The sequence below is a fragment of the Peromyscus leucopus genome, chromosome 8a (genome assembly GCF_004664715.2).
Source record: "Peromyscus leucopus breed LL Stock chromosome 8a, UCI_PerLeu_2.1, whole genome shotgun sequence".
NCBI lineage: Eukaryota > Metazoa > Chordata > Mammalia > Rodentia > Cricetidae > Peromyscus > Peromyscus leucopus.
In genome coordinates, this window is record NC_051085.1 from 57,898,280 (window position 1) to 58,042,458 (window position 144,179).

The following is a 144,179-nucleotide window of genomic DNA, read 5'->3' on the forward strand; positions in this document are numbered from 1 at the left end:
TGGTTCATCTGCAACTGCCCACTTTCCATCTGCCCATCCACTGGGTTGCTTTGCACAACATGGGCTACTTTGTGTTTTCTCTTAACTAGTCAGCACAGTTCTCTGGACCTGTGGGAATGACGGTTGATCATTCAGCTTCCCTCTGGTGTCCTTGGATCTGAAGGTATCCCCATCCATGGTCTTCAGCAGCTACGGTGGCCCCCATCACTGACTATCATCCCTGACCATTCCCCACGACTGCAGTCTGAGGCCTCATTTTCATTTATTTCTTATTTCTTGGACCCTTGTCCTGGGGCTACCGCCCCGGCCCTCACTCTTTGCTTGACAGAGTACTGAATGACTTGTGCCATTATCGATCCTTGCTTAATCTCTAGGGTGCCCGAGATATTATAGCCATTGGATCTCGTTTATTTTTTTATTTTATTTTTCTTTTTTCTCTCTGCCACAGCTATGGGAAATAAGGCCTTCAATCCCATAAGCTCCATATCTCTTCTAGGATGCCTTTAAGAAACCCTCAAACCTTTCAGCTTAATGCCCTACTTACAGACTTCTAAGCTTATCCACATCTGCACTAAAAAAAAATGGCCCAAATATCCCCTAGACAACAATAAAAAATGGCCACCTACTGACTCCTTGGACCCCGATATTTTAAGGGAGTTATCTGTCAGCGAATGGGCAAATGGAAAGAGTTACCACATATCCAAGCTTTTTCTGTCTCAGCTCCAAACTCCTTGATTCCTACTCACCTGCCCATGTGCTCCTAGCTACGCAACCCGATCCAGAGGAAGCTCTCACAACTACTCTAGACCCTGCTAATGAAGCCCTGTCTTTCCAACTCCCCACTCCTTCCTCTCCTCCAGCAACCGTTCCTTTGGCTTCTCCAGCCCCTTCCCCTTCTCTGCTACCAGGCCACTCCAACCACCCAACTCTGGCTCCCAACTTTACTGCTCCTATCACGAGTTCTCAAGCTGCTAAGGAACCCCAATCCAGACAAACCAACCCAGCAGCCATCCTCCCTTTGCGAGAGGTAGCTGGGGTGGATGGACTGGTTAAGGTACATGTCCCTTTCTCGCTGTCAGAACTCTCAGAAAAGAAACTAGGTTCTTACACATCCAACTCTACCTCTTTGATTAAACAATTCCAATATATCACCCAATCCTATAGTCTCACCTTTCAAGATATATACAACCTACTTTCTAAGGAACACAGACAGGTCTAGGAATAGGCTAGGATACATGCAGATGAGGTCCACCAGACTAAAGCAGCACATCCTCCCAGAGTTGAGGTGGTCCCCAATTGGGACCATGGTGGCATTATAACACCCCAGGTGGCTCCCTAGCTAGGAATCAGTTTATGACCTGCCTGCTAGCAGCTCTTCATAAGGCTGCCCTCAAACCAGTAAACTATGAAAATCTTCAAGACATAGTTCAGGACAGACAAGAGAATCCATCACAATTTCTAGAATGACTTACAAAGGCCCTCTTACAGTATACTAATCTAGATCCTGAGAACCCAGAGGACAAACAGCTCCTTATGACCCATTTACTTTTGCAAAGCTTCCCTGACATTAGGGCTAAACTTAAGCATCTGGAGAGGGCCCCTGACCCCAAAGACAGAAGTCTTAGTGCTGGCTTTTAAGGTGTACCATGGGAGAGACAAGAAAGCCCATAAACAGGAATACCAAATGCTGGCCAAGGTCATCTGACCGGCTGCCTGAGGTTCCCCCAGGTCCTTATTTTAAATGTGGCTGAGAAAGTCATTAGGCTTGTACTTGCCCTGCCCCACATGGGCCACCGGGGCCATGTCCAAAGTGCCAAGAGGGACATTGGTCAGTTGACTGCCCCCATGCACCACATGGCATGGGGGACATCAAATGCAGACCACCCTCCAGCCAACCTTCTAGGCTTGGCTATGGATGATTGAAGGCTCTGGTCCAAAAAACTGTCATCTCCCACAGGGAGCCTTGGGTAGCCATTACAGTATCAGGGTGATCCATCTCCTTTCTCATGAACACTGGGGCCACTTATTTGATCCTGAGGGAGTTTTGGGGACCCACCTCTCCTTGTCTCCCTATTGTTGGGGTAGGGGGACAGCCTTACCTACCTTATCAGACCCCACCACTTAATTGTATTTTCAGGGGGATCCCTTTTACTCACACATTTTTGGTCATACTAGCTTGTCCTGTGCCCCTAATGAGAAGAGATTTTTTTTAGCCAAGGTAGGAGCTTCCATTTCATTTGCTCCCCCCATTGCCTGACCCCAGACTCACCAGCAGCTCCTCTTCTCCTCCTCCTCCTCCTCCTCCTACTACTACTAGCCTTTACCCCACCCCCAACCAAGGGGAATTCCTCCTCATACACAGTGACACAAACAGAGCCCTGCTCTCTTAAGTTCCAGAAGATACTGAGATCAACTGCTTTGTTTCCAATTCCAGAAGAATGAGGTTTCATCCCACAACTGTACTCAATCCCACTGGGTTGGGAATGCCATATGTTTTTCTTCCTGATTCCCCCTCTGCGTTCTCCTGTCTCGACCAAACACATTCTGCTTCATCAGTTTCCCTCTGTGTCTCTAACAAAATATTCAAATGTCTAATGAACCACTCAGCTCTGTTACAGGACCATCAGCCATACAGCCAGAGGTGCAAGGACCATCAAATACACTCAGGCAGTAAGAGACAGTAACACTCCACAGGTATTCATACCCCTAGACATAAAAGGATCTGGACTCTTCAAAACAGACTTTAATATAACAGTTTATTACTGTTAATTGCCCTCAGTGATCAATCACCTGTGTCTCTTGGATGCTGAAGTGATACTGCAATAACGAAAGGGAACAGGTGCCTTAATGTTTGTCTCAGGTGAAGATAGGAAGCCTAATTGACAGTAATAGAAAAAATAAAGCATGTTCCAGATTTATCTCTCTCTTTCTCTTCCTTCATTCTCATCCCCAGGGACTGGTCCCTGCCCCTTCTCTCTCCCCTTCCCCTCAATAAACCTTCTCCATGGGCCCTGTTGTATGGTGTGATTCCTTCCTGCTGTTTTTCAAATACAACATCTTATACTTAAATTAACCCGTAATTCTTATCTGTGTTTAGCCACAATGGCTTGGTACCTTTTCTCAGTATAGCATTCTCATCTTGCTTCCTCTGACTCTGGCTGGTGACTCCCAACTCCGCCCTTCTCCTTCCCAGCATCCTTAGTTTGGTTGCCATGCCTATACTTCCTGCCTGGCTACTAGCTAATCAGTGTTTTATTAAATTAATTTGAATTACAAGTCTTTACAGTGTACAAGACGATTATTCCACAGCAGTTTTCATTTGGGGATTTGTATTTGTTTTCTTGTTGCTATCACCAAATACCTTTTAAGAAGCAACTCAAGGAAAGACAGGTTTGTTCAGGATTATAGTTTGAAGCAATACAGCCTGTCATGGTAGGTGAAGCATGGTAGCAGGAGCTTGAGGCAGCTGGTCACATTGCTTTACACTCAGTAATGTTGGACACAACTATGAAATCTTAAGACCTTCCCTTAGTGACCCACTTCTTCCGGTTAGGCTCTACCTCCCAAAGGTTATGCAACCTTCTAAAACATTTTAAGCAACTTCTTAATCACAATTCTCTATGAAATTAGAAATATAACTTCTAAGATACAATGACATAAAATGAACATTCCTATTTAAAACATGAGCAACAAGATGCAGCAAATAAAGGTTGAACCATAGAAAGAGTGATATTTCAGAGCTTGCTACACTTCCAGAGGTCTGGGGTTCATTCCCAGTGCCCATATTAGATGACTCTTAACCACCTGCAACTCCAACTCTAAAGAATCCAACACTCTTCTGGGTTCTGCAGGTCCCTTCACACATATGACATTCACTAACAAAGACACACATGCACACACATAAATAAAATAAAATTTTTAAAGAAAGATTGGGCTAAAGTAAGACAGAAATCTAGCAGAGCAAGTATCAAACCTACCACATTGTTTCCAGCATCTGGAGCTTGGGTAGTTTCAGATCTTCATCTTTGCTATCTGTAAAACATGGGACCTCTCAATGATCTTTGGAGGTTCTTTGTCTCATAATGTTGTGTCAGGACTTTTTTTAACCTTACAGGTTGTGTGTGTGTGTGTGTGTGTGTGTGTGTGTGTGTGTGTGTGTGTGTGTATTATGTCTTTCAGTTTTGTGTTTTTTATGGTTTCTGCATCTATGTGTTTCTTGTGCTTTTTCTTTGGCTCTTTTTCTTCTGTTTGTTTCTGATTTGTTTGTTTTTGTTTTATCTTATTTTACTTTATTATTTCTTAAATGCCTGTATGTTTTCTAATTGAAGACAAAAAGGGCTCTCTAGCCAAGTTCTCAATGGGATCCTTGTTCCTCTCTGAAACCTTATAAGCCAGGGCTAATGTCTACATTTCTCTCAGCATTCTAGTCTTATAAGAGCTATGCTAACAACATCAAATTGGTCTTCTTATCCATTCTTTAAATTTTCCACTTAAAAACCAGTTCAAAAATTTATGAACCACATTGTCAGATTTATAAAAGAAAACGTCCCACTCCTGGTACCTATTTTCTGATTAGTTAAATTTCTTATTACTATGACCAAATAACTGACAAGAAGCAACTTGAAGTAAAAAGAGGTTTTTCTTTTTTATTTCGTTTTTGTTTTTGTTTTGTCACAGTTTGAGGGTATACAATCCAACAATTGAGGAAGGCATAACAACAGCAGTAGAGGTTGTTCGTCACACTGAGCCTGAAGTCAAGAAGCAGAACAGACCATACTTCACGCTAATCTCTAGAGCCTCAAGGCCTGAACCCAGTGGGCCACTTCTTTCAGAGAAGATCTATCTTCTAAGGATTCTCCTTTCAAAATAGTTCCACAAGCTTGAGAACAAGGATGCAAGCACAAAAGCCTATGCAAACTGCTTCATATTCAAATCAAAAGACTATTTTAATTCTTATACACAATTTCCTGAACTGAAAGGCACACATTAGGTTCCATTTCTCCTCAGCTTCTTCCTACTCTAAAGCCATGTAAACATGGCTTTATTGACACCCATTAGCTCAAGATATTTTGCACATATTCTCCTTCAGTCATGCCACTTAAATCAATAGATTTTATCTTTAAGTTAAAACATTCTTCTAATTTAAAAAAATTGCTTTCTTTTATTTTGTACCTTAAAAATCCTTTTCAATCAACTTGTATTCTACTTCCTTTTATAGGGATAGTCAAACTTCATTTTGAAAGTTATATACAGAAAAATTTTAAAGATTATATACGGAAAACATGTATTTATTATGCTAGGCATTCTCTCTATATTCTTTTCTTCAGAAATCTCAACATACCTTAAAATTTCATAATGAAGCCCATTATTTTATACAGTTAGCATATGCAAATAAAAAATAAATCTCAAGAAAACTCTAAATCATCCATATTCATCCCTTACCTTTAAATATTTATAGAATGGAAGTATTTTTCTGTGCATTAATTTCAGGTAAACTCTAACATTCTAAGATACTAATATTTAAGATAATCTTAGCAAAGAGTTATCCCAGGTAGAACAAACATAAAATCAGTCAGGTCTACTATCATGACAACATTTGGGGGAAAAATTTTGTCTATAGGTAAAAGAAAAGGCCTTTAAGCTAAAATAAGCAAACAAAAACTTTTAATACAAACACTCACACATATACTTTAAACACATTTTAGAGATATTTTAAAATATGTAAAAAGCTTTCTAGAATTAGAGAAATGGACTCAACAGTTATCAATTGCTCTTCTAGAAAACCTGAGTTTGGTTCCTAGCACCCATGTCAAGCAGCTGACAACCAATGTAACTCCACTTCCCCAGAAATCAGACACTTCAAGACCCTGCAGGTACCTGCACTCAAGTGCAGTTACCCACTCACAGGCACACCATACATACAGATATAATTAAAAATAATAAAAATAAATCTTTTTAAAAGGCTTTTTACTATAGACTACTCATCTCTACTGATAAGATTATTATTATAAACAAACACTTGGACAAAAATTTAACAATACAAATTGTTTTCATCTTTACACAAGGCAAATCTTATTTTTTAACACATTACTAACTCCAGCATTTCTCTATTGACAGAATTATAGACAATTACAGTGTCAATTACTGAAAACTGGATAGTTTGTTTTCACTATCTTGAAACAAAACCTTTAAAAATTGTTTACACCCTATTGATAGAATTTCTAATAAATAAATAGTAATTTCAAAGCCATTTCAGCAGACGTAGGAACTATTAGGAGGAGGAAGAGAAACCAGCAAGACAGGGGCAAAAGGCACAAGAAAAGGCAGTGAGGTAGGGCAAATGAAAACAAATTATGCCGGTATATACATACAAAACTATAACACACCCCACAACTTTGCATATAACTTTTAAAAATTAATCGCAAAACAGAAAAAATGTTAAATAAAACCAATAATATATGTTCTTCAAATATATGTCATCATGAAAACCATAATTCAGATTTTCATGGACTGTTCCATCATGTTGTAATAATAATAAAAATTATAACATTCATTACAATTGTTTTACCAATTTCCATATCTAGAGTTAAAAGACTAGGCAAAAACTAAAGGAAATATATAAATAACAAGAGTCACTTGGTGGGAAAATATTTTCTTAAAATGAAGAAAGGTATTATGAAAGTCAAGGAGATCATGGCTTGTCTGTAAGTTTATTTATTCTTTAGTTGTAAGAAATAAATTCAATGCAAGAATCAATCAAATGTTTTTAAAGTAAGTGAAAGATATATTGTCAAAAATAATTCAACTGTCAGGGAGCACATTTATATTAATCCAGGACTGAAAGGGACCTAGAGGCATTTTAATACCTTTGGTCTCTCTGTATTCACTTAATATTCTTTTTAAAAAGAAATAATTTTGAGATAATATAATTACAATATTTTCCCTTTTCATTTCCTCTATCCAAACCCTCCCACATACCTAGCCCTCGTTAGTCTTTTCAAGTCCATGGCCTCTTTTTCTTTGATTATTGTTAAATACATAAATACGACCAGCTCAATTAATTTAAAGTTATTTCTATGTTTGTTTTCAGAGTAACCATTTGGTAACCGACTGCCATGCTCTTCCCTAAGGAAGACTGTTTCTCCCACTCTCAGCATTCCTTAGCTGCCTGAGTGTATCACTTAATCTTCAAATACAACCCAGAAGCCTCTGAGAAACTTCAGAATTGATTTCGAATCTTTAAGACCCATGAACCTCAATATTCACATCAACAGGCTCAGAAGAAGGGGAAAGCATATACCCCAACAGTCCAGCCCGAATGCCCCAAGGTTTATTCAGTTTAGAAAAGCTTTGGTTGCATCTTCTTGAGTAATATGCTCTAAATGGTGTGAGCTCACTGAGTCTTCCCTGTGAAATGAGGCATCAGGTCAACCCAATAGCAAATACTGTAGGAGAAGGAGTTGTACATTGGCAAACCACAATTACTGAGCATCGTTGCTTCATATCTAATTATGTGACTGCTTACGCTTTTCCAGAAACCTCTTACACGGGATACCAAAGAACTTTACTTACTTTTTACTGGTTTCTGCCACTGCATAACAACAACCTTAGATTCTTAAAACAGTTATGACACCTAGTTATTATCTTACAGTTGTTATAAGTCCAAAGTCTAATATTTGTTCAGTGTGTCACAAAACTGAAATAAAAGTGCTATCTGAGATTCATTCTCATCTGGAGCGTGGGTCTATTTCCATGATTACTAGTTTTGGCAGAACTCAGTTTCTTGTGTTTGTAGAACTGGGCACTGGTTTTTTGGTCTACTAGGGACTGCTCCCAGCCACTAGAGGCCACTGTAAGGTCACTGCCTCGGTGGCTCCCCTCCAGTACAAAACCATCAATAAAGACCTTCTCTTGAACAGAAAACCTGTCACCTTTTCAATATTCTTACCAAGCTTCTGGCTCTGATCACAAGACACAGATTTTAAAGCGTTTTTATGACTAAGTGAGTTCCTTTATTAAAATAATCTGTAAAGACCCCTTCACAGCAAATATAAAGGCCCAGAATACTTTAGGATGATCATAGATTTCTGCCTGTCGCACTAATTAATTCTATATTTGCTTTTAAAAAGAATGAAATGGGCAGGCTAGATCAAAGAGACTGATATTTTTTATAAGAAATCTATTTGCTTCATAGAAAATTTTACAAGAAGAGGTGGAAGATGAAGAAGGAGGAAGACACCAGGCGGAAGAGAAAGGAGGAAAGAGACGACTATGTCACAAGAAGAATCATCTGAAATGTAATAATAATAAATATTATAACATTTACTACAATTATTTCACCAGTTTCTATATTTAGATTTAAAATACTAATCAAAAACTAAAGGAAACTATAAATAACAAAAGTTGTGGGAAGAAAATAGAAAAATGAAACCAGAAGACACATAGAATTCTCTGGGATTTTATTTTAGTTGGATTTTTAAATTTTTTGTTTCATAAGCATGTCTAGTGACAAATATAAGGAACCTTAAGAGAAATAGATTTTAGGGGTATTTTTCAGAAAATAGATCCAGTTATAAACTAAATGTGGAGTATAGGTTAAGCACCTTCTACACATTCTTAGAAAGGACAGAAGAAAAGCCAAAGAAATTGCCCTTAAAATTACAAATCAAATATTAGCTTATGGGAATTGTAATCATCATGAATATTTTCTGTTTTGAGGCGATGAGCCACAGGAACCACATCCAGCCTTTCAGGAAGGCAGCCCTACTTCCAAGGTTTGGGATGCAGAAGTGGAGCACTGCCCTCTAGAGGGAGAAGCACTTCCTAAAGCAGGTAGCGATGTCATAGCAACCAAAGCAGCTTTCTTCACACCACATCCAGATTTCAAGTAAAGGATTTTCTCTGGAGAATTGAAAAGAAATATAAAATACATTATGTGTAAATAATGGGAATTGTTTTAATACTTTCAGTAAGACTTTAAACAAAATATGTACAGTAAAAACCTTTTACAGTGGAGGGCAATCTATAGGATAAGGAAGATTTCTTCACATGCCATGAAAATTACTTCAACTCATACTCACCACCAGCCACCTCATGCTGACTTACATAATTAAGCAGGGCCCTCCTTACTTTAGGTATCACTCAAAGTGCTATGCTGTATTTACAAACCTACACACATATCAAACTATAAGAGTGGGAATATTTAATGATCTATTAAGGGAAATTAGCAACAAAATGTTCTGGTTTTCTGTGTTGTTTTTCCACATGCAAAAAACTTAAATTAGTCTTTCATGAAAGGGTGATCTGCAAAGCCCCAGCTCTTCCACATTTTGGTAAGTCATTACAGTACAAAATATCAGTCACTTTTTTTAAATAAAAGATAGACTAAGGCAGGGTTTTAGGACACAAACTTCTAGGCTTCCTTAGTGGTGGGATCTGAATCGTGAGGCTTACTTTATAACCCCGCTTTGTCCTTCAATGAGAAAATTACCACCATTAGCTGCCCTACAACAGAGAGAATTAAACTGCCCCTGGCTTAGTTGCAGGAATCTCCATTTTCTCCTGATATGCACATTTACTCTCCTAAACTTCTGATGGGCAAGTAATTCTGAAGATCCTCTATTTCCTCAGCACTCCAGCTAAGCCAAATTCAACCCTCACTGCACTTATTCAGCTTCCAGCCTCCTGATAGGCCAGTAGTAGTCCCTCCCCCAACTAGACACTACATCTGTCTTCTTCAAAATAATTTCTTCCCCTAAAATAAGGTTTAAAATCAACTCTCCCATCAAATAAAATGTATGATATAACCAAGCAGAAGTATACTCAGAATAAACATAGAATAATATTGTAGCCCCAGATTGAATAATATTGTAGACCCCATATTGGGGTCTAAAAGTTTAAGTGGGGATGTAGATTGGGAAATGGAGATGGAGAAGGTAGGAAAGATGAAGTAGATGAGTTAATCAAACTAAGGATGTATTAAAAAGCACTATGAAACCCCACTAGTTTATAACTAATAGTATAACAAAAAAAGGTAGTGTGAACTGAAGTACTTCATATTAGTGAAGAACGATGTTCCCAGAAGACAGGGGTTATTAAGTGAAATCTTGGTGCTGGTTATGTTACCTCTTTACCAATTTTACTTGTCAGGGAAGCCTCAGAGACACCCAAAACAATACAAGATACAGTTCTCAGTTGCCCACCCTGAGTAACTGGTAAGCTTCAATTGCCAAAGATATTGCACACTTTGGTTGTAGGATACAGACATACAGACATAGAGGCACACACACACACACACACACACACACACACACACACACACAATTTTAAAACAAACTTAGTTCCAGGACAGCCAGGGCAGTTACAGAGAGAAACACTATCTCAAAAAAACAAAAATAAATAAACAAATGAACAAACAAATAAGTCAAAAGCAGAAGCCCAAGACTAGATATGGTTTACCTCTTTTCAAGCTGTTGGTCAGTGGTATCCCATAGAGCCCCTCACCAAACATCATAGACATCACCATTGTTCTTGGTTACCTCCCAAAACTAAACAGCAAGACCCTATTGACAAAGCCACCACATACTTGAGTTACAGAACATGGAGAAATCAAGCTGGTACCAGCCTGGAAACACCATCCCTACTGGTTAGCTTTTATGTGCTGGAAGACTCTATACAGGATACTGGGGTAGGAAAGTCATCACGATCTTACCCAGATGTGAATTCGGCGAACTACAGTAACAACTAACCTTATCTCTATATCCATAGATTAGAGCATTTTCCAACTCTCATCAGAGAAGCTTTTCTCTGAAGTAGATGGCAATTAATGTTTCCTTACAAGTGGTCAAGTGCACAGAATAAGAGGCAGTACTCAGCTCCAAATGGAATATCCATACCACACTCCCTCCAACCAAATCTCAGAAATCACCCTGGAAGAGAAGAGAGAAAGATTATAAGACCCAGAAGTAATGGGCATCTGAAGTCAAATAGTATTTGCTTGACATGAGAGGACCATAGTAGGCATGAACTAACAGCAGCTATGACTATATGTACGAGATCAAGCCAAACAAAATCCCAGCACATGAAATCCCACCCCTGGCTGAGGAGCTATTAATGACTGCTTGGGGAGGGAGAGTCAGTTCCAATGCAGCCTCTTGGGGGGCTATTTATGCTCTAGTAGATGGTTCCATACATATACACACATCCTGGCATATACTAGAATCACTAAATGGAGTCAGTTTTTCTTTCCAGCCCATGGATACAACATGGCTTCATATGGCAGCCCAGATATCCATGCAGCCTTCTGTGGGAAACAGACCACTGACATCCATATGGACTCAATCGCAGCATGGACCTCTGTCGCAGGATGGTCTTTTAATTTAAAAAAAAAAAAAAAAAAAAAAAAAAACAGAGCCAGATATCAGAGTGAAAGCTGAAAGATCAGAGAAGCAGAACAGCCAACCACTAGTTCTGACCTCTATGAAATCCTCAGCCTAAAGAGAGTGAGTTCCTGTTTCCTCACACCTTATATACATTTTTCTGCCCAGACATCACTTCCCGAGATTAAAGGCATGTGTGTTTCCCAGTACTGGGATTAAAGGTGTGTGCCACCACTACCTGACCTCTGTGTCTAACCTAGTGGCTGGCTCTGTCCTCTGATCCTCAGGCAAGTTTATTAGGGTACACAGTATATCACCACAGACCTCGGACCTCAACCTGGTCTCTGACTGCAACTCAGACCACAGACATCAATATGGTCCTTGGCCACAGCACAGGCCACAGTCACCCTCATGGCACTGAGTGGCAGTACAGGCCACTGACACCAACTTGGCTTCAGGTGGCAGCACAGACAACAGAACTCCATCTGGCCTTCAGTAGTAACATGGTTCATGGACATCAACACAGCACCTGCTTCCAAAAAGTCTAGCAAGGAAATATTATTCCAGAGATTCTTAAAATAAAGCAGAGAAGACCGTCCATCAAGTTGAATTATAGTAAGAATTTTGCATCAACAAATTAGTTTTCTTCAGAACAAAGTCAATATTGTCTTCAAATAACTCAAGAGAGGGTACAGGTAAAGTACTATGCTTAACAGTACGTGAAAAGGAATATTTGAGCCAAGCACAATGGCACACTCTGGTAATCCTAGCACTCAAGCAGCTGAAACACTGAGAATGCTGAGTTCAAGGCCAGTCTGGAATACACAGAAGACTCTTCTCAAAACTTAGGCCAAACAAAAAGTATCATTTGAAACCATTCAAAGACCAAGTATTATCAATGAATAGTCTTCACTTAATTATTAATTCTTAGCATCCTCCATTCCAAATAGAAAATGAAGTCCTATACTTAGAACTCCATAAAGAACTATGCCTTTCAGTTTTGTCTGTTCCTTGTTCGTTAGTGCTGGTGACTAAATGTAGGGAGTCACATATGTCAATATATGTTCTGCTGCTGAGCCACCACCTTGTCCTCAGAATTCTGTTTATGAAGTGTCTAGTTCCTCCACATTTTGTGAAATCTTCTATGTTCCTAAGTTGCTTCATTCTAGAAATTTCTTTAAGAGATTACTCTGCAGTTAAGAGCACTTTCTGTTTTCACAGAGGACCAGAGCTTGGTTCCTAACACCCATAACAGACAGCTAACAACTGCTTTCAACTCCAGTTCAAGAGACTCTAATGCCCAATGCAAGCTTCTGAGGATATCTGCAAATAGATACGTACATACACACAAGCAGGTACACCCATACACATATATAAAATATTTTTAATTTAAACAAATAAAATATAATATAAATATCTGAAAAGAAAAAGAAAAATCACAGGAAGGTAAAGAAGCTTGGAGTAAAAACATAACAAATATATTTAACTAAAGGAAAAAAATAAAAAGAAAAGGTAGGGTATGGTGGCACATGTCCTTAATCCCAGCACTCAGGAGGTAGAGGGCTGTGGATATCGTTCTGTATAAATAAAACACTGATTGGCCAGTGACCAGGCAGGAAGTGTAGGTGGGGAAGTGGAAGGCTGAGGAAAAGAGACACTGCCAGCCACCGCCATGACAAGCAGCATGTGAAGATGCTGGTAAGCCACAAGCCACGTGGCAAGGTATAGATTTATAGAAATGGATTAATATAAGATGTAAGAACAGTTAGCAAGAAGCCTGCCACGGCCATACAGTCTGTAAGCAATATAAGTCTCTGTGTGTTTACTCGGTTGGGTCTGAGCTACTGCGGGACTGGCAGGTTAGAGAGATTTGTCCTGACTGTGGACCAGGCAGGACCAGAAAACCTCTAGCTCCAGGCAAGCATATATATATATATATATATATATATATATATATATATATATATATATATATATATATATATATATCATGCCTATTAGAACTGCTAAACAAAACTAAGGCTGCACTATGAAATGATTAATTGCTTGCTTTTCTAAAGAATACAAGATCATAAACAAATAGATCATTTTCAAACCTAAATTCTATTTTTTTAATTAATATACCTCTGAGGGCTAATTGATTGTCAACTCGACTGTGTCTGAAATCAACTAAAACCCAAGCAACTGAACATCCTTGTGAGGGATTTTCTTGATTGGATAATTTAGGGTAGGAATACCTACCCTAATTGTGGGTGATACTTTTTGGTGATAGTTCACATAAAGGGACATGGAAGAAAAAAAACTTTTGCTTTTTACCTGCTTGCCTTCACTCTCACTGGCAAATTTATGTGTTCTGCTGTACTCCTTTCACTGGTATTAGAATTTACTTCTGGATTCCAATACATCCTGAAGACAAGCTCTCCAGGAATCATCTGGGATTCTAGAATCAGATTGGGACTGCTGAGACATCCAGTATCATAGATGGAACAAGTAACAGATTATTGGCCATTCCCTTGGGAGATAGTCATTGTTGAACTATGGATGGAACTAGAAAAAAAATCACCCTGAGTGAAATAACCCAGACCCAGAAAGATAAATATATGTGTTCACTTATATGTGAATATTAGCCATTAAATAAATGATAACCAACCTACAATCCATAGACCCAAAGAGGTTAGGTATAGGAAGGGACTAGGGGTATATATGGATATCCCTGATATGGGTAAATAGAATCGATTTTGGGGGAGGACTGGGGGTGAGGGAGATGGGAAATGGGGGATCAGGTGGGTAGAGGAAAGGGAGATAGTGTTGAGGGAGGGAGGGAGGGAGGGAGGGAGGGGAGAGACAGCTGGAACTGAGGGGCATTTGAGGGATGATATGGAAACCTAGTGCAGTGAAAAATTCCTAAAATATATAAATGCAGTTCTAATGAGGTCTCCTAGTAATGGGGGATATGGAGTCCCAACTGGCCATCTCTTGTCACCAAAGAAGGCTACCAGTAGAGGGACTGGGTTGCATTCAATTGGCCAAGGAAGTCACATAGAAATCTCCAAACAACCCAGGCTGTTACCAAAACAATGAGTTGCTCTGCACAAACTGACAGTGAGTCCCCATTGCTGAAGACAACACTCAGACAACTCATTGAACATGGAGAAGTAGAGCTGTTGCCTACATGGAGTCCTCACCCCTACATTCTAATGTCTTTGGTGTGGGAAGGTACTCTGCAGACTACCAAAAGAGAAACAAACACCAACCCAGGCACAAAACCTTTGACCTATAATCTGCCCTGCCTGCAAGATATGCTAAGGCAATGGTGACATGGAACTTGTGTGGGAGTAGACAACCAGTGTCTGATTTGACTTACAGCCCACTCCACAAGACAGAACCCATACCCAACACTGCTTGGGTGGACAAGAACAAGAGACTAGATAGCCCAGAGGCCTAGGGTAAAACCAAACACGACTGTGCTGTGGGATGTTCTGTATGCTCTGAACATTTTACTCTGATTGATTGATAAATAAAATGCTGATTGGCCAGTAGCCAGGCAGGAAGTATGGTGTAGGCAGGATAAGGAGAGAAGAGAATTCTGGGAAGTGGAAAGCTGAGTCAAGGAGACACTGCCAGCTGCCGCCATGAGAAGATGTTAAGATACCGGTAAGCCACGAGCCACGTGGCAACTTACAGATTAATAGAAATGGGTTAATTTAAGATATAAAATCTAGATAACAAGAAGCCTGAGCCATCAGGCCAAACAGTTTAAATAATATAAGTGTCTGTGTGCTTATTTGAGTTTGAGTGGCTGCTGGCCTGGGCAGGGACTGGTGGGTGAGAGAGATTTGTCCTGACTGTGGGCCAGGCAGGACCAGGAAACTTCAGCTACACTACTGGTCAAAAAGTTATCAATAAGATGATTCCTAATGACATTCTGCTATACCCATAGATCAGCCCTTTATTCAGTCATAATCAGAGAAGCTGCCTTCTACAGCAGACAGGAACAGATGCTGAGACTCACAGCCAGACATTACACAAAGAGAATCCTTGGAAAATGCAGCTCTAAATGGGATGTCCCCATTAAATCCCTTTGCTCAGAGCTCAAAGAACCCTGTAGAAGAGGAAGAAGAAAGAGTGTAAGAGTCAGAGGGGATGGAGGACACCAAGAGAATAAGGCCCTCTGAATCAACTAAGCAAGGCTCACATGAACTCACAGAGACTGAAGCAGAAAGCTCAGGGCTGACAGGAGTCTGCAATAGTTCATCTACACGTATATAGCTTTCAGTTTAATATTTTATGGGACTTCTGAGTGGGTCTCTGATTCTAGTGCTTACTCTTAGGGCTCTTTTCCTTCTGTTGGGTTGCCTTGTCCAGCCTTGATGAGATGGGTTTTGTTTTATGTTATATTTTGTTTTGTCATGTTTGGTTTTTATCACTTAAAAGCCTATTCTTTTCTAATGAAAGGCAGAAAGAGAGTAGATTTGGAGGGGATGGGAGGTAGGGAGGAACTGGGAAGAGTAGAGGGAGGGGAAACTATAATCAAGATATATTGTATGAAGAAAAAAATCTATTTTCAATTAAAAATATAATAAACTAGAAAAAAATAAAAAAAGTAATAAATAAAAATTCTGTATAAAATTATATATCTGTTAAGAGTGAGAAATAAATTATGGAGGTTTTAAAAACTGAAAAAAAACCACAAACATCACAAAAATCTAAATAAATATATTTATATGTCTGACACTGTGATGTATTTTTCTTTTTTTTTCCAAATCCATCTTCTGACCACTTCTTTAAGTGTCAATTATTTGAAATATCATTTTCTATAATAATAAGAAAGCTAACTTAGTCTTTTTTCAAATAAAGGACTCTAAAACTTGTTTTTATTGAAAATAATTTTGTTCATACAACATATTCTGATACCAGATTCTCCTCCCTCACCTCCTTTCAGATCCTCCACACCTTCACACCCATACAACTTGATACATATTCTCTCTCTCTCTCTCTCTCTCTCTCTCTCTCTCTCTCTCTCTCTCTCACAGGCAAATAAAAAAATTAAAGTAGTACTAGAAAAACACATACACACAAAACTCATATAAAACAAAATCAGAAGCAATATAAAACAAAAGATCGCCAGGTAGCAGTGGTGCATGCCTTTAATCCCAGCACTCAGGAGGCAGAGCCAGGTGAATCTCTGTGAGCTCGAGGCCAGGCTGGTCTACAGAGTGAGCTCTAGGACAGACACCAAAATGACACAGAGAAACCCTGTCTTAAAAAAAAAGTAAGATTTTTTTTTTTAATGCCTAAACAAAGCGATATGAGGAAAAAAATATTTCAAAATACCATTGAGTCCATTTTATGTTGACTATCTACCACTGGGTATGGGGCCTGCCCTCAAGTGTTGTTTGTATACCCAGTGAGAATTCATTGGGGGAAACCAATTTTTCCTTTGCAACTGGTTGTCATTTTTCAATATCTTCTGGGTTAGGGATGGGAGCTAGTGTCCACTTTCCCTGTCAGTTTTGGGACCTGGGCATGCCCTGTATGCGCTGCCACAGTCTGTGAGTTCCTATGTGCATCAGTCCTGTTGTGTCTGAAAGGCACTGTTTCTTTGGTGTCCTCCATGCCTACTGGCTCTTATCTGCATAATTTCCTGATCTCTGAGGGGAGGGATTTGATGAAGACATCCCATTTAGAACTACAGATTTAAAAGAAAAGAACCATTATTACATTCATAATATGCCATTATTACATTCATATAAGGCAAACTAGGGGGCAAATTGAATATATAACAACTAAATGTACAAGGCATGTCAAAATTTAATCAAATCTCTATACATGAAAATCACAAAAGTCTAAACTGAAAAAACACACTGAAAAGAATTAACAGTGCATAAAACTAAAGTCCTTAAAGAAAAAACAAAGTAAAGAAAAACTTTGAAATAAATCCTGAAACATTTTTAAAATTATAAACTATAAACTCAGAGATCCATGAGTCTTTTAATCCCAAAGCAAAGGAGACTTGAAGAAACTACTTGTAAGCATATCAAAGAGTATAAACCAAACAATAAAGAGAAACTCTTTGGTCCTCCCTTGCTGTGGGATAAGGTTTTCATACACTGGTTTAATAAAACACTGATTGGCCAGTAGCCAGGCAGGAAGTATAGGCTGGGTGAGCAGACTAAAGGAATTCTGGGAAGAGTCAGGAGTCACCAGCCAGACACAGAGAAAGCAAGATGTGAAGGCAGAATTGAGAAAAGGTGCCAAGCCACGTGGCTAAACATAAATAAGAATTATGGGTTAATTTAAGTGTAAGAGTTAGTAAGTAATAAACCTGACCTAATGGCCAAGCAGCTTTAACAAATAATAAGTCTCTGTGTGTTTACTTGGGTCTGAGCGGCTATAGAACTGCAGGACCTGGGTAGGACCAGGAAAACTTCAGTTATACTCTCTGAACATAAAATATTTTTTGTCATGATCCTAGTTCCTTAGAATAGTTTTATTGGTGTCATATTAATTCTGAATTTGCACCAATATAAAAATTATGTCATGGGGGGTACACATGTATGTAAGTGTTCACAGAAGCCAGAAGAGGGCAATGGATCTCTTAGAGCTGGAGTTATAGTTATAGGTGGTTGTGAATGCCTAACACCAGTGATGGGAACTGAACTCTGGTCTTCTGTAAGAGTAGTAAGCCCTCTTAACCACTGAGACATTTCTCCAACCCAGAAGCTATGCTTTTCAAAGAACATTTAAAGCTTATGGAATTGATCAACAATAAATTGTGTGGGGGGGGGGAGAGTCATGTATTCTCACTTCTATGTAGCCTAGGCTGGCCTCACTTTCAAAATTCTCTTTCCTCAGCCCCTTTAAATACTGAGATAGCAGATGAACACCACCATACTAACTAATTCAACACTTTAAAAGTTCAGACACTATTGAATCTCATAAGGATACAACCAAATACGTATACAGGATCCTTCCTTCAAAGTACTCATGTCTAGCAAAGAAAGTTAACAATTAAACACTTACCATTAAAAACAGTAGTTTTAAACAACAGAAACCAGATATTTTGACAACACTAAAAAAAAAAAAAAGGCCAAACATTGAAGACGAGAGAAAAATTATGGGGAAAATTGAGAAAGAACACTCATACTATAGTGGTAGATATAAATTCACAAACTGTCAGTGGTAATGCATACCTTTAATCACTTGGTAGGCAGAGGCAATTGGACCTCTGAGTCCTTACCCTCTTGGAGGATTGGGTGGGGGTGGGGTAGTGGGGAGGTTGGGGAGGAGCAGGAGGAGGGGATGGATGGAGAACTGTGGATGGTATATAAAATGAAAAAAAAATGTATAATTAAAAAAAGAGGTTGCCTTAAAAAAAGAAGCACCCTATTAAAGATGAATACCATGTTTATGTCAAAATATGAATGCTCAAAATAGCTGTTGTAAGTTCTACACTTTTATGAGATTGTTTTGAAGTGCTTTTAGAAACTATAGTTCCTAAAAATAAATGAAATTTGAAAGGGTTATAATTATGGAAACACAAGGAGAAAAGAAAAATGGGGAAAATCTCGTTATTCAAGAGCTGATAATGAATGCTTTAGTTTTCCATCTTGTTAATTATTTTTCATTTATCACAAAATAAGTAGATATAGATTTATGAAAAAGAAATAGCAGTCTATTCTAAAGTAATAAGGTTATAATTTAGTACACATTGGGATGTAGCATTGCAATAATAATCAAAAATCTCTATTAAACACTACTCATAGCCGGAAAGATCATAGACTTGAGACAAAAACCTACTACTTCCATTTTTGAAAACCAATATAATTCTAACTGTACTTTCAATGCCTACCCTAATACCACAGATAAGTGCAGCTCTCACCCTCATCAAAGAACTTTCTCTTTTCAGTAGAGACTGGTCAAAAGGCAGAAAGTAAGGGACTCTGGGATGCCAAACACCAACTGTTACATTTGTAACACAACCCCTACACCTAAGGCTCAGAGAAAATCATGGAAGAGGGAAGAGGGAAACTAGTTTAAGAGCCAGAGGCTCTGGACACCTGTTACTAGATACTTTCCCCTATGTATTTCCCTATTATGTTGGAAAATGTACCTATGAAATCTTAAAAATAAATTGTCTGAACAAGTATAATGACAATAATAGGTAATGTGTCAACATGGAAAAGGGAAATTTCATGTGTTTCCACCTCTAGATAAAGAGCTACCAATGGTCAGTGGCTGCTGAGAAAGAATCTGTTTCTCCAGGGATGAATGCCATCATAGGATGTCCAATCCTACGTGGTAAACAAACTTTATCTACATCATAAAAAAATTTTTTTAAATCATTAAAATAAAAACTATTTTGTGGGTCTCCTAGACTGCTTAAACTCAAGAATACATGAAAACTCAAGAAGTGGGCTGGAGACATGGCTCAGTGGTTTAGAACCCTGGTTGCTATTCCAGAGTACTCTAGTACAATTCCCAGCACCTACATGGTGGCTCACAACCATCAGTAAGTCCAGAGGATCCAATATCCTCTTCTGACCTCCACAGGCACCTAGCTTGCATGTGGAGCACAAGCACCCATACACATTAAATAAATAACTAGATAGATAGATAGATAGATAGATAGACAGACAAATAAATAGATAGATGGATATTTAAAGAGAACTCAAAGAAAGTGAGAAGAACAAATTCTCTGGACTATTAATTCTAATGTCATAAACTCTTAATGAAGCAAATTTTGCCATATATTGTGGAAAGTGGAATGAAGCTTAAATGTTACCAGAACACTTTGTTTTCAATGACAATGCAAGATGTGAGTGCCAAGTGAAAGGCAGGTGGTTGGAAGCACATTCAAAAACTTTGATGATTTTTTTGTCTTCTTCAGTAAACTACAATCTCTATAAGGGTAGAAGCTGTATACCTGCACATGCTTAGGTATACAGTATTTTAATAAATGAGTAGAATAAAAAAAGCATATTGGATGCTAGTATGTATACTATAAATCTGCTAAATATCATAAAATGGAATTTCTGGTTAAATAGTAGAAACTAGAGAAAGTCTTGTCAAGTAGAGACAGCTTTAAAAATACAAGGACTTGAATCTAGTTGATGATTTTCCTTTCTAGATGTTCCTATTGAATGAAAACCCTTCCCCTTCCATTTTTCCATTCTGTTGTGATACATAATGAGGCCCCTTGACAAAAACTAAATGGATGCTAACCCATGCTCTGGAACCTCTGGACTGTGAGATAATAAACTTTTTTCTCACGAATTACCAACCTCAGGTTCTTTGGTATTGCAAATGTACTAACTCAAGAGCCTACGGCAATAAGAACAAGTGAGCTAAGTCAGAAAGTACAGATAAAGCCCATGGCATAGCATGTGGTCAAAACAATAGTCACTATAATTTGAATAAACAATAACTTTAATAACTAAAGTATAAAATCCATACCAGCAGTCTTTTTGGCTCACCCTTTCATACTTCAAAGATCTTCGAGGGTATTAATTTTGAACTGCTAAGAACCAGAGAACAGTAGCATAAATAGTTGTTGGTAAAGAATTAATTGCTAGCATTTCAGGGAACAAGGATCCTAGTAATACACTGGAGTCCTCTGCATCAATCCACATGACAAGGACATTAGGCAAAATTTCTTTAAAGAGTTCATAGTTGGAGGGGGAAGGCAACCAATGACAAATACAAGTGTAATGTGTGTATGTCATCAAATCACAACTACCAAAAAGAAAGGATGCACCAGGGAAGACTGGGAGACCAGTGTGGGTGGGTAGGTGCAAGCATCCTTGCAAATTCAGCAGAGATCTCCTGAGAAGAGATCATTTAGGGACACATTAAAGAGGAAAAAACTTGGCCATGTGGATATCATCCTGTAAACAAACGTGTAATCAAGACTGTCAATTTGTTAATTAGTTACCTAATTATTTTGGTTAATTCTTCATAATCATTTATCCTATTCCCATTCATATCAAATTTTTCTTACTTTAAAAATTGGGTAATTCATGAGAAACAATAATCAAAAGAAAGCTGAAGCTGAGAAAGGGTAGTGCCAGTGTCTCGGGAGGCTGATAACAGAGGATGGCCTGAGCTCAGGAATTTAAGTCCAGTCTGAGCAACATAATGAAAACCTATCTAAATAAAAATAAATAAATAAAAATTTACAATTATCACTACATGAGTATTCAATAAGTATTTTTAAAGCAAATTAAATTAGCAGGCTTGAATTTCAGAGACCACCCTTCACCAGCTTCAATGTCTTAAGAGAATCCATATAACAATGTTATTTTTCTAACGTCAGTTTAATATGCCATCAGTATTTTTACCATGACATAAAATATGAATATGACTCTAAATAGGCAGACTAGCATACTTGTGGTTCTTATGAAGCAAGGCACATATACTGTACAGTTTCTAAAGAAAACTATAATAGAAAGAGATGACATATAAAATGATTGGGAAAATCATAAGGATTGTTTTTAGTACTTAGATCTTGGTATGTGTTCCCAAAAGAAGAAATTATACAACTAGACTAATAAAATAATAATTTTAAAAATTTCAAGAAAAATAGAGAAACAATAAAAATGATTTAAGACCAGAAATGTTCAAGAGGAAAAAAATGAATCATGTAAGAGAGCACTGAACTCTCTACTAGTTCTGAAAAATGTTCATGTTAGATTATAAAATAAACATCCAAATATATATTTTAATATCCTCCCTAGTACATTTTAGTATTTCCCTGAACCAATTTTATTCATGTGTAATTTATGTTTCTATGTCAAACACCTGCATGTTATAAATATATTAGTACAAAAACCTATTTTAAGGTTTTTATTAAATCAGAAGTATGTATGAGTGCACTTTCAGTTGAAGAAGTTAATGCAAGAGTTGCTGGCTAGTTATGGTACAAAACTGAGCCAAGAAAAACATTCACTTATTTATATACTGCAGCACCTGAAAATGTCTCATTTACACTGTGCCCAGAACCACAAAATTTATCAAATAAATTTCCATACTCCCCAATCTAAGCAAAAGCTACATTTCCAAAAACACTGAAATTCACATTGCCCTAAAAATAAAATACTAGCACTATGCAGTTGTATCAATATACAGGGAAAGGAAGATGTCATAGTCTATAAATTATGAAAATAATAAGTTGCAAAAGATTTTTTATTAAAAAAGTACCTCAGATTAAAAAATGGGTCAGTAATAAAACTTATGAACATTTTATGCAAAAAGAAGAAAAACACCACATAAAGCTTAAAAATGAGGGGTCCAGGTATTAAACCAATTAATGTTATTGTAAAAAAAAATGCTGAAAACAATATCATCTGCTCAAATTAGTTATTTATAATACCTACAGCCAGTCTTTTATATTAGCATGGAAGAGTTATGATATCTTGACTGCTTTTTTTTTTTTTTTTTTTTTTTTTGGTTTTTCGAGACAGGGTTTCTCTGTGCAGCTTTGCGCCTTTCCTGGAGCTCACTTGGTAGCTTGACTGCTTTTTATCAACTCTATTAGCATGCACAGATAAAGTTCAGATAAAAGATCTCATAGTGACAATTCAGTACACTTCAGAACCATATGTAACTTTGCCCTCTTACCCAGGAGACATTTATCAATGTCTAGAGACATTGGGTTACCATAATGGGGTGGAGAGGGGGGAGTGGCAGTGCCACACAAGTACCTAGTCTCTTGTTGACAGAGAACAGAACTATTGCTGAACATGCTACAGTGAACAGGGCAGCCCTCTAAAAAGGCCAATGGCACCAATAATTATCCAGCCCCAGACATTAACAGCACCAATTTTTAAAGATTCTATGGCTTACTTTTCTGTTACCATAATAAAATACCTTGACAAATACAATTCAAAGGAGAAGGGGTTTATTTGGGCCCATAGTTCAAGGTTACAGTTCATCATGGTGGGGAAGACATGAAAGCATACAGGGAAGGCATCGGGCCAGAAGCAGGAGACTGGTTGGTAACACTGCATTCACAGTCAGAAAAGGGAACAGGAAGTGAGGGTGGGCTATAAAGCATCAAGCTCCATCTCCAGTGATCCACTAACTCCAGCAAGCCTCCCTCTCATATAGGTCTTATACCCTTCCAACTAACTCCACCAGCTGGGGGCCAAATGTTCAAAGCATGTGAGTCTATGGGGATGCATTTCACACTCAAACCACAAGGCTTTGCTTACATAATGTCTTTGTTTAAAACCCAACCCCTTGCCTAGGACAATCAATATGACAAGAATTTCAAGGTCAAAAGAAACAAAGCATAATCTTTATAAAGAAGTTCTAAGCAAAGAACAATATATAAAATACGTACTGGCCTATATATGACAAGAAGACAGGGTGTGCTACTTTTAGCTACTACCTACCCTTCCTATTTGGCTAAAAGTATGTTCTGTGTGTTTCTTTTTCACTTTTTATCATGATAATTCCTATGTATCTTCAAAATAAAGTGATATATCTACCATCCAGCTTTAACAAATGTCAACACTGTGTCATTTTTTTAAACTCTAAGTTTCTGTCATTTTGGGTTAGTTGTTTCTTCTTGGGTATCTAAAACCAAATGACAGAGGACATATTCTTATACCAGCTGATATTTAATAATTTTTTTTTCAGTATTTACCCTTGAAGGAAGTTGATCAATATGAGCCAGATACAGTGAGCCTATGAAGAAGTAAAAGAGGATTAATTAGATGACATGAGGAAGAGATGGCAGAAACCTGAGCAGTCATCTGAGATCCAAACTAATGGTAGGGCAAGACCTCTAAGAATTTACAACAAAAGCAGAGGGCTGGACAGAAAACTGTAGAGACACTGGTAGCTGTTGAAGTCAGACATAAAGGCAATCTGTAAGGATTTCTGGCCAGAGAGGTAGAAGTGAGAGGATGCCACAGAGATGCAAACAAAAAAAGTTCTGGATCAGGAATGTAAATAAGTCCTAGTGTCTTCCTAGCATTAACAGTTTAACAGCTATGTGGAGTAAGATGATAAAACTGATACTCAAAGGAAGTAGGAAAATACAGATGAATAAAGAATAAGGAAATGGTCATAAAGAATAAGGAAATGGTCATACCTAAACCACAAGAAACCAGTAGGGGTTTCTTGTTTAGGAGGTGAGACAGGAAGGCAGAGGGGGAGACTGCCTGGAGCCGCCACCAGGACAAGGAAGATGTAAGGTACCAGTAAGCCACGAGCCATGTGGCAAAGTATAGATTAATAAAAAAAATGGGTTAAATATAACAGTAAGAGCTAGACAATGATAGGCCTGAGCTAATGGCCAAGCAGTTTAAATAATATAAGCGTCTGTATGTTTATTTTATGAGTGGGCTAAGGGACTGCCGGGGTTTGGCAGGACCTGAAGAGAAAACTCTCCAGCAACAGCTAAACATAACTAAGAATTATGAGTTAATTTAAGTGAAAGAAGTCATCAGTAGTAAGCTTGAGCTAATGGCCATATAGTTCGTAAATAATATAAGCTTCTGTGTGTTTACTTGGGTCTGAGCGGCTATAGGACTGGCAGATGAGAGAGATTTGTCCTGACCTCGGGCCAGCCAGGACACAGGAAAACTTCAGCTACACTTTATGGTGATACTTTATTTGTACTGAAATGTGATTTTATTTGTATGTTAATAAATAAAGTTGCCTGGGGGTCAGAGCTAATAGCAAGCCATAGCAGAAGCTGGGCAGTGGTGGCACCCACCTTTAATCTCAGCACTTGGGAGGCAGAGCTAGGCAGATCAACTCCATACAGCCATCATGAAGACACACACCTTTAATCTCAATACCAACCTTAGAAGACCTGGAGGTAAGTACATACAGGCAATGACAAGGAGGTCATGTGGTTAGGTTTACAACCAATGAGAAGGCAGAACAGAAAGTCAATAAAAAGGACAGACACACAGGAAGTAGGGCTCTTGCTGAGAGGAAGGACAGCAGCGACAGCAAAGAGTAAGCTCAGCTCTCAGCTACTGCTCTGACCTCTTAGGCTTTTAACTCTGCAATTGGCTCTGTATTTCTTATTTAATAAGACTGTTCATCTACAACACTTACTGGCTTTCATCCCTGGCTTGCTTAGCCTGCTTTTTTATAGAACCCAGGACCACCAGCCCAGGGATGCCATCACCCACCATGGGCTGGGCTCACACCCATTGATCACTAAATGAGAAAATGCCTTACAGCTGGACCTCATGAAGGCATTTCCTCAGCTGAGGCTCAATCCTCTCTAATGAATTTAGCTTGTGTCAAGTTGACACACACAACCAGCCAGTATACCTGACCCTTGTCAACTTGACACACAAATGTAACACTATTAAGGCACAACCCTTCTTTTCTTATTCATTCTCAAGATATCACATTAAAATCATAAATAATTTTAAAAGTCCCATAGTCTTTACAAATTCAAGCACATCAAAATTTCAGTTTCTTTAAAATATTCAATATATCTAAAACTCCAAAACCCCTTTTTAAAGTTCAATACTTTCATCTGTGGGCTCCTTTAAAAAATTAAATACTTTATTCAAGAGTGAAGAACTAGTGCACCATCACAATCTGAACCAAGCAAAACCAAACTCAAACAGTATAAATAACTCAATGTCCAATTATCTGGGATTCACTAACAATCTTAGAAATTCCTCCAAAGGGCTTAGGTCACTTCTTCAGCTCTGCCCTCTGCACATACACACAGCTTATCTTCTAGGCTCTGGCTCAATCCACTTCACTGCTGCTGCTGTTCTTGGTGGTCTTCCCAGGGTGCTGGCATCTCCAAAACATGGGGTCCCTTGCTGCAACTGGGCTGAACGTTCATCAATAGCCTCTCATAAGCTCTTTACATGGTGCCAAGCCTCAACTTATTTGCATGACCCCTTCAGTCCTGGGCCTTCAACTGCCACTGAGGCTGCACCTTCACCCATGGCCTCTCCTGGCCTTTCACAATGCCAAGACTCAGCTGCTCTCCATGACCCCTTCATACCTTCAAAACCGGTACCACCTGGGTGACACACATTACCAATTCCAGCTACCAACACGAGGTAAAACCATGGCTGCCTCTAAAATACAGTTTCTCCATGCTCTCAAACACTTCCCTGAAGATTTCACCTCAACAATGCTGGCCTCTTCTTAATCACTGCTAGTTTCTTAGTTCCAGCTAACCATCATCAATTGTCCCAGTAACATAAAGGTTTCACTTTAGTAGTTCTGGCATCTTGTTAGTTACAGCATATTATTCAGCCCCAGCTAACCAGAACCACCAGATTGCTTTAGTAGCTCTGGTATCTTGTTAATCACAGCTGATTCTTCAGCCCCAGCTAACCAGAACCACAGAATCTTAATTCAAAATAACAAATGGCCTTGATAGAGTCTTTAAACTTCCCTCTGAAACTTCACAGTTTCATCCTCTGCACAGCTCTCAATGTTCTTACCTCCCAAGCTCCCACAGAACATCCCACAGAGCTCTTAACACTGAATGGTTCTTCTAGCCTGAGTTCCAAAGTCCTTCCACAAGATTCCCAAAAACATGGTCAGGTCTGTCACAGTAATAACCCACTACAATTTATCAACTTGTCTTAGTTAGGGTTTCCATTGTTGCAACAAAACACCATGATCAAAAAGCAAGCTGGGGAGGAAAGGGTTTATTTGGCTTATACTTCTGGATCATAGTTCATCATTGGAGGGAGTCAGAACAAGAACTCAAGCAGGGCTGGAACCTGAAGGCAGGTGCTGATGCAGAGGGCATGTAGGGTAGCTGCTTACTAGCTTGCATCCCCTGGATTGCTCAGCCTGCTTTCTCATATAACCCAGGACCACCAGCCCAGGGACGCCATCACCCACAATGGGCCTTCCCTCATTGATCACTAATTGAAAAAAAAACAAAAAAACAAAAAAACAATGCCTTACAGCTGGGTCTCATGGAGGCATTTCCTCAACTTAGGCTCCTTCCTCTCTGATGACTCTAGCTTGTGTCAAGTTGACACACAAAACCACAGAATTCAGGTCACACAGCATCATCGCTAAATGGATTCTCTATGAGGAGGGAAAGATCAAAATTCACTGAAAACACAGAATAAATAAGAAAACATGTAGATTATTGTAGCAGGAATCTTAAAAGTTCTTATTAATAAAATCAAACCCAAGGCCAGTTATTGGGGTGAATACAGGAAGGTCAGAGAGACAGAACAAGCCACAGCTATCTCACCTCACCAGTTCCTCAGCTGGTCCTATTTCCTCAGACTGGAAGCCTCATCCAGAATGAATCCCCGCTGAACTGTGCTGCTTCAAAGCCTGAAAGCTTAACTAGCCGAATGCTTAACCAGCCAAATGCTTAACCAGTCAACTGCTTAACCAGCCACATGCTTAACCAGTCAAAAGCTTCTAGCTTCTGGTCCTTGTGATACCTCAGTAAACCCCCCCACTCTATCCCCTACAGACAAAGAGAAGCTTAAACCAGGATTCGTAAGTGTAGATAAGAACTTAGACCCCTTTTCCCCAGGTGGCTGTATCTGCTACAGGGACTTTGGAAAACAGTCAGGATATTCGACCAAAAGACTAAAAAGGGAGGCAGGTTAAAATAAATTATATGGTCTGTGCCTTTAAGAACTAGCCTCACAAAGAAAGGGGAGAGCTCCTTCCAGCCTCCCTGCTGTGAGTGAGAGATTTGGAAGAGCCTCCCTGGAGACTTGTGAACTTAGAAAACACCTTACTTTTGCATTCTGTACCTAAAGTCTCCAGTGGCGGCTTTGGGGACTGTGATCTAGGCCAGGCCAGTTTCAAGTCCCCAGAAATGATGGTGCCAGCCCCAGGAACAAAAGAACAGAGTCAGGATGTCTGATGGTAACCAATTAACCACAAGATGCCCCTCTCCAGAGATAACAAGACCAGACCCGGAGATGAGTTGTAAAACTCCTGACAGGGCAAACAGATAAGATAAAATAAGATAAAGTCCAAGCCCGGGAAAAACTTGACCAATCAAGGATGGACCCGTACTAATCCCCTCCCCTCTAAGAAATTTTATGGGTTTTGCCTATAAAAACTAACTTCCCCGAGAAAGAGGGGCTCCTCCCTGCCTCACTGTATTGGGAGTAGGAATGAGTCCCTGTCTAGACTTGTATCTGCAGAATAAACCTTGCTGTTGCATTCTGGACATCCAAGGTCTTCGGTGGTCTCTTTGGGGGGTCACAATCTGGGCATAACAGTCCTCAAGCCTTATATATCTTTCTGCCTTCTACCATCACTCCCTGGGATTAAAGGCGTGTGTCACCATGCTTAGCTGTTTCCAATGTGGCCTTGAACTCACAGAGATCCAGAGAGATTTCTGCCTCTGGAATGCTAGGATTAAAGGCGTGTGCTATCACTGCCTAACTAGTGGCTTTTCTGTTCTCTGACCCCAGATAAGTTTATTAAGGTACACAATATTTTGGGGAACACAATACCACCACAGATTATAGATGTTTTACACTTTTGTGCTTTGAAATTATTTTAGACTTGAGGAAGTGTTACACAGAAGGTGCCACTTCCTTTAATCTCCCAATTTTAAATTGTGGTCTATTTATCAAAATGAGAATTTAAAGAGACAGCACAGAAACAGGAAGGGCAGTGAGAAGGAAGTAAAAGGAGAACAAAAGGCAACCAGTGGGGGTTCAGTCAGCCTTTCTAGCTACCTAACATCAGGTTACTGTTGACTACATAGTTCAAATAAATACATTATGGGAATTTTTTAAATGACAGAATAATGAACCAAAGTTCAAATTTCACCAGGTTTTCAGCAATGCTCTCTTTGTGTTCCAGTATCATTTAGTGTCTCCTTGGTCTCCTTCATCAAAGAGAGCTTGCATTAAGCAAATATCCTATACCATGCTGAACTCATTAGTTATGATCTATTTTTTCATTCGTATGTAGCCTCGGAATTTCTGCATACAAATTATGTCATCTGTGAATAGAGATGATTTGACTTCCTTCTTCCTGGTCTGGATGCCTTATGTTGCCTTTTCTTGTCTAATTGCCCCTGTTTAATCCTCAGTACAAAGCTGAAGAGAAGTGTTTAGAACTGGCATCTTTATTTTGTTGCTATTCTTAACACCAAAGCCATCAATCTTTCACCACTAAGAAAAATATGGGATGCTCTGTTGGGTTGGGAAACTTGGTTTGCATAAGCATTTGGTCCCCAGAAATCCACAAAGATACCTCTACTATAGACTACTGGCAATGGTTGAGAGAGTGCTTGAGCTGACTTACTTTGGTGAAACACCCTGTCATGATAGAACTCTCATCCAGTAACTGATGGAAGCAGAGGCAGAGATCCACAGCCAAACCCCAGGTGGAACTCCAGGAGCCCAATCAGTGAGAGAGAGGAGGGACTGTATGAGCGAGAGATATTGAGACCATGATTGGAAAAAGCACAGGGACAAATAGCCAAACCAGTGGAAACACGTGAACTGTGAACCAATAGCTGAGGAGCCCCCATGGAACTGGACCAGGCCCTCTGGATAAGTGAGACAGGTGATTAGCTTGAACTGTTTAGGAGGCCACCAGGCAGTGGAACCAGGACCTGTCCTTGGTGCATGAGCTGGCTTTTTGGAACCTAGGGCCTATACTGAGACACTTTGCTCAGCCTTGGTGCAGGGAGGAGGGGACTGGACCTGCCTCAACTGAATCTACCAGGCTGGGCTGACTCCCCAGGGGAGAACTTGCCTTGGAGGAGGTGGGAATGGGGGGTGGGTTGGGGTGGGAGAAGGCTGGGGGTGGGAGGAGGAAGGACAGGGGAATCTGTGGCTGATATGTAAAACTAAATTAATTATAAAAATAAAAATATTTTTAAAAAAGAAAAGAAAAGGAGTAGGGTTTTCTTTATATGCTTTAACTGCATCTTTGAAACTATCCTAACTGCAGTTTATATGCCCTATTCACCCTCATTATGACCTTCAGGTATCAGTACCACACAATCAGTGGTTCCATCCAGTGTTTGCACTGAGATACCAGCCCAATGAGATAAAGATCATGCCTCAGAGGCTAGAATTCCTTTTCACAGTATCATCTTCAAGCCTCTAAGAGTTAAAACCAAATAATCTTACATTTGTGACTTATGTACTTAAAGATATAATTGTTCTCTAAACATGGATAACTTTACATGCAATAACCTAATAAAATACTTGGCTTAACAAGTGACTCCTGATTAGACTCACACTCATTTAAAACCAAAACTATAAAACCTCACAGCAGACCCAGCCTTTTTCCCCAACCCCATCTCTTTGTGTCAGCTGCCAAAACCCAGAGGCTCTCTCTACCTAGGAACCCACAGAGCACACTGGCATGGGAATCAGGTAGGCAGACTTTACTCGTTACTGTCTTCCATTGCAAATTCCCCAGTTTCATCCCTAGCCCTGTAGCAAACCACATGCAGAGACCTATCCAACCTCTTCAACACCACTCCCAGAGGAACCTACTGAACCTCCACACAAACCCAGCTTTCGTCCTTCTTGGGGACTCTCTCCTGCCCCCTCTTCTATCCCATCCCCATTCCTTCCTGTCATCCCCCAATACTTAGAAACACTTTCTACCCAGGACTCCCAGTGGCCAAACCTGCCATGGACTAGGAGCACTCCCTATGAGGCAACCCACAGCCATCGCATGTTCCAAAGACCCAGAAAGAGCAACAAAAACCAAGGAATGGAACAACCTCCAAACAAAGATAAGACCAGATATATACACCTAAAATCACAACCATCCCAAAGCCAAATGCCTAGACACCAACACAAAAACACAATCATTAATACTCAAGATAGTATGTCTCCATAGGAACCCAGCAACACAACTACATTAAGTCCTGAGAAATACAAAATAGCTGAAGGACAAGACAAAGAGAGCAAAAAGGCTATTATTAATATGCTCAAGGATCTCAAAGGGGATAATAATCAACACATAAATGAAGTCTGTGAAAACACAAACAATGGAATAAAACCAAGAAAACTGTTCAATGCATGAAAGTGGGATGGAATCACCATATAAAACACAATGAAGGTGATCCTAAAAGGCAAGTTCATAGCACTAGTACCTGCATAAAATAACTGGAAAGAGGGGCTGGAGAGATGGATCAGAGGTTAAGAGCAGTGACTGCTCTTCCAGAGGTCCTGAGTTCAATCCCCAGCAACCACATGGTGGCTCACAACCATCTGTAATGAGATCTGGTGCCCTCTTCTGGCCTATAGACATACATGCAGGCAGAACATTGTATACATAATAAATAAATAAATCTTAAAAAAAATAATAACTGGAAAGAGCTCATTTTATCAATGTAATGGCTTACCTGAAAGCTCTAGAACAAACAAGAAATAACACCCAAAAGGAATGGATGGAAAGAGTATAAGCTCAGGGCTGAAATCAATAAAATAGAAACAACAAAGAATCAATGAAAGGAAAAATTGGTTCCCAGAGAAAAACGTATTAGACTGACAAACCCTTAGCCAAATTAACTAAAAAAAATGAGAGAGGAGATTCAAATTAACAAAAGTAAAGATGAAAAGGAGGACATAGAGGCATACAGTAAGGAAATACAAAGAATCATAAGCACATACTTTAAAAATCTGTACTCTAACAAATTGGAAAAATTAAAATAAAATGAATAAACCTCTTAATATATACTACCTACTGAACTTAAACCAAGATCAGATAATCAATTTAAACAGCCAAAACCCTTAGTAAGATAGGAGAAATAACTAAAAGTCTCCCAACTAAAAGAAGCCAAAGACCAGATAGATTCAGCACAGAATTCTATCAGACTTTCAAAGAAGAATTAATACCAATATTCCTCAAATTATTCTTCAAAATAGAAACAGAAGAAGCATTATCTAATTACTTTTATGAGGCCACAATTACCCTGATACCTAAACCACACAAAGACCCAAGAAAGAAAAAGAATTACAGAGAAAATTTCTTTACAAGCATATATGCAAAATTCTCAATAAAATATTTGCAAACCAAATCTAAGAACACATCAAAAAGATCACCCATCATGACCAAGTAGGTTTCATCCCAGAAATGTAGGAATGGTTCAACATATGTAAATTGATAATGTAATCCACCATATAAACTGACTGAACCAAAACCACATGATCAGCCAGGCTGATGGTGGTACAGGTAGCTAGGTGATGGTGCATACCTTTAATCCCAGAACTTAAGAGGCAGAAGCAGATGGATCTTTGTGAGTTAGAGGCCAGTTTGGTCTACAAAGCCAATTCTGGGACAGCCAAGGATACACAGAAAAATCCTGTCTTGGAAAGACAAAATAAATAAGTAAATAAATAAACAAACAAACAAAAACCAAAAACCACATCAGCGTCTCATAACTGCAGAAAAGGCCTTAGTCAAAATCCAATACCCCTTCATGATAAAAGTCCTGGAGACACTAGGGATGAAAGGAATATACCTCAACATAATAAAGTCAATTAACAACAACAAAAAAAAAATAGTAGCCAACATCAACCTAAATGGAGAGGAACTCAAAGCATTTCTATTAAAACCAGGAACAAGACAAGGTTGTCCACTCTCTCCATATTTATTCAATATAGTACTTGAAGACTTAGCTAGAGCAATAAGACAATTGAAGGAGATCAGGGAGATACAAATAAGAAAGGAAGAAGTCAAAGTATCTTTATTTGCAGATGACATGATTGTAGCACGAATCTTAACAGGTCTTATTAATAAAAACAAACCTGAGGCCAGTTATTGGGGTGAATGCTGAAAGATCAGAGAAGCAGAACAAGCCACAGCCACCTCACCTCGCCAATTCCTCAGCTGATCCTGTTTCCTCAGACTGGAAGCCTCTGAGTCCTTATCCAAATGGATCTTAGCTGAACTGCTTCTCGAAAGCCTAAAAGCTTAACCAGCTCTAGTTCCTGGTCCTCATGCCTTATATACCTTTCTGCTTTCTGCCATCACTTCCTGAGATTAAAGGCTTACTTCCTGGGATTAAAGGCGTGAGTCACCATGCCTGGCTATTTCCAGTGTGACTTTAAACTCACAGAAATCAGGATGGATCTCTACCTCCCAAGTGATAGGATTAAAGGCATGTGTGCCACCATTTTCTGGCCTCTATATCTAGTGGCTGTTCTGTCCTCTGACCCCAGATAAGTTTACTAGGGTGCACAAAATTTTGGGGAACATAATATCACCACACATGATTTTATATATAAATGATCCCCAAACACCAGGAAGCTTCTATAGCTTATAAACACTTCCAGAAAAATAGCATGATACAAAATTAATACACAAAAATCAGTAGTCTTCCTATATACAAATGACAAATGGACTGAGAAAGAAATAAGGGAAACAATACCTTTAAAACCTGAAAAAGCTATTTGTCCCTGTGCTTTATCCAACCCTGGCTTCAACAATTCTCGCTCATATAAACCCTCTTCTTTCTCACTAATTAGACTCCCAGTGCTCCACCAGGGGCCCAGCCGTGGATGTCTGCATCCAGATTCCTCAGACCTTCCTTGGATGGGGTTTATGGCACAACTAACAGGGTGTCTGGCCATCCCATCACCGGAGTAGGTCAGTTCCTGCCGTCTCTCGTCCATTGCCAGCAGTCTTTTGTGGCAGTATCTTTGTGGATCTCCATGGGCCTCCCTAGCTCTCTGCTTCCTCCCCTTCTCATGTGGTCTTCATTTACCATGGTCTCCTATTCGTTGTTCTCCCTCTCTTTTCTTGATCCAGCTAGGATCTCCCACTCTCTTTCCCTCGACCGTCGCTCTTCATTGTTCCCACTCATGACCAGGCTGTTCATGTAGATCTCATCCATTTCTCCATGTCTTTTTTGGGGTCCCGTTTTCCAGGTAGCCTCACTGGTGATGTGAGTAGCAGTTCAGTCATCCAAACGAATGGAAGCACAGGATCTATGAACCAAAGGCTGAGGGGCCCCCAACTGGATCAGGCCCCCTGAACGGGTGAGACAGTCATTTGGCTTGATCTGTTTGGGAGGCAGCCGTGTGTTGGTGCCGGGTCCTGGGCTTGTTGCATGAGTTGGCTGTTTGAATCCTGGGACATATGCAGGGACACTTGGCTCGGTCTGGGAGGGGGGGACTGGTCCTGGCTGGACTGAGTCTACCAGGTCGATCCCGGTCCTCGGGGGAGACCTTGATCTGGAGGAGGTGGGAATGGGGGGTGGGATGGGGGGAGGGGGAGGGGGGTGAGAGTGGGAGAACAGGGGAATCTGTGGCTATTATGTTGAACTAAATGATGTTGTAAAATAAATTTACTTAAAAAAAAAAAAAACCTGAAAAAGCATATATCTAGAGGTAACTCTAAGCAAGGCTGTGAAAGAGTTGTATAATAAAAACTTCAAGACATAGAGGAAATATGAAAGAAATCTAAATGGACTCAGCAAATAATGGGGTAGACAAAACCCCAACTAGATACTCTCACAACCAAGTAAAACATCCAGTGTCAAGAACGGATTTTATCTAGTTGAGTTTTTGGCCCAAGAAACCCCATAAAAACCCCAAAACCACCCAAGATATTGCCAAGGCTATTGGTTGCTCTCTACAAACTGATGGTTATGTCCTATTGCTGAAGACAACACCTACATAACTCACTGAACAGGGAGAAGTTGAGGTGGTGCCTAACTAGATCCTTCACCCCTACTGACTAATGTTGACAATACAGGAAGGTACAATGCATGCTACCAGAGGAAAAGGTAAATATCAACCCAGCTACAATCCCTGTGATCTACAATGGTTACCTGCCTGCAGGATACACTGCTCCAATAGTGGCACAAAAGTGGGAGCAACCAACCACTATTTGATGGGAGTTAAGGCCCAGTCTATAAGATGGAACCCATGCCCAACACTGCTCAGGTGGCCAAGAACCTGAAACTAGATAGGCCATGAACCTAGGGGAAAACCAAATACTTCTGTTCTGCTAAAGGAATGTAGCAATACAATGACATGTTGTGCCCAGATCGTAACCCCCAGAGAGACCACCAAGGGTGAGCATACCAGAATGCAAAAGCAAGGTTTATCTGTTACAAGTCATGACAGGGAACTGAACTCAAGCCATCTCAAGTGAGGCAGAGAAGAGTTACTCTTTCTTGGGGAAGTTAGTTTTTATAGGCAAAACCCATAAAATTTCTTAAAGGGGAAGAGGTTAGTACGGGTCCATCCTTGATTGGTCCAGTTTTTCCCGGGCCTGGACTTTATCTTATTCTAGCTTATCTGTTTGCCCTGTCAGGAATTTACAACTCCTCTCCGGGGTATGGTCATGTTATCTCCAGAGAAGGGCATCTCGTGGTTAATTGGTTACCATCAGACATCCTGACTCTGTTCTTTTGTTCTGGGGCTGGCGCCATCATTTCTGGGGACTTGAAACTGGCCTGGGTCTATCTATATTGAGATAACTTTGTCTAAGGCCCCCTTTTTGAGACAATAGAGTGAGGGTCTTGTTGTGCCTAGATCATGTCCCAAAGCCGCCACTGGAGACTTTAGGTACAGAATGCAAAAGTAAGGTGTTTTCTAAGTTTACAAGCCTCCAGGGAGGCTCTTCTAAATCTCTCACTCACAGCAGGGAGGTTGGAAGGAGCTCTCCCCTTTCTTTGTGAGGCTAGTTCTTAAAGGCACAGACCATATAATTTATTTTAACCTGCCTCCCTTTTTAGTCTTTTGGTCGAATATCCTGACTGTGTTTTCCAAAGTCCCTGTAGCAGATACAGCCACCTGGGGAAAAGGGGTCTAAGTTCTTATCTACACTTACGAATCCTGGTTTAAGCTTCTCTTTGTCTGTAGGGGATAGAGTGGGGGGTTTTACTGAGGTATCACAGACATACTGCTATACTCATAGATCAGTATTTTGTTCGGCCATCATCAAAGAAGCTTCCTCCCAGCCGGGTGATGGTAGCACACACCTTTATTCCCAGCACTCGGGAGGCAGAGCTATATGGATCTCTGTGAGTTCCAGGCCAGCCTGGTCTACAGAGCGAGATCCAGGACAGGCACCAAAACTACACAGAGAAACCCTGTCTGGGGGTGGGGGGAGTTTCCTCCTTCAGCAGATGGGAACAAATACAGAAACCCACATGACAATGTGCAAAGAGTGAGAGACCTTGGAACACTCAGTCTTAAATGGGATGGTTCTATCAGATCCCTCCCCTCAGGGGTCAGGGAACTCTGTGGAAAAGGAAGTGGAAACGTTGTTTGAGCTGGTGGGGATGGAAGACACCAAGGAAACAAGAGCTTCACATAAGAACTCAGAGACTGTATACAGGACCTATATAGGTCCAAGCCAGATGGGATCCCAGAGCTGTTGTTGGTTGTTTTGCAATGTTGTAGAATATTATTTTAAGGTGTACTACTTTTGTTTATGTTGCATTTGTTTACCTCTGTGAAGCTGTGTTACTTTGCCTGTCTAAAACACCTGATGGTCTAATAAAGAACTGAGTGGCCAAAAGTGAGGCAGGAGAGAGAAATAGGCTGGCAGGCAGAAAGGATAAATAGAAGGAGAAATCTGAGAGTGAAAAGAAGGAGAAAGAGGAGGATGCAAGGGGTCAGTCACCCAGCTACACAGCCAGACATGGAGTAAGAGGAATACTTAGGAATACTTTCCTGAGATGGCATAACTATAGTTCAGTAGCCTACTACATTGCTTCCATATCTTTTTAAAACCCAGATTCAGCATAGGTTGTTTGTCTTTCTGAATCTGGCTTATCTTATTAATGTGATGATCTCCAGCTCCACCCATTTTCATGCAAATATCATGGTTTCATTCATCTTTATGGATGAGTAATATCCCATAGTGTAGATATGTCACATTTTCTATATCCATTGATCCATTGTAGGAATGTAAATTTGTCCAGAAACTTTGAACACCAGTATAAAAATTACTTAGAAAACTAAAAATAAAATATGAATTACAAGGGTAGAAAATTACCCAAAGCAGGAGCCATGAGAGTAAATCCCAAGACAGGTTCAATATATTCAAACTGAATAATCAGTTGTAAGATATTTGTACACTGTGTGAAAATGTATTTGCTGTGATTGATGTAATGAAAAGCTGAACGGCCAATAGTTAGGCAGGAGGTAGAGGCAGGATTTCGGGGGAGAGAAAGGAAGAAGAGGAGATGAATCTAGGTGCAAGAGACTCCAGGAAACTGAAGGAAGCAAAATGGGCAGTATGTGACAGAACGTAGATTAATACAAATGGGTTAGTTTAAGTTACAAGAGCTAGTTAAAAACAATTCTAAACTAAGGCCAACCTTTCATAACTAATAATAAGTCTCTGTGTCATCATTTGGGAGCTGGCTGGCAGGACAAAGACTCGCTACAGTTGTTTCGGTGACTTTTACAAGAGGTACAGAATGTACCACTGTGGTAGAATATGATTTTAAGGTGTGTTACTTTTGTTTATGTTGCATTTGTTTAATTCTGTGAAGCTGTGTTACTTTGCCTGTCTAAAACACCTGATGGTCTAATAAAGAACTGAACGGCCAATACCAAGGCAGGAGAAAGGACAGGTAGGGCTGGCAGACAAAGAGAATATGTAGAAAAAGTAGTCAGAGAAGGAGGAGGACATCAGGGACCAGTCACCCAGCTACACAGCAAGCCACGGAGTAAGAGTAAGATTTACAAGAGTAAGAAAATGAAAAAGCCCAGAGGCCAAAGGTAGATGGGATAATTTAAAGTTAAGAAAAGCTAGCTAGAAACAAGACAAGCTAAGGTCAAACATTCATAATTAAGAATAAACTTCCATGTGCAATTTATTTTGGAGGTGGGTGGTGGGCTCCCAAAAGAAAAAAAAAACATATCACCAATATTTATAGAAATAATGATAAATGAAGACCCCATGGGAATAGGAAGAAGCAAAGTGCTAGAGAGGTCCCTAGAAATCCACAAAGATATCTCCACAATAGACTACTGGCAATGGTGGAGAGAAAGCCTGAACTGACCTACTCTGGTGATAGGATGGCCAAACACCCTGTCGTGGCAGAACTCTCATCTAATGACTGATGGAAGCGGATGCAGAGATCCAATCAGCGAGAAAGAGGGATTGTATGAGCGAAAACTGTTGAGACCATGATTGGAAAAAGCACAGGGACAAATAGCCAAACTAACGGAAACACATGAACTATGAACCACTAGCTGAGGAGCTCCCAACTGATCAGGCCCTCTGGATAAGTGAGACAGTTGATTAGCTCGAACTCTTTAGGAGGCCCCCAGGCAGTGGGACCTGGACCTGTCCTTAGTGCATGAGCTAGCTGTTTGGAGCCTTAGAGCCTGGGGCCTATGCAGGGACACTTTGCTCAGCCTGGGTGAAGGGAGAAGGGGACTGGACCTGCTTGGACTGAATCTACCAGGCTGAGCTGAATCCCCAGGGGAGTCCTTGCCCTGGAGGAGATGGGAATGGAGGGTGGGGGCTGGGGAGGGAGAATAGGGGAATCCGTGGCTGATTCGTAAAATTAAATTATAAAACAAATAAATAATAAAAGGTCTAAGAATGTTCAACAACAAGCTATCTTTGTATGAACTCTATTGTGAAAACTTTTATTTCATACAGTCACATGTTATATTTGCTTCTGTAAAGCAAATCATCTTAACAATAACTAACAGTGACAACCACACATCAATTAATACCAAGCTTCAATTCTTAGCAAGCATGTCCCAGATTCAGAAATAAGTTTGGAGTATCCGGGTAATAGTAACTGAGGAAACGCCCTCACTGTTTTTAAAAAGCTGATTCCAACATTTGCAGGTGTCCTTTGACTGTTCACAGCAGCTTAACAAAGTTTCACACTGTTGTTAATCTGCTGCTGCTATTGTGATGAAGGTACGGTATAGACATCTTTGTCTTGGGTAGAGCTCCACGATTCTAAGTAGGCATAGAGAGAAGCAGCAAGTCCAATAGAAGTCTCCCATGAACCCTTTCAATTGCTCCTGGACCCCCAGAAACATCAAAACGCGAGCTTCCAAAGAAGCGGGGGTAGGGAAGTAAGGAGAGCAGCTCCGCCTAACCGGTCCTGGGGTCCCCGTCCCGCCAGGCGGGCAGCAGAGGCTGAAGCCGGAGATTCCTAACCCAGCCTCCTCTGCGGGACAGGCGCAGGCGACCGAGATGCGGCGCGTGGCGCTCTGTCGCCTTCCCTCCGGTGGCTTTGCTGGCCTGGAGTCTCACTTGGTCATTTCCCTCCCTGCTTTTACAGTAGACAGTCGCAGCACTAAAGTAGACGCCGCCCGAAAGGGACAAAATTTGCCCCTCCCCTGACCTGAGCGCTGTTGCTTCCGGAAGTGGAGCCTTATTTCCGAATCAGGTCCTGGCAGTTCTGAAAAGTAACGTGTCATATTATGAGAAAAAGTTGCAACCCGCCAGATCAGTCACGTGTAAAAAAAAACCTAAAAAAGCGAATAATCACCTTTCCCTGCTTTTTAGTTCTTAGACCAGAAAATGTAGCATTTTCCAGCACCAGTCAAACAGGAATTCTTACCTACAAACAAGCACTGTAAACACAGAGCGCCTGCGTGGGCCGGCAGCCCGCAGGAAGCCCGCGAGATTACCCAGCGGCTTTGCGCGTCCGGTGTGAGCGTCGGCGCTGGAGCTGAGCAAGCATGGGGAAGGTAAACGTGGCCAAGCTGAGGTACATGAGCAGAGATGACTTCAGGGTCCTTACCGCGGTAAGAAGCACACCTCTCTTGCCTGTTCACCCCGGTGGCGTCCTCTTCCTGCCCCTCTAAGGTCGCTGGAAGCTGAGCAATGGGGCTGGGATCTGGGTAAAGGGTACCAAGGTCTGACTTGCACTCAGCTTTTGTGGAGAAGAGTTGTCTTTTCCTGAAGACTGCAGAGCCTTCCTTTCCTCTTCTCGTTTTGCTTTAGAGGCGCTGGCGTCTGTGCTGCCCGGGAAACTTCAGTGACCCACGTCTTCCAAACTAGGGAGAGTGAGGATTTAAAAGTCCACCCGCCCGGCAGTGGCTCACGCCTTTAATCCCAGCACTCGGGAGGCAGAGGCAGGCGGATCTCTGTGAGTTCGAGGCCAGCCTGGGCTACCAAGTGAGTTCCAGGAAAGGCGCAAAGCTACACAGAGAAACCCTGTCTAAAAAAAAATAAAATAAAAACTAAAAGTCCTTGAAGAAGGCCCCTTAGGCTCCCAGTAATAGACCTAGTAATGTTCCCTCTGATTCATTAAAAAAAAAAAAATGTGTTTGGTTTTAGTAACAATTTTAGGCAGTTCAGCAGAGTGCAAAACAGACAGGGGGGCAGATACCTCCGGTCCTCAAGTAACCCAGTAAGTTAATAATGTCATTATCAAGTAATAAGGATCGTTGAGGGTAACAAAGGATAAAGGAATAGAAAGTATCTATGTGGTGGAAGGTGAGGCAAGAGTACTACTATCTTTGAGTTGTATAGTGACGGAGACTGCCAAAATCCAAGAATCGTGTCTTTACTCCTATTTTAATTAAATCACAGAGTTGTTGGTTTGTGTCATGTCCCCGAAACAGGGGAATATTATCTACGGGAGAAGAGATGTCCTTGGAGAGAGTTCGAGATAAAGACCCTAATAAGAGCAAAAACCCAGAGATGGGAAAAGTCTTCAGAGGAAGAAAAGGCCAGTGTGGCTGGGTCTAATGGTGGAAGATGTACATGGAAAAAAAAGATGAGAACCAAATCATGTAGACCGTTGCCCTTGCAGGCCTAGTAACATTATGTTGGAAGCCAGTGAATGTTTTAATTAGGAAAATGACAAAATTTGATTGTGTAGCTGTAGTCTCATTGCACAGAGATCATGACATACATCTTAGATTAGAGTCAGTCAGTCTTTGTTTAGGAATCACTGTCTTTTGGTAAGGAGAAGGACCATGTTAATGTAATTACATTATAGGATATGTAATATGAGTTCCCTGGTTCGTGTATTATTTTAAGCCTTTGTAGCCAAAGTTTTTGGAATTAGTCTTAAGTAGGTAGCACTTACAAATTAATCAATCAAATGCAAGGTCCTAAGAAATTTGGCATGCACTTTCTTTCTCCTATAGCTGTCTTAATTAACCTGGGCTTTTTCTTTAAATGGTATTTTTAAATAATGGCTCTCCTCAGTAGATTCGCTTATTTTTCAATGTCTGATGAGAATAAGGTAGTCAAGAAGTGTATTAGAAGATTGGGGAAGCAGAAACAGAACATTAAAAATGAGTTAAAAGTCTCAAATGCGTAGTTATGGTGAGACAACAGAGTAACAGATTTTTCTTCCAAAATTTCTAAGCTCCCTAAGGAATTACCTAGTCATTGAACTTAACATTCCAGACTCAGGCAGATGCTGCCAGTGTTATCTTTTTTTGCCCACCTCCTCTTTCTGTGAACTTCTTTGCCTCTATATCAATTATCTCAATTATGCTTAATATCTAGAATATCTGTTGGTTTTTTTAAGGCAGTGTTTAGGTGTTAAGTATTTTATTATCAACCACATGTCATTAGCTTTTCAAGAACTAAGTTTTTACTCTTGAAGTTGACAGTATCAGTGATTAGCTGTATTTACCAAGAAGGAATTTAACATGATGGAGACTAAAATAACTATATTGTAAGTCATATGCTGCCTTAAACTTTTTGTTTGGCCACAGAACATATGTTCAACAATCCTCAAAGATCATTCTATCTAGTGGCAGTATAACCATGGTAGTGCCCATTAACTTTGTAGCCTGCGTTTGCTTAACAGCACATTTCTCAAGATCTGTTCCTGTTAGGCTGCACAGCTGTGGTTAGAGATCTACTTAGTTGGAAACGGTTTTCAAGAAGCTAATTTAATTTCTTAGCAAGGTTTTAATAGATGAGGCTTCGTGTTGCTTGTGGCATTATAATGATTCCTTTAATTTCAGGTCGAAATGGGCATGAAGAACCATGAGATTGTTCCCTGCAGTTTGGTTGCCTCTATAGCCAACCTGAAGCATGGTGGTTGTAACAAAGTGTTGAGAGAGTTAGTGAAGCATAAGCTTATAGCTTGGGAACGTACTAAAAGTAAGTATTTTATGCTACATTATTTGTCAGTTTTGAGCTAATTAGCTTTCTGTAGGGCATGAAGTACAGGTTGCCTGGTTAGACAACCAAGAACTGATATATTCTTATGCCATATTGAATTGGTCAAAAACAGTTACAGAGTCCACTCAAATCAAAGAGGGCAGAGAAAGTAGCGAGATCACACTGCAGAACAAATGGGATAGTCATACAGTTACCGCCACCTTTGGAAAATTCAGCCTCTAACAGGGCTAGAGCATTTCTTCTCAAGCCATCTGTGATGAGGGTTGAAGGTTTAAAAACCTGTTGCAGATCTTTTATAAATATAAGAGAAAGTAGTTATTGGAAAAAGTAAAGAGAATAATGGTTATATACAAAAATAGGCATAAATTCATGGTCAGATCAATATAAAATATCCTGAACTTAAATCCCTTTGAGTTTATGTGCATATCTTTTCACAGACCCTCAAACTGGTGTCTATACATGAATCACACTTTAAGTAGTTCTATAATGGAGAAGAAATTGGGAGCTTACACGTCTGTGTAATTTATCTTTCTGTAGCTAAGACTTCCCATCTTTGGTTGGATTGAGTCGATGTATCTTGTTGCTACAGTGCAAGTAAACAATGTTCATGTCTAATTTTTGTCTAGCTGTCCAGGGCTATCGATTGACAAACGCTGGTTATGACTACCTAGCTTTGAAAACACTGTCTTCTAGACAGGTAATTGAGTCTGTTGGAAACCAGATGGGTGTTGGCAAAGAGTCAGGTATGTACTAAAAGTATTGTTGAAAGCATTGTCTTTGCTTAAGTTTTTATTTTACTTTGAGAAAGCATTCTTTTATTTTGTTATATAGTTCAACAAAACAGTAAGTCAGAAAGTTGATCATAAGCAATAACAGATAAGGTTTGTTTGTTATATTTATTAACAGTAATTTAGTAAGTTACAATTACCTCTATAAGTCCATTACTATCATTTCAGTAATACCAAAAATTTCCAGAATTCACACATGCTAGCACATTTTACCACTCAGCTATGCTTCAGGCCCTAATTTTCTTTTAATAGCTCACATCCTTGGTAAATATTATATTTGCTCTTATTTTAAATCTGATAAAGTATGCATTTGTAATAATTAAAATACATAGCAAAAGGAAGTAATGGAAGATAGTAAATATCAATACCACAGGCACATTGTTATGTCACAGCAACACAGAACTAAAAGCATTTTAAAATATCATTGAGCAAATAGTTGTGTATTCATTTACTTCCTCTGTGAGAAACAAGAATAAAGACTAGGAGATGATTCTGAACCATAGCCTACAGTTTTTGTCCTGTGCAGTTTTTCCTATCTAATTTACATTGTCAAAACTGGAGAGGCAAAATTAAACTTGGATAAATAATTATTAAGAAACCTACCCCAAAAAGGTCCTTCTGAGATTTTACATGGTTAGCATGCCTTCTGGGTTTAAATCTAAATTATGGTATGTATTTAAGAAATAATATTAGATAGAATGCTAAGTTGGAGTTGGGAGAACATGTGCACATGAAAATATGTATAAACACTGTGGGCTATCCCTTTGGGTAACGTAACCTTCCTGTTAATTGTTTTTGCTTTCAGTCATTACTTTTGAATTTTAAATTATGAATTAGCTATTGTAAATACTTCAATTATATGAAAACTAAGTTATGAAATAAATTCTGTTTATTTTTTTAATTTTTAAAAGATTAATTGAATAATAAAATAAGCATTAACATTGTAAAAATAGAAAATATAATAAAATCTAGTCCTTTTTTGGGGTGAGGTGGGGAGCAGGGGTTTCGAGACAGGGTTTCTCTGTGTAGCTTTGCGCCTTTCCTGGAACTTGCTTTGTAGACCAGGCTGGCCTCGAACTCACAGAGATCCACCTGTCTCTGCCTCCCAAGTGCTGGGATTAAAGGCGTGTGCCACCACCGCCTGGCGTCTTATTTCAAATATATATTTCAGTTAATTTTCTGTTGATTATATCCCATAGCTAAGACAAATAGAAAAATTTTATTTAGTCTGAGAAAATTTTATATAAAAACAACTACATTTATGTGTATTTAGAGTTATTTTTGTGTTCACATGAGATTGTAGCCAAGAGTGGAAGTAAGCATTATTCAGGATTTTATACCTTAATTTTTATCTGCTTTTCACTCTTGTTGACATTGTGTATCAGCAGGTATCTTTCTCATAATTGTACAGTGTTACAGTGGGATGGTTGCTCTTTGGTTGTTTTTTACCAATTTCTAAGCAGTAGTGATTTGAGTTTCATTTATTCTTAATTGTGAGCAGTAATGGAAGTCCCTATCTTTAGATAGATACATTAAAGGTTAGTGCTTCAGTGGGGGAATTTTGAGGAACACAATTCAGTCCATAAAGGGTAAAAAGTATATAAATTTTGATATTATCAAGTTTCAAAAATGTGTAATGATTTATATTCTGTCAATAAAATGATAGCCTATTATTAATAGAAATGATTAAAATTTCTTAATGTGTTCTAATTGTAATGTCAGCATTACAAATAACTTACTTTGATAGTTGGCAGATTACTTAGTAAGATCATTAGTTTGCTTACAGAAATAAATTCTAATTTATTGGTCATCAAAGCAATTGAACTGAACATGTTGAAATGGAAAATGTTATATCACTTATCTTGGACTGAGAATATAATCATATGATAGAGATTGGCCTGCTGTATGCAAGGCCTGTGTTGGATCCCTAACACGTTTTTCACTAGAACTGCTTTCTCAATGAACTGAATGATTGTTTTGACATAATGATAAATGTAAGTATTGAGCATCTTTGAAAGCAGAAGTACCCTTTGGCTAAGTATACCTCCGCTTTCTTTTACAGCTACATATATGAACGCATTCTGGGTTGTCATTTAGGATATGAAATATTTTGCACAAGAAGAATTAGGAAAAATAGCAGATACAATGAAAGGCAGTTAAAGTTAAAACTATTTGACCCATTGCAGTAAAAGTGTCCTAATGATGCTTTTATAATTTTTGCTGTAGATATTTACATTGTTGCAAATGAAAAGGGGCAGCAGTTTGCACTGAAGCTTCACAGACTGGGAAGAACCTCCTTTCGAAATCTGAAAAATAAGCGTGATTATCATAAGCACAGGCATAATGTTTCTTGGCTTTATTTATCTCGTCTCTCTGCCATGAAGGAATTTGCTTATATGAAGGTATTTTTTAATGATTTTATATTTCTTTAAAAAAAGAAAAATGATAACCTGTAGCTCATTATAATCAACCATTATACAAAGACCTTAAATGACCCCCAACTCAGTCCCTTGAACTTGAACTCTATCGATTATGTTCTTTTCCTAGAGGTTTCCTCTTAATGAAGGTATTTTACTATTATGCAAATTTATGTGTGTGACTATATAAATGTCCTTTTTATTGAAAATAGTATCTGGAGGTCTTGTTTCAGATAAGTTGAGTAGTATTTTTCTTTAACATGAGAAAAAATACTAATTTACATATTTGTATAATAAAATGGCATTTGTTACCCTTTTTGGTTTGTTGAGACAGGGTTTCTCTGTATATCTTTGCGCCTTTCCTGGAACTTGCTTTGTAGACCAGGCTGGCCTCGAACTCACAGAGATCCGCCTGCCTCTGCCTCCCGAGTGCACCACCACTGCCACCGCCACCACCACCACCACCCGGCCTGTTACCTTTAAAAATAAGTGCCATGTAGATTTTTTAAAATATCTTCAATACTTAAATATTATCAACAACTGAGGTTAATAGAAAATAACATAGTTATTCTGTCTTGTAGGGTTTGTTAAAATTTACTTCATTATTTTTAGTTTTGCATATTGAATCTTCTTAAGTTGACTAAAATTTTGTAAAGCCTTGTTGCAGGAAAGTACATTCTTTTGTTCTTTTAAAAACATGATTTTATTAGCTTTTTATATTTTTCTGTTTTAGGCATTATATGAGAGGAAATTTCCAGTTCCAAAGCCAATTGATTACAATCGCCATGCAGTGATCATGGAGCTTATCAATGGTTATCCCTTGTAAGTATTCATTAAGCTTGAAAGCATAGGTCCTAATAAATAAATTTTTAAGTAAAACATTAAATTGTTGGAAGAAGTTAGAAATTTCTATGCAAAAATAAGTTGAAAGCTCAGTTTCATTCAGTTTGTCATCTCTACCATTTGTGAATTGATTTGTTCAGTATTTATAAAGGATCTGTTACATACAAATACTTTCAAATTCATCAGTGAACAAAAAAGTTCCTGCCCTCAAACTGAACAGAAAAATACATAGTACATCTAGTATATCAGTAAATTTTATTGATAAAGGTCAATGAAGAGGCTAGAGGTAGGAGATTCCTGTTTAATGTAGTCAGAAAAGTGTCATTCACAGGGTGAAATCTTGGGAAACTAGCTAAGGCAATATTCCAGGTAAAGAAGGGGCTTTGGTCCTTGGGTGTTGACAGTAGAGGTTGGAGAGAGAACAAACCAGTGTATAGAGCAGAGTGACTAAGGTGGGATGGGCAGGAGGAAGGGGAAATGTGAACAGTGAGATCCAAGAAATAGTCAGGGAAGGTAAGTTAGGAAACTTACAGCAGTCCAAGCAAGAGATGATAATATCTTTGGTCACAGTTGTAAAGGTGCTGAAAAGTGCTCAGAGTCTCAGTATGTTCTACAGATAGGAACGTGCATTATTTGGGATTGGGTTTGAATGTGAAAGAGGCGGTAAGTCAATTATAGTGAGGACTTTGGCCTCAGTAATAAACAGTAAAGAAAGAAAACCTGAAAGGCATGGTACCCAATAGTTAGGTGAAGTATTTCAGGAGAGGAAAGAAGTCAGCTGACTAGAAATGGAAATGACTAAAAGTTAGGCTTAAAAGCATAGAAGAAATTATCTTGAACCATTTTTGTTTAAATGAAGTGGAAGGAAATCTGTTGAAAGTAGAATGAGTGAAATTAGAAATGGCCTAAGTAAAAAGAGTTGAGCTGTAAGGAAAATTTGAGATAGGAGGTGACAGTGGAAAACAGATAGGATTGGAGCATGGTGTGGTCTTTTAATAGTTGAGGCACATATCTGTGAGGAGAATGAGGAGGAAACTAGGAAGATTGGGAATTGAAATGACACACATGCATTTTTATGCTCATTAAAATCATGAACATGTACAAATAACCTGTTTATAATTTTCATACTTTCAGGTGTCAGATACATCATGTTGAAGACCCTGCATCAGTTTATGATGAAGCTATGGAACTAATAGTCAAACTGGGAAACCATGGGCTAATTCATGGAGATTTCAATGAATTCAATCTCATTTTGGATAAAGATGACCACATCACCATGATTGATTTTCCACAGATGGTTTCCACTTCCCATCCAAATGCTGAATGGTATATGCTAAAACTGATTCTAGTTGTGGATGTTTGTGTATCATAAAATCATTTTTATTCATAATTTTTCAGGTTTCTATTTAGATCAGATTTGTTTTTTGAATAAAGGATATCAAACTACTAGAATTTTCCCTGTAAGAGAATCTTTACTACTCAGTATTTTAAAGTAAAGAAAACATATTTAAATCCAATTTTAAACCTAATCATTCATTATGCTTATCCTGTGTACTGAGAACCTAACACAAATTACAGTGGAGAGAGCATTAAAAGGATTTGGACTTAACATTCAAATCAAGCTTTCTTAGCCATAGAGCCAATTTGTTCAAACAGTGCTTTAAGAAGTCAGAGAAGCTGGGTGGTGGTGATACACACCTTTAATCCCAGCACTTGAGAGGCAGAGGCAGGCAGATCTCTTATGAGTTCAAGCCAGCCTGGTCTACAGAGCTAGTTCCAGGATAGCTGGGGATACTTGGAGAAATCTTGTCTCTAAAAACCAAAAAAAAAAAAAACGTTTTAAAACCAAAGCTTGCTCAGAAGTAGGTAGATACATGGAGAGGTTATGTGTCCTGTATAGAAGTAAATAAATGGACAGTAGATAGAAAAGATAACATTAAAAGTGAATGTTTGCTTTTACAGGTATTTTGACAGAGATGTTAAATGCATTAGAGAGTTCTTCATGAAACGTTTTGGCTATGAAAGTGAGCTCTACCCCACCTTTAGTGACATCAGGTTTGTATTTAGTACTGCTTATCATGATAGAACCCCTGTGATAGATTATTTGCTTAATTCTAAAGTTAATTCTTTTGTCTGAATAATGTCCAGATACACAATTGCTGTTGAATATTTCTACTCTACAGCACATGAATGAAACTTGAAGATTTGAAAATACTTGCCGTCAGTCCGTTAAGATACCACAACTGAACTTCTGAATGTTGAATTTATTTTCTTATGAAGTCAACACCTTTCATTATATTTTGAATGTTGTATCAAATGCTCATAACCCATTTATAAGAAATCAAGTGTTAAATCTAAATGAAATTAGTGTTTTGGTTTATAGGATTTTATTTTTAATTATGTGTATTTCTGTGTCTTAGTTAGGGTTTCACTTGTGATAAAACACCATGAACAAAAGCAGCTTGAGGAGGAAAGAGTTTATTTGTCTCACAGGTTATAGCCTATCATTAGGGGAATCCGAGGCAGGAATTGAAGCAGAAGCCATGGAGGAGTTCTGCTTATTGGCCTGCTTTCTCGTGGCTTGCTCAGTTTATTTTCTTAAACCTCCCAGGACCACCTGCCTTGGGGTGGCACTGCTCAAAGAGCTGGGCTCTCCCACATCAATCATGAATCAAGAAAATGCACAGGCTTGCTTATAGATCAATGTGGTGGGGACATTTTCTTTATTGGGGTTCCCTCTTCCCATAGGATTTTAGCCTGTGTTACATTGACAACTAACTAACCAGCACGTAATGTGTGCACATGAGTGCAAGTATCAACAGAGGCCAGAGGAGAGTCAAATCCCCTGGAGCTGGTCATTGTGAGCCAACCAAAGTGGGTACTAGGAACCAAGACCCTCCACTAGAAAAGTAACATGCCGAGCCATGTCTCCAGCCTTGTATTTTTCTTTCATTCAAATTATGTATTTTTTAAGTTAATCTTTTTTTATTGGTTTTATACACTTTTAAGATATTTCCTGATTTGAGATTTGTTGCTATATAGTTTAAAAAGCAATCTTTTTTCCTTTTATCCCTTTATTTAAAATATTTTATAATTTTTTTAATTAATTTGTTTATATTCTCCCATATATTACATTCCAACCCCAGTTTCCCCTCCTTCCTCTTCTCCCAGCCTCTCTTACCCCCCCCCCCCCCCCCCCCGCAGATCCATTCCTCCTCCATTTCCCTTCAGAAAAGAGGAGGCCTCCCAGGTATATCAACCAAACGTGACATAACAAGTTACAGTAAGACTAGGCACGTACCTTCATATCAAGGCTGAATGAGGCAACCCAGTGGAAGGAAAAGGGTCCTAAAAGCAGCCAAAAGAGTCAGACAGTTCCACTTCCACTATTAGAAATCCCACAAGAACACCAAGCTACACAGTCATAACACAGATGTAAAAGACCTAGGTCAGACCCATGCAGGCTCCCTGATTGGTGCCTTGGTCTCTAAGCCCCTATGGACCCTGCTTAATTGATTCTGTGGGCTGTGTCCTTGACCCCTCTGGCTCTTACAATCCTTTCTCCCCCTCTCTCGTGTAGTTCCCTTAGCTCCACCTAATGTTTAGCTGTGAGTTTCTGCATCTATTCCTATCAGTTGTTGGATGAAGTCTCTATAATGACAAATTATGCTAGGCTTAAAAAGCAATCCTTACCCTTTTTGAAAGTTAATCTACTAAGTTAATAAAAATCAACTGATTTCTATAATCTTTATTATTATGTTGCTTTTTAGTTATTCAAATATTTTTATATTTGCATAGTTAAATAATTTAAATACTATGTTTAAGATTAAATGTGGAAGACCATTTTAACTCACTTCAGTTTCGTCATTTATTAGTGGTGCTGTTTATTTCAGATATCTCTTTTCTGTGTCAATTGATGCTAGTACCTTCTTTCCCTAGGAGGGAGGATTCTCTTGACATTGAGGTGTCTGCTAGTGGTTACACAAAAGAAATGCAAGCAGATGATGAACTGCTACATCCAGTAGGTCCAGATGATGAAATTACTGAAACAGAAGATGAATCTGACTTCTCATTCTCTGATGAAGAGGTGTTAGAAAAACACAAAGTTTGGACATCAGAGATGGAAAATGAACTTAACCCGGTACATGAGTCAGGTGACCACTGTTGCTGCTCATCTGAAGACCTCAAGCAAATAAAGGAAGACAGTTTATCAGAGCAGAGTGCTGATGTATCCAGTTTTGAAGTGACTGAATTAAATCAAGCTTTAGAAGAAATGAAAAAGGAGGTTCTTAGCCACAGTTCTGTTACTGGGTTTTCTGAGGAGAGCAGTAGTACTGAAAATGATACCAGACACGATGGCCAGACAGGTCAGTGGAGAAGCCCTGCTGGCTGTGAGGAGTGTGAGGATGAATGTCCTGATCTGATTGCCTTGTCAGCATTGAACAAGGAGTTCAGGCCTTTCAGGTATAGATTTTTGTTTCCTTTTTCCTTTGATCTTGAGATTATTATATTCTTTTACTCTGAGAAAGGAGAATATTGAAAAAGAACAAATGATATACATAATTGTGCTGTGCCATCATGTGTAAAATGAAAGTTAACTTTTTTATATTGAAACAAATTTGTCTTTTCAATTAATCTGATTCCAGATAATCTGTTGACTAAATTTTACAGAATTCTGCCTTAAACTAAAATTTATGACTTCATAGAATTAATGTAGCTCTTTTAATAAGTAAATCTGTTTTTAGACAGGGTAAGTTCTGCTTCATTAATACAATTAATTTATGTTTAAACTACAGAGAGGCATGTAAGTATGTAAGACATAGAGCAAATGTGATTTCTATCACATATCTACTGAGAATATTTTCTGGGATTTTGGGCCTTCTGTCATTTGTTTGGGTTTTTTTGTGTGCACTTAAAGCCACATAATGGTATTACATTTTAAGAATTTCCTTTTGTCTTGAGAGTGTTAAGCTCAACTTAAATTAGCAAAAGTCCTGAAACCTAATTTTTAGATTTGGGATAGTTTGTCTAGAACCAAACTATAGTTCATTGCAATAGTGATTTTATTTACTTCAAAACATTCATGTACAAAACTAGATCAGCAGAGCATTGCTAAGCATTTCCCAGTGCATGTTCAGAAGTGCATCATTTATTACTTTAGAAGTACTTTATTAAACTTTTAAGTGTACATAGACTTATTTTTTTAAGATTTATTTATTTATTATGTATACAATGTTCTGCCTGCACATATGCCTATAGGCCAGAAGAAGGCACCAGATCTCATTACAGATGGTTGTGAGCCACCATGTGGTTGCTGGGAATTGAATTCAGGACCTCTGAAAGAACAGCCAGTGCTCTTAACCTCTGAGCCATCTCTCCAGCCCCTAAAATTTATTTATTTATTATGTATACAGTGTTCTGCCTGCACACCAGAAGAGGGTACTAGATCTCATTACAGATGGTTTGTGAGCCATCATGTGGTTGCTGGGAATTGAACTTAGGACTTCTGGAAGAACAGCCAGTGTTCTTAACCTCTGAGCCATCTCTCCAGCTCTGACTTAAAAGGGAAAAACTTTATGCTGTCTTATCATGATCCCAGCTAATACTTTTCAAAACCTTGAGAACCATTTTTAAAAAGTTAGATGTCACTTGACATCTACAACAATAGCGTTACCACTAGTCTTATTAAGCAGGGAGTAGGGTTAATGATTTGTTTTTGCTCTGAATAAATACTGTGCAAAATTTTATTCCTTGAATAGTCATTTCAACAGAAAATGTACAAACAAAAATAGATGTTGCAGAGCCAAGGAAATGGCTCAGAAGGTGAAGTCACTTGCTGCCAAGTTCAATTCCTAGGACCGACATGTGGAGGGGAAAACTGACTCCTGCAAATTGTTCTCTGGCCTCTACATGAACACTGGCCTGTGCCATTCACACAGAAAGATAAATAAATGTAATTTTAAAAAACAGATGTTGTAGAAAAATACTGAACATCAGAAGTTAATGTTTTCTGGGTTTTTATACATTGTTTATATTAAAATACTGAACATTGAAAAGCATAGACGATTCCATGATTGTAATTTTTATTATGACTCAGTGCAGTTTCAGAGTACTGTCTCTGACTGGGTATGGTGGTTCATACTTCCACTTGGGAGCTTGAGGCCTGAGGTACGATGATCAGCCTTGGCTACAATGAGACCCGAGATGTCTCAGAGAGAGAAGTGAGAATATTGTATCTCTCTATACTATGTCTGCTTTTGTTCAGAAGGTGACAAGAAAGACACTCAATGTGAGAAATAGACTTAGATAATTTGGTGGAAAACACAAATGAATTGTGGGAAAATGATAAAATTCAGTTACTGAAACATTCTATTTGGAAAGTTTGATGGTGACTCTTGTCAGACATTCCATGAATGTTCAAATGTAGTGGACTGAGTTGCAAGTAGTTTCACTTTTTACTTTAATAAATACCATTTTGAGGCATTTCATCGTAAGCTTCACTACAAAAAAATTAATTTAATTTTTACATTATAAAAATTAAGATAAATTGTGTATTTCGTAAATTTTGTTTATTTTAGAGATGAAGATAGTATGAGGAGTGTTACTCAGCATAGAACAAGAACCCTGAGTGTTACATCGACAGGCAGTATCCTAAGCTGTTCAACAATTCCTCCAGTAAGTATTACACATAAACCAGCTGTTTGGGCCAGCGCTGTGGAGAGAATAATGAACTTAGGTATTGTGAGGATTTCAGGTCATTTAGATATTTGTTTCTCATGTTTTAATGCTATAAAGTTAACAGCACTCAGAAATATAGTAAGAGAGGAGAGGGTTTACTTTTGCCTGAAATAAGCAGTTTCCAGGGATATGGCAGCATAAAAATTAGTTTGAATTTGAGAGAGAAAATGTTAAGTATTTTGGATCCAGATGGGATTTTGTACTTTGCAATGTGATTCAGTCTTTGGTTGGTTTCTTTCTTCCTTTCGTTCATTCGTTCTTTCCTTCTTTCTTTTTTCTTTCTTTCTTTCTAATGATAATTTATTTTTATTTTGTTTGCATTGATGTTTTGCCTGTTATATCTGTTTGAGGCTGTCAGATCCTGGAGTTAGAGACAGTTGTTAGCTGCCGTATGGGTGCTCAGAATTGAACCTGGGTCCTCTGGAAGAGCAGTCAATGCTCTGAACTACTGAGCCATCTCTCAGCTCCCCACCCTCCACCCCTACCCCCCAGTTGTTGATTTTTAACAAGGAAAGTTAGATGACTTTGCAGAAAGGTAAGGCCATGGCAGTATGGTTGAAATGTGAAGGTGTTCCATCCTCACTTTGTTACATTCTGGGAAATAGGTAATTTTAAATGCATTTGGTATCAAGTTTTTGTTGGTTCCTTGGACATTTAGCAGTGGTAGGCAAACAATTTACAAAAAGACATTTTCTAGACAGGACAGTGAGCAAAATATTCTAGCCCAGACTGAGGTTTCTGGCGTGTAAGCCAGCCTTTGTTCTGACCTACCCAGAAGGAAGAATCAGTGTGGAGATTATTATACTCCACAAAGCAAACCCCTTTCTGTGGCCTGTGGAGGAATTGTTTCTCCATCTACACAGTCAGGATTATAGATCTTATTCATTCCTGACATTTGGAAAGAGCAGGACTCAAATCAAAATTATGTTGGGTTTGCTTACTTTGCTGATTCTTTGTCAGCCACTGTGCAGATTTACAACCCACCTGCCTTATTTCAGGATTAGTGTTTTTGAAGAGTACTGTTTAATTGCACTTTCTAAAAGTTATTGTCTAACATTAAGAAAGTGAAATAGTAATTTATCAAATTTTTATATATTAAAGTCATATAATTGTGTTGGATTTTTGTCTTCTGTTTATGTAAAATTGTGTGTTTTTAGAGATAATTTACTCAGTGAACAAAGAAGGAAACAGTTTAGAAGGGAAGAAATAATGAAATGAAATAAATTCAAAAGATCAATAACTTCATTTTTCTAAACCTTGAAAATTCAGATATGTGATTAGTGAATTAGAATGTTTTGTTTTGGATAAAATGAAATATAATATGAAATGATAGCCATCAAGAATAAAGTAACAATTCAAGCTGGGAAGATGTTTCCATGAGTTTGTATCCCCAATGTCCACGTAAAAAGCCTGGTGGGTATGTCTATAACCCTAACACAAACAGGAGTTTGCTGCCAGCTAGTCAAATTGGTGAGCTCCAGGTTCAGTGAGAGATCCTAAAATAAGTGAGGGAGCAATAGAGGAAGACAACATACATTGACCTCTGGCTTTAATATACACATACGCATGCACATATATGTGAACACCCTCATAAATACTTGCACACATGTACACAAGAATGCGTGTATATCTACTGTACATGCATGCACACACAAAAGAATAAAGTGAAAGTAGTTAACAGTAGTTTATATTGTAGTTCTGGGGCCTTTCAGAAACATTTAAAATTTGCTAGACCAGTGAAGGTAAATTCTCAAAATGTAATTGCCTTCTGTGTGGCTCAGATACAGTTGTCTATGCCTGTTTTAAGTAGGTGTTAAGCTTCGTGGTTCTTTTCTCCAGTGTTTCAGAGTCTTGAGTGTTATGAGTTGTAATATGTAAGCCTTTGTTCTAAGGAGGGGTAAGACCCTCAGTCTAACTCCATGAACAATGATTTCTGTGCAGACTAGGCCTTGGAGTCCTTTTTTTTTTTTTTTTTAATTGAAAATATTTTTTTCTTTCTTTTTTTTTTTTTTTTTTGGTTTTTTTAGACAGGGTTTCTCCGTGTAGTTTTGGTGCCTGTCCTGGATCTCGCTCTGTATACCAGGCTGGCCTCGAACTCACAGAGAGCAACCTGGCTCTACCTCCCAAGTGCTGGGATTAAAGGCATGCGCCACCACTGCCTGGTGAAAATATTTTTTCATACAGTATATTCCAATCACAGTTTCTCCTCACCCTAGATCCTTCCACATTAATCCATACCCTTTCTTTCTCTCTTCATCTCATACACTTGCCTCTTAACTGCTAGGATTACAGGCTGTACACCTAACTTCTCTTAAAATTTTTCTCATACTGTTTTCCTTCTGTTTTGTTAAAATGACAGGAGGAAACTGTTCATTACCTCAATGAACTTGATGGTGGTTTTGAAATTTATACAAGGACAGAAAGAGTTTAAATTCCTTGAAATTATAGACATAAAATTTGTTTTATCTTTGATCATTCCCATTTATTGGACTTTCGCACTGCAAGGGGTCAAATACAGATTCTTCTGAAAGCTAGACATAAACTCTTAACACAGCCACCAGTCATTTGTAAATTCTGTCTTTGAATGTAACAGAATTAAGTAATTAAGGTATATTGCCCTTTAATAAATAAACATGTGGCTAGATCTAATAGGAAAATGTTTTTACTTACAACAACAAAAAGAGAAGATAGTTTAAATGACTATATATAGTTTATTTTACTTATTTGAGACAAGGTTTCTCTGTGTAGCCCTGGCTGTCCTGGAATTCTCTGTAGATCAGGCTGGCCTTGAACTCTGAGATCCACCTGCCTCCCCCCTCCCAAGTGCTAGGATTAAAGGCATGTGCCACCACGCCGGGCTTCCCAATTCTGTTTTCAATCCCTAGCACAAACAAGGTGTGGCTATGTAATTCTAGCACTTGGAGTTGAACTCAGGATTAAAACATCAAGGTTATCTGGCTTCATTCCAGTTTAAGGCCAGCCTGGGCACCCAGGCTACATGAGACTGCCTCAAATAATAGTAGTAGTAATAATAATAATAAAATTAATTAATAATTTATGACAAAATCATGTCTCTCACCAAGAAAAAGGAATAATTTTCATCTTGATTTTCCCCACCATGCTCATGATCACTAGGTGGCACTGTGGTGATTTGTAATTTAAACTATTATGCTACACTGACCCCTTTGGCTGTATAATTTGTATTTCTGCAAAGAATGTAAAGTTTTACAACAACTTCTCCTGGTTTATCTACTGTTCATATAGTGTCATTAAGGATTTTAAAAATTCATACTCAACATGTAAATTTGAAAGGTATTAGCAATATAAATCTTTGCTTTAATGATTTTCTGTTCCTTATCAAAATTGTTATTAGTGATACTAACTTAGAAATCTTTCCAGGAACTGGTGAAGCAGAAGGTGAAACGTCAGTTGACAAGGCAGCAGATGTCAGCTGCCAGACGCCGGCTGCAGAAAGGAGAGGCCAATGTGTTTACCAAGCAGCGGAGGGAAAACATGCAGAATATTAAATCTAGTTTGGAAGCAGCCAGCTTTTGGGGAGACTGATATATTTCCGATATATATTTTTTAAGATACTGTAATTCTATTTTTAGCCACCTTTGGTCTTTTTTGGACCAAAATCACTATTTATAGAATAAACCCTCTTTAGACTATGAATTTGACTCATATGGCTCCTGTAGATTAATTAGTAATTCTGCTAAGCATTCTGTTTTTTTTTTTTCAGATAACTGTTAAATCTAAAATAACTTGTTCAGTAAAACTTCATTAGCAGTATTTGCAAACTGTTAGTATCATTTTTATTTCATTGTGATGTTTGTGCCTTAAACAGGTAGATGGCTTGGCTTCAGGTCCTGGCTTTATGTGTAATAAATAATAGAACAACTTAAATCAAGCTGTAGTTTTTCTCTTCCTTTCTTCTTCAGTCAGTCACTGATGAGTTAGTTTTAGGATTATATGAGACAGTACACAATTAATTGGCCATTGGAGTGAGTTGGCCTTCTGTTTCTTTAGACTCAGTAATAGAGATAAGTCAGTAATGGGTATTAATCAGCCTTTGGTCTATTTGGTGCTATTTTCATTGGCTTTGTGTTCATGGGGAAGGAAACAAGATAATCCTACCAGGATTTTTAAGAGTTGTTGGCTTTTCCTCAAGTTTGAGCAGAAGTGGGAGAATGGGAAGAAATGAAGAGTGAAATGCTCTTTCTCATTTTCTTGTATCTATGACTCCAGAGTGTGTTCCTACCTCAATATTAACCAGTACTTAGTACAGGAAAGAAAATATAAACCATGGTCCATTCCTAATCACGATCTAATTCAGTAAGATGGAGATGAGTGTAGGTCCCTTCAGCTTCCCTGAACAGAACCAGTAGTGAAGAACCTCTTCAGCAAGAAATGGCCACCAGATGGCAATGTCTGCCAACAGTGACCTAACAGATAAGACAATAAATAGATGCTTTTCCATGATAAAGACATCATATTACCTTTTACATAAGTGAAATTAATTCTGGCTATTTGCAATTTATCATTATCTAATTTCATTTAAATATTTGGATTATAAGAATATATCAGATATGGTTTCTTTGAAAGTTAGACTTATTTTGGAAGTGTTGACATAGCCCTAATTTAAATTTTAGTTATTTCTTTAAGCTGAGGTACTCAGTTTTTATACTCTGCCAAAGTATTTTTATAACATAAACTAATGTTGAGGACAGCTTAATAAGACCACAGAATGTTTATTTTGGAATACATTTTCTTATATCCAGAGTGTTGAAAGCAAATTGGGAATAAAAGTGTATGACCTCATCTTGGCTTTACTCCATTGGCTGAGTTGACGAGCACCTACTACATACAAAGCTCATTCCTATTGATAAAGAACATTAGAAGACAGATTTACATGGTTCTTACCCTTCATAGTCTAGAATTTCAGATGACCTACCAAACAAATTCAAATCAGAAACAGGTTTCAACCTAATTGGACAAAGATTCGTGGAAGCTATTAAAGCTTTACTACTAAGTGATAAGGGATTTGGATTTGGGGGGGGTTGTTTTATTTAGAAACTTAAGATCTGATTGCAAGAGATTTCTTTTTTGTTGTTTTTAAGATTTGGAGGAGAGGGGTATCTTTCCAGACAAGTTTTTTTTTTTTTTTTTTTTTTTTTTTTTTGGTTTTTCAAGATAGGGCTTCTCTGTGCAGCTTTGCTCCTTTCTTGGAACACACTTGGTAGCCCAGACTGGCCTTGAACTCACAGAGATCCGCTTGGCTCTGCCTCCTGAGTGCTGGGATTAAAGGCGTGCCCTGCCGCCGCCGCCGCCACCGCCACCACCGCCACCACCACCACCACCACCACCCAGCTCAAGTCCTTTTTTTAATTTATTTTTATTTTATGTGCATTGGTGTTTTGTCTGCATGTATGTCTGTGTGAGGGGTGTCAGGTCTTGGAGTTATAAACAGTTGTGAGTTGCAATGTGGATGCCGGGAACTGAACCCAGGTCCTCTGGAAGAACACTCAGTGCTCTCAACCTCTGAGCCATCTCTTCAGCCCTCCAGACAAGTTCTAACCTATGTGTTTCAAAATATCCATAGTCAACAATTAAAAAGCAAAACTAAACCTATTTCTAATGCATTAAATCTGTATGTTGAGAGTTTAAATATTCCTGGGGGATCAGGATGTGCAAGACCTTGTTTGATTCACAACACAGGTGGGGGACAGTCTAGAGTTTCTAGTTTTAGATCTTTGCAACAAGTACCTTCTGTAGCCTTTCAGTTCATTCTTTTGATTTGTAAAATAGGAACATAATGTCTATCATAGAGTTATGAAGACTGGATTAAAGAATTTTTGTAAATATTTGTAAAAAGGACTAGGGATGATGTAACTTGGTGATAGAGTATTTTTTTTACTTACTTTTGTGATACTTAGTATATGTACACATGCAAACCCTTACAAAGAACCAGGGTAGTGGTGCCTGCCTTTAATCCCAAGCACTCAGGAGGTAGCCTGGTCTACTAAGGCCCACAACAGCTAGAGTTAAGTAGAAAGGCCCTGTCTCAAAAAAAAAAAAAAAATGCCAGACATGGTGGCACATGGCAAATGGATTTTAGAGTTTGAGGCCAGCCTGGTCTACAGAGTGTGTTCCATGACAGCCAGGGCTACTCAGAGAAGCCCTGTCTTGAAAAAAAAAAAAAAAAGCTTAAAGTAAAAATTCACTAGACCAACCATCTTTCCTATTTCATTTATACTTAAGCTGTGATCCTTTCTAGTATTACCACAGCTCAGACCAAGTTAGCATAGTTGAATCCCTAGGTTCAGAACCCACCCAAACCCACACCCACCAAAATATGTCTGACAGAAGCTTTGCTTTTCAGTTTCTTGAGTGGTTCACTTTGTTCCCTTTAAACAAGCTTTTTCCATACAACATGTGGCTTATATTTATTTGTACTAACCTGGTATTGGTAGCCACTGATCTATTCAGCATGCAGATAAATGGCTTTCTTTTCAAGGTTTATTTATTCATGTATTTTATGTATGTGAAGAAATCTGATTCCATTACAGATGGTTGTGAGCCACCATGTGGTTGCTAGGAATTGAACTCGAGACCATTGGAAGAGCAGTCAAGTGTTCTTAACTGCTGAGCCATCTCTCTCGCTCCAGATAGATGACTTTGATCATGGTCCAGAATCATAGGATGTTTAGAGCATACTAATCACAGGGTTAGTGTAGCTTAAAATAACTATTCTTTTTGCCAAGTACTTGGTGAATTTTCTGACAAACAGATACCCAATTAATCTCTCTAATGCTATCTCCAGGTTTGCCAGCCACTTCCAGGGTGGGCAGAGGCTTACTACACAAGTCATTTGTCCCTCAGAGCACCTCTCAATAGTGCATTAGGCCTTATCTGAATTTGTCTTTACTGTATGAAGCACCATCTTAATGCAACTGAATAAGAGTTGGAGGTTAAAAATTATTGTAGCCAATGGACCTCACCGTTGTGTGATAACCAAGAATATGGGAAACAGCTCCAAAGCCCAGGGAACTTAGAAAACTAGCATTTGCAAAGATACTTGGTGTCATACATTTAAGTCTTTTGCCTTAATACTGTGAATTGTAGATAGTAATGTCATTACAATATGTCAAATTGTTAACAACATTCTATAGAAGGAGGAGGTAGTGTGTTGGGTAAAGTGCTTGCTGTCAGGCATAAAGACCTAATTTTCGATCCTTAGCACCCATGTAGAGAAAAGCACATGCTGTATGTACATCTCTAATTCCAGTGCTGAGATGGTGAGGATTCAAAAGTAGATGGATCCCTGGGACAGGCTGGCCAGTCAGTTTCACCAAAACAGCAAGCTTCCATTTCATTAAGAGAAACTCTGAATAAGGTGAAGAGGAATAGAGGAAGACAATGTTGATTTCTAGCTTCTACACATGCATGCATGAGTGAGTGTATGCACATGTGCACACACCACACACAATTACATAACAAAATCAAATTAGTGTCAATGTAATTCCTTAAAGTATACTTCATAATATAAATGTGCTGCTTGGTGTGATTATCACAATATATACACCTTCCTTAAAAATTAAAAAAATAAAATAAAATAAAACCTCTATAATCCTACTGTTTGTCCTATTTTAACAGGTTTTAAAAAAGTATATTTTTCCTACATCCTTTTTCCAAAAGCATGATAGTGTAAAGTTACCAGGGAAAGATACATGGGTGTCTTAAGTTACAATTTGTAATTGGCTGATCACCTCACCTGGATTTGGAAAAATAAGACTACCAAACCAACCTTACAACAGAAGGAAGATTCTACTTAAGAGCCTGGTACCAAACTGATGCTGATGAATAAATTTTAAAGAAGTCTGAGGGGGAGGCCAGCATTAACTGGGGGAGGCAATCTGCTGAAGGGAGATTTGGTTGAATAGATAGACTGAAAAAGACAGTATGCAAAGAGGAAGTCATGCAGAAAATTTGGAAGACAGAAGTGTAGTGTGATTACTGTGCTATAGTTGAAAGGGACCAAGTCATAGATGACTTCTGTGAATGGAAAATGATGCACCAGTGAAAAACAACTAAGTTTGAACAGCACAGTAACTTGATTTTAAAGAGGACTAGGTGAGTCTCAGGGACACTTGTGAATGTTAAGAATAATTTGAAAGAAATCAGGACTGAAATTTACAAGGCAGAAACACTGTGGAACAGGGTCTATTCTCTCATACCAGAGTTACAGAGATTATGACCTCATTTTAATTGTAGCTGTAAGCAAACATCTTTAATTGCTGACTTTCTTGCCTGAAGTCACAGAATGAGTGAGGTTGTGAGAGGCTTGATGGCAAGAACTGATGAATAATAAAAAGGTGAACTGCAGGACCGCTGCATTTGGGGTGGTTTGAAGCTTGTACCTGATTGGGGGGGGGGGGTCTTTGTAGAGTCACTGGGCACCACACTTGTCTTACCTTATAGGCACTAAGAAGTGCAAGAAGACAGTCTGCACAACCAGATTTTGATGTCTATCCTGCCATACCTCACTTTTTTTTTTTTTTTATTAAACAAAGCCTTTCCTCTCATTACATGTCCAAGAAAATCCCATCTCCATAGATAAAAGTCCTCCATGAGAACATTCTCAGAATCTGGGGAAGAGGGGCATGGGAGGGAGCACTTTCTCCCTGAGCTCAAGGTTACCCAGGTATTTTTAGAGGAACAGAAGAATTTATTACTTTGGACTTTCTCCTGTTTACAACTTTGTATGCAGTTTCCCATTCCTCCTTAAACAAAGTTTGAAAGGGCATAGTTTTTTTGTCAGCAGAATGCTTGCTAAGTGCAGTACTCTGGTCACAACAGCATAGGAAGTAAGTGGAAATTATAGTTCACAGTATGAAATGGAAGGGCATGATGCTTTTATCTTAATGTAAGCATATCTGTAAGTAGCTGGAGCTCAATTAAGCATCTACTGATGATGCAACCTTTACAGGAAACTTCATCTAAAATAGATGGAGCTGTGAAATTACTGGTTACTGAAACCTGGCAACATCAACTAATCTCATACTTAAGTCATTTCTAACCAACATAAACATTCTCTGTTTGTTTTAACCTAATACTTTTTCTCCTAGTGTATATGTATTTATTTAAAATTACACATTATTTTTGCAAAATTTAAGCATTCTGCACAACCATACCTCTAGAAACATGATTTTTAAAAAAGTGTCTCAGCCCCCAGCACTCTTTGTGGAAGACCTTCCCACCCCCATCCTGTTCATTTGAGAAATGGCTCAAAGACTGATGGAGTTCAGTAGCCTCTTTACAGACCAAGCTTATCACTCCATAGCCACACCTTGTGTCAATTTTTTTCAAACAACTAACTGTATAAATCCCAATTCTGGAGGGGAAGTTTGAGAGAAATGGAAGGACAGGAACTAATAATTAGATAAACTTTGAAAGAAAATATTGTAATAAAAGCCATTGGCAAAATCTACTCCATAAACCAAAAATTTTAAACTATCCTTTTCAAAACATGAATTGTTCTGGAAGCCAGCCAGGCACCATTAAAGTATCAGTTCAGTTTTCACGGACACATACCTAATGACCAAATGGCTTGACATCATTATCTCCAATCTTATAAAATGGAACAGCCAAATTCTTCCAGCTTTAAACAATTCCAAGTTTATATAAAAACTGTTAACCTGTGAGCAAAATCTTCCCTCATATTATTGACCTGTAAAGTATTTCTTAAAGAATAAACTGTGCTTCTCTTGGAGATCAAATTCTAAGATAGGGCTGGACAACTGGTCATATAAGACTAGAAGAACGCATATGCCCATGCAGGAACCCCAAATATATTCACCAAGGGGCTCTGATAGGTGAAAACTTTATTTTTATTGTGTTTTCTGACTATGAGTGTGAACTCAGATATCCCTAGCAAGGATAAAGGACAGTTTGTAACTGCTTTTTAAAAATATTTTTCTATAAAATGAAGAAATGTCCACCCTCTTACTCTGCAGACAGGATGTTCATTATTTCTGTGTTTATCATGTGGTTCAACAGATTGCTTCTTATTGACAGTTTCCTAATGTAGTCAAAGTGTCCATGGATGAAAAGTCTGGAGTGAAATTCCACCATGTTGCTTGTGTTTTTGAACTTTTGTTTGTAGAAAGTGTCAGTAATTATTTTTGCAGCTGTCACTCATAAATGCCTTTATACAAACATCTCATCGGTCTCCTCCCAACAAACAATAACTAAACTCTGAGAAGTCCTCTCACTTCTTTTAGTTATTAAAGTTGGTGCTCAGCAGCCACTCATCCCTTCTCCTGGCCTTTCTCACTGAAGTGAAGCAAAGCTGACACTAAACCTCAACAAAGCTAACTTCTGATTCTTCCTCTTCTTTCCCTCCCGCCTTCCTGGGAAACAATGTTGATCATGACTTTGACTCTCGCTAGTTTCCCATGTCACCCTTCCAGCTCACACTGCACATCTTCACTGGAATCTGTCCATTTCTGTAAACCGTTCATTCTCTGTTTTAACATCTTAACCCCATGCCTTTAATTCTTCTTGATTTCATCTATTTTGTCATAAACTTTTCAGCATCAAGGCATAAGCAGGTAAGTGAAAAATTATTTCAGAGAAGATAATCATCCCAGTTCTCACTCAGGGTTCTCCTTCCCTCCCTCAGTCATCTGATTTGTTAGAAACCAAAAATAAAATTCAGTGGCCTGTAGCCAATTTTCTAAACGGTCTTATTAAATAAAAAACATGGAGTTAAATACAGGGGTGAAAGCCTTAGAGATCAGGGAAAGAGTGACAGCCACCAACCTTACCTCTCCAGCTCTGCAGCTACCAAAAGGTGAGCTACTTCCTGTCTAACCTGTGCCTTTATTGCCTTGCTGTTCTGTCTTCTCATTGGCTCTTAGCCCAGCTACTTCATTTCCTTGTCACTGCCTGTCTGTACAGACCTCCAGGTCTCTATGGTTGGTACTGGGATTAAAAGGGGTGAGTCACCACGATTGGCTGTCCCCTAGTGTGTCCTTGAACACGGAGAGTCCTTGTCTGCCAAGTAATCAGATTAAGGGTGTGTGCTACCACTGCCTGACTTCTATGTTTACTTAAAAATGGCTGGCCTTTTCCCCCTTGATCTCCAGGCATGCTTTATTTATTAACATACAAATAAAATATCACCACAGTGGCCACTGAAATGTCTCACTGAATAAATGTGTTTGGCCTGCAAACCTGGCTATCTGAGATGGACCAGCAGAATCTCTGTAAAGGAGCGATCCAACCCCATAAACTCCTCTGGTCTCCAATCTCCACATGTGCTCCAGGGCATGTGCACCCTCACACTCATCTTGCTCTTGTACTCTCTCACACACAAAAATGATATTTTATAAATAATGATATGTTTTATATGTATAATATAAATGTAGCCAGTTGAGGCTATGACTACAGGCCTATTCTTTGGAGCTGGCATGCCATGGACTGAAGTTTTTCTTTACACTGAGTCTCTGCATCCTGACCAACAGTCCAACTCCCTGCCTTGACAAGTTGGTCACGTTCTCCAGAGTACAGCACACTTGGAACAAGGAGAAGTTACTTTTCCATTTTTAACTAATAGTGACTGGTTGGAACATTTAGTGTTTCCTAAATTACAACTGGTGGCTTCCACCCCCATACCATATTCATAAATGTATGAAGAGTTATTATCCAACTATAAGCTTGCTATTAGGACGAGGAATATGAGCTTTCCTTAACAGCAAAGTTGTTCCTCATGTTCTTTGTGTCCAGTCCCCCATCCCAATCCCTACATTATCATCTGCCCCAGACCCCAGAAGCCTGGAATGTTCATTGTTTCACTGAAGCGCCCTCTTTTATCATTGGGGGCTGAGTTTCCATCACTGAGCATGTCAATTAAATGCCGTTTCTCATCCTTTAAGTTATTGCTTTCACAGAGCTTGTTAGAGCATCATTTTCTTTGCTGTAGTCTCTTATCTCGTTTCCATATTTTAATTGTGCCTTTGGCATAACCTTCAGGTAGGCAATGCTCACAGTGAAGGCTGTGAATCCCTGTTAAAATAGACTGGTCACTCAATGTTTCTCTGCCCCTTCCATCTCCATCAGTTGCTATTTACATCAAAGTAAAGTAAGAAACCACATAGTAGACTGCTAATAACAGCAGTTTGACCTAAGAAATGCTATGGGTATTCAAAGAGAGATGTGTAATCAGAGGCGATGGAAAACTTTTATTGAAAGGTTGGACTTAATGAGGAAATGATGCTGTGATATGTAATCTGCCTTTATTGAAATTACTGTTTTCATTGAATGAAATGTGAATCATTAAAGACTATAATGTTTCTTTGAACATGGAAATTTTGTTTTGATGCTCATAGTTTTCTTACAAATTCCTATGTGGCACTGGCAAGTGAGCATCTTTTAATTCATCATATTGATTTGTGTGTCTCCTACAGATGAATGGTTAGGTTGACTGAGACTAGAGTGACTTTCTGAATATCAGTCTAGCATTTGTCAAATGAATGTATGATTTTCTAGACATCTAGGAAATCTCTGCAGATATTTGTGTTTATTTATAACCATAGAATCCTAAGTGTTAAGAACATAATGGAGCATTCAGAATAACTCCTTGATTTTATGAATGAGAAATGTAAATGGCTTTTCACAGTTAGATGACAAAAATACACTCCTAGGCCTTATTGAGCCCACATTTATTGTTCCTTCTACTATGCTATTTTTAAGATTAGAATTTGAGTCTTAAGAGATCACTGGCCACTCATCCAGAGCACTGCCTGCTTCTCCAGAGTATCCAGGTTTAGGTCCCAGCATCCACAGGCACCAGGTACACATGTGGTGCAAAGACATGTATGCAGTAAAACACCCATACACATAAAATAAACAAATAAAATATTTTAAAGAATTATTACATTCAATTTAGATCTACAGCAAAAGCTTATTTACTAATCGAAATCCAGGCATGAATCATTTCTAACTTTTCTGTTTCCTATTATCCCTGTCACTCCTTTGGGAAACCCATATTATTTGTCCTGGTTCTATAATGAGAATGTTAATTGTCTTGGTTTCCAATACTATGTTACTCTCAAAACACTTGCATTCACTCATACCACGTGTGTAATCTCAGGGTAGCAGGGTTATTTTTCAACCACCAGTCACCCAGTTTATTTCTGAAATTAGGAATTTCTTTCCTCCAAATAAAAAATAAATTTTGGACTCTTGGACTACAGTAACTAATATTTTCCTAGCCTAAAGTTGTTGCTCAATGATAGATTGCTTGTTTAGCCTGTACACATTTCTGGGTTTGATCTTCAGCAACACACACACGTACACTCACATGCATGCACTTGCTCACAATTTAGTGCAGGCCATATAAAGTATACTTTGTGACCCAAAGTAAGTCTCTTTGTGTTAAGTTCAAGCATACATATGAAGTATATAGAGATCTATGTGTCATTTCATTTAATCTTTTTGTCCATGGAACAACCTTGAATTTTTTCTTTGGGTGGCCTATATTTCCTGTAGGAACTTGCCAGGAAATAGTTATTATATAATTATAATAACAATTAATTACTGCTATACTTTTCCTTTTTTCTTTTATTAAGCCCACCCTTCTATAACTAGCTGAAGAAATTATCACATGAAAGGCACTTTATACACAGTCTTTAAAGGACTAGTTTCATAATAATGGAATGTGAAAATTGGAAGGTACATTAGAAAACAATCTGTAGTGAGTGCTATGTAAAAGACTTACACAGGCAGTCAGGGAAAAGAAGACTTAAAGCGAAGTCTTCCAAAGCTCCTCAACAACTAATCACTTACAGACATTAAAATCAGTCCTTTTATTTCTGGTATTATTATTGCAATGTGATCACATGACATGTTTGTCTCTTGTCAAAATATTATTTTACTTATGGATGTTGTAGAGATCATAGAAAAAATCTGATTGAGTTCTTTTATTGACTTTTTATATTCTTTTAAAGGTATTACTTTTTGCTCTTGCTCTCCAGAAATTCTTGTCACTTGTTTCTGTTTTTGTTGTTGTTGGTGGTGGTGATATTGTTGCTGTTGTTGTTGTTGTTGGTGGTGGTGGTGGTGGTGGTGGTGGTGGTGGTGGTATCTGGTATATTCTCAGATGTACATGCAGGTACATGCCAGAGGATAATGCTACATGTCTTCCTCTGTCACTCTTCACCTTATTTTATTGAAACAGTGTGTTTCTGTAAATAGGAAACTCCCTATTTCTGCCAAATTGACTGGTAGACAGGTCCTGGGATCCACCTGTCTCAGCTTCCCTACACTAGTGTTACCTGTACATGTAGCCATGCCTGGATTTTACATAGGTGCTGAGAGTTTGAACTCAAGTCCTCTTGCACTTACAAAAAGGGTCATTACACACTGAGCCATTTTTCCAGACCCTCACCCTGAGATTTTTAACAGAATGAATTATTATGAGTGAATGATATCACGATTAATTAAAGTCAGTCTTAGGAATGATTCGTCTTGGGGGCTAATAGAAAAAGAAGTGTGGTCATGCAAGCTATAAAATAGCTCACCAGGTTTTGCTTGGTACTGCTCACCAGAAGTGACTGTCACTGGGGAAAGGATTCTGAATGCATATATAAAGCATCATATAATTCCAATCATAATATTTATAGTACCCCTTTTTGCAAAGAGGAATTTAGATTATGTTGGTTATAGTGGTTATACAATGATGGCAGTCTCAAGGAGCCTCTCCTTTGTATTTAGTAAATTGCTTTGAGAAACATGCTTCTTGAGTCTATATTCCTGGGGCAGTGCATTTGAAGATGGAAGGGCAAAAGAAATGCCTAAATGGGCAGGCAGCACAGGATCCAGGCAAAATCTGGTTGAGAGGAAATCTGTTCCCGTGATTAGTGAGCTTCCCCAGCCAGCCTGTAGGTGGGTGTGTTTAACAGGAGGAAGCAGTGGGGACCAGCCTGTCAGCCAGCCTTTCAGGCTAATTAGCTCAGAATACAACAAAGATAAGTAAGCCTGAGAGGAGGGCCCTGAGGGTCTTTAGATTCTGGGAAATGTCTGATTGGCAGATGTTAAAAGGGATTCTTTGGTAATCCAGTGCATCAATGAACTGCACAAATTCAGTCCAGAGCTGCAAGAATTCAGGCATGAGGACACTGTGCAGGAGGCTTGCACAGGCAGACTCGAGATGGACAGAACCTTGGAATCTCTAAGGCACATCATTGCCCAAACCTTGCCTCACAGAGACCCAGCTTTGGTCTTCAAAGACTGTAAGTATTGAAGGAGAAAAATCATATTTTTTCTGACTTTTTAGAAAATAGTTCTGAGTGTCTAGTCACATCCTATTTAACTATGATTTCTGCTAGATCTTTGTAGTCGAGTGCTGTGGGCTAAGCGATATTTAAATTGTTCCCGACTTCAGCCAGGAGAATGATTTCATTTTACCTACATCCATGAGGCTCTGGGTTATTTTGCCAAGACACTACTGTGTAGAAGACTCCGTTTTTAAACTCTAAAACCTGCCAAGTCTTAATGAACTTTTCCAGATGCTTTTTAAATAACACAAAGCTGACTGGAACTTGATGAAAACTAAAAATAACTTGGAAATGATAATTTTAAAAAAAAGCATCTCTAGTTGTTAATCTATTTGATCTTCCATAACGTAACTAGTCACATTGAATCAAGTACTGTTTTTATCTAAAAATATTTGTAGCTAACAAAATTTAATGATAAATCACCACTGAGGTCCTAAATTTTAATAACAAATTATAAAGCCAATAAAATGAGATGCCTTTAACTTCACTTACATCCCCACCCCCACCCCACATGGCATGGCAAAGTTATTTTTAAATCTTTTTCTAAAATGATTATGAAAAATAATTCAGTCAAGCTTTCCAGTTCCAGCAATACTATTAAACCATTTGTCATATAACTTCACTTCTGGAACCAATTTGATTTCTCGCTGCTGCAAAACAGACTGTCTTCACAGTGTATCTTATCTACAGTGGGTGTCAGATTACAAAGGGCTTCTGAAATAGAATTGTGCTTTGGAACTGCCCAAAAGGTGAAAATGCATATGGAATGTTTTTTAGCCTGCAATACGTTACAGCTTGTGACTCTAGTGATGTTTGTCTCCATGAAAGTATCAGTGGTTTGGATTTTGCCTTCTGATTAGTGAATAACGGTCCTCTCCAGATGTCCCTGTAGCTTATATTTCTCATATGTGTGATGAAGAAAGAGAAACATTGGGCCACATTATTCTATAAAATTTCCCTCTTGGAAATTAAATTGTTACCAATCTGTCCTCTAAGGCATAAAATGAAAGCTATTTTCTTTCTTATTTTTTTTAATATTGCCTTCAAGTATTTGTCAATAGCTATGTTAGAAATAATAAAAATCACTCCATCCTCAAGGCTAGCCTGGAGTCTATTCTGGCTTGTTATGTTTTCCTCAGTGAAAGAGAGGGAAAGAATGTCTCCTACAATGCATTCAATTCTTAGTGAAGGCTTTGGCATGTCCAAAGTTTTGGATAAATTGCAAGGACTTACATCTAGAATTTGGAGCTTAGAGGCAGTAAAAAGAAATGGGGGAAAAGTGAGGCTGCATGGTCCAGGTTTTAAGCTGAACTAATTTCTTCCAATTGCATACTGTCTGTCACCAAATTTTTTGCAAGAATGCTGTTGTTTTTTTTCTGGGTTTTTTTTTTTTGAGACCATTATAATCCACACAGAAATTCTTTCATATGGAAGAAATGTGTCACATTTCATATATTTCATTCATTAACGGCAACAACAAGAAAAAAAATCCTAAAGCTGGCATTTTTCATTGCCGACTTCCCCTGAAATGAACCGCCACTTGCAGCTGTTTGTCTCACTTAGTGAGTATGAATGTTAGAATGCCGGTCCTTTCCCTTCTGGCTTATCTAACCTGGGAATAAAATGACTAAATGGCAAATGTCACTACTAATCTTTGTGGAAGGGTAGAAATGAGTTTACTTTCTGAGTCAGGACTTTAGATGTCTGTTTGGGAACCAAGACACACCTTGGCAACTTTGGTTGCTGTCTATGTCAAAATCTGACTCTCGTGAACCTTATTTCTTTGGCACACCCATAAGTTGCTGCTACTACACTCCTGCTAGCAGGGGAAAAAACAAAACAAAACAACAAAAAAACTCTCACCAGCCTAACAAGCAAGTTCTGAAAAGTCTCCTGTTCTCCTAACTCACTCCAGGCTCCTCCTCTGCCATGATCCATCCAGTCTCTGCCAGGGGGGAGGGCTGTGCACTTCAACATATCACTGCTAATTATTTAAGTAGAATTACTTCCTTGCTTTCTTGGAAGATGAAAGGGGACTTCAAAAAATTATAAAACCCAACCAAACTGAACAAACGAGCATATATATAAAACCAACAACATCAGGTTGTTTCTAAACTCCTGTTCTATGAATGCAAAGTGCTATTTTCTTCACTCTCTGGACACACAGTATGGAGAGCAAAAAAAAAAAAAAAAAAAAAATGGCTCCCTGAGTTATTCACCACCCTTGGCTGGCTTTTCATTTGCTTACAAACAAGCAACAGTTGGTAAATTTTCTCTTCAAGTTGATTAGGAAAAGCACTCTGAGCGTTTTCTAGTCTGAGGCAGCTCCATGTGGGAATAGTTACATTCACTTAAGGAAATAAATGTTGAATGCATTGCTGAGCCATGAAGGCCCTTCAGATGGCATTTTACAATATGTTGTCTGTTGTAGTTTAGATGTTGTTCATCTACGATAGCTGTATATTTTTAAAGGTATTATTTTCTTTCTTAAAAGGAAAGGAATCCCACAGCATTTTTCTTTACTTCCTAGTTGACATTCAAATGAAAAAGGTTTGGGATAAGGTGGGCTCCCAATGTGAAATTTGCTTCTGAAGGCTGGCATGAGACTGTTCTCCACAACAGGAGCATCTCTGTAATAGGCAGCACTGGATAGCAGCACTCAACCAGACAGAATCTGTTTTCAGAGAAATTATGGCATGTGTCCATGCTGACTTTCATTCTGAGCTTTGTGTCATCCAGTTTCATTCCATGGGTCATGAGTCACATGCAAGGATGAGCTATCTTAAGAGCAGCCCCTGCCCTCTCTTGAGGAGCACGTACTTAGTTTGTTTGCTACTGTTTGACCAGTCCTTGGCTTTTTCTCAAAAGAAACTAATGCATGATCTCAAGACGGCTATGTAGCAGATACTAACCTAGGTACTAATTCTTCACATTATAAAAGGTAAGATACTTACATACCATTTCTAGGGTGTTACTCCATCCATTTTATAGACACTAGGATTTTAAATCCTCATTGTATGACAGATAATATGCCAGGAACATTTATTCATAGCAAGCCAATAAATGCAGATGCTGCTGTAGTACTGCCGTGTTGTTATTATAAGTTAAGGAATGGAGGCAAATTGACCAAGCCCCACCATGGTAGGGGATAGAGGCTAGACACAAATGTCTTCCAACTCCTTACTTTTAGTCATTCACTATATGACGCTGCTTTTTAGTGGTGCCAGTTACCATATCATCAGGACTGTAATGGCAAAGTCTGTGGGGAAAACAAAGAGGGAAGAGAAGTGAACTTTCTGGGAGGTGAGGGAGCCTGGTAAGAAATCATATTTGAGTATGACAGGGATGCAGACATGGAAGCGTTTTTAGAGGAGGAGAAGCTATGTGGCCAAAGGCCATACAAGAGGCATGGATTGAATGAGACTGAATAGGAGAAGCAGGTTGAGTCTTGCTGACACATAGGCCATTAGGAGGTACTGGAGTTAGGTATGATCTTAAATTATTTGTGGAAGTTTATGGCTTTGTGTGAATCTGTTGGAAGCATATTACCGATACCTTAACTGGAAAGAACTGCAGCTTTTATCAGTAGGAAACCATTTCCCAAACCAAGTAAGATGTAAAGTTAGTAAATGATAAATGAGCCTCTAGGAAGGTGTTACCTTTCAGTAGCTGAAGACCAAATCAAAGTAACTTTCTCCAAGAGATTGTTTAAAAGCTATCATTTCAGCCACAAGAATTAGTAGATTACTGGGTTGGCTTTATGAAGTTATATGTTAGATTTCAGTAGTATTTTCTCCATATTCTATGATGAAAAGGTAAGATGGAGTCTTTGTTAAATGTTGCTCAGTTAGATGCAAATTTCTCACATATTTGAGGTACATTAACTTTTTTTATTTGAAAAACATTTCTCTGCATGGAAGGTTTTATATATATCAGATAGGTGAATACTTAACTTCAAAGAGCACATTTCTACCCTTTGGAAAACTCAGACCAGACTACAAGGCTATTAAAAACATCTTAGTAATCATGAATCTGGCAGTATATGGCCTGGGAGAACAAAAATCCTCAAGAGTCAAGTATTTTTTCTGTCCCATTCTCTTTAGTGCAGTTACTTGAAATCTATAAATTTGATGATACATTTATAGTTTTCACATTTCACAGAGAGGGTTGGATGTAAGGGATGTAAAATTCCTTTGCATACTGCAGTGCATTCCACCATATAAACTGCCCTTGAAAGAACACCATTTCATTTCAGAGCAATGATTCCATCTTAATTGCAATAGAGTAAATCTTGATACTTTTAGTATTAAACTAGAAATGCATGTTTTATGGAAACCTGTTCAAATGCCAGTCTTACTTTATTTGTAACAGGATACAATGACTTTTATTTGAATTCATACTGAGAAAAAAATGAGAACTTTAGCTCAGCTATCAGTGGTATAAAAGATGTTCTTTTTATCTTTTACCAAAAAATGTTCATTTGACAGTTTAAATATTGAAGGACAGCCCGAGGAGAAACTATTTCAAAGTCTTTTAACTGAGGGGAGGTGACTTCTCAGTCACATAAAGGCCAAATCTGCCCTAATACCTTTTTCCTCATATGCAAATACATTTAACAGATCAAAATAAAATATGATAGACAATCATCCCATGAGATCAGTCTGTGGCCTCTTCATAGGCTGCTGCCCCATATCACCAGAGGTTTTTATTTATTTTATTTTATTTTTTAACAGTTGAGATTTGTTAGCTTGAACTCAATTCTAACAACTTCTGAAACTCATGTGCTAAGTTACAGCCCATAATAGGATACAGCTGCCCGAGGGTGAGGTTCTAAGTTATGATCTTTCTGTTTAAATGATACGGTTTTACTGATTATGTGCTACAGATTGATTTAAGAAATGTTAGACAACTTTAGAAGCCTTTCATAAAAGAATTTTTATTTAATATATTTTATATTCAAGTTTTAACCCCAAAGGCTTTTATTTCTTTTCCTCGATGTTCAAATGCCCATGTAAGTTTAGTCTGTAGAGGCATTTAAAACAATACTATTTTAAAAGAAAAAGAATCCTATTGAAAGTTTAAAGCTAACAGAAGGGACAGTTACTCCACCCTGTGGTTCTCTCCATTGTCTCTCTGGAGTCAATGGAATGTTATGGTTTTGAATTTTTGTTGGCTTTATTTTTTTTCTCCCTGATGCGATGATAATCAGTTGATCCCTAGTGCAATCTCATCTTGTTGAGCAGCTGTGAGAACCTATCATTCACCCACCACTCTGTTGGCACTTATGGCCTCTGCTTTTTCATCTGAGTTTCTCTCCTATGCTTCTGAACTACCTGTTATAATTTCTCTGGGGTGGTTTTGTCTATAGCTTAGTTTTAAGTCCCAGGGCAGAGTCAGACCTTGTACTTTTGTCACATGCCAGATGCCTTCTACAAGGTCAGGTACCTTGTATATGACAGATATGTTTAAACTACTGATTAGTTTTTCTCCCCCATGGAAGGGGAAGAGGGAAGAGTTTTCACACTGTTAGGGTATTCTCCTTCGCGATGAAGTAAACTTCCCAGCACTCTTCCAAGTCATTCCTCAGTTGACAGAATTATCAGAGAATAACTACATTTAGGAAGAAGTTGACATCAAAATAAGCAGGAGGGACCATGAAAGAAGAGGCCCTGAAGACAGAAAGCCACCTCAGGTGATTCAGCCAGGGAGCTGCCTTGAGCTCTCCTTATGACTAGCTCAGAATCACCCCATGAGCCACTTTGGCACACCCTCAGAATCTACCACGCCTACATGTATCCTTAGAATGTGCCTCCAGCTATAAGTCACCAAGGCATTCTTCTTATGCCCAATTCTATTTGTGCTTTATACACTGACCCTGTGACAAATACTAAGAACCATTCTATAAATCATTATTTCTAGGGAAATACATTATATACCTAAAACCATATTTGTATAGATGTGACCATTTTAATAAACCCGAATTGTGTGCCTGATCCTCAGTTGGTTATCTTACATCAGTGCTCCCATCAAGTGTCATAAATACAGTGCAATGTCAGTGCCCAATAGAACATGGAGGAAGATACATACCCCATGATTGGAAAATAGGTTGCATCAGGTTTCTATTCTATACAGCCTTTAAAATTGATTGATATCATCTCACTCATGCTGCACATGTAAACCACACATGTGAATTCTATCATGCTGCTGCTGCTATTTAAGTGTGACACATACAATGACTTTTCATTTAATTTGCCTTTGCATCTTCCTTTTGTTCTTTCATATTCTCTTTTCTCTCCCTGTCCTTGCAAATATACATAAAATAAATGTTATTTAACTTTTCTCATAAAAAGATTTACAGTTCAGCCTTTTTTAATTCTAAAGGTGAAAAGTACCCCCCCCCCAAAGAATGATATTACTTTTAAATTTTTATAGATCCTCCTGCAAAGTTAACTATGTAAAACAACTCAAAAGATTCAGAGAAATGTTTGGGTTAGGGGGTGGAAGTGAAAGAAGGAAAGAAAAACCAAACAAAAGCCAGCCAGTTTTCCAGCAGTTTAAGGAGCTGGGGCACAACCCTTGAAGAGTGCCCCTGCTGGGAACAAAGAGAACTCCAGCTGCCTGTCGCACTGTGCCAGTGCGGCTACCTTAAAAGAATTTCACACAAAAGGAAAGGGGGTCAGGGCCCGCCCACTGCTGCTGGACACAGGGGCAATGTCTACAAGAGTTCATTGGTCTGGCCAAAGCCAAAGCTAGGAATCATTGCAAATGCCTAGACAGCTGCATGGCTGATCGGTTCCTGGGGCTAGAACAAACAAAACACAAGACCCAGAGGCACCCTATTTTTCAACCTATTGTGCATGCATGATAAATTAATATACCACAAGTTTGTCCTTTACATTATTTGAGGGCCCTTTTTCTCTTTTCCCTCAATTAAATTAGAAAATCACACTGATAAGAACAAGCTCTACATGATTGAGTTGCTGAAATAGTTAATACTATTTAACATTATGTAAAATGTCACCTGTTAACAGGTATTTTAATTAAAGGTGGTGTTAAAGTATTATAAACATAAATCCATCTGTTCAAAAGCAGAGAATCAATTTTAATATATGTTAATTATCTTGAAAGCCATTTAATGATCTATTTGTAAATGGCAGTCTTTCCAATTTGTCTTAATTATTTTGGGCAAGGGATATTTTACTCAGCTAGAAATTTTCCCGATATAGGATTAAAGAAATTGGCCCCTTTTTTTGTGGTAGACTTATAACAGACTTTTATAATCCTTTGTGTGTATGTGTGTGAACAAATGGCCTTTTCTAGGACTGGCATTTTAAGTGATTGAACCGGGCTGTGAAATATATTATTTTTACTTTCCTGGGGCATATGAGTCACTAAGTATTAAGTTAAAATAAAAGTTAATTCCTCAGTAGTTCTTGCTAACGACAGATCCAATGTTTTTATTATCCATCAAAAAGTGAAAATTTGGGATACTAATAACTTGAGATATTGAGACATGAACATTTTATCCACTTTTTCTTTTTTTGGCTATTCTAAATCTTTGACTTAACCAGTGAATGCTCTCAAAAGAGCTTGTTCTTTTCTATCTCTGAAATTCTCATGTATTTGGGCAATAAATAGCACAATGTATTTAATGAGAGAAATCTCAGCCATGCATACTATTTTTAGAGCATTTAATGATAAGGTTTCCAGAACTCTATGAGCAATTAGTTTCAAAGATGCAATATGCAAACATATAATCATGTCTTCCTTCAACATCTCTGATCACAATAGTTAAGAAACTAGTGCTTAGCATGTGTGGAGCCCTCCTCTGAGCATTTTCTTTTTTTAAGACACACACTGCTTTCCCCAGATAAGGAACTTCAGCTTGGATCAGGTAGGTATCTACTCACTGTGGTACAAAAAAAGATTCAAACCCAAGCTATCTGATTCTGGAGCACAGGCTTGAATTATCAACTGCCCACTTCTTAGTGATAAATGGAGAGACAAAACACAATGCACATTTTAATGCATATCAGCTAGTGCCTATCATTCAGGGTGCATATAAAGCACACTTTATAATCTGTGGAGCGCATAAAATCTCACAATTTCTATGTGAAAACATAGATCATACATCCCTATTGATGTCTCCATTGAAAAGTTGAAAACACAACTCTTTTGCTTCTCTCCTTCCTTCCCTCTGTCTCTCCACATATATGTGTATGTTTCATTGTTATAAATTATATGTAATATAGATTATTTCCGTGTGTGTGTGTGTGTGTGTGTGTGTGTGTAATAAGCTCTGATTTTTGGTTTAAAACTCTGTACTTCTCAGAAAAGGCCCAGGTTCCTTTCAGTCTACAGGGAAAAAAACTCTTTTGCTGTTTCATTTTCTACCCACATCTCATGGATTTTATTTTCTGTCCGACCTCCTCTGACTTAGAGAAACATTCAACTTTGAGATTCCTACATGCCCATTCCTACATACATACATACATAAATATTACATACACACACATATAAGTAATTGTATTCTTTCTAATAATCTAGCTTCTTCTTCAAAGTTCTATCTCTTCCTTTTTTAAAAATGTAATTTATTTTACTATGCATATATGTGTGTGCCTGCTTGTCTGTATGTATGTGATGTGTATGTAGATATACACAGAAGTCAGATGAGGGCATTGGATCTCCTGGAACTGGAGTTACAGACAGTTGTAAGACACCAGTGTGGGTTTTAGGACTCAAACCCAGGTCCTCTGCAGGAGCAGTGAGTGCTCTTAACCACTGAGCTGACTCTCTAGCTCTTCTTGGATAGTCTCCAACAGGAAGTTCAGTGTCTTCAGCAAGGGCAATGTGTAAGGAACATCATGTTCACTCCAGCTTTGTCTCCCACTTGAGTCAAACGGGACACCAGGCTGGTGGGGCATTTTGAATTATTATAAGAAGTTGAGTTCCTTCACCTCAGTCATCAGCAAATCGTATACCCTCTTGGCAGCACCTTTCCTTCATAGGAAAGGGGGAAGAGTTACTTCCACTGCCCTTTCAGGTTACTTAGCTGGGCTACAAACTAAGTGTAAACATATATAAAACAGGAAGCAAGAGGAAAATTATGTTTAATAATAAATTTATACAAATGGTTCATAGTAAATATTCCATATGAAGAAATGTCAGATAAGTGAAATTTATATAGCATTCTGAGTTTCAGAAGTGATGAAGGAGGTGTACTGGGGGAGGGTGGGAATGCAGTAATAAAAGCATGAGGGAGGGTATGTACTAAGAATAAAGTTTGCTTTATGCAATAACATGTCTTCTCAGATCTGGAAGGACATGGGGGAAGGGAAGAATATAATAAAAATATATTTACATTTATAATTATTTTAAATAATACAAATATAATAAATAATAAAGTTATAAATTTTTGAATAATGAACTAATGACAGAAGTTGAGGAAAATACAAATAAATGGAAAACTAACTCATGCTTGTGGATTGGGGGGAAAAAAGTCTCCTCAGTCATGAAAGTCATCCCAGAGAAGCTCTCATAGAATGAGAGTCATGGATGTGGTATCAGACTCTACTTCCTTTCCTGTGCTCTTCTTTGGTTGGTGCAGTTATAACAGCTGAGTTTCTTTTAGATAATGCATTCATTTCTTTTTTTATTGCTGCGATAAATTACCCAAGAAAAGCAACTGAGGCAGAGGAAGGGTTTATTTGGGATCACATTTTTAGGGTAGAGTCCACATCAAAGAGAAAGCATGATGGCAGGAGAGTGTGGTGGTGATCACACTGCATCATTAGTAAGCTGAGAGGGACACATGCTGGTGCTCAGTTCACTTTCGACTTTTATTCAGTCCAGGATCCCAGCCCATGGGATGGTGACACCTGCATTCAGGTTGTCTTTCCTTTCAGTTAAACCTTTCTGGAAACAGTTTCACAGAGGCACACACAGAAGTATAGGTACATAATGATTATAATCTAGTTGAGTTAACAATGAAAAATAACAATCACAGAGGGAGAATAAAAGCATGTGGGATGAAGGTATGAAAAATAATACTAAGAGAAAAACACAATAAAACCAACGCAGAGCCAAATGGTTAAAATAAAACACTGAAAAGAAAAATGCTGATGTTCCTCTTTGGCTGAGGAATTAGAAGATGGAATATTTTGCCTCTTCCCCACCCCACCCCCAGGCTTCCAGTTTTTTATAGTTTACCTGGCATGGAGAAAAGAAAGATATTGAGTCATATTTGCTCTAAAGTCCATACAGGTTAGGCCAGGATGGACTTTTTGCTAGCTAAGCCTTCTTTTGGTACCCGCTGTAACATGGCACCGTGTTGAGATGGTGAGGCCTAGACACTGTGTGATCCTGTGTGCCTGGCTGTGAAGTATCTGTCCTAGCTTATATTCACATAAGCCTGATCTTACTCCTCTTCCTAGAGATCTGGCAGCAGTTTCCAAATGTAACCTTCCTCTGTGCATCAGAGCCCTCATTTCACACCATGTAAACCTAGCTCCCTGCACCTACATCCAAATCACAGCCAGTTTCCTGGTTTCAAACCAATTATCCCAGTCATCTGTTTATCCATGATGAGTAGAGACCTTCAGATCTTGAGATATAAAAGTGAAAGTGCCGGACCTTTTCCTGCTAGAAGGATTTTACTGTAAACTCACTTTTTTTTGTTTGTTGTTTTTCAAGACAGGGTTTTTCTGTGTAGCCCTGCTATCCTGGAACTCACTCTGCAGTCCTGGCTGGCCTCAAACTCAGAGATCGACCTGCCTCTGCCTCCTAAGTGCTGGGACTAAAGGCATGCGCCACCATGCCCCAGCTTGTAAACTCATTCTTCAGCTGGCTCCCAACCATAGCCCTAGATAATAAAGTAGGACGTGCAGGGCCCTTTCTCCAGCATCTACTCACTGTGTAGATCATGTATCTCCCATCTTAAACTACATTTCTGCAGAGTATCAGATTGTCTGTCTGAGGCCTTCCTTTGTTCTTGCTTAAAGCCCTGCAGGAGAGCATCCTCCCCTTTCCCACTATTTTATCTACTGCCCAATGTTAAGATTCATTGTTTATTTTACAAATCTAAGGTTAAACCTTTCCGTATTTCATGTGGTCTTTGTCTGATATTCACAGTTCCACTCCTGTGTCTTCCTATGCCACTCATGTTCCCCTATGGGCCAGCACCTGATGGTCATTTCAGACTTGTAAAGAACCCAGAAGCTCCCAGATGTCTCTAATCTACTGCCTTATCACCTACTTATGCAGTTCTTTTAAAAATGCATAAATGTCTCCTCGTTCTTTCATTTAATGCTGCTGTTACTTCTCAGAGAGTACAATTTCTCTTCTTTTCCCCAGTGTGTCTATCTCATTTTCCTAAGAACTCAGCTTAGGCACTCCTCCTTCATAGATTTTCCTTACATCTCTCAGCCCACATCCATTTTTTTCGCCTTGCAATTATTTAATTACTATGTCATGTTTTTTTTGCTTTAAATATTATCATTCACTCTATCCTACAATTAGATGCTCTAATAAATTATTCACTAATATATAATGAATATATTATTTCTTCAGGAAGACTGCAAATCTCTGTGGGCTGAGAGACCTGTTTTGAACTTTTTTGTACTTCAGGGTTAGGGGTCACACATATACTGTGACTGCATAATTGCTTGTTAATGGGATGTTCTGTTCCACTGATCCCTGAAAGTATTTTCAGTAGAGCACTCCATGCTGGTTACATAAATCAATTAAAGTCAAGACAAATGTGCCCACCATCCCATTCACAATTTCCTTAAGCCAGTTAGTAAAGATACAGCCCAAGTGAGGCCACAGGTATCAGTCAGGTGCTAGTTCTGACTAGGTTTCCCTTTCTGCACTCACTCCACCATCTCTAGCTGGAACAGGTTACTACCATGACAGCCTTGCTGTTTTAGTAACACTAGAGTTCACATATAAAATGTATTATAGAACTCTCCTATTCCTCCAATTCCTGTTCCTGTTCCTATTCCTATCCTGAACTCTCCAGGAATTAGTGAAATTCACTTACTTCCCATACATTCAGTCAATCACACAACTGTTCAGACCATGCAAAGTGTTGTTTAGATTTCAAATGAATGTGATGACTGTTTCTAAGAGGATAATTCTATCCTCTTGGTTGTAAACCAAGGAGGGCACAGAGTAGAATAAACCAGAGTTTGTTCCTTCCAGGATCCCAGAGTCTACTGTAAGTTAAATACTAGAAAACTACAGTTTATTAGATGAATTGTTACCACAAGACATTTCATTCTTCTAGCCAGAAGAAAGTCAAGCCAAGTCTGACTTGATAAATGTAGCCAGGAGCACCATATTCATTTTATGAGCATGGTTTATAGAAGATCAAGCACTAAAACACAGGGCCACTAATGGAATAAAAGCTCAGAAAAGGAGATTCATGCAGCATACACTCAGTGAGTAAGGCATGATGGAGGAGGTGGTGTTTTATCTGAAGTGTAGGAGTTATTTAGGTATGGAGATGGGGGAAACATCCAAGGTAGGAGGGAGAAAAAGTCTCATGAGTTTAAAGACAAGTAAAGAGAATATTCTTTTTGAAGCCAGGGGAAGTTTTTGCTGGTGAGGGTCAAGATGTTTTACACTGTTCACATCTTCTTTGGTTAGTTGTGAAAGCTTCAAACTGGACTTTATAATAAAAAAGGAAAGTTGAGGAAGGAGAAAATGAAATGAAGCCATGTAGAAGAGCTTCTGGGCAGTCTAATTACTACTCCAAATATGCAGTTATGATCAAATTTCAGATACATTAAAGAGTGATGATATTAGCCACAGTAATACTTATAAACTGTGTAGCAAACTGTCTTGTTGATATACAAAGCATTCAAAATCTTGAGGGAATTTATTACTGCATCCAAAGAAGCAATTCAAGGCAGGGATATGGATTAAGAAGTTTGACAAACAACATAAATTAGAGGTAAATCAGTTCCTTTATTTTCAGATGTTATCAGATGATAAATGTTGTGAAACAGAATTGGGTTACATATAGTCTCTAGGATCAACCAATCATTCTTCCTCCCACTTCTTCTTACGATGCTGCCTCAGTCAATGAACTCTGGTTCATTCTACTCTGTGCCCTCCTTGGTTTACAACCAAGAAGATAAAATTATCCTCTTAGAAACAGTCATCACATTCATTTGGAATCTAAACAACACTTTGCATGGTCTGAACAGTTGTGTGATTGGACTTATACTTCTCTATGGCAGCTCTAACACTTAGCATCGGTTAAGTGCCACATTAGCCAAACTGTCCCCATGTGCTTCTTCCTTCCTTCCTTTCCTTCCTTCCTTTCTTTCTTTTTTTATTTAAAATTTTTCTTTTTTCATTTTACATCCCAGCCACAGTTCCCCCTCTCCTGCTCCACCCCCACTCTACCCTCCATCCTCTCTTCAGAGTGGGTAAGGGCTCCCTTGGGGAGTCAACAAAGGCTGGAATACCAAGTTGAGGCAGGACTAAGCCCCTCCCCCCTGCATCAAGACTGAACAAAAAGTATCTCACCACAGGGAATGGGCTCCAAAAAGCCAGTTCATGTACCAGGGGTAAATCCTGGTCTCACTGCCAGGGGCCCCACAAACAGATCAAGCCATATAATTGTCACCCACATTCAGAGGCCCTAGTTTGTAGTCAGCCCTCCTCCCACCCTCTCCAGTTGTATGCTTTCTCCAGGTATCCAGCCAAGGGTCACTAGCACCCTCCTGTTTAGTGTCCAGATTCAACAGGTCACTGATTAACTTGTCCTGGCTGTTGATAAACCGTTTTTGTTCTAGTGTCCATTGAGAGAAAGTAGAGACTGTAAAAGGAACCTTACTAAACTTTAAGAGAAATAATGTAGACCTTTAAACAATGTGTCATAGACCACAGCTTCTCAAACTGCTGTGGTGACCCCATGTGAAGTCAACTGAATGTGGGGGTGGCAAAAACCATTGGCAACAGCAAAGGGTTTTTGAATATGCAATGATGAAAAGTTAATTTAAAATCAAATGCATACTGAATCTGGGGTGCTCAGAGCACTGCTTGTTTGTGTTGTATCACATGACTTCACTGCAACCTAGGTTCTGAATACAACACACATAGTTCACACTGTGTGTACTGTCTACCACTAGCCACAAGAGGAGATACAGATAGAAATATGTACTATTAGCTAAGAAGTCAAATAAATGAGGCCTGAAAATCATGAACTGGCAATATTTGTCAAAGTATTTCACTGGGCTAGTGTAGAAGGAAGCTGGGCTATGGTGACAAAAAACCAAAAGGAACATTAGGGAAGCAGAGACAGTCATAGGATATTCTTACTAGCAGCCTGACTATAACACAAAAATTTCAATAACCAGTAACCACAAATAGTTCCAAGGTTGGGTGATGTATTTAATTGATTATCTTATTATTTATTCATTGTCTCAAGCACATTTATGGCTGCTGAGAAGCAATAAGCAAAAGAGTAAGCATTTAAAAAATAGGTCAAGAGTATGACTAAGGAAACAACACCCAGGAGAAAGAGCATGAATTATTTCTTAGAGAGCTAGGCACACACAGAGATGAGTCCCTAGATGTAGAGATGAGTATCACACACTTAGTAGCTCAAGTTTATATTGTAACATGAGGAGGGAAGGATTTGGGGCTAAGACATCTAGAGACTAAACTATGTAAAGAGTCCTCATCCTCTACTCATATTCTCTTTGAAATAGTCTCTAAACCTTACTGATGTTACCTAAAAAAAATGAAGCATGTGTTTTATAAATAGTACACCCTCTTATATATCTGACCTTTAGAGTTGCAGACAGCAAAACTGGACTTCTTTGTCCTGCACTCCATTCATCCTGATTTCCAGTTACAAGAGGAGATACAGATAGAAATATGCATTGTCTATGCTCATGCACATATGTTGCACTTTTCAGGGTGATGACATGTGGAGTACCATCAAAGGAATCTTTTTTGGTTGCATAATGAAAAATTCAAAAGCTGTTCTTTTTATTCATGCAGAAATCTAAATTCATACTTTCAAACTCTTTAACTCAAATAATTTATGTGGGCCAAAATTCTTGGGTGTATCCTACCTAGATAATTATGAGTTTTCAGTTTCCTACTCCAATCAGAACAATCTCATTCAAAGATGAACTTAGAATTCAAAAGTAATGATCTTTGTTGACTAGTGCAGCAAAAGGCCACTGGTTTTCATTTCAGGCTTCAGGATTCAGAATCTCTCTTGATGAATCCAGAGGGTCAATTGCATGTAGAGACCTAAACTGGATTCTTAATCTATATCTTCTCAGAACTGGAAGGGAGAAAAGGATGTGGGCCAGAAACAGTTAAACACATAAAAATATCTAATCTCTACTTTGAGTTTTATTAACTGGTATAAAACACTACTTTAAATTTGTAAACAAATTAATAGCTCTATATACACCAATTCTCAACTTAATCCCTTCCACATGTATTAATCCATTTTTTTCTGTGTTAAGATTATCTTTTCTCAATATTTCCCAGGACACTTGAATATTAAGCTAGTTTTTTTAAGCTACAAAGGTATCCAATTCCTTAGGAGACTTGGGACTTTCCTGACACATCATGAGCTTATCAGAGACCTAAGGAGAAGGTGTAAGAGCCTTGTAGGAAACAGTGCTTTTGCTGTTAGTTCAATTTCTGTGACACTGCAAGAAAAATTCAATGTTCAGCATTTTGAAACACACAAAACTGTACTGTAGTGCTGGAGAAAACCCAGGGCCTCATCTTGCTAGGCAAGCTCTCTGTCACTGTGTTAATCCACAGTCCCTGCATCGCTGCACTTTAAGATGCAAGCAGGACGAAGCAGTTCAAAGGAGCTCAAGAGAAAAGCAGGTGAATTGTTTCAGATAATTCACAGTAAAGCAAGGAGCTGGGTTGTGCAAAGCTGGACTCAACTGTTGCACAACCGATGTCAGCAGCATTTAGTCTTTTCTTCTCCATCTCCTCTGCTGCCCTTCTCTGTGTCCACTTTCTTCTCAAACCATCTTTCTTTCTTGATTGGGCAGTGCTGTGCTTATTTCTATTCCTCCAACCTACACATGAAAAAAGAGAATTTCCAACAAAAGTCTTGGACTGTTGCCTCTAAATCCATAAGCTTTGGTCAAATCTCCAGCCCCAACAGTAAAGACTATATGATACTTCAAGGGAACCTTTTGTCCTAGTCACACATGAAAGTGAGCAAATGCCCCATAAGCAAAACTGATAAGATATCTATCTCATGCTGCCTTCAAATACACCCAGCTCTCTAGAAAGGTAGATTCCTTGCAAAAATCTTAAAGGAAAGCAGACTTCAGCTCACCTTTCCACAGAAACATTAGCAGCTGAAACTGGCTGTGTCAAGTGTGGCAAATGCAGGTACAGGGAAGACTGACAGCTCTCTGGAAGCAGTGATGGGAAGGAATTCCTGCATCAGGCAGAGCTTAGCCAACATGACTCATAAGGTCACTTTTGACTCCACAATTCTATTATCCTCGTTAATTTCCCCAATTCAATTTGCAGTACAGGATAAACAAACCAGCCTAATTTGATCTGGAACCTCTGCAGGCTATCACAGGTCATTTAATCTAAAACACATGGCCCTCACCATCCCTGCGTTTTCCAAAATCATCTAACAGACCTTGTCTTCACAAGACTCCATGTTATTAGTTTCACTCGTGGCTTTTTCCAGCCTCTTGCTTATTTGACAATTGCCTTTGATTCTCCTTTAGATTGGGGTAGAGGGAACATAAAAGAGTTTCCTCCTTTCTAAATTTCATATGAATAGTGAGTCCAGATTAATTTTACATTACTTACATCTTTACTTCACAGTGTGGCTTTCTCTTTTCAGGTTTGAATCTAAGAAATTGGATACAGGCTATAGATAATCACAGGTCTAGAAAAGTCTACTAAGGCAAAATTTCAGAGATGAATGGTCAGATTTTAAATTTTGATATTATTATAATTTATAAAATAAATTTGATATATTGCAACCTTGTTAGAATTGAGGTGCTAAAACCACATGAGTCCTATTCATTAAGAAATGTACCCATAGGCCAGTCAGATGGCTCAGCCACTTGGCCTGATAACCTAAATTTGATTCCTGGGAACCACATAATAGAAAGAGAGAGCCAATTCCCCAAAGCTATCACCTGACCTTTATACGGGTACCAACACATGTACATGTCCCACCCCCACTCACACACATACACAAAATAAATTAAAATGTAATTCACAAAGGAAATACGTGTTAAAGTTATATATCTTAACATTCTTTACATATGCTTAACTAAAGTGTCTTCACGGTTGAAAGCAACCCCACATTTATAACTGATGCTATTTCTTGTCTTTTGCAGTGAATGTTGTGTCAATATTACAGGAATTTTGGGAAAGTAAGCAGCAGCAGAGAGCCACGTTTTCCAGTGAAGGCCTGGTGGTCTATGAGTCAATGCCCTCCTCTGGGCCTCCCTTTGTGAGCTACGTGACTCTCCCTGGAGGGAGCTGCTTTGGCAACTTTCAGGTAAGAACAGCCAGCCCCTTGTTAGCAAAAGATAACTTGCCTAGAGTAGTTACCTTCTCACAAAATAGCTGTGAGTTTTCTTGGATATAGTAAATAAAGCTGAATAATAGCCTATCAAATATACTGGAGAAATCAGTCAAATGCCCCAATTTAAAAAAGAAAGAAGTGGTTTATATTGGAATGTGCCCTGATACTTCTACAGAAAACAAATTTTTATAGTATAGCTTTTCATTTCCAAGATAGCTGTTGCCTTTTCCTTCAAAAAAAATTCTGGAATAAAATTGTATAGAACTAGAAAACAGTGACAACACCTTCCATCAGGGCCTTTCTATCAGTTGAAAGGCTGCAGTACCATGATTTTGTTGTAATTAAGTATTAATCAATTTGGTCATCCTTGTAGCATATGCCTTTAATCCAGCACTAAGGAGGCAGTGACAAGTGGATCTCTATGAGTTCAAGGTCAGCCCAGTTTGCATAGAGAGTTCTAGATCAGCTAGGGCTACATAATAACTGTCTCAAAATAGCAAAATAAACAAATAAATATGTATATAAAATATATAAATCAATGCAATCAGTCTATTCCACACCAAAGAATGGACCAACAGCAGAAAGTTGAGAGCTGAGATCAAGTACCTATCTTTGTCCCAGATTCAGCCTCTGTCTACTTGTAATCCCCTGAAAAACTTATTTAACCTTTCAATTTTTCCCAGCTTTGAGATGGGAAATATCCACAGGATTGGCCAGAAATCATGGAAAGTACACTCTTAATGTGTTTAGCATGATATATCTGCTAGACTATAGGCTTTCCAAATATAATTATTATAATACTCATCCACTTTGTTACCCTTTTTTCTCTTTGTGTGTAAATGTAGACATTTCTAATTGTATAGTGATGCAAAGCATTGGCCTGTAGTACAATCAACATCTGGTTATCCAGTGAGTCACTAGGGAATATCAAGCACGCTGAGGATATGGTCTATATCCTTAGGAAATCAATGTAAAAAAAAAAAAGCTGTAGTAATTATGGAGTTATATTCAAGGGTCACTGCAAGCACAAGCAAGGGAACTTCTAAAATTACCAGTCCTTTTTGTAAGTTCTCCTTTAGTGCAATAAACCACCCCTCATTCAGGACCTAACAGTGGTGCTTCATTTCTAACATATGGAAACTCATACAAAGCCAAGTTTCCTTTTGAGCCTTGGTAGCTAGAAGCCCAGATAAAAACTTTCAGTGTATGTATTTATCATGTATGTGTACAGGTGTACAGAACTCAATTTTTTAAAGCTATCTTCATACTTGGTGTTATTTTCATTTCTACCTGTATTCTCCCTTTGAATTAATTATTTCACTCCATTTTATCTTATTGCGTGGTATATCTGCTTTGTATAGTGAGGGAAGATTATAATGTTTTTAAGCTTTTAAAACTTTTAAATCATTACAATATTTGTGTGTGTGTGTGTGTGTGTGTGTGTGTGCATGTGTGTGTGAATACATGTGCTTATCTGAAGGTAAGAGAACAGCTTGTGGGAGTCAGTTTTCTCCTTTCATCATGTGAGTCCTGGGTCTCAAATTCAGGTTATCAGATTTAGTGGCAAGCACCTTTACCAGCTGAGCCATCTCACTGGCCCAAGAAATGCATAATTTAATAAACAGGCTAGAAAATCCATGCAATGTAGATGTTAGGGGTTATTGGGGAATGTAAACTGAAGCTGAGATATACAGTTGAAGGTATCTTATCCAGATGGGAAAGATAAAATGTTCTCATTATAAGGAATCGCATGTGCAAAGGCATACCAAAAGAGGAAACCACAAGCATTTTCAGGATTATCAAAGTGTTAGTGTGGGAAGAGCTTGTGGAAGATGCATTTAGACACTTGGCCATCATACCTTGCAAAGGGGTACAGGTTCTATATTAAGTAAATCAGAACCCTGAGTGTGAACAGTACATTCAGATGTGTTTCTGAAAGACTACTCTGGAGGCTGCAGGGAGATGCTTTAGAACTAAATGAAGCTAAGACCAAGAGCTTCAGTAAGTGAATGAGTCATGGACATCTATGGTGGTAGAGCTGCATACACAATGTCATCAACAGAGAATGTAAAAGAACTTAAAGGTGGCTGGGAGTAGGGAAGTTGGGATAAAAATCTTAATTTTAGCTTTAGCCAAGAAAGATGAGGCAGCAGCAGAGACTCCAGAAAATGTGGACAAATGAGTGAGTAGGGCATTCTGTTTAAAAGGTAGGTTGAAGGTCTTTTGTTTTTATTTTTGTTTTTGATACTGCATTTACCCATTAGGTTTTTTTTTTTTTTTTTTAATATATTGAGTATACAAGTAGCTTTCAGGAAAACTTTAAGGTCAGTGACATTGAAATGGGTCAAAACCCAGCAAATTTCATTAACAAAAACCAAACCTATGTCTTTGAAAAAATAAATCCAGGCAGTGATAGCTCACACCTTTAATCTGCACACGAGAGGCAGAGGCAGGCTGATCTCTGTGAGTTTGAGGCCAGTCTGGTCTACAGAGTGAGTTCCAGGACAGCCAGGTGTAGCATGATTCTTAAAAGGTCTTATTAATAAAATCAAACCTGAGCCAGGTATTGGGGTAAATGCTGGAAGATCAGAGAGACAGAACAAGCCACAGCTACCTCACCTCGCCAGTTCCTTATCTGATCCTGTTTCCTCAGACTAGAAGCTTCTGAGTCCTCATCCAAATGGATCTCAGCTGAACTGCTGCTCAAAAGCCTAAAATCTTAACCAGCCAAATGCTTCTAGTTTCTGGTCTTCACACCTTATATACCTTTCTATTTTCTGCCATCACTCCCTGGGATTAAAAGCTCACTTTCTGAGATTAAAGGTGTGAGTCACCATGCTTGGCTGTATCCTTGAACACATGGATTTCTGCCTCTGGAATGCTAGGATTAAAGGTATGTGCTACCACTGCCTATCCTCTATGTTTAATATTGTGGCTGTTCTGTCTCTGACCCCAGATACATTTATTAGGGTGCACAATATTTCAGGGAACACAATACCACCACAGCCAGGTCTACACAGAGAAACCCTGTCTAGAAAAACTAGAAAGGAAGGAAGGAAGGAAGGAAGGAAGGAAGGGAGGGAGGGAGGGAGGGAGGGAGGGAGGGAGGGAGGGAGGGAGGGAGAGAGAGAGAGAGAGAGAGAGAGAGAGAGAGAAAGAAAGAGAGAGAGAAGGTCGGGTGGTGGTGGCGAACCACTCAGCACTCAGGCAGAGTCAGGCAGATCTCTGTGAGTTCGAGGCCAGCCAGGGCTACCAAGTGAGTTCCAGGAAAGGCGCAAAGCTACACAGAGAAACCCTGTCTCGAAAAACCAAAAGAGAGAGGGGGGGGGAGGGGGAGGGAGGGAGGGAGGGAGGGAGGGAGGTAAATAAGAAAGACATCTTTGGAATTTCTGTTTAATAAAAAAATAAAATAGAAATTTTGAAAAGGTATGTGCCTCAATACTTATAAGACAAGTCATACAGTCATAGGAGTACAATACAAGCATACTACAAAAAAAATCACTATGTTAGAAAAAAAAACCACAAAGGGTCTGTAGAAACCACCTATGACTCCATCTCCAGTGGGATCTGATATCCTGATATCTCTGGCCTCTGAGAGTACCTTCTCTCTCTCTCTCTCTCTCTCTCTCTCTCTCTCTCTCTCTCTCTCTCTCTCTCTCTCTCTCTCTCACACACACACACACACACACACACACACACTTGATTAAAAAAATAAAACTAAAACATTTAAAAAGCTGCAGAAATATGAACCACTCACTTTCTGGCTAGTAGGAATCTATATTATCTTTATAACTTTTTCCCAGAAATCATTTCCAAAGAAAAAATTTGACTAGAGAGGAAAACTAGTGGCTGCCATTATCTTATTGAAGTCTAAATTCTCTGCAGCAATGAACTATAAAGCAGTTCTCATCCAGGCTTTATCTCCTGGAATCCCTTTCCTGACACTGATGCTTTGGCCTAACTCCCACACACCCCATGTCTTGATCTCTTCTAGTCATCCCCATACTTAACTGTGACCTAACAGTCAGTCCTCCCACCCCACCTTCTAGGCCTCCACACAAGAATATTCTCCATGTATATGCTCTGAATATTCTGTTGGAAACAGACTACCTCTTCAGATTTCCCAAAGCAGTTACTTGCTCTCTATTAGCACCTTATGCTAAGGTAATGTATGCCTGTGTTTTCTCTCTGCAATAAAATATAGATGCTTCAGGGCTGGGACCCGTATCCCTAAGACCTTCATAATCTCAAGCACTGCTGTTTTCACATAGTAACAGCCTAATAAATTTTTATTAAATCAATACTCAAATGAATGAATAACAAACCCAAGAATAACTTAAGGTTTTTACTCTTCTATGTAATCAATAGTCTGCAAAGATATCCACTTAACTTTTCATGTAGGGCTACAAAGGCTCAGTAACCCTGAAATAAACTAACATTATCTTGTTCATATCTATAGCTAAAGTACTGGAAGTGAATCAATGAGAAATAATTGATCTAGGATCCCCTCATTCTCTCTGGATTTCATTTGTGCATAACTTTCCTCTCACTCGACTCTCATGGCCATGAATAACCAATGATGACTGTATTTGTACCCAGGCATGCATTATGTTTACAGTCAATAAAAGCACTCATTATAATCTATCTAAAATGGAATGCATCTGTCATATAAAAATATTTCTCGAGACCATGAATCTAAGAGTTTTAGTGCTCTTGTTTTTTTTAAGCTACCATGAGAATTATGAATTTTCCTATTGTCTCATAAATTTTGACTCAAATGATAGGACTTCCCTTAGGTGGTGGATCCAACATCCTCCTTATGGTCTTAAAAAAAATGAAAATGAAAACTCAGCAGGGAGGCCTCTGAATGACCTCTCTGATCATTTCAAAGTCTCCTTTTTCTTGTGTTTAAATCATCATAGTTTAAGGTTCTCAGGAGGATTGTTAACATCCTTGCTTTAAAAGATCCAGAACTTCCTGAATCAAATACATTTTGAAATGTGTTTGGGTGGTTGGCCACCCCTTAACTCATTTGTCCCTCCAAAACATGATTGGGGGAAGAAAAACCAGGAAAGAAAAGAGGAATAATAATTTCTTTAGAGATGATATTTTACACTGTTTCTTTGTCAGTTCAAAAACCATCTTAAATGTTCTTTTCATATAACATTTAACCATGTTTTTCTAGCATCTGTCCTATAAGAGCCTATGTGCTTCTTCCTGCTATGCCTTTTCACATAACCCAATGCCACCCCTGTGCATTGAAAATCATCTCATGATGGATTATTAATGCCAAGGCCATGTGCTGAAGCATGGAGAAATCATTATGCCTTAGTAGGCTTCTTGCTGTGCCATGGACATCACTTCCAGTGGTGCCAAGTAATGCAAAATACTAAAATGGAGTGTGGGCTGGGTTACAGAACTAATCACTCTGCTTCCAGCAGTCTCATGAAAGCTGTGAGAAATTATGCTCATTCATTCAAAACAGTGGTATTCAGAATGATCTTTAGTTTTCTGATTAGTAAAAGGAAAGCTGTCCAAGGCTTTGATGGTCACAAGCTAACACACTCTTTTTTTATACAAAGCACCTCTCATTGGAGTAAATGGGAAGCTTGTGTCCATGAAGACTAATTAAGAAATTTTCAGTTAATCTTGACACCACAGTTCTCCCCCAACAAAATGCAAATAGATGGGAGAGAGATGGGAGTTGGAGGAAGCAGTCCTTCCTTTTGTAAGACCTTCATAAATTACTGTAGTATAAAAAAAGAGAAGTGAAAATATGATATTATTTTTAAATATCTAAACAATAAACAAAACAACCTACTGATATGAAAGTTTTCCCCTGAAGTTACACAAGATTTGTGCATTCTGGGTGTATTTTCATTATCATTATGTCTTTGTGTGTGTGTGTGTGTGTGTGTGTGTGTGTGTGTGTGTGTGTGTGTAGGCAGTTAATCCTTCTCTTGCTACACATCACAACCATGAAAGCTAGAGCATTTTCTACATTTTACCATGAAAACAACCATAGCCCCAACTCATCTTCCAGCCCCTTATTATGAATGCAGAAGGAAAGCCATTCATTGTTCCAGCAGCTGTTTTTTTCTAAACCCAAATGAAAACTTGAATATCTTATTTTATATTTTTATTTAAAAAGTTTGTGATCCATTTTTTTTTTCAAAAATTTCATGGGTTGATCTTCTGTACAGAATTGGCTAGGATAATTTGGAATTAAGACTAGTATTCTTATGTTTAGTAAAAGCAAATTTCCCTTAGGTATAGTACTATATTATGCAATTATTTACATATGTGGATTATGATTAATGAAAAATGTAAAGCATTGATGTGATATTTTGATATATTTGAAATATGTCTAATTTATTAGAATAATTATATTTTTCTTAACTATTTAGGGGCTATTGTTAAAAGCGTTTCATAGAAAATAAGCACCTGTGTTCAACAATATAGTGTGATTCTAAGACTAGTTGTATAATTCCAGGTACATGAGGTTGAAACATTTGGTATCTCTACCAGCAGACTCTTGATTGGCTCCCTCAATTCATTTTTAACTCATATCTGGTTGTACTGGGTCGTTTTGTATGTCAACTTGACACAAGCTAGAGAGTCATCAGAGAAAGGAGCCTCAGTTGAGGAAATGCTTCCTTGATATCTAGCTGTAAGGCATTTTCTCATTTAGTGATCAATGGGGGAGAGCACAGCCCATAGTGGGTGATGCCAGCCCTGAGCTGCTGGTCCTGGGTTCTACAAGAAGGTAAGCTCAGCAAGTTATGGGAAGCAAGCCAATAAGTAGCTCCCTTCCATGGCCTCTACATCAGATCCTGCCTCCAGGATCCTGCCCTGTTTGAGTTCTTGTCATGGCTTCCTTCAGTGATGAACAGCAATGCTGAAGTGTAAGCCAAATAAACTCTTTCCTCCCCAACTTGCCTTTTGGTCATGGTGTTTTGTGATAGCAATAGAAACCCTAAGACACTGGTGTTGTGCAATGGGATGTACAGTAGGAAGCCGAAGAAAGAGCAGATGAGTCTTTGTGAAGCTCTGTCTCTACACTTAATGTCCTTTAATTATTTTTGCCACTCTGCTTTTCAAAGTCATTGCTTATGAAAATAACTAGGGAAAGTACTTTTACAAGCATTGTACTAAGTACAAGGAAAATAGAAGTGTGGAATGTTGTTTTCTTTTACTTACTTAAAGTGATAAACACACTTTACCGGTATAATCAGACACAAAAACTTGTTTTATACTTTCATAAATTATATGAGTCTTCTCAAAAGCCAAGAAAGTAAAGGTATATTTAAAATCACAATAAAATAAGTTAATAAAATTGAGGTTTTTCCCAAGACTAAGAGAATATTTAATCAGATCACATAGTTGACCAAATGGAACTGCAATGTTTTCTTTGCTAGTAGTCAAATAAGCCCTCACCTTAGCATTCCATTCTCTAGATAGAAGTGAAGTTCCTGGCATAAAATCAAGACTATTGTCAGGCACCAATGTTTTAATCCTAAATATTTCTGTTTGAAACAATCCTTGGATTTTTTTTCCCCTGACTTTGAAACTAAGCTCAGATGCATCACACATTGTGCAGTATAATAACTCCTAAAGGAGGCATTTCCTGGCAGAAATCTTCACAGAAAAACACCCTGTCATAACTAATGAGACTCAAAGATAGGAAGGTTAGTTATATATAACCCCATTCCACTGGAAAGGCATGTCAGCTAATCATCAGTTTTTAATGACCTGCATGTATCTTAGAAACGTAAGTTTTAGTAAGTACTGTTTTAGTAAGACCCTTTATTCCTTCTTCCTTAACTCTCATCTTCTTTTCTTATTAAACAAAGTGAGTAGAGATGCTTGACTTCCAGAGAGAATGGTAGCATATAGAGAAAGGAAAGCTTAGAGAGGACCCATAGTAAGCCGGACGGTGGTGACTCACACCTTTCTTTAATCCCAACACTCGGAAGGCAGAGCCAGGCAGATCTCTGTGAGTTCAGGGCCAGTTTGGTTTACAGAGCAAGATCCAGGACAGGTACCAAAACTACACAGAGAAACTGTGTCTTGAAAAACCAAGAGAGAGAGAGAGAGAGAGAGAGAGAGAGAGAGAGAGAGAGAGAGAGAGAGAGAGAGAGACCTATAGTAAAACAAGGATGTCAGGATATCTCCACAGGAGTCTTACAGCCCTTGTAATACACTATGGGAAGATGTTCACCATCTTACTAAGTTGCTGAGCAGGTAACATTGACTTTCTCTCTATCATCATCTCACATTCCTCTCATGCAATCCATTTACACCAAAATTACTATAAAAAATAAGCCAAAGGAAATATTTTTTTTGTTTTTTTGTTTTTTTTTTTTGATTTTTCGAGACAGGGTTTCTCTGTGTAGCTTTGCGCCTTTCCTGGGACTCATTTGGTAGCCCAGGCTGGCCTCGAACTCACAGAGATCCGCCTGGCTCTGCCTCCCGAGTGCTGGGATTAAAGGCGTGTGCCACCACCGCCCGGCTCAAAAGAAATATTTTTAAGAATTCTCTTTTTTTTAAGTATATGTGTGCATGTCTGTATGAGTGTATGCTATGTGCTTACAGGTGCCTTCTGAGGCTAGAAAAAGATGTTGGATGCCCTGGAACTGGAGTTACAGGTGGTTATGAACCATCTGATGTGGGTGATGGGAACCAAACATTGGTTCTCTGGAAGAGCAGTGAGTGCTCTTAACTGCTGAGCCATTCATCTCTGTAGTCTCCAAATAAGCCAAAAATTTGAGCTTTGATTAATTCATCTTGTCTTCACATAAACTTTAAAAAAGAAAAAGATGAAGAGAGAGAGAAAAGAAAAAAGAAGGAAGAAAGCCTGGAAGGGAGGGAGGGAACCTTGAAGGAGCACAATACAATTTGAGATTATAATGGTTACCAGGAACTTTGGTCTAGGTACACGTGTAGAATAGCATTTCAAGCAGAGGTAAACGAGGAGGGAAGCAGGTGGTTTATATTATGAACATTCTGACCCACCATATGCCTGAAATGTTCCTCTAAGTTGACAGGAACTGGTGAATTTTCCCTGAACACTGAACTCTCAAACCAGTCCCCTCCCCCATGCCTAGCAAAGACCCCTGTTCTCAGCACACACAGGGACTTGAATTGTCCCCACATACTTGCCTCCAGCCTGACCTGCAGAGATTAACCTGAGTGATGGAAACTCAGCAGTTGCCTTTTTCACATCGCCATCTGGAAGGTGCAAATGCTAATGCATCCACAACCAAATATATTGGAACACATGCAAATGTTCATGCTCTGACCTGGGAGGTCAAAGCCTTAAAGAACTGAGAGCAGCATGGCCTGGCTTGTGGAATTCTTTTTGTTCAAGGCTTGTTCAACGTCAGGATGAAACTGAGGTGTTGATGACACTGACCAGAGCCCACAGGCCATACACACAAACTCTGCAAGTCACTTGCAGAAACTCAGACCACAGGTTGCCAAGGAAAATTGTTCTCAACCACTTGAATGACAAACATTACAACATTTATGATTAGGACAAGAATTTTCACCTCTCACAGCCAGTTTATTTGGTTTGCCACTTGCAAAAATCTTAGTGTGGGAGAGCTCCTTGGGTACAATGTACTGTTGAGTGAGTCCTACCTAAATATCACTGATCTGTCCTTGACCCCAGCGAAGATGAATCTTTAACCTGAGTTCTCATGTCTTTACAGTCATCAGTAACACTATTACATTACTGTTATTCAAAACCTTTGCAGTCTAAAAAAAATGACTAGCTACTATTTGATTTGTAGACAACCTACAAATTAATCTTGATTACATCTTGACATTGTATAGTTTACCATGGAAGAAATAAAAACTCCTGAGAGGAAAAGCAGAACATCAATGTAATTTAGAAAAACCAGCAACTTTTAGAAGAGCTGTAAAAGAACTTTTTAAACCTGAATATTGCTTTGCTTTATTCTTAGACAGAAACAGTTCTTCTATTGAGAAACTAGCACTGTTCTATGCTCACAATGCAGGATTTACCATGAAGATAAGGAGGTTTCTATATAGGGTGGCTGAAAGCATTACATTAACATATTTTATTTGTGGACTTTTACATTGTCTTTCTTCTAAGAATGGGTCTAGGGGCTTCAGGATCACCTGGAAGTCTCATTTAAATGCCTATCTGGGAGGTGGGGTGCTGGGTCAGTGGATAAAGTTATTTGTTGTACAAACATAAGGTTATAAATTTGATCTCCAGTACCCACATAAAAAAAAGCTAGGCGTGGACACATGTGCCTATGATCCCAGTACTAGGTCCTTGAGCTTGCTGGCAAGCCAATCTAACTAATTGGTGATCTCCGAGTTAGTGAAAGCTCCTGTCCCCCAAAAAATAAGGTAGAAGGCCAGCCAGCAAGATGGCTCAGCAGGTAAAACTGCTTTAAAGATCTCTGGGATCCAAGGTAGAAGGAGAGAGCTAACTCCCAAAATTTTCCCCTTACCTCTAAATGAATTCTTCAAAAGACTGTCCTCCAGGAACGTTCCATAGCATGCACGTGCTGAAATCAGTCCTCCCCCACTACACACACATACACATGACACATACATGCATACTGTTTAAGATGACTCACCTATCTGAAGATATTTTGACTCAGTCAGTTTGGAGCTGGGAAATACACATATTTAACAAGTTACCAGGTAACAATAACATGAACATTAAAGGTTTTGAACTATTGGACTTGAGTTACTGGGTAGGTTCAGTGGGGGATCTTTATTGGGTCATCTGTGAGATCCTACTGACTAGCTGATGACCTAAACTCCAAAATAAAATACAAAGCCATAAGAGTCTGGATTTGGGGAAATTTTCTTTTCCAGTAGAATTTGGAAAGTTTAATGGAAATGACTTTTTTTTTTTTTTTTTTTTGGTTTTTCGAGACAGGGTTTCTCTTGTGTAGCTTTGCGCCTTTCCTGGAACTCACTTGGTAGCCCAGGCTGGCCTCGAACTCACAGAGATCCGCCTGGCTCTGCCTCCCGCGTGCTGGGATTAAAGGCGTGCGCCACCAACGCCCGGCAGGAAATGACTTTTATTCTTGAAGAGTTACCAAACCCTTCTTAAAATTGTTGAACAATACTTACATTATAACATTTAACCCCATGGTATCTATAAGGGCATATCCAACCAGAGACAGACAAAATGATACTGTCCTTTGATCAAGCCATAGCCAACCCTTCTATCTCTGCCTTCCCCTGCAGTCCAGAAAAGCAGAGAATAGGAAAGAGAACATTAAGGTGACCATCAGCACATTGCCCTTCCCAATGAGCTACATTTTCTTCACTTTTTCTTTTAAATGAAGTCAAGTTTGGAATCTTCTGTCAAAGTGAGCCATGGAATATCAAAGTGAGAAATCTTTCTGAAGTACTATATGGGTTTAGGGAATGGTATATGATTTTAGCTAAATTTGAGTTAGCAATTTTATGAAGTACACAATAAACTACTGGGTAGATACACTTGAGAAAGGATCTTTATTTGTTTACTTTTTAAGTCCCATGACCTTGGGATACATAACCTTTGTAAAGTCTGTGTTTCCACAATTACAAAATAAGGGTAATAATACCAACCTCACAGGATCGTTGTAATAACTAGATGTGATATTAACCATAAACTGCTTAGCACAGGGCCAAAGCACTCAGGGTCAGCAATGAGATCTCTGCTATTGAGCTCTCCCCCAAGAGTGCACTAAGAAAATTCTCAATTAGCTGAAGCAAGCAAAGCCTCTGTAATAGTTATCTTTTGTTGTATAACAAATTGCTTCAAAACTTACAAACATGTTCGGGACTCTGGATTCTGGGCATTTCTGGCTCACCACCTGCTGGAGGTGGCAGTCAGACTGTCAGATTAGATGCTGTCATCGGGAGGTCGGATTGGATATCCTTCGAGACTCATCGAGGTGGCTATTGACAACAAGCTTTTTTTCTTGGCCATGTGTGCCTTTCCATACAGCTGCTCATATACATCAGCTAACTTTTCTTCATGCAGGTAATCAGAGAAAAGGCAAACAGGACCACGATGGAAGCCACAGGGTTTTTATAAACCAATATTAGAGAAATATACTGTCACTTCTGCCATGTTCCTTTGACTAAAACTGCTACAGAGTGGAGAGGAGTGGAAAAAGAATGGACCAATGAGGGCATTTTTTTCTTGACTCACCATTGCTTTTAAATGGCTTTAAAAGAAATACAACATTCTGTGTTTTGTTTGTTTGTTTTTGTGGAGGGAGGAGTCATCAGGGAGGAGACTTTCTGTTTTTGCTTTAGTATTAGAAGGCATTAATGATTATAATAGTTTACAATCTACTAGCAAATAAAAGGCACCTGAGTAGTAAGACAAACGCCTGAGTGGGGTCTGCTGGCCACTCACAAAGCATCTAGTTTCGAATACCTAAGAAGTCCACAGCTGACTTTGCTAAAGATTTTGACTGTTGAATATTCAAGCTCAGAACTTTCATAGAATGGGAAGGATGAAAGCTGTCTGTGTGTATTAACAAGTAAGAATGGTCAGCACATAAAGCATAGTTTACAGATCTGTATTTATGATGAGGTCTGGTGGAAAAATAGCAAGAATAAACCATACAAGGAAGTCTAATTCTAGCAGGAAGCTGCTCTGAAATAACATCATACTTCACTTACCCCCATCTGATGTCCTTGGTAACCAGTTTGGAAAACAATAAAATGCCCTGTAACTTACCATGTTTTATTTTCGTACAGTGGTTCCCATTGTTTGGTGGTTGACACTGAACGTGCCTGTTCTTACAGGAGCATCTGGACTGTGTGGTTTTGACACTCCAAGCAGACTGCAAATGAGCTAAATTGCTTGCCCAAGTACATGTTCCTATGGGTGAAAGGTTCTCCTTAAACCTCTCAAAAGCAAAACAGGTGGCAGTTACTGGCTCAGAAGAAAGCAGCTGGCTGGCATTACAGACATTCTGAAGTGCTTTCAGAAATACAAAGAACAATAGAAAGAAAAGTTCTTTGATGGCTCAGAACTTATTTTATTTTATGTACTTTTTAACAGGCACACTTTCTCCCCATTGGAAGAAGAAAAAAAAATCAAGTGCTCTGAAACAATAAAATAAGTAAAGACAGGTGTCTGTTCTCACATCTTGAGATTAGCTGAGTCTCCCACCTTCTTTTCCTTGCTTCTCTGGTAAAGGCCCTGTGTTGCCTGCCTAGGTATCCTTTGATCTGTGAGGCAGTGCCATACGGCTGTAAATGTACATGCTGCCTTTGATCTAGTACTTAGCTGCTCTTATTTAAGTAGATAGCTTCTTTTGACTGTGCAGTGTTTACTCTGTCTCACTCTCCCCCTCTCCCCCCTGAAAGTTGGCTTAAATTGCTGTTATTTAGAGAGACAGATATTTTTTAAGAGTTTAAGACTGCTCTGACCTGAATCTTATTCCCTAAATTCTAAAATCCCAAAGCTCTGTTGTAGATTTTGTAAAGCCAAACTGCTATTAAGACGAGAGCTGCTGTTATAGATGTTGTGTAATATTGGCAAAATCTTTCTTTCTTTCTTCCTTCCTTCCTTCCTTTCTTTCTTTCTTTCTTTTTTAGAATTGTTTTGTTTGCTTTATTTTAAAACCTTTCTTTCTAATGGGAGTTTATTCTTTTCAAAGACTAACAAATATATTCTACACATTGGCAAAAATGCTCATATCAGAGTCTGAAACCAGTTATCCTTATGAATAATTAGTCCAGGCTTGATATATTTTCATATTGCTGAATTAAATTACCATATAAAATATATAGGATAGTACTTTTTAAGAAAAAGAAATATAAATGCATTTACTCTTGAAAGAATTTCTTGCACATTTTTCGGGTGTTTTATTGATTTGCTACTGAGTTTCCTATGTTTCAGCCCATTATTCATTCAGTAAATTGTAATAGGCAGAGATGCAAAGAAAATTACATCAAAATTATGTAATAGGGTAGAAGCACAAAGAAAATTATGTAACATGCAGGTAGGAGACAGCAGGCAAAGATCAGCAAACAATTACATTCAAGTATAGTCAGTGCCTTCATCCTGGCTTGAGAGTGGTAGGCAAAGCTTCCTGGAAAAGGCAGCATCTAAGCATTACTAAAGGTCAATTGACTCAGACCTCATGGCCCCGTGCATTTCTGGCTAAGTGTACCGCACAAAATAAAACGGCATGTAGAAATTCTCTGACTTAACACAGATAGCCTAAACCTTAGAAGATGTCTAAAGTTTGAAAGGCTTCCTACCTAAAGCTGTACCAAAGCCCTTTTGCTTCTCATCCAACACCAAAGAGACCCAGCTACCCCACATCCACTGTTATTCTACACACACTTTAGAACTTCAGCTCTATTCATTTAAAGGTGTGTTTGTCATTTACCCTCACTATACCAAATATCTGAGACAATCTACTTTAAGAGAATAAAAGTTCCTTTTTCTTATGGTCTTAAAAAGTCCATAGTCAATTGGCTCTTCTGCTTCGGGGCCTGTTCTGAATCAGCGCATTATGGCAGACAGCATGCATGAGCAAAGCTGTTTTCCTCTTGCCAAACAGGAGACAAAGAGAGAGGGAAGAGGTGTTGAGGTCCCAGTGTTTTCTTCTAATGATTTAACTTTCTCTCCCAGAGGCCTCGTTTCCTAAAAGTTCCACCACCTTCCATAAGCTGGAGTCCAAGCATTAAGCTTCTTCTGTCTCTCCCTCTCCTTCTGTCTCTCTATCTCTGTCCCACTCTCTGTCTCTGTCTCTGTCCCTGTCTCTCTCTCTGTTTCTCTCTTACACACACACACACACACACACACACACACACACACACACACACACCTACCCCATTGTTTTAAAAGTCCTTGTAGTTACTACCTTTTCTATGCCCTGATGGTACACAAGCACTGATCCTGATTTGGACATTGTGAAGACTGTTGAAGCATACAAAAATCCCAAGCACAAAAGTGTGGGGTGGGGGGAGTCAAAAGAAGTGTTTACTTTACCTACATGATTGTTACACTAGAGCATTCCTGCTATTTGGAAAGTTTGGAGATGGGGAACCTGATCTCAGGGATTTAAACTGGGTTTGTGGACCTGGGGAGGAGAAACTGGGCTCTAAATGATATAAGGTTGTAAGTGCCTGGAGACAGGGCAGAAATGTCAGTGTAGGGTAAAGAGTGCTGCAGAAAGCACACAAGAAGGATTTTGAAAGCAATCCTAATTTGTCTTATCAATAAATACCCAGAGTCAGATATTGAGGTGAATGCTGAAAGATCAGAGAAGCAGAGCAGCAGCCACAGTCACTTCTTACCTCTACAAAATCTCAGACCAAATGGGGGTGGGGATCCTGTCTCTACGAATCCTCAAGCTGATTGGGGTGAGATTCTGTCTCTATACTCCTTATATTCCTGTCTCCAGCTCCCATGTGCTGGGACCAAAGGCTTGAGCATCCCATGTGTTGGGATCAAAGGCATGATCTTCCCAAGTGCTGAGATCAAAGGTTTGAGCCTCCATGTGCTGGGATTAAAGATGTGTACCACCACTGCCCAGTTCTGTTTCTCTTTTAGACTCAATCTCATGTAGTCCAGGATCTCCTTGAACTCCTACTCTTCCTGCTTCCTCCTCCCAGGTGCTGGGATTAAAGGTGTATGCCACCACAAGTGGCCTCTGTAGTTAACTAGTGGTTAGCTCTGCCCTCTTGTCTCCAGGCAAGCCTTATTTGTCAGAACACAAACAAAATATCATACAATAGGATTTTCGTTTTTTTCTGTTGGGGGAAAAGAACCTTTGAGGCTGTGAAACTGAAAAATGAAGTGTGATCCTCGATACTTTCCCTATCCTTTCACACCATGCATCATCATGTTTCTGAAAGTCTCACATTTTAGATAGTAGGAGCTGTGCATCAGAAAACAGCCCCCAAAGCTCAGGTGGACTAGATCTTACAAGCCTGGGCTGCCTGGCTACCTCCACTGACTTGCCTTGGGCCTGGACTTCTTTTCACAAGACTAATTTCCCACTGGGAATTTTAGTGTCTATAGCTCTGTGTTCATAGGAGTCTCTTGGAGAGCAGTCATCATGTCTTAAGTGCTCTAAAGGTGTGATTTCATTCTTGCTCTTATAGGACTTCTACCTCTCTCTGGACCCCCAAACTCCATACCAAAGTAGAACTCAAAGAATGGGAACTTTTAAGTATTAGGAAAAGAGACACAGTGAACAGAATGGAAGCCAGATACTCAGGCAAGCCCATGTGAACAATGAGGGAAGCAGGCTTGGAGGATGGAGACTAACATTACATTGGGAGCACTGGAAAAACATATTTCATAGTATTGGGATTCAAGCCCAGGCCGTGTGCACACTAAGCAAGTACTCTACAACTGAGCTAAAGCCCCACAGTCCCTCTCTAGCCTAGGTTAGCCTCAAAATTATCATAGCTTCAGTCTTTAAAGTACTGGGATTATAGGGTGTTGTCACCATAACAAGCTTGAAAAAAGATGTATTTATTAAGTTACTGAGCATAGGCAGTCTGTGGCACCTAACTTTGGGAAAACCAAATGGGTTTGATTCCTACCCAAACTACATGAGCAAAGTATAAAGGGCAAGAAAATCAGGCAACTATTTCTAGAAGAAAGGTAGGGAACAAATGATGGAAAAGTTAAAAGCATTATGTAGTGACAGTAGTGTCCTTGCACTAACTTATATGTTCTAACAACTATCATAATGGTAAAATATATGTGACTGATATGATTTCAATGGAACAGGACAATGTACCATGACCATTCTTGGTGCTTTGTAGCAGGAATCTTAAAAGTTCTTATTAATAAAATCAAACCTGAGCCAGGTATTGGGGTGAACTGGACTACCAGAGAACCAGAACTAGCCACAGCTACCTCACCTCACCAGATCCTGAGCTGGTCTTGTTTCCTCAGACTGGAAGCTTCTGTGTCCTCATCCCAATGGCTCTCAGCTGAACTGCTGCTCGAAAGCCTGAAAGCTTAACCAGCCAAATGCTTAACCAGGCCAAATGCTTCTAGTTCCTGGTCCTCACGCCTTATATATCTTTCTGCCTTCTACCATCACTCCCTGGGCTCGCTTTCTGGGATTAAAGGAGTGAGTCACCATGCTTGGCTGTATGCTTGAACACATGGATTTCTGCCTAGCTCTGCCTCCCAAGTGCTGGGCTTAAAGGCATGTGCTACCACTGCCTATCCTCTATGTTTAATATTGTGGCTGTTCTGTCTCTGACCCCAGATAAGTTTATTAGGGTGCACAATATTTCAGGGAACACAATACCACCACAGTGCTTTCTTCATATCAATTAATCAATTTCAACTTCAAGCCTACTATTATTTTACTAAGAAGGACATCAAGGCACAGAGAGAATAATTAACTTGTTCAAAGGCTTACATACTAAGAGGTGAATACCAACAGTCTGAATCCAGAACCCATGTAAATGTATAAGTAGAAATGCACAGAGGTGCCCTGCTGCAGTGTTGGAATGGCAAGATGCTGACTTCTTTAATAACCGTCTCTCTCCTTTCTTCTCAAGTGCTGCTTAAGTAGAGCAGAGGCCAGGCGGGATGCAGCTAAAGTGGCCCTCATCAACTCTCTCTTCAACGAGCTGCCCTCCCGAAGGATCACCAAAGAGTTCATCATGGAGAGTGTTCAGGAAGCAGTAGCCTCTACCAGTGTGAGTACCAAAGAGAGTCAAGAGGTGGCCTCTGTGAGAACATGAGGACATTTGAATATTGGGAAATATTAAAGTAAGCAAATTTCCCATTTCAACAATATTCAGGTTAAATTTTTGCTCATCTACCCATTAACATTTAGCAATATGGATCCTCAGGTTAGAAATCATGAAGGTGGGGCTGTCTCCCCATTGTGTATCTTGCTAATACTCTTGATATACCAGGATCAAAAATGATTAAATTTCACACTGAGGAAGATCACATAATCACACTGATTTCAATGTTTGCTTTTTGAGGAGTATAGATATTTTTTAGGGTCCAAGAATGTATGCAGTTGAAGAATGATTGATAATCTAGTGATAAACTAGCTCTAATTTTCCACAAACTTAACTAATTATGCTAAATATTTGAAGTCCTTACTGTAAATAATAATTCCCCAGCCAGTGTGCACCCTTGCAGTTCATAGTGTAAGAAACTATGAGCTGCTTAGACAGCTCTGTGTGTTAGAATAATCATGGCTCCTCCCAGTTTACATCTTCTGGTAATCTTTGAAACTTTCTATGACAGATACAATAAAATGCTTTGAGAGAAAAATGAAAACAACAAAATGTGTCTTAAAAAGGTAAATAGGGAAATTTCTCCACAATCCAGAACTAGATATTTACTTGTCCAATAAATGGTTGGAATTCCTGTCCAGTATCTCCAACCGTAAGCTACAGAGGAAATCTGGACCACACCTATAGCAGATGTTTTCTGTGTGTGCTTAAGGGCAGGAGTTTGAATCACAGAAGGGCAAACCCTGCCATTTTCTTCTGTCCCCCTTCCCCCCCCCCAACCCCTGTCTTAGACAGGTTCTTACTATGAAGACCTGGCTGTCCTGAAACTCACTATGTAGACCAGGCTGGCCTCAGACTCACAGAAATCTGCCTGCCTCTGCCTCCCGAGTGAGTGCTGGGATTAAAGGCCATTGTGCCGGCATCCCCTCCCTTTCTTCCCTCCTGAGCTGAATTGACAGGCTCTGTCTTTCCAGGGCAGTTGCTCATGAAGGAGATGATCAGACTGTTAGGGACCCTTTCTCCTTATAAATGCTCTTATCACTTGGACAAGAGATGGGGCAGCAGGATAGTAGAACCAGTAGCCTGGCTAGGAGAAAGTGGAGAGTTCTGCACTCTATCTGGTCTGAAGATAAAAGGAAGTCTTTCTTTTCTGGTCCTGTAAATTACAAGTGCCTTTGAGGAAGAGAAGTCAGGAAAATGATGCCTGATTTATATACATGTGGAATTTACTTAGGGGCAGGAAAGGGCCCTCAATGTAAATGTAATTTGTCATTTTTTGTGTGTGGAAATTTCTAAAGAGAGAGAATATATATGGCTTGCAGGCTTCTGGGTGGATTTCCCCTAGGATATTTAAAAGGCCAACATAAATATTTCAGGAGCAGTGTGTTAATGTTATTGCATTCAAAGCTATTCATTTCCTGCTGCCTGATGCTGACAGTTGTTTGTTCAGTCTCACAACGTTGCTGTTGCCCACCATCGTGGGAATCCAAGGCCATGGGATACTGAAGGAAGCCTGAATGCCGGTCCAGAGCTTAGTGTCATTCCTCACCACCAAGCTGAAAAAGAATCTCATTTCTACCTTTCACCCACCTTGTTTCTTAAGTATTAAGTAGTCTGAGAGTAAAAAAGAAAAATATAAACCAATACCCGTGTTGTCAGCAGCAGCTTATTATGAAAACTTCCCTTTAAGAGTCAAGCATAAAAGAGGAATGGGCCACACGGCTGCACAGTTCTTTCAATTTGTATTATACAGTCTTGCCTGAAATCAGGATAAGGTCAATGCTGTAAGATTTCAGTAAGCCACAGTGACAGCCATGGAAAGCAGCCACATAAGCATTAAAGCATCATTGACAAGAAATCCTTAAAAAAAAAAAAAAAAAAAAAAAAAAAAGGAATTCTTGTTTTGGGATTATTATTCTATCAGCAGTTATACAATCTGTTAGCATTTTAAGCAAAAGCTACATTCAAGCTGATTATAAAACACCCTTTATTTGAGTCATGGTGAGGTTAAGTATCTTATCCAAGAGCAACTAGATATCAATACCTTTAGACTAATAATAGGATTAGGTCCTATTCATTCAAAGTAGGGAAGGAATTATCAGTGACTTTTCTTTGTTTGCTTCTCTTCCCAAGGGCACTTTAGATGATGCGGATGATCCCAGCACAAGTGTTGGAGCCTATCACTACATGTTGGAGTCAAACATGGGGAAGACTATGCTGGAGTTTCAGGTGCCTAACTCCCCGCCAGTTATTTATTTAATAATCTAATCCAGAAGCCTGGGAGATGTGTAACTCTTTATTTTATTTATTTTTAATAGTGTGTGTGTGTGTGTGTGTGTGTGTGTGTGTGTGTGTGTGTGTGTGTTTGCACGAGTTCAGGTGCCTGTGGAGGGCAGAGCATCAGATCTCCCTGGAGCTGGAATTAAACTTAGCTACTGAGGCATCTCTCCAGACCCAAGACATGTAACTCTTATCATCAACACTAGTATCATCTGTTCCAACAATCTGTTTTTTAAAAATTTACCCATTTAGAATTCAGCCTGGTACCTGCATTTTAGCCACATTCACTAACCCAAATCAAAGAGCAATCATGGCACATTCTGTTCTCATGAAGTTCCCTGCCCCAAAACTTCAGGGCCTCTGTCTTACAACAACAAAGGAGAACTATAAAGAATCTATATTTTTTCCAAATAAAACTATCCTCAAACAGAAGGAAATAACAGGGGGGAGGGGATAGCACAAGAGAGATGTGTTAATTTAGAACCATACAGACTTACATATGGTGTCTGTCACTTTACATCTCTTAGAAACAGGTGAGTAATGCCCATTTTACAACCCAGTAACACTTCAACCGCTCTTCAGGACTAAGATTCCCTTTAAACAAAATCAAATGGTTAAACATTTTGCTGTGACTATCTCTTCCTTTATTACAGAAGTCAGATAAGAGTTTCCATGGGGGTACATTCAAAAGTATTACTTCAGGTCTGATATTTCTATTAAACAAGATGTGCCTCTCCCTCCTATAGGGAAACCAACATTAGCAACATGTCCTCTACATCTGACAAGCAGTAATAGCTGAGGAACTCTGTTACTTATCACACACAATCCTCAGTTTATGATTTCCCACTTTTATGTAGGCATGAAAACAACACTGTTCCATATCTTCAGTATATTGCTCAATAAATCACAGAAGATATTTAATACTATATTATAAATGTTTGCTGAACTGCAAGCCAACTGTAAGTGTTTTGGGCATGTTGAAGGCACACTCTGCTAGGCTGTGTGGTTCACTGGGCTAACTGCAATATATACATTTTGGGCTTACAGATGTTTTCTAATTAAAATTGGCTTATTCTATCTGTATTTATAAAGTATAAAAATAACACTAATGACAATGATATTAGTATCTGATTCTTGTTTGATACTTTCTTTGCCATAATATTGAGTATTTGACAATTATTACTATAATTTAACCTCTATAACAGTCATATGAAGTAGTTGTTATTATCCACATGTTATCCAAGGAAGATTATCTTCACTTAGCAAAAGGCTGAGCTCTAGGCTTCAGACCCATGCAAGACAATCTCTTTCCTTTTCTCATACATCTAATTCTTCTCATACACTGGCCTGGGTGGATGAAAATTCAGTAGTAATTTGGCAGGTAATGTGTGTCCCTCTAAACAGCTAAGCTTGAAGGAAGTAAAATATCCAATGACGTAGAATACCAGCAAAAATTATTATGGAATAGTACAGTCTTACTCCCAGGACTTCTATTTTCTTATGTTTGACTTCAGAAAGTAATCACACTTACAAAATTTTATGAACAAAAATGTTTGTCATGGTAAAACTTAATCTTTGTGTTGCAGCTAGTGCCTAAAACCACCAACTTTTCTCTGTAGTGGATGAAGATGTACAGAATAGACTAGCTTGTTTTAGCCTTACTCTGTTCCTTATCTCTAAATCTGTTTCTTCACTTGTGTATAAGTCTGAGGAAATATCAGTACTGCCCCACAGTCCAGTGTGAAGGTGAAAAGGACAGGATGAGAAGAGTCTAGAACAGCTTGGCACATGGGAAACACTCCATGAAAGGATGACTCTGAAGGATTGTGTTACTTGAAACATCAGAGGCTGCTTGATGGATGGATTCCCCCAGACACCTTTAGGTAATCACAAGCTTCACAAAAGGTTATGTAGCTCCCTGCCAAAACGCTTCACGGTCCCCTGCCTTATAATAAAAGGGGGAAACTATAAAGGGATCTACTACCTACCCCCCCCCACACACACATACAATCTAACCCCAAGCATAGGAGAAAATAACAGGGAAAAGAATGGCAGAAGAGAAAAGACATGTATTTAAAACCATACAGACCTATGTGTGGGTGCCTATCACTTTACATCTGTGAGCTTGCCCATTCCGAAACTCATTTCTATTGTCTGCAAAATAAAAAGAATAGTGTCATTTTATAGAGCCAAAGACCTGGACATTTATAAATAATCCAGAACAGCTCTTCTCTTAAGGGGGAAAGTCATTTCTCTTTCTTCAAGGAATATTTTTTAACTTTCTTTTTTATTTATTCTTTGTGCCTTTCACATCATGCATCTCGATCCCACACATCTCCCGTATCCTCACATCTGCTTTCTGCCCCTGCATGCCCTCCCCCAATAAAACAAAATAAATTTTAAGAAAAAAAGAAAAAAAGGGGGCAGAGGAAGAAAGGGAAAATCTTGTCATGGAAGCTGCAGTGTGACACAGTGTGTCACGCAGTAAGCCCCTCTATTCATATATCTTTACATGCGTTCACAGCACAGAATCATTTATCTGGCTCCAGGCCCCTGGTCTCTGCTACACTATCCACACTGGGCCCTCCCTGGGACTCTCCCTGGACATCTTGTTGCTGCCCTGTGCTGTGAAGGTCTTGTAGGCCTGGGTTCACAGGACACCCTTCTCACCCCCATTTCCCCATCCCAGCTCTAGCAGACACAGTTGGGAGGGATGCTGGGGTGGGCCAACACTTAACCCTGGTTTGGGGCCTGGGTAGTTGCACAGTTGGTCAGCCCGACAGCTCTCCCCTATCTTCATCACCAGGGTGAGTTCTCCAGCTTTGCCCTGGCTAGTTCATCCCTTGTAGCTATTAGCAAGGGAATCGGGTCAGCTCTCCCACCAGCTCTACTGTGTTGCCCAGTCGAAGTGTAGAGGCCGCTCTCCTACTGCCACTCCTGGACCTAGAAGTTGTATGTAATTTAGTAGCTATTACAAAAAATGATTTTGAACATGGTTGGCTTAATCTACCAAAGCTGGTGACATAAGAAATTAAAAAAACAAAAGCCTCCTTCCAAGTACTACAAAAGGCTCTACTCAATCTCCCCTCAGTAACAACTTTAACCCTTGCCTTGGTCGTCTGCTTCTTGTGTGGTCTGTAGCAGGTATTTAAATGATGATCACTTAAATCACACTCTGGAAATGCTTCACAAAGAAGGCTGAGGGTAGGATAGGGACAAAGGAAAAGATAGAAGGCAGGGAAACCCTGGGTCAGGAGGAAGGACCCAGGGAGCCAAGTTTTCCCTTCCGCCTGCCTGCTGGGGCCCAGCAAGTTTCATGGGGTCTGAGCAGATGTATCAGCTTGTGCCTACACATAAAGGGAAGTGAATACAGACTTGGGCTATTTCTGCAGAGGCACAATTCAGTGCTTCTCGCCCTCCTGGGGGGTGTCACAGAAGAGCATTTGGATCTAGGAATGGATGACTACAGCGTAAAAAAAAAAAAAAAAAAAAACAAGACTAGTGTCTCCTCACTGCCCTTGGGTTTTCAGCGGGTCTTAACAGGCTTCTGCTTACCTTCACTTCTTGGGAGAGTAGGGGCTGCCTGTTTTGAGGCAGGCTGATGGGAGAGAAACTGCTTGCTGTTAGGGGGGGGGGGGGACAAGAATGGCAACCCGGCGGGCGCTGGGTCTTGTCAAGGTCAGATTCTAGGCAGAATTTGACTGAAGCTGGTTAATATATTTATTCTGAAGACTAATGCAACCCAAGGAAGAGTTGTTTATTTACATCTGTGCTAAATTCCCCAGGTCCCCTTTTAAAGCCTCATCCCATAAACAAATTTCCTCTTAAACTCATTCTCTTGGGTGGGGAGATGGTGCCCACCTGTTTTCCAAGTTCTCCATTTACAGTGTTTGTTTTTCTTATTTCTGATGAATCACAGAGCCAAGCCAGCCTCCCAAAGTTCCAGAAAGAGGCAGTGAGCCTTTTCTCCTGCTCAAAGTAGCTGAAAAGCCATTGTCTCTAATAGGTGAAACCAGGCAGGCAGTTTCCAGGACAGAGCCCAGTTGTTGCAGGATTAAAGGAATTGAATGGCAAAGTAAAAACAGGGAGCTGTGGACTGCGGATGGAGAGCAGCAACGGCAGTTTCCCCGCAGAGCAAAGAAAACACAGACTTTATTCACCATTCAGTTTACAGTTTACTTTGATGATGGAGACCAGTTCCATAATTTGTGGGGCCCAGTGCAAAATAAAAATGCAAAGGCCTTTGCTCAAAAACTATTAAGCTGAGTATCAAACCAAGGGCAGTGCCTCCAGGGCTGCATAGACCTCACAAGTAAGAAGCCAGGCTTGACGCCAGTACAGATCCAGAAGGTCCCAGACAAGGAGAGGAAAGTAATACATCTGTCTTGGTACAAAAATGAAAGTTGCTTTTAAAAGCTCAGTGATTAAAATATATAATGTTATACTACAGTTTTTTAAAGCTCAAAGTAAGTGCAAAAATCCCTCCTAATAAACAAAATACAAAAAAAAAAGTTGTTTTTTTTTTTAAAAATTAGGTTTCAGTAGATAGTCCAGGATTGCCTTGAACCCACAGAGATCTACCTATTGCTGCCTCCCTAGTACTGAAGTTGAACATGTGTGCTAACTGCCTGGTACAAAATACCAATTTTTTAAAGGTGCAGAATACTCAAGAATCAGTTTAAATCTTGCCTCACATACCTCACCTTAACAAGCTAGCTTCTCACTTTCCTTTTATTCTCCTCAGACTTCAAGATTAGCCTATCTAACAAACTCCACAACATCTGATGGCAGAACAGGCCATCATAGAGTGACTGTAAGTTTCTGTACAAGTCAGGGATTGATCAGGCACAAAGCCAGAATAAAAACGAGGCAACAGGAATCATGGTGAAACTAGAAAACAATTTCTTACAGACATCATCTGCAACATTGCATGGATTTCCCTTGAGTCTGACAGGGTGTAGAGGTACTGGATTAAGCACTAACTCACAGAGATTCTCCTTTAATCCCAGCACTTGGAGGCAGAGGCAGGCAGGTCTCTGAGTTTTGAGGCCAGACTGGTCTACGTAGTGAGTTCCAGGACAGCCAGAGCTATATAGTGAGACCCTGTCTCGAAACAATCAAAACAACAACTAAAAGAATTTGGTCTCAAGAAGGGGAATAAAGAAGTGGGACAGGAAGTATATATAATTAGGTGTACCTTATATGATGATGACAAGTGTTTCTACACAGCAGGGCAAAGTCTAGTCCAGGATAGAATGTATAAGGATAAGAAGGAAATGTAAGAGCCAGTGTCACACTGAGGAGGAAGTACTTTCAGACAAACTAGAGCAGTCAGGAAGTAAACGACCTTCCTCCCAGAGGCAAGAACAGTTCAAGCCTTTTCAGGAAAACTTTGAGAGATGAAGGTCGCCAAGGGGCATGAGAAGGATTTCTGATTCTGTTCATAGCATAACTGTGGATTCTAAAGTTCTGGGTGATTTGCCAGGCAGAATGACAGCAGTGCATCTATAAGAGGCAGCCATGGGTCATAGATGAGAATGTGGTTCCAGAAGATCCCGAGGAAAGAAGAGTACACACAGAAGCTGTCAGAGATGGAATTAAGAGCTGTATGAGCAACAAGTTGTTTCTCAGACAGAATCACTTCAGGGCAATGCTAGGATGGCTACTAGAAGCTGCGACACAGGTCCAGCCTGCCTCTTTTGGTTGCCAAATTTACACAGGGACTGTGAGTATAAATCACTTATAGGAAGCTTGCCAAGTATGTGCAAAGTCTTGAGTTTGATTTCCAGAATTGAAAGAAAATTAAACTTAAAACCAACTGCAGATTTGAGGTTGTGAGGGGTCAACTGAAGAAACAGGGTAATTTTTTTTCTTCATTAAAAAAACAGTCACCGACTGGAGAGAGAGCTCAGGCTAAAATGCTTGCACACAGACAAGAGGAATTAAATTCTACCCTCAGCATCAACAGAAGAAACCAGGCATGATAGTTCAATGTTGTAATCGAAGCACCAGGAAGATAACTAGAGCTTGCTGGACAGTCTAGCCAAATCAGTAAGCTCCAAGTTCAAAAAATGTGGTGGTGAGCAATTGAGGACACCCACTGTCAACATCTGGCCCCTACACTCATTCATACTCATGTATGCTGTGGGATGGTCTGTATGTCAAATTGCTCTGATTGGGCAATAAATAAAATACTGACTGGCCAGTGGCCAGGCAGGAAGTAGGTGGAACAAGGAGAGAGGAGAATTCTGGGAAGCGGAAGGCTGAAGGCAGAGAGACACTGCCAGCCGCTGCCATGACAAGCAGCATGTGAAGATGCCAGTAAGCCACCAGCCATGTGGCAAGGTATAGATTTATGGAAATGGATTAATTTAAGATGTAAGAATAGTTAGCAAGAAGCCTGCCACGGCCATAGTTTGTAAGCAATATAAGTCTCTGTGTTTACTTGGTTGGGTCTGAGTGGCTGTGGGACTGGCCGGTGACAAAGAGTTGTCCTGACTGTGGGCAAGGAAAGAAAACTCTAGCAACACATGTACATACACACACATGAACACACAGATATATGACACACAAACAATATGTAACATTACACACACACACACACACACACACACATATATATATAATGAGTGCAAAATTCAAGTAGATTTTTTTATATGAAATCAAAGAAACATCAAATATTGACCTTTTATTACAACATAGATCCTGTTCTTTATCAAGGCACAGAGAATTCATATTTATTTTTGTGGCTACAAAGTATTGCATGAGTGAGTGGGTTCAAAGGGAGCATTGGGGAAGGTAGCAGAAATTTACCCTCCTGAGCAACTGGTAATACTTTGATGAATGGATTGACAGGCACAGTGATGAGAGCCCTATTAGGTGAGACTTAGTCTGTTGGAATGCTCCCAGTTTTTCTTATTAGTGTAGTTATATGCTGGAGTGAAACTGCATAGGACCAGGGAGAAAAGGGGCTATGACAGGGCAAGTCTCTGGGCATTTGATTTGGGATGCTGGACAGTGGGGTCTTTGTTTGGTGTGGAAGTAGCAACTTGTTTAATATTTGTGTTGATTTTAGTTGATGGGAACAAATGGTTTTGCTTTTACTGCTCGGCTCACTGTCTCCTGGGGTACTCCTCTGAGTACAGACAATGTGCCAGACTGGATCTTGGGATGAAAAGCAGCAGCACTAACTCACAACAGAAGTTTCAGAGCTCAGACTGCTCAATCCTCTGATAACCCTACAGTTTTAAGATCCACCAGATAATTTTAACATGCCTGCAACCTAAGACTACATATCTCACGACTTTCAGAAGAAAAACATGTTCTTGAGAAAAAAGAAGTAAAAAGAGTCAATAAAAGACTGTTGTTATAGTCAATAGCACATCTGTCTAGATGCTAAGTTTTCATAACTATTTTCATACGCAGAAAGTTCCTTAATTATATAGAGTTATTTTCCAATGATTATATGGTTGTGGTTTATGGTATTGATTCATAATTGACATCTAGCTTAAAAAAAAAAACAAGAACAAAAACAAAATCCCTGAATAGGTGAAACACAGATAATTTCAGTGGAAAACTGCTAGCTGTGACGACATTAGGAAAATGGAAATGTTCAGCTTACTGGTCCTAGATCACACAGGAAAATGGGAATAGAGCTGACAAGTTGTGCTCACTCAGGGCTAAAGATACAGAATGTGGAACTCTTTGTTTATTTTAAGGTGAATACAACCACATTGTTCATATTTTAAGGCATTCTTAAAACAGAGAGACTTACCTCTCTTTTGATGCTGGCTAAAATATCCTTCCCCCCTCTGTCTCTCTGTCTCTGTCTCTGTCTCTGTGTCTGTCTGTCTGTCTGTCTCTCTCTCTGTCTGTCTCTCTCTGTCTCTCTCTGTCTCTCTCTCTCTCTCTCTCTCTCTCTCTCTCTCTGTGTGTGTGTGTGTGTGTCTGCCTGTCTCTCTCTCTCCCCACCTTTCTCCCTCCCCCTCTCCTTCCTCCCTCCTTCCATCCCCCTCTTTTTCCTGTGTCCTGAAAAAGTCAAGTAAATAATCTATTTCAGCTTGCTGAGATGGAACTTTATCATGAGAGAGTCTATTTTGGTTTGGTCCATTTTAAGGCATGTATTGGAATGAGCTTGGTCCAAAGCAAATGGACTCCTATAAATTTTACTTAGTAATATAGACATTTATTTTTCAGTTTAAATTCTTAAATTTTCAGTTGTTTTCTTTAATGTCACCTAGTCACATGATTTAAAACCCAAAACCTTTTCTGCAGAATTCTGGAAAGAATTTCTCCCACTCCTTTCTCTTAAGTCAGACATATTACCAGATCAATTTTATTTTTTGCTTTTGGCGATGGAGATCCAAAGTTGGGTCCTACATGCTAGGTACTTGCTCTACCATCAAACGAGACCCTCAGACTCTATTACCAGGTTCTTTTGCATCTTGTAAGAACTCTTCTATGCATTTACAAGCAAATGTATATATAGGAATCTTCTATTCTTTTAAAATAAAACACAAAGGACACACCATTGTGTGCTTTTCTCTTATTTTAACAATACACTATAGATTTCTTTGTGTTGCTGGAGGGCTTCTCTCCAGGTTCCCCAAGCCCCGCAGTCCCACAATCCACTTATAAAATAATCACTCAGACGCTTATATCACTTATAAACTGTATGGCCATGGCAGGCTTCTTGCTAACTGTTCTTTTATCTTAAATTAACCCATTTCTATAAATCTATACCTTGCCACGTGGCTGGTGGCTTACCAGAGTCTTTACATGCTGCTTATCCTGGCGGTGGCTGCAGTGTCTCCCTCCTCAGCCTTCCGCTTCCCTGAATTCTCCTCTCTCCTTGTCCCACCTACTTCCTGCCTGGTCACTGGCCATCAGTGTTTTATTTATATAGAATGATATCCACAGCATCTTTGTGTTATAACTTAGAGGGCGTTAACATCCTTTAAGTATGCAGTATTCAGTAATATGGATATATCATACTTTAATTGTTCTCTAAATATGAACATTTAAGATGTTTCCAGTCTCTGGAAATTAAAAAAATGATACAATGTATGTGTAACATTGTTTGTAAGTTATTTCTCCTATGTTTCTAAAAGTAACTTTTGTGTGTAAGATTAGTTTAACATGTGTATTTTTAGTGTTGAAAGACACTTGTCAACCATTTAGTAATTTCATATTGAAAGCAGGAAAAAGCAGGGGAATGGATGCACTTCTTCAGGGCCTTGGTGCTCTGTTCTTTGGAAAGTCCCAAAGTTTCTGACAATGCCATATATCTTGTTTCCTTTATTTCTTTGGGATCAGGCATGTCTGCTCAGCTCTTACTGACATACACTTCTGCTTTAAGATCAATGACAGATGTTTGGATTTTGTAGGAACTGATGACCATTTTCCAACTATTGCATTGGAATGGAAGCCTGAAAGCCCTCCGTGAAACAAAGTGCTCTCGACAGGTGAGACTTTCTGGTTGGAACAGGTAGTGTTCTGAGGACAAGTTCAGGAGTTTACCAAACTTTGAAGAGGCTTCCTTTATTCAGATGCTTCTGTTTGTGTGACCATATTGACTGAAACTTCCTTCGTTTATGCAATTCTTTGTTTTAAATTTATATTTACCTATTAAGTAAGAGCAGGGACAAGTGAAGAAATATTGAGTCAGGTACTGCCACACACTAAGAATGCTGGCTCTACGTAGGATTGATCAGAACACCCATAATACTGAATGCGGAATGAAACAACCATAGACAGTGTTGGATTCTAAGTGAAGTGCTGAACTTAACCTTTTGCATCCACCCTACCTACCTCAGCTCTGTCCCCTTTTGCACTCTGCAGTATAAAAAGAAAGAGAATCCACTGCTTCTAAAACCTCCTCACTAAAGACAGGAAGAATTGTTACAACAATAGTTCTTCAAAAGCAGCAAATAGGACCATGAAGTTGGACACACTGGCATTTAGTCACTTAATTTTTTTGGTTTAGAAATTTCTTCTTTTTTTTTCCAGAGGCAAGGTCTCAGTATTCCTTCATTACTTACAATAGGAACCCCTCCTCCTTTTAATACCAAGCATAAACTTTGTCCTGTGTGTTTAATGCTTTTTTCCTGTTGCCCTCTGAGATTTATCCTTTCTTTACCCATCGTTAGAACTTGAAGGACAATAGTTTATTTTTGAGAATTTCCTACTAAGAATTTGTATGAAGAGCTAAGACTCTGTAGTAGGCAAGATGAGGGTGGAGGGAGACACTGCAGACCCAGTAATTTCTAGTTGATCTTTGCTTAGAAAGTCTGGCTTTCAAAATGTCAAAAATGGAAAAGAAATGAGTAGCTGACAATGGCTTTGCTATTTTTTTCCTTTCCTTTGATTTTATGAAAGTCCTTTGAAATATGTTGGGTTAGTTATAAACACTTTTCCATGATTGTTTTTAATTTGTTAAGGTCATAAATAAATACCATATGTTCCTGAAAATAAAAATAAGCAATGCATCCATTCCCCATGATCAAACATATATACGACAGCATGATGGATTGATATTTTTTCACAGAAGAAATAAAAGGAGAAGTTAATTTTTAATTGTTTGCAAAAGTAAAAAAATGTTACACAAAGGTGTCATTGTAGTACTAATAATGATAATGCCTCAATTCTACAATACATTTATGAAGTTCTTTCTGTGCTTATTGTGAGCCACTTGGACATTTGTCTTCCTTAAGCTAACAAAGTGTTTACTGCTCTAAAGGCAGAGAGACTGAAGAGAATGGAGCCAAAGATGAGGTAAAATAAAGTCTCATGCAATAGTCACTTTATTTGGAGCATCAGCCAATTTATACTCTGAGCGTTGAGGAGTCACATGAGTAAAGTGTACAATCACAAGGGCAAGGTGCATGTGGTGGACAAGCTACATGTGGCAAAAAATATTTTTTCCATAAAGGCAATAGCCAGTTGTAATGAATAATCTGAAGTAAACTCACTCCTAACCACTACACCTGGGAGGAACATGAAAACACATTCCAAGAACAATTTTGTGTTTTTGAAGAAACTGAGGTCACAAGACTCTTGTTTTGTGTTCTTGAAGTTCTCTCACAAGCACTCAAAATTCTCCTCACATGACTCTACCCTTGGACTCTGTTTCAACAACAAAGCATACCAGCTAGGAAGTAGAGTTGTGGATTTCAAAGTCTTTATCTAAAGCCTCTTTGACTGAATGCTTCCTCTTTCCTGTAATAGGCATATCCAAACCTCATTCTACCTCAACTTGTCTGTGTGGCTCCTTTCCTGGTTCTGTCTTGTCAAAGGCAATGGTAGTGGCCCAAGGGTCCAGTGAATAAATGAAGACATCTTTGTACATTGTTACAGAAATAGATTTTTGTGAACATTATTGTCATTCCTAGTGCTATGTTTTGACTCAGCCTGGAATGACAGGTTTTGCAGGACTAGATTAGTCCATCACTTACTTTTCAGAAGTATGTTAATTGGATTTGGTTTTAGATTTTGAAAGCTAGAGTTGTTTGAAGGCCACATGACTGGGGAAGTATGACAGGCCTTGCACACATGTGCCTTTGTTTCTGTTTATTGACACTCTGTTTCTTAATTCTAGGAAGTCATCTCCTATTATTCCCAATATTCTTTAGACGAAAAGATGCGCAGCCACATGGCCCTGGACTGGATCATGAAGGAGCGTGAGTCACCAGGAATTCTCTCTCAAGAGCTACGTGCAGCCCTGGGGCAGCTGGAGGAAGCAAGGAAGGCAGGACAAGAACTACGGTTTTACAAAGAAAAGAAAGAAATCCTGAGTTTGGCCCTGACTCAGATCTATAGTGACCCTGACCCTTCCTCACCCAGTGATGACCAGCTGAGCCTCACGGCTCTGTGTGGCTATCATTAGCAAGACCAGGTCTCAGGTTTCCTGAGGACTTTCACATCAGGAATCTCATTGATAGAGGTTGTCAGAGACTTTAGCATGATAGTCACTACCTGACGGATGTACTGCTCCCTACTCATTCTGTTCACAGAATGGGGAGGTAGGACTGGTCCAGACCCCAACTTCCTACTCCATGTTTGTTTTCAACCATGCCCTTAGTGGTTCTACTTCAGAATGAAAGAATGATAATAGAACTGCTCGGACAGTGTTATTCAGGGTTTGATCCAATCTAAAGCCTAGTTGACATGTGCCTTGTTTCACACATAGGTCCAGTACAGAAGCTTCCAAGAAAACAGCAGCAGGACTAGGGAAGGCGGCATGCTAACATGTATCCCTGGCTGTCCTGGAACTCACTCTGTAGGCCAGGCTAGCCTTGGACTCAGAGATCTGCCTGCCTCTGCCTCCTGAGTAATTTAAAGACATGTGCCACCACCACCTAGCTGATAACAACTTTTAAAATACATAAGATTAAATAAATAGTACAAATTATTTGAAAAAATGTACAACAGTCAGCATATTCTTGAGCACTCCTGAAAATTATTATGTTCTCATCATTGTAAAATTAGTTTTAATAACAAAATGATCACATATCATATTTCTTAGACAAGAAGAAATTAAGCTACATAACTGCTCTATTCCAATATCCTCAGAAGGTAATTGTATGTAATGTTAGATAGATTTCATCTTAAAATGTTATTTTAACAAAAATAACATCACTGCCCATAATGAGGCTAAATGTCATCTAGAAGAGAAGGAATTGGAATTTTATTTGTTTGTTGAATAAATTTTTAAGTAAAAGAAATTTTTTTTTTCTTCACAAAATGTTTAGCATTTCACATCCAGCACATTTCTACATGTTGACTGTGATCTTTATATGTGGTACATCTTTTTTGTATTTGCAGCCTTCATCAATGTCCACCTCAAAAAGATGGCATTTGATTACATACAAGAGCAGGGCTTGGGTGGGTCAACATCAAACTCATTGTCTGTTTTATGATTATAACACCGTACAAATTCTGTGAACTAAAAATGATGGAAACTGATCTTTTTCTTGGAATAGTACCAGAAGCTTCAGCAAAAGTAACAAAGGTCATAGCCATGGCTGGCCCCATCTAATAGCAAATACACTTCAGCTAAGACACTGTGCTGACAGAGCATCACAGACACATCTGTGACACTTGTACAGAGAAGCATAGGTGAGGAACAAAGCAGACACTGCTTATCTTGTTCTCAGTACTGCACTGTGGAAAGGGACTAAAGTAAAGGAGTCTCTAAGGAGGTAGAGCCCGGAAGCTGGTTGCTATTATGAACTCCTTGAAAATCAGATAAAAGCCACAGACTAGCTCATAGCAAAATATAACAATTTCAGAAAATGTACAGACCCCACCCTGAAATTCATGGATTGTCCCAGAGGATCTCTGGCCCTTAGTTTGGAACTCACAATTTTAAAAGCACACAGTCTTAAATTTCACATTAGAGACCCAGTGTATCTTAGATCTAGCTCATAGATCCTACTTATAAGATAACTACCATCATTCTGAAATAAAGAATTGTATTGTTTGGGCAAAGATAATTTAATTTTTACAAAATCAAAATATACCATGTTGTTATGAAAATACAAGACAAAGTAGTTACTAAATGTGGGCAACTGTATCAGGATATTACAGATTTAATAAAATCACTGTCCCTCTAATATTCTGAATTTGGTTACCCACTTTTTCTAAAGCTACAGTTCATGTGTGGTTTTGGTCTTAATAGCAACTATTTCTAGCAAAAGAAAAGAATCAAGCCCTTAGTTCTTCATAGTGAACTTGATCACCTCAGTCTGGACACAAACAAATGGTAAAAACCCAGAAGTTTATAACTCTCCTATTTCTTTAGGGAAAAGTTTTCAGCCAAAAGAATTGTTGTAGTTGACTATAGTCGAGATGTTGTAGAGTTCTGATTTTTATTGTGCAGTGCCTTTCTTTATAGCCAAAGCCCAAAAGAAGACAATCAGTTTCCTTACTATGTTCATGGGTAAATACTAGCCCAAATATTGTCACCTACTGATTTTGTGGTATCGTAGAAACTCAAACCCAGCCTTCTATGCTGAAACTTAAAGTGAATGTTCTAAGAGTGTGCCGATACTGTTTTCATCTAGGGTTCCAGTGTAATAGAACTCATTTTCTCTTCCCCAATGGTTTTGGTTAGGTATGTAAAATACCCCAAAAGCTTTAAAAATCTTAAATAGTCAGACTATTCCAAGGTTGATGGAATCAGACTTTTTGGACACATGGTCCAGGTACCAGAATTGTATATATCTCTTCAGACAGTTTTAATTACAGCAAAACTGACAGCTACTGCTTGCTTTCTTAAGTTATCACTGGCTCAAATCTGTTACCTAACCAGTAGAGTCATTGCCCTACTTGACCTTGGACCCAAACCCAAATTTACAACTCTTCTGACCTATGTAGGAGTAGATCTTTTCCTTGAACACATTTTTTTCTTCTGTAATCCAGAACTAAAATGGGGAAAGTGTACACACACACACACACACACACACACACACACACACACACACACACATACACACACACACACACACACACACACACACACACACACACACACGGGGAGGCGGGGGGCGGGGGGTGAGTTTACATTATGACAGGTAAGAAACAGAAAAGAGGAATACAGGAAGATGCTATGGCAAAATACAAACCTGAAAAACACACTTTTAGTGATCTACTCCAATCAGTGTCCATGTCCTATGAACTTCCATCAATACCATCATATTATAAATCCACAAAGGCATCAATCCATTAATTAAGTCAGAGCTGTCATGACCTAATTATTCCTGGAAATGCCATTACAGACTAACCTAATCTCCTAGGTGTTTCTCAAACACCTTTGCAGATCTAGATTCTGCCCCAAGGTATATATGTGTGTGTGTGTGTGTGTGTGTGTGTGTGTGTGTGTGTGTGTGTGTGTGTGTGTGTATGTGTGTATATATATATATAATATGTGAACCATCCACACAAGAATCACCTGAACCAACAAGCTCCTGAACTGCATTGCAGAACTACTGAGCAAATTCTAGGAGGCTCTAAGTTATTACCACTTCCCTTCCCTTCGTGCTTCTGACCGCACTTCATTCTTTGATATTCTAGCCTAAAATTACTTAATATATCCTTCACTAAGCAGTGTAGCCCTGGTCTCTCAGATAAGAATACAAAATGAAGGATTTTCTGGAAGCTAGAAAGTAACAGAAGAGGCAGAGATAGTTTTTTCCTCTCAAAAGAGCAACTTGGCACCAATGTTCAGTATTACTTTTAACCACCCTATTAGATTATGGTAAAACACTCTTCTTTCAATCTAAGTAACCCTTAGTCACATTTTTGTCTGGGAGTAAAGCAGGTGTTAGGAAAGTGAGCAGAACTTTACTCTGAAAACTGTTGATTTCTAATGAGTACTGGTTTTGAGTGGGAAAAGGCAGATTGCTATTTGCAGGCAGTTCTTAATTTTGGCATAAATTGTGCTCCATGAGTTCATTTTAAACAAGTTAATTCCACTCTGAGTGGTGTGTGTGTGTGTGTGTGTGTGTGTGTGTGTGTGTGTGTGTGTGTTTAAGAGCAAGATAGGAATTGGTGATAAGTTTCTCAGGCAAGACTGCTTAACTACAGAGTACCTAAAATTTTGAGCCATGAAACCTAACATGGGCCTGATAAACCAAGCAGTTGGGATTTAGCTCAGTGGTAGAGCACTTGCCTAGCATGTACAAGACCCTGATTTTGTTTCCAGATCCAGAAGGTAGAACAAGGAACAGCTGTGGGTATGTATAGGGCCCCACACTAAAACACCTTCCTGGGATCTATTTCTCACTTCCAGATTGGTTGGCTTTTTTTCCTTTCCTCAACTCCCTCCCCCTATTTAGTCATGGTTTCTTCCACCAACTTTCTGAAAACAAAGCAAACCAACAAAAAGGCTTTTTCTATCAGAAAAACAAATCAGGATTTGACATCTCTCCTTACATGGTTTTTCACAGGTATGCACACACATATATGCATTATTGCTCATGTTCCAGGATCTACTTTCTTAAGTTCTGGGCCCATTTTCACAATGGTTCTTTCCTATTGCAGCAAGATGGCAGCCATTTGAATGAGTCACCCCAATTAGTTCCAGTCAAAAAACCAAGTACCACTGTGGCCTAAGTTGATGGTTGTGTCAGACCTGTGTTACTTGTCTGTCTCTCTAGAACCAGTGGTCTAGTCAAGGCCATCTAAACAGCTTAGACCTAGTGGAAAAGGAGGAGGGCAAAAATATGGATTCAGTTGCCAGAGGTAAAATGGCAACTTCCCAAGACATTTAAAAATTATTTCCTCCTCAAGGACCTTCAAAGACAGCAGAAACAATGGAAGAAATGCAGTCTCTCCAACCAGAAATTGGGAAAAAGACTTCTGGGTAGACAAAAACAACAGATGTATACTATGAATACATTATACCATTTTCAAATATCAATTCCTTCCTCAAAGGACAAACTGCCACTATTAAAGATGTTCAAAGGAATATTCTCCCCAGAGGGGAAATCAAAAAATGCTTCTAGACTAATCACATAGGAATACATAGACGCCCTGAGGACTCCTGAGGGGATGTTACTCTTTATATGTAAGAGTTCTGTTACCGTGGAAACCTAATCACTCTTAATACTCTGCAGTCACACTTCATATATCTTCAGAACTGATGAATTGGTGTTATGCAAGTGAGTTCAGAAAATTTCCTCTGGTCTGTTTCTGCTGGGCACTGGTTTTCATTATAGTGGCTGCTAATGAGGCTTAATAAAGGGAGAAATAGTTATCCTAACAAGTGCAAACAGTTGGAGCAAAAATGCACAGTTCAATAGCCCAGACCTTTTATTCATCCCTATTGGAGTGATTTAAAAACCTTAAGCACACCTCTCTAATCTGTGAGTTATGACTTAGTCATAACATTACATGAGAAACAAGTTATTCTGAGGTGATCTATTGTGTCTACCCAGACATTGTACTAGGTTCCATCAGTGATTTGTTGATGACACCTGGATGTAAATAAGTAGTACCAAAGCTGGTTTCCATAGAGAAAATTTGAAAACACAGATGATTTATTGCAATTCCAGATTAAAAAGAACAAAATGTTTTACCCCTTCAGTTAATCAGTCAAATGATATGGGTTATCATCTATCTATCTATCTATCTATCTATCTATCTATCTATCTATCTATCTATCTATATCTACATCTATATATTATCTGTCATTTACTTTCTCTACCTATTTGTCTATTGGTTAAAAAAAAATCTTGGATCTCAAGACCACTAGTGCAAATGAATTAAAAAAATAAGAGAGGAGACTTCAAGTATCTTAAGTGTCAAAATATAGTTCCTTTTATCATAAAGGATGACATTTGTTAAACACGGGGTTCATTAAATTAAAGCAACTCTCCTTTAACATTGCCTTTTACTTAGCACATTCTTATTGGCAACATGTTTGGAATCTTTTTTCACTCCTCCGTGTTAATCAGGGACAGTATCTCCTTGACCAGTTGACCAGCTGTCTGTGAAGAGCCAAGGGGGCATGGCTAGCACTCTGGGAAAAAGACTTCAGTGGACTGTCCTGTCACATGTGCTTCTTCATCCCAGACATTGCAAGTATCACATATGTTGACAGTAGGATTAACAGGGCCTAGAACAAATGGCTCTGAATAAAGAATAAAAAATCAGAAACTATATACCCAGTTAGAAAAGAGCGTGTCAGAATTATACCAACAGGCCCCAGTTGGCAGTCTGCTCTGGGGTAGTTTTTATTTATCAGAGACTTTTCTTCTTCATAATCAGACAACCTTTATTCTCCACACATCCTCTTCCCTCTCTCTCACAAAACTTGTACTATCCAACTTTCAATGTCCTTCTTCAAGCTTCATATTGTCAGCTATGCTCACAATGATAATGATTGTTTTCCTGTGAATCACTTCTCTTTGATTTATTTCATGAATTTAATTTTCAAAATTTCAGAACAGAATGTTTTTCTCTTCCTCACAATAGGTACAGCAAAACAGAAAGCTTTGATTTTAAGTCTGCAACCTTATTTTCCCTTCAAGCCTGAGGAGCCAATTCTTTGCTGGACTCAATCTTCAGTTTCTTTCTCATGTTGTCTAGTTACACATTCCATTTATTTGATTCAAATTACTTTGTAGTCACATTTAGAATTAAAGTTCTGTAGGACTAATCAAAGTAAATTGACTTTGTAGTAATAAAGACATTCTCATTTATGTTTACTCCCAATAAAGCTAATCTCTTTCATTTTCTCCCTCCCTCCATCCCTCCCTCCCCTCCCTCTCCTGCCTTCCTCCCTCTTATTGTTCTTTTGGCTTATTATTCATTACTCACAAGCAAAATTACATATGTGTGTCATTTTACAACGACCTGATTTGCTAGAAAAGTGTGCAAAGCTTTTCTTTGCTCAATAGGTTTTTGCAACTTGGAAATTGGAAGTCTTTTATATCCCATATATAATTTATGAACCCAAACACCTACCCCAGGGCCCTGCAACCCAGAGTATGTCCAGAAGACACCCAAGCACCTGCCCTGGCACCCCAGCACCAATATGATGAGAAAATATGTGATGGAGAGATAGGAAAGATGGAGTATAAATATGTGGTGGGGAGATGGGGGAGATAAAGCCAAGCAGAGCTGTTCATGCACTGTGGAGAGAGGTGGAACTGGAGATGTGGTGAGGAGCTGCTGGAGCATGTGAAAGGGCCGGTCCTGTGGAAGCATAAGCACCAGATCTCCCTGACTCTGAGCAACAGCGGGGTATTTGAAAGAAGTCTCGGTGGGGGTCCAGTGTTGATGGTGGAGCAGAAGCCAGAGGCTCTGAACCAGACCAACTCATTACAATGAACACTTGCAAGTAAAGCTGTTTGGGCAAAAGGGTAAACTGCTGTGACACACCACAGCACTCAAAGCCACTACAACAAATGAGTGAGATGGTGAGGTGGGACACGGGGTGGTCGGAGTGGTACAAATACGGCGACAGCTGTGACTGGTATGAGAGAAGGTTGTGATTGATAGAGGAGCAGGTCATCGCCCAGAGGGGTCGGCGAGATGTATTATTTTTTATCTTAATTTTTATTTATATTTTTTATTTTCTTTTTGTGGGGAGGTTACATGTAGATGTAACCAATCGTCTTATTAAAATAAGAAACACAGAGCCAATGTAAAAAAGCCGAGAGGTCAGAGCTCAGAGCTAAAATCTTACCTCCTGCAGTGCTCCTAGCTTCCCCGAGAGAGAGCTTCTTCCTGTTTGTCTGTCTTTAAATAGTCTTTCTGTTCTGCCTTCTCATTGGTTGTAAACCCAACCACATGACTGCCTCATCACTGCCTGTAAGTACCGCCCTCCAGGTCTTAAAGGCGTATGTCTCCAATACTGGCTGTATCCCTGAACACACAGAAATCTACCTAGCTCTTCTAACCACCACGCTCTTGCTATGGATCTAATAGCTCTGACCCCAGGGCAACTTTATTTATTAACATACAATTAAAATCACATTTCAGTACAAATAAAATATCACCATAGTTACAAGGTTGGATATGGAAGGACTGGGAAATGAGTGGGACTGGAGTGCATGACTTGGCATTTCCAAAGAATCGATAGAAAATTATATTAAAGAAAAAATAATTTTTGTAGACCTTGCCAGTTTCTCTGTCTTGATAGCAAAAATACTTCTTACATTCCAACAGAAGATGGCTACATTGTGTTTTTCCATTTAACTTTTACAAAAATGAGGAACTTAGAACAATACATGTGCCAAACAATGTCACTTTCTGAAATTGAACCAAACTCTTAAGAACTGCCCCCATTCCTGCACCAGGCTGAAAAGTCAGGGCTTTACAGGAGGCCAGTTCTCAGATGTAAACTCTGAGGTGCTCCAGTGTGTAAGAGGGAGGGGTCCCCAGAATCCAGACACAGAATGGAAAAATGAGAATCTGTTTTTATTAGCCCAGAAAGAAGGCAAGTACTCTGTCATGGGAAACATTCAAGCTCAACAGGAGTTACAAAATAAGAAATTCAAGCTTTTGGCCTTATTACTTCCCTAATCAGATTGGCAGTGAATAATTATATCTGCTACTAGAGAGAGTGTGAACTCTGTTAAAATCACTGTTTTGTCCTTTGACTCTAAATACCCACTTTGACAGATTTATCCTTCAGAAAACTTTTACAAGTGCTTAAGGGACGTTTTTTATTTAATTGTTCATAATGGAAAACACTGAAATGTTCCTCAGCAGGGGGCCAAGTAGTTCACAGTCCATCTCTCCCTGTGCTGTCCACTGTGTAGAGACTAGGCACCATGTCTACTAGTCATTAATGTATAGCTTGCTTTTCTGAGTACATGATGGAGTTTTTAAAAATGAAATAAATAGCTTCAGTAATAATTTGTTATGAATTTGTCTGTGTGTGTATGCATGTTTTCATGTGTGCATGGTGCATGAGGTCAACATTGGGAATGTGTGTGGAGGCCTGAGGTTGGGTGTCTTTGCTGGTCACTGTCCACCATAAGGTCTCCCCAATGAACCCAGATCTCAGAATAGGACTAGTCTAGCCAGCATGCTTGCTCTGGGGATTTTTGTCTCCACCTTTAGAGAGTTAGAATGAGGCTGGTGCAGCACCTGTATTATACCCACCCAGTTTTTATGTGAGAGCTGAGACTCTAAATTCTTCCTCATGCTTGTAGAGCAAGCCCTTTATTGCTGTAGTCATCTAGTCCTGTTAATAATGTTTCTGTGGGTGCATGCAGAAATTACATCAGATGTATTGGATAAATATATTTTTAAAACTAATTATGTCTATTTCTTTTCACCTTTAAAAGATTCACTTTATTAGAATTGTGTGTGTGCGTGTGTGCATGTGTGTGTACATGATGGGTGAGTGTGGATACACATGTGCCACAGAGCACATGTTGAAGTCAGAGGACAACTTTGTAGAATCAGTTCTCTCTACCCGCCTTTATGTGGGCTTGTATGATCTAACTCAAGTCATAAAACTTGCATGGCAACAACTTTTACACACTAAGCCATCTATCTCTTCTGCTCTCTCTTTTTATCTTTTTATATGTGGTAAAACAGACATGTAATTGCATATGTGATTCACATTGAATCTCAAATTATATTTATCTTAGGAAGTATTTGTAACATGCAGTTTTTAAAATACATAAGCAAGATTTTCCTTTATATCTATATAAAAGTCCAATATAAATTGATGGAAAAAAAAATTTTCCAAGTAATATATAAAATCCCTTAAACAAATTAAGCCTGAATGAGCATAACAAGTTTGGTAGAGCACGCAGCTAGCATTACAGAATAGATATAGACTTGAGCAAAGGAAGGCAGTAAGTTGCAATTTCATATAAAAGGAAAAACTTGTAAATTAAAGCTGAAAGTTAAAAACAAAATAAAATAAAACAGAAAAGTGGCAGTTTTAGGATTTAATGTTGGTTACTATCCAAATACGTGTTTGTCATGCATTAGTCATAGAGATTTCTTTTAATGACATTGTAAAATCAATCATTTCTCTTTAATGACATGGGAAAATGTTCTTACTACTATTAATTTATTTTTACCTTAAAAAGGTAATAGGAAGCCGGGCGGTGGTGGTGCATGCCTTTAATCCCAGCACTCGGGAGGCAGAGCCAGGCGGATCTCTGTGAGTTCGAGGCCAGCCTGGGCTACCAAGTGAGCTCCAGGAAAGGCGCAAAGCCTCACAGAGAAACCCTGTCTCGAAAATAAAAAAAATAAAAAAATAAATAAAAAAAAAAAGGTAATAGGAAAACAAATTTTTTTAAATTGTTCCCCTGGTAGACAGCAAACAGGGTTCCTGTTGCTCGGTAACTGGTTCTTGTGATGTGTCCCTCAGCAATTGGGAACAATGAATAATGATTTAAATTCATTCTGCTTCAGCTATCTGATGCTCCTGTTGGTAAGGTGAAACCATAGCTGAACATCCTGTAGGCAAGAGCATCTCATGTTTTATGAAAGTACATTTAGAAGAAGGAAAAGGCCTAATAAATTTTAAACTACTTTATCTCACTTTTTATAGCATGTTTACATATATTTATATAGCTCTGGCTTGCATTCATATTATTTGATATTCTATCTTAGTCATTTAATGTTATATCATGTACACCTTTTCATTTGTTACTGTGTTTACCAAACTTGTCCTGAATAGTACATCATCAGCAAGTTTATTTGCTCTTCAGAGGAATTTTGTTTTCAGTTTCTGCTATCTTTAGAGGCGCCATCCTACAAGCATACTGTACAAATACTGTCTCTTCCTGATTGATTTTTTTCAAGTAGTAATATCTGAACTCTAATATTAAATATATTTAGTGATTTTTTTATGCCATATGTTTCATGTAAATGGACTAAATCACTTTTTGAAGTTGTGATTAAGTAAACACTCAATTAAAATGAAACTAATAACAAATGGTTTGAATATTTTAAAATCCTTAACATGTAACAAATACTTGGCATACATATATTACCAGATTACTTTTCAAAAAAGGAGCCAGTTACATATGTAACATATGTGTTGTAACTTCCACACAATGCCACCATTTTTTAAGTCTCAGAATTATTGTGATTGCTGTTCTAATAGGCAAGTTCCCGCCTGAAAAATTTACAAATACACTTTGGTATAAAAAGCAAAAATGTTAAACCTCAAAGCCCATCCTATTATCTGACAAAGAATCTACTCAGGAACTCAATTTACTTTGTTCTTCTGGTTTTCTATTTGCACTAGTGAATTTTCATTAAACCAAAGGAAAAACAAAATATATGGACAATGTTCAGAGATACATAGAGCTGAGAGGCCATTATCAACTTTATATATAGGCAAAGACTTACTACTTATAGAAGTGGCCATATAAAAATATACTATAATACATTCCTATCACTACTATTTCCACAAAATGGAGAATTTATTCACATTTATTGTAGTTATCTGTTTGTTTGAAGCTTTTCTGAAATATGCAAAACAGCCACTGTCTCCTTCACATCCTTTACCTATAAACCAGGTTTTGCTGCAACCAAAGGGACAGTGAAGATATGTGTATTCTGTTGCTCTGCCCTGTAGAGGAAAACTTGGCCTCTATTGGAGCTGTGTGGAGCAGAAAGAAAACTCAAAGCACAAATATTAAACACCCCTTTCAAATGATACTAGTAATTTTTCCTGTCTGTGCCTTCTTTTCTAGAACCAGTCAACTTGGCTTTGCCATTGTATATTTTTGCTTCTAGTCTTTGGGTCCCACCAAGCCAGTATGAATACAATGCTGTCCTTTCTGGACAAGTGGGACACAAGGAAAACGACCACTGTACTATGCCAAGACAGGGTAAGATGGTCTTTCAGAACTCCTGCTTATGAAAATGATCTGTCAGATACTCTAGGCCTGTAGCCAATTTGAATGCACCAACAATGCTGAGAAATATTAGGTGACTGTCCAGGCTGCCAGCTGTCTTGGTCTACTCTTGCAAGATTCCCAAAAGTTGCTTGCATCCATCTACCATTTCTCAGGTACCATTATGTTCCTTCTCAGGTCTTTGATGTGGTTAAAGACTAAATAGTTGTAATTTCCTCAGTTATGATAAAAGATAAGTTAGATATAAAACCTTAAACTCACAAATATAAGATAGACAGTACATCTTCTTTAATATTGTAACTGTAATTCATGCTCGATAATTGTCTTGTTATATGTAATTTTACCATGTTAAAGTTAAAACCTTCCTTTAAAAAAAAAAGAAGATGCTGGGCAGTGGTGGCGCACGCCTTTAATCCCAGCACTCGGGAGGCAGAGCCAGGTGGATCTCTGTGAGTTTGAGGCCAGCCTGGGCTACCAAGTGAGTTCCAGGAAAGGCGCAAAGCTACACAGAGAAACCCTGTCTTGAAAAACCAAAAAAAAAAAAGAAGAAGAAGAAGAAGAAAAGGAGAAGTGCTGTGGATATCGCTCTATATAAATAAAACACTGATGGTCAGTGACCAGACAGGAAGTATAGGTGGGACAAGGAGAGAGGAGAATTGGGGAAACAGGAAGAAGGAGGGAGAGACTGCAGCCACCGCCAGGACAAGCAGCATGTAAAGACACTGGTAAGCCACCAGCCACGTGGCAAGGTATAGATTTATAGAAATGGGTTAATTTAAGATAAAAGACCAGTTAGCAAGAAGCCTGCCATGACCATACAGTTTATAAGTAATATAAGCATCTGAGTGATTATTTTATATGTGGATTGTGGGACTGTGGGGCTTGGTGGAACCTGGAGAGAAGCCCTCCAGCAACAGTTTTTCCCTGAGCTTTATGTGTAACAGTTGAACTGTAGGTAGATCACTAGGATGGGGCCAAAGTCTCCCATGGTCACTTATTCTTTATATTTTGGTCTTTGTAACAGCATCCATCTGTTGGAGGGAAAAAAAGCTTCTTAGGCTTACTACCCAGAGCTGTAGAGGCCATAGACCCTAAAGGAGAACCTACTACTGTAATTGTTCTCAACAAACATAATTTCAGAAGAAATTTATTTCTCAGAAGTATATTGCATTATTTTAGGCAAAAATCATCTAGCACAGAAGGCAAATAGTAGTATGGTGTCTGTTTAAGAATTACTTACTTCTTGGGGCTGAAAAGCTGGGTCACCAGTTAAGAGGAATTGCTGCTATTGCACGGGACCTGAGTTAAGTTCCCAGCATCCATAGTGGTTAGGTCATAACTGCCTGCAATGCCAGCTTCAGGAAATCTGATGCCCTCTTCTGGCCTCTAGGGTAGCTGCACTTAAATCTTCACACACACACATGAATAAAAAATAAATCTTAAGAGAGAATTTATGTAGCTCTCATTTTGTATCTAAATTGTGATCAGTTACACATCTGTATCTACAGAAAGCTATGCATATGGATTTATAGAAGAGGTCCTCCACTTGGATATTTGAAGGAATTATACGTATAAAGATGGAGATGATTTGAAAGGCATATTTACCTCAAACTGAAGACAATTTACCATAGATTAAGGAGAAAGAAAGATATATTAAAAAGTGACTATGATGAAATAATCACCTATTGCTTAACATTTCAAGTTTTTGAAATATTGACTCAATCATGCTCTAATTATGTGCTATACAAATGTTTAGTATCTTTTTAACTTAATCTTTTAAGTTAATCTTAAAAGTTTACTTAATATTTCCTAATTCTATTAAGAATCTATTTTACACATCTTTTTATATTTCTGTCCTTTTGCCCAAAATAATAGTCAGGGTTAGGGTAACACTTGATAACTGTAGCAAATTTGGATTCTACAAATTTTATTTTACCAAGATGCAGTGGCATGAGCCATAATCCCAGCTTCTTAGGAGGCAGAAGCAGAGAGATCACTTAAGTACAGGAGATTGAGACCAGCCAGGACAATTTACTGAGACCCATTCTTACTAATAAATACAAGATAATTTTTAAAGTTAGGGTTTGGGGATTTAGCTCAGTGGTAGAGCGCTTGCCTAGCAAGCACAAGGCCCTGGGTTCAGTCCTCAGCTCCTGGAAAGAAAAAAGAAAAAAAAAATTTAAAGTTAATTTTCTATTACTTGTAAAAATATATTTTACATGGGCTAGAAGTATATTTTAATGATAGATTGTACACTTAGCATGCACAAGACTGAGTTCAATTCTCAGAAGATATATCACACATACACACGATGCACATTTTTAAAATGCCTTTCTCTGGATTCTTAATTTTTAGTATATCTATATGCTACTGTTATACTGGTTCAGTTGTTTAGGGCCAAATCAGAGATATAACCATAGATTGTTATCAATGAGTTAGAAAGTAAAATCATATTTCTATGGTAAACCCGGGTGATATTCTTGTAACTATCATTATAACAATCATTCTAATCTCAGACTTATTAGGCATCAGTCACAAAAATTATTAAAAATAGACATCCCAATTTCAGTGAGGAGCACTCTGCTTTAATTAGTAAATAGATCTGAAAAGAAACTGAAGTTTATGATTGTGAAAGATGGAAGAAATAACTGAAGCACATTTGGTGTGCAATTGGCATGTAGGAAGTTTGCTGATCTTTCCTAAGCTATCTGATAAGACGTCATAGCTGATTTACTCAAAGCCACTGAATTAACATTTCTCCTCCTAGCTCTTCACCTGTGGGAACTAAAGTTAAAGGCTTCTAGTTAACAGTTTGAGACTCATAATTTTCTGTTTCTATTCTGTATTATATGAGTTTGTAAAACACAAACACCTATTTCCCTTACTTTACATCAAATGCTGTGCTAATGCTTTATAATTATCAGAGTTTTTGCTTTTCAATAGCTCTGTGATGTCAGAAATACTGTATCTCCATTTATAGAGTGTGAATACAGTCAGAGAGAGTAAGTGACTTGTCCAAAATGTTCTGGATGAAACACAAAATCTGCAAGTTTCCAAGTGACACTGACATTATTGATGTCATATTTATTGCCTGAAGACCATACTTAAAGCAAGACTATTCTCAACCACATCTGTCAATTCCATGGCTCTGGCCTGCCTGGAGACCAATGGGCCATGCTATGAGCTTTCTGACACATATGTTAAATGTGGAGGAAATCACATTGACATGCTGAGTCTTGCTCTGACAATTATCATTACCTTTTATTTGTACATTAAAATTCTTTGGAATAGTAGGACCTATCAAAGTTTCTTGTCTCTTGTCAAATCCATTCCCCATCACTAGTACAGAAAACAGGGTTGCATACCATTTTCAGTCTTTTTCAATTTACTTCATACAGCTGCACTGAAGAACTCTAAGGACTTAGAAGTTGGTGTAAAAACTCTGCTGCTTCTGTCCTGGGAGATTTCTCCAAGTTGAAAGCTACTGACAGAACCTCAAATCCTCAAGACAATTATGCAGCAGCTGCTCTTGGCTAGAAATTACAGTTTTAAAGTATGCTTACAAGAGAAAGTAAGCAGTGAAAGAGCATGGTCACACCTAGGGAGACCATATCTTCATAATATTCATGAAGCTGTGAACTTTGTAATATATAATTTCAATTATAATTTTAATGATCACAGCTGTCATGTGATGTAACTTTTTCATTCCTGTTCTGCAGATAAAAACTAAATCTAATGGTTTTATGTGAATTTATGTAAGGTCATATGGATTGTCAGAACACAGACAAAAAATGAGTCACATGAGAATAATTCTGAGTGCTTGTGAGAAAACTCCAAGAAAACAAAGTCTTATGACCCCAGTTTCTTCAAAAACATAAAATTGTTCTTGGATTATGCTTTCCTGCCCCTCCCAGGTGTAGTGGATAAGAGTGAGTTTATTTCAGATTATCCAAATTATTAACAACTGGCCATTGTCATTAGTTTATGGAAAAGTCTATGGAAAAGCAAGTTTTTTGTTCATGTGCAGCTTGTGCCCCATGTGCACCTTGCCCTTGTGTTGTACACCTTACTCACATGACTTCTCTTAACCCTCAGAGTATAAATTGGCTGTTGCTCTGAATAAAGTGGGCTATTTCATGAGACTTTAATCTACCTCATTTAGCAGCTCCATTCTCCCAGGTCCCACCTGTTGAATGAATCTTAAATGGTCATTTAAAAAAAAAAAACAAAAAACCCAGAGCCAGATATTGGGGTAAATGCTGAGAGATCAGAGAGACAAAGGAACAAGCCACTAGAGAACTTCTCACCCTGACAACTCCATGAATCCTCTGACTGAAAGCCTCTGAGTCTTCAGCTGAAAGGTCTCAGCCAAAAGGGCACTCCAGCCAAAAAAGCTTCTAGTTCCTGTCTCCTCATACCTTATATACCTTTCTCCACCCAGCCATTTCACTTCTTTCCTAGTGTTGGAATTAAAGGCATGTGACTCCGAAGTACTGGAATTAAAGGTCTGTGCCACCACTGCCTGGCTCTGTTTCTCTCCTAGACTGAATCAGTCTTATGTAATCCAGGGTGGCTTGGAACTCACAGAGATCCAGACGGATCTCTGCCTTGCAAGTGCTGGGATTAAAGGTGTGTGCCACCACCGCCTGGCTCCTATGTTTAATCTAGTGGCTGACTCTGTGCTTTGGTCCTCAGGCAAGCTTTATTTGATAAACAATGTATTACCACACCCACCTCCAAGTAGAGCAGATAAAAATTATAATAAAAAATAGATCTGGGATTTACTTGTCAGCCTAGTGTGTACCCTGTCCTTTGTAATTGACATTATGTCCATCTACACAAGAGCCAAGAATGAAACAAGACTGCTCTGGCTGTGCATGCCTAGCTCGTGAACCCGGTACAAGTTTCTTAATTCTTTTAAAGCTCCTTTGCTGAATATTCAAAATGAAGATACTGCTGTCCTTTCAGATTCTTTTTCATGTGAAATGTAGCAATTTTAGGGCAATGAGAATAATGTATAATACATAATAGGTGACAGGTAAATCCAGTATTAAACTCCCCTCCATTAATAGGAAGAGTGGGGTCAGAATATTACCACTAATTTGAGGTCAGCCTGGGCTATACAGTGAGTTCCAGGCCAGCCTGGAGATTAGATCTTATCTCAAAAAATCACTTTCTCTAAATTTATCAATATTATCAGGGCCAAAAGTATGTAATAATACCCAAGACTAAAAGTGCATACTCTCTTTCATTTACTCAACCTATATTGGTACTCCCCATGGTTCTTTCTCAAGGTTGACATTATATGAAAATTATCTGCTTATGCATTTTTATCCTTTTTAGAGTATAAACACCTCCATGCCTTATTCAGATTTGAATTCACAGTTCATAAAACTCATTAGGCATATAACACATGTATATATTGGCAATCAAGGCTTGAGCAGTACTGTCCAGGAATGTTGATGAGTAAAAAGAAAGTAAAAAGAAAAGAAAAAAAAGAAAGAAAGTAAAAAGAAAGCTGCCATGTTCTATTGCAATCTGGCTTGAGACGGTAAGACCAATATTACATTCATTTACTCCCTTAATTTAATAAATATTCACTGAGTAACACAGTGGTAGGCACAATGATAAACCTTATGTGCAAGGAGCTGAAAATGCAGTGGGTACCCAGGCTGCTGTATGAGAGAAGATTATGCTGTGACTGTGGCATAAGGGCCTGGGGTTCTAGAGAGGGTGGAAGAGACACATCTGGAAAGCATTAAGGAAGAAAGGCTGATCTGAGCTGAGGATTTTTATTTTTATTTTTGGTCTTTCTCAGTAACCTGGGCTGATCTGGAAGTTACTATACAGCCAAGGGGGCTAATCTCATGGCAATCCTCCTCACTATTGCCCCACCCTACCCCTACTCCAGGATTATAGATAGGAGCTCTGAGTTGTCTTAATAAGTGAGGAGGAGGGCTGGAGAGATGGCTCAGAGGTTAAGAGTGCCACTTGCTTTTCCAAAGGTCCTGAGTTCAATTCTCAGCAACCACATGATGGCTCACTACCATCTGTAATGAGATCTGGTGCCCTCTTCTGGCCTGTAGGGATACGTGCAAACAGAACACTATATATATAATAAATAAATAAATCTTTAAAGAAAATAAGTGAGGAGGAGTTTTCAAGGATGATTGAAATACAGGTTTTCAAAAAGTCCACCTGTAAGAACTTTAGGAAATAAAGCATTCAGAATTGCTGGCTGGTTATCTCTTTTTTCTACCAAATGTGAGCCCCAACAGTTCAAAGTTTCCTGACTCAAGACATAATCTTGAATAACTTTTTTTTTGTTTTTGTTTTTCAAGACAGGGTTTCTCCATGTAGTTTTGGTGCCTGTCCTGGATCTCGCTTTGTAGACCAGGCTGGCCTCAAACACATAGAGATCCACATGGCTCTGCCTCCTGGGTGCTGGGATTAAAGGAGTGTGCCACCGCTGTCCAGCTTTGAGTAGCTTCTTAATAACAATGCTATACATTCCAAAATACTAGCTACGGGGGCAGCCAAAGGCACTGATGTTCCCACCACTACCAAGGAATTAAGACTTACAAAGAATGATGCTTCGGAGCCAGAGTGTTACGGTGAGTTTTGGTCCCTCAGCCCTTTGGGACCACTGGGCTCCTTCTCTCTGCTTCTGCAGTAACCTGAGATCTACCCTCTGGCACTCAGCCTGTAAAGAAGGCCCTCCTTAAGCTCTTGCTTCCTTAGTCAATGCCTAGAAAAAGCTACTTGCAGTCTTTTCCCCAAAGTTAGTGTAATGAGCCCACAATGCCCAGGTCTTAAACACATGCCTCCTCCTTACTGGCAGTTTAACTTGAGGTCAGCACTCCAGTAAAAGCCTAAACTGTGCCATAATTATGCGTGAAGCTTAATCCTAGGCTTGTGTTGGGATACCTGCTCACAGGCAATGCTCTCTTAGTGCTTCATACTGCTTTTGTACCTTTTCTCTACTCTTGTACTAGACACATGAATAATGCTTAATTCTTTTAAAATGGAGAGCTGTTAGAATAATCTTATATAGTGTTTATAAACTACAGTGTTCATGAACTACAGTTTATGGACTCTCATAGACTACTCAAATGTTGTAGGTTGGGCTGTAGTTCAGTACCTTTTTAACACTGGGTCAGTCCTCAACACCTAAGTAATTTAAAATAAATAAAAAATATTTAACATTTTATTTCTACTGCAGGGAGTCATGCTCTACAAGCCTAGCCCAGTGTCCAGTGTCAGAGTGGTCAGTCCTCTATGCATTCATAGTAAGTAAGCAACTAGCAAAAATACCTTATTTGAAATAAAATGAATGGCTCTTATTCACGGAAGGTGCTGGCCTTAGGACATTACAGTAGACCTCAAAAGAATGACTGTTAAACTTTCAACACACAGAAAACTGAATCTTAAAGACAATGGTGTTTTATTCCCACTTAGGATCCTTAAAATAGTAACAGGCATGGAAAAAGAGATAATAAGAAGAGCAGGGCATGGTGGCACAGGTCTTTAATCCCAGCACTCGGGAGACAGAGGCAGGTGAATCTCTATGAGTTCAAGGCCAGCCTGGTCTACAGAGAGAGAGAGTTCTAGGACAGCCAGGGCTACACAGAGAAACCCTGTCTCAAAAAACCAAAACCAAACCAAACAACAACAAAAAAGAGATATTAAGAAAACACAAAAGTTCAAGGTGACTATAGTGGGTTGAAACCACTTCCTTGCTTCTTGAAAAGGGTTGTCATCAAGCTCTAATGCCAGATATCTTTATTTAATTGATATGTTATGTGACCTGAATGACTAACTCATATCTCATTCTGTGTGTGTGTGTGTGTGTGTGTGTGTGAGAGAGAGAGAGAGAGAGAGAGAGAGAGAGAGAGAGAGAGAGAGAGAGAGAGAGAGAGAGAGAGAGAGAGAACTTGTGCAAGCAAAGGCCAGAGGAGGACATCCTATCACTGAACTTGGAGCTGACCACTTCTTTCTTTTTAAAGCTAGACCTGTTAGCTAGGGATCCCCAGAGACTCTCCTGTCATCCCACCTGAACTGCTGTAGTCACACGAGCTTGTGGTTGTACCCACCTTTTACATGGGTGTTGAGGAGCCATGGATCCCTATGCTTGCAACAGCAAGAACTCCTGCCCACTGAGCCATCTCTTCTGTCCTTATGATTGCATTTAGCAAGGAAAGAGTAGACCTTCTATGCTGAAGACTCGTGGAACCAGCAGTAATTTTTAAAATGTAATGTCCTAGTTTTAAGTTTTATAAAGCACCAGGAATTCCAAGAGATAGACCCATATAATTTAAAATTAAGTGAGGAAAAAAAAGTTGTAATAATAGACACTTTATTGACCCAAATATTAACATAAAGAATTTTAAGTAGTTAATATGTTCAATGAAATAGAGGAAACAATGGTAAACTAAACCAAAGTTAGCATTTACATCTATACAGAGTTGAATAGAAATACTAAAACTGAAGGGACAATATATGAACAAAGAGATTTAGGTAATTTATAAGAAGATTGATAACCCAATTAATGATCTATAAGCCAGACCAATAGTTGCCTTCCAAAATAAAATAAAAATATTTTATGTTTAATATCTTATTTAAAAACATAGATTTTTGAAAATTTATATCCCCTGAGCACATCCTTTTTGAGATGGTGTCTTTCTATGTAGCTCTGGCTATCCTGGAACTCACTACACAGGTTACTAGGAACTCGGTTCTATAGGTAAATCAGGCTGGCCTCAGATTCACAGAGATCTGCCTGTCTCTGCCTTGCTGGTGCTGGGATTAAAGGTGTGAGTCACCTATGGTTAGCCTTCACAGAAGAAAATTTTAGAGGCATGGCATATGCTTCATGGTACTGTCTGCTTAGAAGTTCAGATTATTACATCCCTCTTGTCTTCAACTATAAACATACTGCCTGTGGAGAGGAGTGCAGGACTGTGAATGATGTTCAGTTCCTGCTGGGTAAGCCTCCTGGGGCTTCATTTACATGCAGGGACCAGAAAATGAGTGACACAGAACAGTTGTTGTTGCTTGTAGGCTAAGATGTGGATTTGTTCCAAGGAATAAGAAGAGTTTTTCTCACACCCAACTTTCAAAATAAAGCAAATGAATCCCTCTAAAAATAATAGCAACAAACAATATATCACAAAAAACTAGGTATCAACTGAAAAAATAAACTTCTTCTCCCTCTCAGTGGGTGGGAGTCAAAACCAACTGTCAGATTCACATTTCTGTTTCTTTTCTACTTAATTCAGTGTACCTACCAGTATGTTGGAATGGTCTGGGCTGCTCTAGGTGGCAGGGAAGAAAGCCAGAGAAAGCAACTGACTGCTATGTACAGATGATAGGTCCTGGATCCACCCTCAGACAGTCAGCCTCTTTCTCTGTCTTCCCCATCCTGAAAGCACATTCCTTTTTCCACATGCTCCTCTCTTGCCATAGAATTATTTCACAAAATAAAATATGGGATAAACTATATTTCAGGCTAATTTAAGCCATTACTCTCTTGAAAAAAAAATCACCCAAAAGGAGCCAACATTTAGTAGGTATAAAGAAAGGATAGTGGTTACCTGGCAATTCTGTTCAACTTTAAAAGCTTTTTAAATTAGATTACTTAATGAGTTGAAAGGGAAAAAGGAACATCAGTTAGAAAATGAGTTTGTTTGTTTTCAGTCAGGAACAATTAGAGTAAATGGACCAGGTTTTTCAAGGCTATTATGTTTCATGGGCTCTACTTCAAAAATTCATTAAAGAATTCTGAGGAAAATAAAAACTTCAAGTATCACTTTGTCCAAGATGAAGGTGCCTGAGATACAGAGGAGGGGGAAAGTTAGAGCACATCTGCAGGAGTCAGACAGTGTAGGATAAAGCCATAAATAACAAGAGCAGAGCAACAAGGATTCTGGTTCCAAATTATGGAACCCTAACTTGTCCATTAAAGCATCTTGAGAGAATATTAGCTGCCTAGTTTAATAACAGTAATAACAATAGTATAATGAATCTTAGAGTTTGCAAAGCAGGTGTGTGTGTGTGTGTGTGTGTGTGTGTGTGTGTGTGTGTGAGAGAGAGAGAGAGAGAGAGAGAGAGAGAGAGAGAGAGAGAGAGACTTGGATGAAATAATGGGCAAAATGACAAACACCTTCTCCCACTTCTTTCTTCTATTCTTTCCCTGTCCAAGGTGTGATTTTAAGTGAAACTCCATCATTTCTTTTTCTGCCTTAACAGCCCCAATATACTTCATTATGGTCACCATAATGAATTCATTTGTCATCTCTTGCTAATTAGCAAAATTTAGTAGGTGCTTGTACTCTTGAAGGTAGTGTTTTCATTATAAGGCACATTCAGATTAGTTCTCTACACTGAATTGAAGGCAGAGTGTGGTAATAGACTTATTATTTAAGTTAATAAACTGTTTGGGAACATTGCTTTAAAATATTGATCTTATTTTGGAATTTTAGTGGCACACTGTCTAGACTGGTTCTTCTCAAGTTAAAAAATGTGTTATCCATTTTACAATATATTTATTTACATTTTTCTGCACTTTCAAATGAAAGATGTAAAAATGAAACAGAAAAATAAATAAAATATTTGGGATGTTTTAAATTTTTTCTGTTTTCTTATTTTTGGTTCTATTTAATTTTGCTTTTAAAACTCACCATAAAATAGGACTGATTAGTTAAACATCTGGGGTAAAGTGACATGTGTCCATTTCAGGAAAGGCCCAGCATCAAGAGACCTGAGGATACTGCTGAACAGAATATTTGTCCGACAATTGTGCCTCAAAGAGGCTTTGCTACTCAGAGGTACCTTTCCTACCCCTTCCTGTTTGCATTCCTCAGAGTCAGATTTCAGCTAAGGGAATGGAAATTAAATAAAGGTGCATTAGAGAACACACACTTAGTCTTCAAATCACATGATCTCAAATTCATGAACTTCATCAAACATTTAGCCAGAAATCTTCAAGGAAATACCTTTGGGTCAATCTTTCCAAGTTTTCACCTCAAACATAACATGAGCATCATACACAAATGATTATTACTCAGCAATGTGCCTGTGTACAAAACTAAGTGTTTTCATAGCAGTTTTTTCTATCTGAGGAATAAAATAATTCACAGAAACACATTTTCTCAGACATGTTTCCATATGAAGATTGCTTCAATTTCTTTCTTTGGGCTTCCAACCTTTTTCTCAGTTGTTTCTTACAATTATTTACATTGGTAAACATACCACTGAGTAGCTAGCTCTACAGCAATCTCAGAGCTTCTCTGTGTGTCATTTTTATGTAAGAGCCACTCTATGAAGACCAAAGATACCATATCCCATGAGGAAACATAAACAAAACTAAAGGGAAGTACAGGTTTTAATCAATAGCATTTTAAAGGCAAATTACATGAAATTAAATTTATGTTAGTTTTATAAACATCACCCCTCTAAACCTATAAACCCAACCAAAGCACACAGACAAATAAAACAGAACGACAAAGGTAATTAAGTGAGGTCACTATGGGTATACCTTGGAAGGGGATATTAACACCCCAGTCCTTCGTTCTTTCTTTGCTTCTTATCTGCCATAAGGTAAGCAGCCTCCTCTATCACTTGCTCTCTCCCGAATGGCCATAGGCTATAAAACAATAAGTCAACTGGCTATATCTGTAAAGCTCTAGAAATGTGATCCAAAACAAAGTCTTCATCTTCTAACTTGATTTATCATTGGGATTTGTTATACAGTTGCCTAACATACTATTATATATCAGAATCCTGCCCAGGACTCACCACACATGGTATCCCTTTGTGCCTAGAATGCAAATTGTATATATGTGAAATTTGGAACTATATGTAATGTTTCTACTGGAAAATAGTATCCAAAATATCACAAATTACTTAATGAAGTACTCAATAATTATAATTAGAGTATTATCATAGTTCTTATTAAATTCCATTGAATAAAGTCCAATGTTATAAATTCTGTACATGTTTGTCTTTTTCAACATTCAAGGAAAGATTGAGGTTGCTGGTTTCCAAAGAAGGTTCTTTGGTGGTACAAGGACATGACTTATTATTTGGAACCCATTTATGTGCCTGTAAAGCAGAAGCCCTCTGTCAAAGGTCCACAGATTTATAAAATGACCATGTAATTTCCATGATTCTAGAAAACATTCAGAAACTCTGAAGTCTTTTTTATTTGCTGGAAGTTAACTTTTTTTTTTTTTTTTTGGTTTTTTGAGACAGGGTTTCTCTGTGTAGCTTTGTGCCTTCCTGGAACTCACTTGGTAGCCCAGGCTGGCCTCGAACTCACAGAGATCCACCTGACTCTGCCTCCCGGGTGCTGGGATTAAAGGCGTGCACCACCACCCAGCAGAAGTTAACTTTTTAAAGGACTCCCAATATGTATATCAGTTAGTGACTGTGTGAGTGCTTACATGAACAAGAATGCATTGTTTTTGACCGGCCACACTAGTGGAAGCCCATGAACTGGGGACTGGTGGCTGTGGAGCCCCCATGGGACTGGACTAGGCCCTCTGGATACAGAAGACGGTTGTTTGGCTCGAATTATTTGGGGGTATCCAGGCAGGGGGATCAGGATCTGTCCCTGGTCTATGGGCAGGCTTCTGGGAATCCAGTGCCTGTGATGTGACACCTTGCACAGCCTTGGTGCAGTGGGAAGGGGCTTGGACCAGCCTAGGCTCAGTGTGTTGGGCTCTGCTGACTCCCCATGGGAGACCTCAAATTGGGGATATGGGGATGCAGGGTGGCTTGGGAGAGAGAGCTGGGGGTGGGAGGAGGGAGGAGGGGGGATCTGCGAATGGTATGTGGAGTAGAAAATTTCTTAATAAAGAAAAAGAAAAAAGAATGCATCATTTTAAAATCTTGGAAATATTGCTTCACCTACCCACTGGAGTTTGCCTTGACCACACTGCTGTAAGACAAAAATGAGAGCTCATGGATTATGAGGAGGGTTTACTGTCTGTAGGAAAAAAAACAAAAAACAAAAAAACCAGCTACCATTGACAAGTGTGACGTTTAAAAGGAAAGGACTGCACATATCTCCCAACCAAATAATCATGAAAGATACCTTTCAGTCTTTCAGAGTGAAACCACAGTGAGCCAAACAGGGATCAACTGCAAGTAGGAGACAAGTCTACTCTTTTCATGCAGAAAGAATCTAATTCAGGAAATCTTGGAATAACTAGAAGAACAGGATTTCCAGCTAGACTGGATTTTAGAGAATGATTTTCAGAGTAACTCTGATAAACTAGTGCATTAAGGGAACTGTTGCCTCAGTTATAGCCAGAGAACTGGGGATCTGAACCCTGCAGTGGGAACTGCGGGATCCAGGATCTGACTACTTACGTTGAAATCTAGCAGTGAAGAAGCTGCCTCTGCAGTGTGGGTTTAAAAACACCATACCTTGAGGAAATAATTGAGGGAATAAATTTGCCCCCTCAAAACTCTAAGCTCGAAAGTCATTCTGTGTCTGCTACACTTGGACCTGCTGCAGTGAATACTCCCTGATCATTCTTCCCTCCTTCCTAACTCAGTCTGGGCACAAGTCTTGGATTTGTACAACTAAGCAAAAGAGAATTAAATTCCTCAAAAAGTTACAGTATCAAAAGAAAGTGGGGAATGTGGATTTTAACTTTACCTGGGAACTCTTAATGTTCTCATTTGTATCATCAGCCACTAAGAGCAGGGTTTAGCTATAACAATTCCTCAACCTAATTCATCAACACTTGCCCCCCCCTTTAAAGTTAAATTTTATTTATTTATTTAGTATGTATGGTTCACAGTGTGTGTAGAGGTCATGAGAGAGTCACTCACCTGGCTTGGAATTCTCTAAACAAGCTATGTTGGCTGACCAGAGTTCCAGGGATCTACCTGCCTCCTCCTCAGCACTGGGATTATAAACATGTGGCACCATACCCTGCATTTTCCACCTGGATTTGGGGGATCCAACTCTAGTCCTTCACTTGAAAGGCAAGCACTTTATTGAGTGAATATTTCCTCAGCCCAAATATTAAATTTTCTAAACAAAACTTAGATAGAATGTACTGATGTATTAATATTAAACACTATGTTGCCAGTGTTACTATTAAAAGCAATAATAAAAGTAGTTTTGGAGTATAACTTAGTGGTACAGCTTATTGTTGGCATGCATGAGGCCCTGGGTTCAAGCTCCACCTCCAAGAACAGGAGGAAAGCCACACTGTCATTCTTGTTTGATACCGTCCCCATGTACAGGCCATTTTTCCTCCAGGAAATTCTCACGGAATGGCCTGCACTCTGTGGACAACCTTTCCTGGACATTGTGATGTGCTGTTGACAGAGACCCCATCAGCACAGCACCTAATTGCTTCCACAGGCAGGTTGCTCCAGCTTGCAGCAGAGCCCTGGGGGCAAGGCTCACCTCCTTTGCCTTAAATTCCCTTCAGCATCCCTTTACAAATATGGTCAAGTGTGAGCCAAATCCCTGGCTCTTCCTATGTAAAGGCACTTTCTTCCCTTGGGCAAAAATTGCCAATCTTAATGGGTTCCAGCTGTTGCATGGTTGGTTGCCTGTTCAGTCAGCCTGCAGCTTGTGTGGCTTTTCAAAGGGCTCCATGGCATGTCGTCCGCCCCGCCCCCCATGCAGATGGCGAAGCTACCTTTGAACACGTGGTACTACCCAGTTGCTGAGCATTGCCTCCAAGGGAAAGGAAATGGCTTCTTTCCGCC

The 144,179-nt window shown here is 38.9% G+C and overlaps 2 protein-coding genes and 1 long non-coding RNA gene across 3 annotated transcripts; 2 read left to right on the forward strand and 1 right to left on the reverse strand.

Annotated features, from left to right (window-relative positions):
• Positions 1-8,442: 8,442 nt before the first annotated feature.
• On the reverse strand, positions 8,443-39,900 carry LOC119086836. Its single transcript, XR_005090202.1, has 4 exons — positions 39,784-39,900; positions 39,637-39,693; positions 10,749-10,928; positions 8,443-8,901 (listed from the first exon to the last, which is right to left on the reverse strand). It is a non-coding gene; the product is annotated as an uncharacterized LOC119086836 (long non-coding RNA).
• A 17-nt stretch (positions 39,901-39,917) lies between these two features.
• Riok2 (RIO kinase 2) lies at positions 39,918-57,085 on the forward strand. The gene is made up of 10 exons (XM_028866568.2): positions 39,918-40,042; positions 42,230-42,368; positions 43,016-43,132; positions 45,404-45,579; positions 46,328-46,416; positions 47,572-47,763; positions 48,400-48,492; positions 50,377-50,901; positions 53,016-53,112; positions 56,575-57,085. The coding sequence occupies exons 1-10, from the start codon at positions 39,977-39,979 to the stop codon at positions 56,737-56,739; spliced, it is 1,659 nt and encodes a 552-aa protein (XP_028722401.1). The 5' UTR covers positions 39,918-39,976; the 3' UTR covers positions 56,740-57,085.
• A 10,818-nt stretch (positions 57,086-67,903) lies between these two features.
• Positions 67,904-118,820, forward strand: Lix1 (limb and CNS expressed 1). The gene is made up of 6 exons (XM_028866567.2): positions 67,904-68,471; positions 85,889-86,052; positions 103,624-103,764; positions 105,952-106,047; positions 115,485-115,562; positions 117,695-118,820. Exons 1-6 carry the CDS (start codon positions 68,390-68,392, stop codon positions 117,980-117,982), a joined length of 849 nt encoding a protein of 282 aa, XP_028722400.1. The 5' UTR covers positions 67,904-68,389; the 3' UTR covers positions 117,983-118,820.
• The last annotated feature ends 25,359 nt before the right edge of the window (positions 118,821-144,179 follow it).

Coding starts and splice junctions, on each gene's coding strand:
- Riok2 (XM_028866568.2), top strand. CDS start 39,977: ATGGGGAAGGTAAACGTGGCCAAGCTGAGGTACATGAGCAGAGATGAC. Junction 45,580..46,327: donor AGGAATTTGCTTATATGAAG/GTATTTTTTAAT, acceptor TTTCTGTTTTAG/GCATTATATGAGAGGAAATT. Junction 47,764..48,399: donor TCCCATCCAAATGCTGAATG/GTATATGCTAAA, acceptor TTGCTTTTACAG/GTATTTTGACAGAGATGTTA.
- Lix1 (XM_028866567.2), top strand. CDS start 68,390: ATGGACAGAACCTTGGAATCTCTAAGGCACATCATTGCCCAAACCTTG. Junction 68,472..85,888: donor AGCTTTGGTCTTCAAAGACT/GTAAGTATTGAA, acceptor TGTCTTTTGCAG/TGAATGTTGTGTCAATATTA. Junction 103,765..105,951: donor AAGCAGTAGCCTCTACCAGT/GTGAGTACCAAA, acceptor TCTCTTCCCAAG/GGCACTTTAGATGATGCGGA.